The 144,179-nt window shown below is 47.6% G+C and overlaps 1 long non-coding RNA gene across 4 annotated transcripts; it reads right to left on the reverse strand.

Annotated features, from left to right (window-relative positions):
- Positions 1–17,971: 17,971 nt before the first annotated feature.
- Positions 17,972–102,998, reverse strand: LOC146871812 (uncharacterized). Of its 4 annotated transcripts, XR_014959608.1 has the most exons (4): positions 102,867–102,992; positions 60,817–60,867; positions 53,787–53,827; positions 17,972–18,572 (listed from the first exon to the last, which is right to left on the reverse strand). It is a non-coding gene; the product is annotated as an uncharacterized LOC146871812 (long non-coding RNA). The 4 variants fall into 4 exon arrangements; XR_014959609.1 differs by lacking the exon at positions 53,787–53,827 and having other exon boundaries at positions 102,867–102,998; XR_014959610.1 differs by lacking the exon at positions 60,817–60,867 and having other exon boundaries at positions 102,867–102,940.
- Between the last annotated feature and the right edge of the window lie 41,181 nt (positions 102,999–144,179).

Below are 144,179 nucleotides of genomic sequence, written 5' to 3' on the forward strand. Positions count from 1 at the left end.
ACTATCCATGAATAGAATACCTCTGTCTGAAAAGATTCATGTGCCTCTATCACAAAAACTGCTCTACCACCTCTTGGTGTTAGGCCATGTTTTATAAGTTTTAGAGTAATGGCTCTCCTTAAATTTGGATGGATGTTTATAACACCCTCATCGGTTTCATTTAAACCTGGAAGATTAACAGCTGTTACGACTTGGTCAGCCGCAGCTTCACCGGTCACGGTATTATTATGCCCGTTTTGGGACATTGTTTTTGAAAAACGTAGAACAAGTTTCAAGGAAACAAAGATAAGGTGCACAATATTTTGGAACACTGTATCCTTCAACGTTGAACACACCAAACAGCTAATACATAGGATTCTCGTCCTACTCAGCTATGGCGGCTATTAACCCTACCCACTCCAGACGTCTTATGGAGAATTATGAGTAGGGGTGTCTGAGAAAAGCACAACAGAGTTACTTCAGTATCTAGCGTTAAATTAGTGCCTTACCAAACGTTGGGCGCTATGAAGTGTAGTTCCTATTTCCCTTATAGGCTCTGCGCATTGGAATAATATACACTATAGTTTTTTCATAGGACTAAGGTCAGTATGCCTCTATCGAGTACATTAAACTTAATTACTTTATGTGCCAGCTAACTCAGAGGTCTCTAGAAACTTCTCGAATAAACAAGAAGGGAGTAGTTTCAGACTACCGCATAAACATGAAAACTTTGTTTCCCCTAGAATCGGACCGTGTTTCAGAATCATGGAAACAATAGATAACAGTTTCACTCAGTCAATCATGCATGCTTAGTTTCTTCAGAGTTAAACAGAAATAGGCGGGCGTTTCCATAAAAGGATTTATTGAACAGTCTTGTTTCTCGTGTAAGAGATATGAGCTGTTATAATCATTAGATAGTAGGCAAGATATAATACGCACAGCGTAAGCAGTAAGAAGAAATAATACTGCAATAGCATTGTCTATTAGCTATGACTTATATTCATGTATACATACATAAATAACATAGGCTAAAAAGTGAATACTCGTCTGATGCTTCTATATAGTTCTACCCCAGTGTACCTAACCTAAGTGTAGTACAAAGTAAGAAGTAGGTGCTTTTTTCTATAGTAAAGTGTATACTAAGTTTATATGCCAAGAGTCCCTCTAGGTTCTACTCAGCTCCATACCTTAGAATGAGAGCGGTGGGAATCTCTTTCCGAGTCTCAAACTCCAACAACCCGCGAAGGGAGTCAGAACACTGGAAGCTGGATTCTCCGCGAGCAGGGATCACAGCGTCTGGTCAGTGCGTCAGGCGGGAACTCTAATTCTTACGAACTTGCCGTGGTGAGCCGTATCGAGCTGAGCCGTGCCGGGCTTGTCATGGTAAGGAAAGGTATATTTATACCTGGAAAGTGCTTAGGAATGCTAGCATTGACGTAAAGTTGGGCAGAGGAAGACGTCATGAATGAACCCCTAAAGAATAGTAGATCATGCATAATAGATGAATTCTTGGAGAAATCAATAATCCTAGCTAGGGAAAGTCCCAATGGCTTACGGGTGTGGATTCTAAGAACTCGTTGAGATGTGGTGATGGACGGATGTAGGTGACCATGCCTATATTTGGATAGCATGGCTAATGCCTAAATAAGGACTGGTATTCTATGCCTAAATAAGGGCAATGCGAATTGTGCCTATATAAGGACATGATTCAGGGAAACCTATGTACGGGCATCTAAATCGAAACACAACAAAACATTGAGTTGAAGAAACACCAAAACAATTATTTTCTAGGGCAAAGCCCAGGCCCGCCCATTCTCCCTTACATCCTACGCTTTTATGCCACATTAGTATCCTGTGAATGTCTCAACTCCCTCTGGCGTACCACACATAGTCATCCCCCAGGGGCACAGCGAGAACGCTGCTGCGTCCCATAATGATCCCTAAATGAAGCCCATGCCTAACCCATTTCTATTCCATTGCGTCTCCCACCCCCACCCTATCCAACAGCATTGGCAAAAAGCATTGGTAAAGCCAATAGGTCTTGAACGGCAAAGCCAAAAAGCGGAAACCAATTGGCTTTCCCAATGCTTGTTAAAACTAGCCATCGGTTCTAAATGACCTCATATTAAGGGCTCAATTTAAGGCCTCTCCAAGCAACGAAAGGAAAGCATCATATAGAAGAATACAGTTCCCAAGGCAGTCCCTCAGGCCACGCCCATGAGAGCGGGAGATTAGAGCATACTCATGTTAGGTGTGTGTATAACCCAGCCTGCGAGATATGGGGCTTCAGATCATTGTGCCTTCAGTTCCGAGAGTGATGGTGAGAGCTGTGAGTCTCACTCCACATACCACCGAGGGAGCGAGCAGGAGCTGTTATTAAACTAACTGTGCCTCAATCCCAAAAGATTGAGGTGGGTTTGTGAGGATGAGTGTGTTTGTGAGTAAGGATTAGTAGAACCTGAAAGACTCGCAGAAAGGAGTTTCAAATTTACTTTATTCTATATCCTTCCACAATAGGAGTAAAATTCTGACTACCATGGAATTAACAAATGAATCCCCGACTCAGTTTAGGAGACTGCAAGTAGAGTAGAGGCAAAATTATTTATGGCCTCTGGTCTGTTCACATATGTTCCAGTTACGTGTGTAGTGTAAATTTACAAAAGCATAACTATAACTCAACAGTGCAACTACACTTTAAAAACGTTTTCTTTTTTCTGTCTGGGTGAAATATTTATCGCCATGGAGAACCCACTTTCTGTGCAGTCTCCACAATTTATGGGGGTATTTCCTTCCAATTCTAACCGCATAGCGGCATTTTCTGCTCCTCTTGACAGTAGAAAATCTTTGGCCACGTCAATTGTGGGAATCTGCCTTGCCAGTCATCCCTGGAGGATCAGCTTCCTGCCCCAGTGGGCATGAGAGTGTTGAATCCAGGGTGCAAATTCTTATTTTGTGAACATAACATGTCTATTTACACTTACAAAACAAGACAGTTGGACAGTTAAGATCAATTTGGTGGCACAAATGGCTCTGTGAGCAATTCATTATTTTTAGGTGTGACAGGGGATGCATTTTTTCAATAACATAGGAGTGTGGGGCACTGATGTAGTGGTGCTTAACTTCACCTATGGTCACTGTCAGTACAGTGAATGCAATATGCTCCAATAAATACAACGAAACTTCACACTATGGAGGGGCGGGGCATAGAGTGCACCAAAAATATTCACATGTTTTGATTTTGATTTCATTTGATTGTGAAATTTATATAGCGCACGAATGCCTGAGGACGTCTACGCGCTGTGAGGATAGATCTGCCGGAGATAGGTGGACAAGATGGATATTAATTGGAAAATAGCCACGTTTTTAATAATTTTCTGAAGGAGAGCAACGTTGAGCTGTTTTGAATGTCTATTGGGAGAGCGTTCCATAGTTTCACTGTGCCCAGAAAAGCTTCTTCTTCCCCAGCGAGCTTTTTTGCATTTGGGTGTCTGGAGGAGTTTACTCTGTGATGATCGTAGGTTTCTGGGTGGATGATAACATTTGAAATGTTGTTTCAGGAACGCGGTCTGGTTCCATGCACGGCTCTGTATGCTAGACATAGGGATTTGAATTCTATCCTCTTTTTCATAGGAAGCCAGTTGAGCTTTTTTAGGTCTTGGGAAATGGACTGGAATTTAGGAATATCCAGCAGCAGTCTAGCAGCTGCATTCTGCGCCCGCTGGAGTTTGAGCAAGTACTGTTTTTAAAGGTCCACATACAAGGCATTTCCCTAGTCGAGTCTAGCCAAGGCTAGAACCGTCACCAGTGTTTTTACTGCTTCTCGGGGGATAAACATACACACTTTACTGATTGACTTTAGTGTCAGGAAGACCAGAGATGACCTTGTTGATCTGATGCTGAAAAGTCAGTCTGTCATTAAAGATGATGCCCAAATTCCTCACCTTACAGACTAGGGCTGGAAGAGTTCCCATACAGGGAGGGCACCAGTTATGTGACCAAAAGGAAGTATCAGATCCCAGCAGGAGAACCTCTGTTTTGCCTCCGTTGAGCTTTAGGGAGTTTGCACTCATCCATTGGTCTACGTGGGACATACATTGGCTGAAACGTTCGGCAGTTTCCTCTACGTTACCTGAGATGGACACGACTATTTGGGCATCGTCTGCATAGGAAACCAACGAGAAGCCAAACTTCCTAATAATGTCAGCCAGGGGGGTCACATACAAGTTAAACAGTGTGGGGCTCAATGAGGAGCCCTGCGGCAACCTACACAGGACCGTGAAATGCTCTGAGCATGAGTCACCAATCTGAACATATTGGGACCTATTGTTCAGATACGATTTAATCAGATTAAGGGCAGAGTTATTGACTCCTGCCTCTAGGAGCCTTCTGATTAGGATATCATGGTTAACGGTGTCAAAAGCCCCCGATAGATCCAGAAGGATCAGGGCGGCCTTGACACCAGTGTACAGTATTGCCCGGAGCTCCTCTGCTGCCTTAACCAGGGCAGTTTCTATGCTGTGTCCCTGTCGGAAACCATATTATTAGGAATCTAACAGGTCTGCCGAGAAGACGAAGGCTGTGAGTTGGGTATTTAGGATTTTTTCTAGGACCTTGGCAGGGAAAGGAATCCTAGCAATAGGTCTGTAGTTGCTGGTGTCACTAGAGTTCAGATTGGGTTTTTTTAAAAGAGGAAGAATTTAGACCGTTTTCCATGAGTCAGGGAAGATGCCCGAGCTAATGGTTTCTTTGAAATGTATGCTGAGTTTCTCACTAATGCTATCAGGTGCCATCTGAAATATTTTTGGCGGGCATGGGTCTGTAGGTGCTCTGGATTTTATTGATCTGACTACCTGAGATATCCGTTCTGTGTTCGGTGGATCAAAGGTGTCCAGAACATTATCGGAACCAGGGGGTGTTTTGGTAGGAATGTCTCCTGTGGAATCGATGCCCTTGTCTGTAAGGGATTTAAAAATAGTTTGCACTTTGTCCTTTAAAAACCCTGCAAGTTGGTTGCAGAATTCCACATTCCAAAAGTATCCACTATTTTACACATTCCATGTGTAAAATAGTGGATACTTTTTTAAACGTCATCATTAAAAGTGTTCCCCTCGAGTAATGATGAAGGCAGGGCAAACATTATAAACTGGACTGCTGCACCTTTACGTCTGTGCATCTCATAACGGACTGCATTGCTCTTCATGTTAAGAACGCCACATTATATATAGCGCCTTGATGTGTGGCACTGGCATCTGTGAGCTTATTTGTAAATGGAAATGACCTGCCTGCAGCTACTATTACGTCTTAAATGGCTGTGACGTGCGGATTCATGCATGGGTGTAGGAAGTGTGGGGTACGCAGGGGACATATCCCCCCCAGATTTTGGAGAGGGGGGACACAGGGGACAAGGGTGGGGGGGAACGAGAAGACAAAATAATTTCTTGTCTCCCTTCTTTAATTCACAGGGCCTTTAGCACGCAAAAGTGCTACCTTTAATGGCCCTGCAGGCAGAGCGAGCCATTGCTAAGATATCGCCGTAGACGAGAGACATTTGGCGCCCTTGCTGATGGTAGTGAATTGAAAGAGGTAGCAGAGGGTTCCTTTTGTGTTTACTGGTCAGTACCTGGATGAGAAGGGACTCGCCCCTGAGCACAAACATCCTGGAGCTCACCTAAATCACATTTACCTTAGCTGCCAATGCAAATAATGGGCTTGATGATGTTTGCCAGCAGGGGTCAGAGGGTGCAAGGAGGGTAAGGAAGGGGGCTAAAGGAGTGTAAAAGACATTGGTGCAGATCAGAGCTTCCGAATCCCCTCTACTTCCACGGACGGAGTGATCTCACAGTCACACGCGCACACACACATCACACGCTGGTGGGGCCCATAACACCAACATTTATCCTACCACTCTATCCGTGCCATCTATAAGGGGAAACACCTTTTCTTTACCTAATCCAATCTGCATATACCTTGAGGTCAATGGCATCAACTTGTTGCTATAGATTTGGTGAAAAACATCATATTACACTCAATATTCAAATAACATGACACTAAAATAACCACCCGACACAGTTATTCAAACAGAATTTTGTTTATCTAAAATTGTAAGAAAAGCCAATTAAATGCAAGTTCATTTCTCTCATATTTACCTATTCTGGCTAAAAGTCAGATCCTAAGTCAGAACTGGTCCTCAGCAAAATAGTTAGAGTTTCTAGCCGTCATGTAGAGTCACCGTCCTCTCCGTCAGCATCGGGACCTCTGATCATCAGTTCGGGAAGAAGTGGCGCTAGACCTCTCTAGTCTACTAATATTTATACTAAAATTACATTCCAAATGTTGCAATCATATCTTACAAAACAGTCGAATGGCGGAAATTATGTCGTCTTGGTACATTGGGATACAACTGTAGTTTTTCACACACATTGATAGTCTCAAATAATGAATAGAAATTAGGAGTCCATAACTAATTCGTTACTTCTACGGATGTCTCTTTAGGGTAAATTGTATCTCCTTCGTGAGACCACTATAAGTTCATCATGTCGGCATTTGGATTAGTAACAAATCTTCACATTCAGGGGCATTTGGCATTTCTCCCGTATTTGTCGTCATGATGATTGGCTTTTTGGTTCAGCAGGAGGGCAAGGTCGCAGTCAGCGCGAAGCTTCCTTTCAATTATTCATCTACTCAAATGCAGGCTGCGGGTGGTAGCCATATTTTAGCAGGCCACAATGGTCAACTTAAGTAAAAAGAAACACAAAACATAATTACTGCATAGAAATGATTATACAGTGTTATTCCCCTGCTAATACCCTTATGTGTATGCATTTACCTAGCCATTTGCAACATCAAAAGCCATTAATGCGTATTAATTATAAGCGCAAACAACATAACATCACATAAGCAACATCTATTTCTGTCAGTTTGCTCACCAACTTAGTTCACTTATTATTTTAGCCTTGCAATAGCATTCCCACGTGTAATTCTTCTGTTAATAAGGTTGATTAGACAAGACTCGACAAATCTTTAGTGATTAATAATTAATCAGTAGTACTTTTAATTATAACATGCGAAAATGAAATAGGTATTCGGGTTTAAAGTAAAAACCCTGCTCCATCAATCCCCCCTTTGGTGATATCTTATCACCACAAAATCAAAACCCAAAAATCAATTTAATTTTCCCCTTTTGAAGAAATTCAAAATGTCTTCTTCTTTAATTTTAAACTCTTGTTTCCATATCATCTTCCCTCTTAGTTTCTATATACATGCTTTCTCTCAATTCTTCTAATTCTATTTCTTGTGGATCTCTTTCTGGTTTCTTTTGTCTCTTTTTAACATTTTCTCTTGTTATTTTCTTTTTATTTCTTCTATATCTACAACACATACACCCTAATCTAAGAACCAATAAAGCAACAATTACACACGTTAATGGAAATAATATCTTACCAAAAATGGTACTACCTATTTTAGCTACAAAATTCTTAATAGCAATCATCTTATTAGACATTTTAGTCCAGATACTTTCAGCTTCCAGTGGTACTAATTCTTCATGCAAATCAGTAATATTTTTGATATAGACTTTTAGATCTTTGCTTTCGTCAGGAATGTAAGTGCAACAATGTTGAACTTTCAGCATTCCACAGACTCCACCCTCTTTTGCCAAAAGAATGTCGAGGGCAAGTCGATTTTGCATCGCCATAGCGCGTAAAGCAACCATTTCAGTATTTACCAAAAGAAAGCCTCCAGCGGTGCTTGTTGACAAGCGATCTACCAGTGTTGACAGCTTCCGAATGCCAAATGCATTCAATGAAATTCCCACTGCTGGAATTAAAGCTCCAAAAATATCCCCTACAATTTCTGTCCATGTTTCTCTTCTATAGCGTGTTAAGGGATTAGTATGTTCAGCATTGTCTACTCTATCCATGTGAAAAATCTTTGGAAAGACCAGGCCGACATAACATGTGCCAAACCAATGGTCAGGCAAACGGTAATAAGCCTTGTTCCCACAAATATAATACACTCCCGGAAAAACTGGATCTTCTCCTCCTCTAAATCCCCATCCGGTTGCAATAAAGTATGTATCATGGCACTCACTAGTCCCTATGAAATAATAATCATACTGGGATCTCTTCCTGGTAATGCATAATTTGCCTTTCTGTGGTGCATCTATAGCCATAGTTGGACTGGCTCCATTTTTCAACTCTTTTTCTTTCTCAATATCCCACATTGTTTCACTCATTTTGTGCCCTTCTGCTTTCTTGTGCATGTTCAACCTTCTTCTCTCAACCATATCTAGGAAAGTTTTCTCTTCTTCTTTCAAACTACAAGTTAAATTATTTCTAAAAACATATTCTAATGTTAATTCTCTTGTTTCTATAAAAATCTCACCTAAAGTGTTAGCTTCTTTTGCAGGATTCAGTTCTTTATTCATAGGCAGTTGCCCAAGAATATTATCTATGTTAGACATATTATAATCTAATTTACCTAATTGATAAAATATACTAATCAACACACTACATGAAATTCCATACGTAGCCGGAAGATGATGATAAGTCACTCCTTCCGAAACAGAAGCAGGTAATTGCATACAGACGTAGCAATCCCTTACATCCATTGTCTTTACGTATTCATACAGCAATTTTGAAAATACATTGCTAGAAAAATCATTAATTGACCTATCCTTATGTGTATATACATTGCTAGTTCTAGTTGGAACTATCTTCTGTGAACTCTTCACTATGTTAGTCCTGTTCTCTGTATGTCCTTCTAAAGTGTCTATTGTTACTCTAAAAGAGATCAGTAGAGCAAGCACGCTCCAAAGCAGCATTAATAATCCTGTACAGCAGCAGCACATCTTGCACCATCTTTTCAAGAAGGTACATCTACTTTGATTATTCTCAGTGTTAGCCATCTTGTTAATTTGACCGTGTCTTTTGACTTAGCCTCTTCTACTCCACTACCGAACTTGAGGGCAGCAAGTACCCAACAGATTATTACAATCTACTAGTTTTAATTTTACTTCTTTTCCTTTCTTCTCCAAAGGTTTTCTTTTGGATTTATTCAATTTGGATTTTCATCACTTTTCACTGTTTCTTCATCATCATCAAACTGTATTAGGTCCTGAACATCCGTCTCTTCTCCAATGTCGGACAAGATAACTTTCAGGATTCCCACTGCTTCTTCTTCATCAACCACTTTCAGTAAAGCCTCCTCTGGACTTCCTTGACTGTCTGCCTCTTCTCCTTGTTCAGGCAGTGCCACATACGTCCATTCTGGTGACTTATACTTCTGGTTTGGTTTTCTGATTCTTTTAGTTCCTTCAGATATCTTTGTTTCTTCTTCTTTCGTTGGGTTTTGACTTGACACTTCGTTCACTTGTTCAGCTTTCGAAGAGTTAACTCGTGTCAGTCGATAACTCAGTCTCTTTATCTTGTTGGGCCAAAGATCTCCTTTAGCATTTCTCTTTTGTCTTCCTTCTTTATTGTTTCTTTCTCCAATCCAAGTACTCTTTCTCAGAACTCGTCCTCCATGTATCTCATGGTCACTTTCATCAGATTCTGTCTCAGTTGCCTCTTGTTCATCAACAGTTTTCTTTTCTCCAACAGCTTCCTTTTCTCCAACAGTCTCTTTTCCCACCACTTGAGATTTCCCTACTTCTGTCCCTCCTCGGGTCTCCGACACGCAATCTTCTTGCTGTCTACTTGTCCCTTCACCTAGCTTGTTGTTGATGTTCCCTACACTTTATCGGGGTTTTTCCGCAATCTGTCCCTCTCTTTCTTTTTCTGTCCCTTCTTCTTCAAGAATTATCTCAGGTGGGACCTGTCCAATTATCTCATTTGATTCAGGTGTCACTTCTGTTGGAATGTTCTTTTCTTTTCTTTCTTTCTTTTTGTGTTTGTCACTGTCAGTTGGAACTTCAGGCACTTCTTCAGAATCTGGACTAGTCTCAGAAGTTTGTAATGTTCTTTTTAGAACTTCCTCTGGTGGGATGAAAATTTCTCTTGACTCACTCTCCCCACTTTCAGGATTCTTTTTCCTTTTTACTGCCTCACTGTCTGCATCATCACTGGAATCTGATTCTCCAAAGTATTCTTTTCCAGTGCCGTCTCTTGGATTTGGAACTCTCAGTGTGTGACTTGCATGTATCCAATTTTTCACTCCAGCACACTTCACAGCAGTCGTTGTGGTCAAAATGACTTGTCTTGGCCTTCCCCACCTTGGAACCAGGCAATTCCTTCTTCTGTGGACCTTTATTCTTACCCAGTCCCCTGGGCTCAGATCATGGGCTGGTTTCTTTTCGAGTGTGGTGGCGTCTTCTCCAACCTGGTGAAACACAGAATGAACTGCGTCAGCCAGGCCCTTACAGTAATCCAAAATCATGTCATCAGTTATAGTCATCAGCTTGTTGACTGGTACAAAGGCATGTCTCATAGCACGTCCCATGATAATTTCATGTGGACTCAAACCTGTGGTTCTGTCTGGAGTAGACCTAATTGTCATCAGGACTAGAGGCAAGACATCAGGCCATTTCATTCCTGTGGCTAGGCACATTTTGCCAATTCTGTTTTTGATGGTACCATTCATTTGTTCAACCACGCCAGAAGCCTCTGGTCGGTAAGCACAATGTAGCTTCTGCTGTACACTCAATGCTTCACAGATCAAACCCATGATTTCATTATAAAAATGTCCCCCTCTGTCTGATTCAATGGTCACTGGGAACCCATACCTTGGGATGAATTCTCTTAACAGTAGCTTGGCCACTGTTATCCCATCATTTCTTCTTGTTGGATATGCCTCCACCCACCTGGAGAACAAACAGACCACCACCAGGACATACCTCAATCTGTTGACTTGGGGCATTTCGATGAAATCTATCTGCATTCTTGTGAAGGGTCCTCCCTCCCTGCCTATGGTTCCTAGGCTCACCACTGTTCTCTTTCCAGGATTGAATTGCTGACATATCAGACATCTCTGACAGAGACTCTCTGCTATCAGCCTGAATTTTGGACTGTACCAGGTCTGCTTAAAGGCCCTTATCATAGCATCCCTCCCCAGGTGTCCTTGGCCATGATACATCCTTGCCATTGTTGACAACATGCTATTGGCCATAACTGGTCTTCCATCCCTATAGACCCACACATGGTCTTTTTCCCTTGGTGCACAACCTGCTTTCACCCAATCTTTAATTTCCTCATCTCCTGCCTCATCCTGCAACTGCTTCACTTCCTCCCATGTTCCCACCGCATTAGTAAACATTAAGGAACAAGAAGACATTTCTCTTTCTTTACTCCGATTAATGGAATGATTATTCCTTGCACAGTATTGTGCTATGTCATTGGCAAATGTGTTCCCAACGGTGACGAAATCATCACCTTGACCATGAGCAGCACATTTTACAACTGCTAGTTCTTTAGGCAGCTGTATCGCCTCTTGCAATTTTCCAACCACTTCAGCATTCTTTATGGGAGTTCCACTTGAGGTCAGGAAACCTCTTTGTAGCCATAGCTGGCCAAAATCATGGACAACTCCGAAGCCATACTGGCTGTCAGTCATCACAGTCACTCTCACATTTCTTCCAATCTTGCAAGCTTTCGTTAGGGCTACCAATTCTGCCACCTGAGCGGATTTAACTCCTTTCAAAGGTGATGCTTCCACAACTACTGAAACTGTACACACAGCATATGCAGCACTCAGTGTTCCTTCATCCGTTCTCAAGCAAGATCCATCCACAAACAACACATGATCACTCAAAGGCAGTGGCAGATCTCTTATGTCTGGTCTTGGTTTTGTACAGTAATCAAGCACATCCAGGCAGTCATGATCAACTTCATTCCTCACTCCCACACATTCAGCATCAGGCAACAGTGTCGCTGGGTTCACATTCACACATCTCTCAAGGCTCACATTTGTTGCACCAAGAATGACTTTCTCATATTTAGTCAGCCGACTATGAGACATGAACTGTGTCCGGCTCCTTGTTAAAAGGATTGCCACATCATGAGGTACGAATACCCGTACAAGATATCCCATTATGATTCCTTCACTTTGTTCCAGACTTCTGCATGTAGCAGCTACTGCTTTCAGGCAACCTGGTAAACCCACAGCTACTGGGTCAAGTGTTGATGAGAAGTATGCAATTGGCCTTCTCAGACGTCCATGTTTCTAGATTAACACTGAAAGTGCACATCCATTTCTCTCACTACAGTACAGCTCAAATTCTTTTTCGTAATCTGGCATTCCTAGGACAGGAGCTTCACATAGTCTGTTCTTCAACTCTTTAAATGCTGCCATTTCCTCTGGGTGTAATTCCAATGGGTCTTTCACCTCACTTTTTGTCAATTTAATCAATGGCTTGGCAATCAGGGAAAAGTTACTTATCCACTGACGACAGTAACCAACCATTCCCAGGAACATTCTCACTTCTCTTTGTGTCATTGGGGCTCTCATCCCTCTAATGATTTTAATCCTGTCAATGGTCACTTTTCTCAGGCCTTTCTCAATGTTATGTCCCAGATACTGGACTTCTTTTTTGCAGAATTGCAATTTGGCTGGAGATACCTTTAATCCTCCATCTGCCAAGTGATTCAGTAGAGCAATGGTGTCTACTTCACAGGCTTCACGTGTTTTTGATGCCACAAGCAGGTCATCAATGTATTGGACCAAAACTGAATTTTCAGGCATTGTTAGACTCTACAGAGATTTCTTCAGCAATTGATTTAATATCGAAGGGCTCTCTGTATACCCTTGTGGAATTCGGCACCATGCCAAAATTCGCTCTCCAAATCTAAATTAAAAAATTGGCTGGCTGTCATGATGCAACGGGATTGAAAAGAAAGCATGGCACAAATCAATTACTGTATACCATTCTGCATCATGGGGAATCTGATACAAGATCACTGATGGATTTGGCACAATGGGACAGCATGACACAACAATCTTGTTAATTTTTCTCAAATCCTGTACTATTTTGAACTTTCCATTGGGTTTCTTCAGTCCCATTATTGGTGAATTACATGGACTGCTCAATATTTCTCTTAACACCCCCTGCTGGATCATTTTCTCAATTATGGGTGTTATTCCTTCAATTATTTCAGGTGTCAGTCTGTATTGTGGAATGTTTGGGTAAACCACTCCCTCTTTTACGGTAATTTTTACTGGATCTACATTTCTCATCAAGCCCACATCTTCTCCAGTAAAATCCCAAACTGCTACTTTTACTGTCTGTTTTAGTTCTGGGGGTAATGCATCTGGATTAAACACAGCATATGTTCCCAAAGCCTCACATTCCCTGTTATCCATGGCCATTCTGTATAAGACATCCTCATGTGGTGTTTCAAAGGTTATTCCATCTGGAGTACAGAAAATAGTGCAATTCATCTTGCACAGCAGGTCCCTGCCTAGCAAGTTCACAGGACTAGTGTCACACACCACAAATCGGTGCATTTCCGAAAATTTCCCTATTCTAACTCTTACTGGTTCAGTAAGATGAGTTTTGATCTGTGTGTTGGACACACCAACTACTTGGATTGCTTCATCCGAGAGAGGAAGATTCTTTATATCAGCTGACCTGACAGTTGATCTCGTAGCTCCTGTGTCAACTAGAAAAGTAACACTTTCACCATTGATTTTTCCATCTACAAATGGTCCTGCCTGGTCTATTTCTAGAGTTGCGCCAAGTACGCACTCCTCCTCCTTTCTTCGGCACCGTCAAAATTCTCCCTCAGAATCACTTCCCTCATTCCTTAGCCAATATTGTGACACAGCGCTTGCGCGTTTTAGCTTGTTTACCTGCTCTTCATCGTAGAACCCCGAATCTTGGCTGTACTTCTGGGATCCTCTTCTTTGTGGCAAGGGTGGTTTTGGCACCTGATTCTGCTGCTTAACAGCCTTCTGCTGTTGCTGATGCTGACCACACCCCTCACTCTGCACCTGTGAATTCAATGATGGATTGTCATCATTAGTAGACGGTGGATTCTTACACTCGGATTTCCAGTGCCCTAATTTTTCACAGTTGTGGCAAGGAAAACTTTTCTTTGCTTCCTCAATATTACCTTTCCCTTTTCCTGGGCCAAATCTGGGTTTATTTCCTGGGTTATTTGCTTGTTCGACCAACTGAGCTTCCTGTCTTTCTGCAACCTTCACCTGTGCCCACATTGCCTTTTCCTTCAGTTTCCTTTGCTTTGCCTCAATTTCATCATTGAAGTATTTTGCATGTCTCAGGATCTCATCAATCTTTTTGCTCTGCCAGTCTACGGTATGCTGCCTTATCATTTCACTGATTTCAGGTCGCAAGCCATACACAAATCTATATACAAAATGGCTCAGATCCTTGTCACCCAGATGTTCCTCTCCACTGAACTGTTTGAAAGCCAGTATTAGCCTTTCATAGTAAGCATGGACTGATTCTTTCACTTCCTGATGTGTTCGATCTATTTTAACCCAGTCTGTTTCCTTGGGGGGTATCTTATTTTTCAGGAAAGCCATAACCTGCTCATACTTTTTCATAACCTCCGGGTCTGGAGCTCCTGTCTTTGGATCTCTTGGGTGTTCTTTAGTGGGCCAGTCTATGACTATTTTACATTCAGCCCACAGGTCTGCTGGTACAATTATATCAAACAGACTATTCAGGTCGATCCACAGCACTTTTGACAACTTTACAAATCTGTCTACCTGTCTATACCAATCGACGGGCTTCTCTCTTAGTCGAGGGAAATCATTTGTAAATGACAAAATATCTTGTCTGGTCCATGGGACATGTACGTACCCTCCTCCTGGAATCTCCCTCATGGGATAAGCTGTCACTGCTTTCTCCTTTTCTTTTAGGGGGAATGTTGAGTAAGTTCTGTCTGCTGCATCCTCTCGTTTTCTATACCATCTATCTTTCCATCTTTCCACATCTCCCCATTTTCTCAGAAAAGCAATCATCTCCTTAATCTGTCCTGTTCGGCCTGCATTGTTCAGATTCTCAATGTCCTTATCTGTAAAATCCACTCGGTAAGGCTTTTGTAAAGCTTTTACCTTCTCCATGTCGATCCCCATTTCACTGGCTATTCCTTTCAACCTGTCATGTATGTTCTTTGCTCTCCAAGTGATACTCTTGCACAGGAATAAAATCTCCCCTTCCTGATAATTTTTCAGCGTTTCTGTAGGGATTGTTCCTACAATCAGCTCCTCCATTTCCATACGTATTCTAGCTACATCAATTCCCTGGGATTTCTTTTCTTTCCTCTGCAAAGCTTTCAGCCAATCATTCAAATCTTCTGCAGTTATCCCTGCGGATTTTTCTGCACCCCCTGGTTCTGTCACTCTTTGTGGTTCTAAGATCGATCCTCCAATCATTCTGTTCCCTTTCACACAACCGGAATTCAAACCTGGGTTAGTCTGCACATTCAACTCTCCTCCACATATGGTATGTCTCCACTGATTTTCTCCTGTTCTCCACTGATTTTCTCCCGTTCTCATTTCTGCCTGCTCTGGAGGAACAATCAATCTGTTGGCTACATATGGAACTGTCAAACCACTTTCGCCAACCCTCTGCTTGTCGAAAATCGGCATAACCGGACCTATTGTCACAGGCACCGTAACTGCTTCAAGATTTTTTGTCAGTTCTCTGATTTTCTCTGTCAATTCAAATGTGGTCCTTGCTAGTTCTCTGGTCTTCTCATCCTCAATTTCATTCTCCCTTTCTCTTTCTCTCTCTTTCTCTCTCTCTCTCTCTCTCTCTCTCTCTCTCTCTCTCTCTCTCTCTCTCTGCAAGGGAATTACTGCTTTTCAACTCAGGGGTCATAACCTCTGTTTTTATAATCCGCAGGGTGTCTCTCATTGGGGTAACTGCTGTTCCTACCTCTGGTTCTCGTCTATACGGGGGTGGCCTTTTGTAGAACATGTCATCCAAGACATCATCATCAGACTCATTCGCCCCATACCTCCTTGTCTCTACATGATGTTCTTTTTCTGTACACTTTCTCCCTTCTGTCTCCTCTGCAGTTCTCACAGGATATAATCCCTCAGTCATGCTGGCATCTCGCCATCTTCTCATCCGATCATGATGAGTTTCACCATCATACTTTCGCCCAAACATATACCTGTAATTCCCTCCACTCCTCTGCTTTTCTCGCTCATGCACTTCATCTTCCCATTCAGTCAATGCCTCGAACTGCGTTGGCCTAGGCCGAGGCTCTAGGCCCATCATCCTCTCCCGTAAATTCCTCATTATGGCCAGATTAAATGAGCCATGCTCTGGGAACGCTAAAACTCCATCATCTTTAGTATACTTTACCCAGTTGTCTAACCAAATACAGGTATGATACCCATATTTCGCAACCATGAAGGATGCGGGGGTTCTTATCGGAGGAAGTAACTGTCCTTCCCTAGTCACAATATCCTTATCCTTGTCAAACCAGTTCTTAACCTTACTAAACTTCCTCAGCGTGGTAATACATTTTGTTATTTTCCACAACCCTTTTGTCTTTCTACAACTGTACGATCTCCTGTCCAATTGCAGCGCGACTTACACTAACGCACCAATCCTGGAGCGTCTACGTCACTGACTCAGTCCACTAATCCCAGCGTGACTCACACCAATGCACCAATCCTGGAGCGTCTACGTCACCCTGTATGTCTCCCAATCCTTGCGCGGCATACACTAGCCCACCAATCACAGTGCTTTCCCCGTTCTAACCCTCCGTCCAATCACAGCGCGGTCTTCCTGACGTCAGTAGTCGCTGGAGCAGCTTCTGCTCCTGTCTCCTGTCTCTCTCGTCTACCCCTCCTTTACAAAACTACTCGGTAGACTTTGTTTCAACTTCTACGAGTCTGTTAGTTACAACATACAAACATCTCCATTGTCTGCTTTGCTAACCACAGAACAGCAAAAGACCTTTCCCACGAGAATTTTGCCTTTCCCGAGAGCAGCGCTTACCTCTGCCCTACTACAGAATCGTTACTTCCGTTGATAAAGTAGCATATCCCTCTACTCTACCGTTCTAACAAGCACCAATTAACTGTTTTCTCCGGAATGCTCCTAAGAGTTTCACAATTAACCAGAATGCCTTCTCATTCACGCACTTTCACACCAGAAAATGTAGTACATTCACACAGAATTCTGTCTTTCCCGAGAACAGCGAACAGTCTGTCCTACTACAGAATTATATCACACGTTAACAAAGCAGCGCTTACCTCTGCTCTGTCCTTCTAACAAGCTCAGAGAATACCTATTACCTTCCCAGTGATAAGCGTTAACGGAATGCCATAAGGATCCCTGATACCTAAGACCAGAACTTCACAGATAACCTTCGCTATCATCTACACTTCTCTCACACAGAAAATAAGTTTCTAATGGTAACACACGGCGATGCTACCTCATCGAACCCAGACAATGCGACGCGCAACTTCAATTGTCACACGTTTTCCCCTGTCTACATACAGGGCTAACAATCCCGCCTTTTTCCGAGAGCAGCACTCCCTCTGCCCTACTACGGAACTGTCACCGACTTCCTACGTCCCAGAAGCCGTACACACTACACAAAACTCAATACGACTTCAACAAACAGTGTCAGTGCAAACATCAATATCAATCACTAATCAACAAGCTTATATACACGCAAATTCACCAGATCAAGACAATAGTTAACCATCATTCTGCTACCAAGAAACTGGTGCAGATCAGAGCTTCCGAATCCCCTCTACTTCCACGGACGGAGTGATCTCACAGTCACACGCGCAGACACACATCACACGCTGGTGGGGCCCATTACACCAACATTTATCCTACCACTCTATCCGTGCCATCTATAAGGGGAAACACATTTTCTTTACCTAATCCAATCTGCATATACCTTGAGGTCAATGGCATCAACTTGTTGCTATAGATTTGGTGAAAAACATCATATTACACTCAATATTTAAATAACATGACAATAAAATAACCACCCGACACAGTTATTCAAACAGAATTTTGTTTATCTAAAATTGTAAGAAAAGCCAATTAAATGCAAGTTCATTTCTCTCATATTTACCTATTCTGGCTAAAAGTCAGATCCTAAGTCAGAACTGGTCCTCAGCAAAATAGTTAGAGTTTCTAGCCGTCATGTAGAGTCACCGTCCTCTCCGTCAGCATTGGGACCTCTGATCATCAGTTCGGGAAGAAGTGGCGCTAGACCTCTCTAGTCTACTAATATTTATACTAAAATTACATTCCAAATGTTGCAATCATATCTTACAAAACAGTCGAATGGCGGAAATTATGTCGTTTTGGTACATTGGGATACAACGGTAGTTTTTCACACGCATTGATAGTCTCAAATAATGAAATTAGGAGTCCATAACTAATTCGTTACTTCTACGGATGTCTCTTTAGGGTAAATTGTATCTCCTTCGTGAGACCATTATAAGTTCATCATGTCGGCATTTGGATTAGTAACAAATCTTCACATTCAGGGGCATTTGGCATTTCTCCCGGATTTGTCGTCATGATGATTGGCTTTTCGGTTCAGCAGGAGGGCAAGGTCGCAGTCAGCGCGAAACCTCCTTTCAATTATTCATCTACTCAAATGCAGGCTGCGGGTGGTAGCCATATTTTAGCAGGCCACAATGGTCAACTTAAGTAAAAAGAAACACAAAACATAATTACTGCATAGAAATGATTATACAGTGTTATTCCCCTGCTAATACCCTTATGTGTATGCATTTACCTAGCCATTTGCAACATCAAAAGCCATTAATGCGTATTAATTATAAGCGCAAACAACATAACATCACATAAGCAACATCTATTTCTGTCAGTTTCCTCACCAACTTAGTTCACTTATTATTTTAGCCATGCAATAGCATTCCCACGTGTAATTCTTCTGTTAATAAGGTTGATTAGACAAGACTCGACAAATCTTTAGTGATTAATAATTAATCAGTAGTACTTTTATTTATAACATGCGAAAATGAAACAGGTATTCGGGTTTAAAGTAAAAACCCTGCTCCATCAACATCACCTGCCATGAATTAGTAAAACCACTTTAAATTGGCAAATTCGGCAGAAACAAACAGGCAGGGACAAGGACAAGACTGAAGCAATGTGAGAAGGGCGCTGCTGCTGGCATAACCATAATGCACACAGCTCCATGCCCCCTCAAAAAATTGATGCCCAGGGCCTGGACCCTGCTCAAAAGGCTGGCCCTGACTCCACATGACCTGTGACCAATCTGACAGTCACAAAGGCCACCTGGCCACTACACTTTTGTTGCACTGCAACCCTCCAGGAATTGTTTATAATCTCAGCCACAGCTGCCTACAGTCTGCACTCCTGAGAACAAAGGGAGAGAGGTCCTTTGTTGATTGCTGTCTGATACTGCCCCTCCTCAGCCCTACCCTACCTGCCGCCTTAAAGACCCAGGCCTGAAGGCAGCAGTAAGATCTGAAGAAATAAAGTAAGGCGATTTGGGAAAATACAGTATTTGCCTAGGTGCTTCACCACTCTTGCAGCGAGCATCCTCAAAACACACACACAAGCATGCACACACACATGCGTGCACACACACGGACACACAAAGGAGCGCGCAAGGTTGTCCATTTCCCCACAGAAATGTTGTGTCTCCTATGCCCCTGGATTCATGGTCTCTTAAGGAACACTTGTCGAAGGGCAGTCTGTGAAAAGAAATCATTTGATTTGCCTCCACTGTCCTGGCTGCACATAGCCTGCTTCTCTCCTTGCGCCGCCTGCCTCCATCCTATGTGTTTCAGCCCTATCCCCAGGCATGTTTAATGTCACAGGCCTACCGCATTGAAAGTGGCCGAGCAAAAGAACCATGATGCAAAAAATACAAATCTTTATGCCTTTACAGTGACATATTTTCTGCTATGGCGTCGTTAGAGTGGCAAAAACACCTCGTGGTTTTCTCTTCTTGTCTATGGCACGATAGAAGCAGCAGCACCGGCTTTGGTTGGTGATCACTTTATGGCGAGTCAAAACTGCTTCTAGACAAAACTCCAATCTCTCTCTAGCAGAAACATTCATCAGCAGAGTTATCGTGACATGTTTTTACTGTCTGAAAGCTGGACACAAGGAACTCTGCAGCAGGGGCTTTTAAATGCGACTTTATTGCTAAACACAGCGCCCCCTCTGAGGTCAGTGCCCTCGTCCAACTCCGGTCGCACCATTCGCACCACCCTAAAGCCGGCCATGACAAACTGGGCAAGAGCTTATTTGAGCAGCTGGGGACTGGCAATTTTTATACAACAGACTTAGATTCAGAACAAGAAAAAGCAAAACACAAAGGTGCCGATCACGATCCGGTAAAAACCGGGTACGAACCGTCGGACGGAGCATAATCTCCGTCCGACGCGTACCCGGTCGTCAATTTTTACAAACAAGGAATCACGATTCGCACGGGTACACCATTACCGTACAAATCGTAAAAAAGCCCGACCGAACCAAAAAACACCAACCAATGCGATCCGGGAAAGCGCCGACCTGACGTCGGGACGCTCGCAGCCAGCCATTCACGACCCAGGAATCACGATTCGCACCGACGTCACCCCGCACGGCGAATATTTTGCGGCAGCCAAAAACTGCCGGGAAATCAGGACGACGCGAACAAGGACCACCAGTACGCGACGGACAGACGACGACGCGAACAAGGAGGACCAGTACGTGACGGACACACAGGACGACGCCACCAAGGAGGACCCCGTACGCGACAGGACGACGCGATCAAGGAGGACCCGTACGCGACAGGACGACGCGAGCAAGGAGTACCAGTACGCGACGGACAGACATGGACCCGAACCTACGAGTCATCCCTGCCCTCATAGCAGTCCACCTCCTCTACAGGTTACGACGCAGACGCCGCAGAAGGTCAGAATAACTAAGGGAGGGGGGAAAGTGGGGTGGGGTGGGGGTGGCAGGACCAGGGCAGGCCACAAAACAACCACATAAGTCACACACCACACATGGCCTGGACATACCTGACTCCCATGCCCTGGTCACCACGAGGGGGTGGGGGCGTGTCCTGATAAGCCAGCGACCGCCACAACGGAAGTCCGTCACCACGCGAACCGGCAACACAACCAGACAGGTACGTCCCGTACCCACGCCTGAAGAGCGTGGGTACGAGTCGGACCACGCCCACACACGTCACCCCAACAATGGCGGGACGGATCGCACCCACGTGGCAAAGGCCTGGGTACGGGCCGCACAAGCATCACATAGCGTGGGCACGGATATGTACGGACCCTACCCCCACCCCGTATGCAAGGAGCGTACCCCCCACCCCAACAGTGAAAGTACGACCCGTACCCCCACCCGCGTATGCATGGAGCGCACCCCCCATGCCAACAGTGTAAGTACGACTCGAACCCTCACCCGCGAATGCAAGGAGCGTACCCCCCAGCCCAACAGTGTAAGTACGACCCGTACCCCCACCCGCGTATGCATGGAGCGTACCCCCCAGCCCAACAGTGAAAGTACGACCCGTACCCCCACCCGCGTATGCATGGAGCGCACCCCCCATGCCAACAGTGTAAGTACGACTCGAACCCTCACCCGCGTATGCAAGGAGCGTACCCCCCAGCCCAACAGTGTAAGTACGACTCGAACCCTCACCCGCGTATGCAAGGAGCGTACCCCCCAGCCCAACAGTGTAAGTACGACCCGTACCCCCACCCGCGTATGCATGGAGCGTACCCCCCACCCCAACAGTGTAAGTACGACCCGTACCCCCACCCACGTATGCATGGAGCGTACCCCCCACCCCAACAGTGTAAGTACGACCCGTACCCCCACCCGCGTATGCATGGAGCGCACCCCCCATGCCAACAGTGTAAGTACGACTCGAACCCTCACCCGCGTATGCAAGGAGCGTACCCCCAAGCCCAACAGTGTAAGTACGACTCGAACCCTCACCCGCGTATGCAAGGAGCGTACCCCCCAGCCCAACAGTGTAAGCACGACCCGTACCCCCACCCACGTATGCATGGAGCGTACCCCCCACCCCAACAGTGTAAGTACGACCCGTACCCCCACCCGCGTATGCATGGAGCGTACCCCCCACCCCAACAGTGTAAGTACGACCCGTACCCTCACCCGCGTATGCATGGAGCGCACCCCCATGCCAACAGTGTAAGTACGACTCGAACCCTCACCCGCGTATGCAAGGAGCGTACCCCCCAGCCCAACAGTGTAAGTACGACCCGTACCCCCACCCGCGTATGCATGGAGCGTACCCCCCACCCCAACAGTGTAAGTACGACCCGTACCCCCACCCGCGTATGCATGGAGCGTACCCCCCACCCCAACAGTGTAAGTACGACCCGTACCCTCACCCGCGTATGCATGGAGCGCACCCCCCATGCCAACAGTGTAAGTACGACTCGAACCCTCACCTGCGTATGCAAGGAGCGTACCCCCCAGCCCAACAGTGTAAGTACGACCCGTACCCCCACCCGCGTATGCATGGAGCGTACCCCCCACCCCAACAGTGTAAGTACGACCCGTACCCCCACCCGCGTATGCATGGAGCGTACCCCCCACCCCAACAGTGTAAGTACGACCCGTACCCTCACCCGCGTATGCATGGAGCGTACCCCCACCACACCAGTGTAAGTAGACTCGTACCCTCACCTCGAATGCATTGAGCGTACCCCCACCGTGTATGTTCCAAGCGTACATATCCTGAAATCGGAGGTGTGTGTGCAGAGTCCACCCAGCAGTGCCCTGAGACAGGAGGGGTGGGTGCCTATCACTCCCAGCATTGCCCTGAGACAGGAGTGGTGTGTGCAGAGTCCTCCCAGCAGTGCCCTGAGACAGGAGGGGTGGGTGTGGAGTCCTCCCAGCAGTGCCCTGAGACAGGAGGGGTGGGTGCAGAGTCCTCCCAGCAGTGCCCTGAGACAGGAGGGGTGGGTGCCTATCACTCCCAGCAGTGCCCTGAGACAGGAGGGGTGGGTGTGGAGTCCTCCCAGCAGTGCCCTGAGACAGGAGGGGTGGGTGCCTATCACTAACAGCAGTGCCCTGAGACAGGAGGGGTGTAACACATGTGTGTGAGGCCAGAATTATCCACATGCATACTGGCTACAAGGGAACATGTCCCCATGAACTCATGTCAACAGACTCCACACACAAGTACAGTGATCACCAAGGATGCCACGATTGTTGCAGGTGGAGACATGGCCCTGCATGCTTGGCCAAAGTAGAAGGGCTCCGTCACACACACAGCTCATGTAGACACAGCTCTGCGCTAAACATTGGGAACACCCTGCAGGGAAGAAAGCTGGCTACACAGAGGAAGGAATACACCCTGGGACAAGTGCACCATGCAGTAACTGCTTACATGAACAAAGAAAGTTAGCCAACACCTTGTGATGGCACACAGATCACAGGGTCCCACCAATGAGCAGTACACTACTACATATCCCACACACCCAAACCCTTACACACCACCCAAAACCATGTAGCAGCCCCACCAACACCAACACCAGCATAGCAGTAGTGTGATAATGAAAACAAAATTAAGCTTCATTCAGCATGAGCACAATGTCCGTGGATCGCAGGCAGTTCAATCTTCACAAAGCCCATAGGGCAGTCAATGATTCTCAGCTGGATGGGGGACACAGTGGGATGCGTGTCCCCTACCTTGCCTGCACAGTCAAATGGCATCGTCTTCCACACTGGTGAGGGCATCAGGGGGGGGGGGAAGCAACAGGCACCGCAGGGACATCAGGGCAAAGGGGCGGCGTTGTGGGTGCAGGGATGGAGGACTCCACCACAGGGGGTGGGTCAGTGCCAAAGGCGGAGGCCAGGATGGCACTACACACCTTTGCAAGGTCCTCCAGGGAGTCCCCTGCACCCGAAGGGACTTCAGGCCCCAAGGAGGGGGGGGGGGTCAGAGGGATGGGTCGCAGCGCCACCGGGGGAGGGTGGAGACAGGGGGGGAGACTCAACCACCCTGACCGGGGACCTCCTTGACCGCTTGCGTGGTGGTGTAACTGTGGGGCTCAGGGACAGAGCGGCCATGAAGGAGTCCTTGGGGGAGATGTGGCCAGGAGAGCTGAGGGGAGGGGATTTGGAGGGAGTGGACTGGGTGGAATGCGGACTCCCACTATGGCTGCGTGTCACACGTTTGCCCCCCGACCCAGTGGGTGTGCCTACCTCACCCTGTGTGTGCGTGTCAGGAGGAGTGCGGTGGACCTTCCCTGCTGGTGTGGTGCCCGTGTCCGTTGATGTGGGTGCATGCCGACGTCTGGGTGTACGTGGGACAGGCATGGGAGTGGGAAGTGTGGATGGGGCAGGGGTAGGTGGGGGGAGGTCGCGCTGCAGGAGACCCACTGCTGCAGTCAGTGTGGAGTCTATGGAACTCAGCAAGTTGCGTTGGTCAGCCTGCGATGAATGAATGCCCTCCAAGAAAGCCTCGATGTTGGTGAGGGTTTTGCCGTGGGCATGGAGGACATTAAGGATCGCAGCCTGACCAACCTGCAGTTGCCGCTGGATGTCCACAGACTCTGCATTGGCGGCAGCAGTGGAGACAGGGGCAGGGGGTGCGGTGCCTGGCAGGAAGGAGACATGCTGTGACCGGGCACGCTGGGAAGGGACACGAGCAAGTGGGAGGCGGCTGGTGGAAACTGAGGGGGCGGTGCGAGGTGTTGTTCCGCTGTCAGCTGCTGGTGCAGCCTCCGCCCACTCGGAGACATCCTCCTCGGACCTGTCAGCTTCGTAGTCTGATGTGCCAGTCGACAGGTCCTCGGCCACACTCTCCTCCGCCTCTGTCCCACTCGATGTGCCAGACCCGATGTCATGGCTGGCACTGGTGCTCGGTCCCTCCGCCTGGTCTGTGTCCATGTCTCCCTCTGTGTCCCCCGACGATGCTGTGGGCAGGGTGGAGAGACAGAAATTAATCAGACACCTGTACACATCTGTCACATGAGTCCAATCTACATAGGTAACATTGCATGGCCTGAAAAGGAAGATCCCTAACATCTACTGAACAGGGTACCGATGTAGGGCATGAAACACACAGTTGGTTGAGCCACCATGCCACTGAAATACCATGGAGAGCATGAGACAATAGCTAAACACAGGAAACGGAGTCTGACATAGCACCCAGGCCCTGGGGACAATCCAGCACTGCATCTGCACCACACAGCGTTGGCGAAAATACCGATGACCAGGGAGCATATCCATGAACTTGAGACACATGCTGCATAGGTAATGCTGAAAACATGCACAACATGACTCGGTCACTGCACATTGCGTGTGTGTCCAGACACATCACACACTGCCCAGACCCAGCAAGTGGAAATCAGGAGTTAACACATAGGCATTGCCCGCCCCAACAAGACCCTACACGAGGCAAATTGTTGTGACACAGGTGGCACCAACATCTCATAGTCTGGGTGATACACACAGGGGCAGGCAAAAAGCAAGATTGGACGCCAAACAGCCAAGGTGCGCCTGTACAAATAATGAGGTACCAGTGCCCATCCTCAGATGAGTATAAAAAGACACACAGGCACTGGCAACTGTGAGTATGAAGAAGGACAATCAGGTCAGGCTGCACAGTGGACACCTGTACAAAATAGCACGTCTATATACATGGTGACAGGGGACAATGGCACAGAGCACAACCTACGCTGTGGACACTGAGATTGGCCACGTTTATGATGACACATACACCACTGAGGAAAAGGTGCCCCAGGGGACAGTAGTGGGCACGCAACTACATGCTACTGAATGGTAATGACTGCAACACATGTCACCATCCCTGCACTATGTGTATCGCACACTCATGCACATCATGTCACAGGCCACTACATAGGACATGCGCGCTGTAAGGCATGACACATGAGAGACCAACTCCCATGTCTGGAGTCAGCATCAGTGCCAACTGACATGGAACCCACATGCAGTGAACTTGACAGTGCACAGGCAAGGTCCCACAACCTGTTACACACCACCCCCACACATGATGCTACAGTCATTGTTCTCGTGGACAAAGCGCCAGCCTACATTACCTTGTGAAGGAGTGACTACACACAGACCAGGGAACACATTGCAAGGAGGGGAAGGGTGGCAGGGGCACAGCGCTATACTGGGGCAAACAGGATCTGCACAGCACCTTTAAACCCTGCCAGTGAATTCATGCTACTGTGCCCTTACAAATGCCGGTGACACACAACAAACACACATGTACCTACCCCCTTCCGGCTGCTGCATCGCCTGTAAGCGCCTCTCCAGGTCTGGAAAGACCACCGGCAGCACACGCCTGTGGAGGTGGCTCAGACGGCGGCGGCCGCGGTTCTTGTGGCTCTCAGGTGAGTCCCCCAGCAGGAGCCGTGCAATCCTCCGCGTCCAGCACCGGATATCCTGCCAGCGTTTCCTCACCTGGGGCAGGCTCCGCCTCCGACCATCCACACCCCTCACGGCACTGACGGCGGTCAGCCAGATCTGCTCCTTGGCAGTGGCGCCTACCTGTGAGGAGAAACAAGTGACACCACATCAATACACCAGCCACATGTCACAGAGAGACATATGGGTACAAATTAGCTGGTTACAACAAGGCATGTCATGCAGCCAACGCATTGCACCTTTGTCATAGGGACATCATCCCCTGGTGAGGGCAAAAGCAGTACGTGCCACAGTGGGTACACAGGTGGAATGATGGCAATGTCACAATCAATGATCAAGGCTCACACTGTGCATCACACCCACCCCTCCTGTCTCAGGGCACTGCTGTGAGTGATAGGCCCCCACCCCTCCTGTCTCAGGGCACTGCTGTGAGTGATAGGCCCCCACCCCTCCTGTCTCAGGGCACTGCTGGGAGGACTCTGCACACACCCCTCCTGTCTCAGGGCACTGCTGTGAGTGATAGGCCCCCACCCCTCCTGTCTCAGGGCACTGCTGGGAGGACTCTGCACACACCCCTCCTGGCTCAGGGCACTGCTGTGAGTGATAGGCCCCCACCCCTCCTGTCTCAGGGCACTGCTGTGAGTGATAGGCCCTCACCCCTCCTGTCTCAGGGCACTGCTGGGAGACATCAGGCACCCCCCCCTCGGACCCCCCCGACAGTACATGGCATGTGTGTTACACCTGGACACAATGGCAGAAGTCACAGTCACAACATAGGGACAGTCTGTGGCAGTGGCCTATGCACTCACCTGATACCCTGGTCGCCCATACAGCATGGAGTACTGTGGGAGGATCACATCCAGCAGAGCCATGTTCTCCTCCAGGGTGAATGGCTGTGTCCTCTCCACAGCCCTTGACATGGTTCCAGGGAATCAGTAGCAGCAGCTGGGTCGACGAATGCAAAGATGTGCAGGCAAGTGCTCCCTCATGGGACCTGGCTGCCTTATATGTGCCCTTCTGCCCAGTCTCATGCACAGGAGTACAGAGTGATTGGTCACTCACATTTGCATCCTATGTTTCCACCAATCCCTTCAAACCACGCAGTCTGTGGGTTCTCTATCGGTTTCATTCTCCTGCATGATGTCAGCCCCACAAACACATTGCAACAAAGTAGAAGAATTCCAACTGACTTCTGCTGTGCACCTTCCAGAACAATTTCGAAATTTGAACTTGGTCTCCATGACAACCAGCATGCATGTAGGCCTTAATACTTGTCCCCTATGTAATTTGGAGCATCACACACAGGTACGGTGCGTTTCGGGGCCCTAGGGCACCCCAAATGCATGGCAACGGCCCGTACATGCATGCCTACGTTCACTATCACTATGGGTCTGCACGCGTATGCATACTCGTAGTGGTACGGACCGTACACACGCATCTACGCTCACTATCACTATGGGGTTACAACAAACAATTGATGGACGGAATGCTGACAATGCAGACATTCTCCCCCAGTCAAGAGATCTGGGTTAAATCCATCGTTCTTTTGCCCACTACACCACCCCAGTTTAGACATGGCCATATGCAAATCAGTCTTGACCCTGTGCCTCATGGGAACAGTCCAGCCCGAACTGCCAAGCCATGTCTTCCCTGGACCGGAATCAAGCATCCTAGGACCGGTTTCTGGCTATCAGCCGTCATCAGCCAGGATAGCTTGACTCCAGTGGCGTAGTGAGCACGGGTCCCACGTCTGGGAATACCCATCCCACTTAGGGCGAAAAGCGTTACAACAAACAATTGATGGACGGAATGCTGACAATGCAGACATTCTCCCCCAGTCAAGAGATCTGGGTTAAATCCATCGTTCTTTTGCCCACTACACCACCCCAGTTTAGACATGGCCATATGCAAATCAGTCTTGACCCTGTGCCTCATGGGAACAGTCCAGCCCGAACTGCCAAGCCATGTCTTCCCTGGACCGGAATCAAGCATCCTAGGACCGGTTTCTGGCTATCAGCCGTCATCAGCCAGGATAGCTTGACTCCAGTGGCGTAGTGAGCACGGGTCCCACGTCTGGGAATACCCATCCCACTTAGGGCGAAAAGCGTTACAACAAACAATTGATGGACGGAATGCTGACAATGCAGACATTCTCCCCCAGTCAAGAGATCTGGGTTAAATCCATCGTTCTTTTGCCCACTACACCACCCCAGTTTAGACATGGCCATATGCAAATCAGTCTTGACCCTGTGCCTCATGGGAACAGTCCAGCCCGAACTGCCAAGCCATGTCTTCCCTGGACCGGAATCAAGCATCCTAGGACCGGTTTCTGGCTATCAGCCGTCATCAGCCAGGATAGCTTGACTCCAGTGGCGTAGTGAGCACGGGTCCCACGTCTGGGAATACCCATCCCACTTAGGGCGAAAAGCGTTACAACAAACAATTGATGGACGGAATGCTGACAATGCAGACATTCTCCCCCAGTCAAGAGATCTGGGTTAAATCCATCGTTCTTTTGCCCACTACACCACCCCAGTTTAGACATGGCCATATGCAAATCAGTCTTGACCCTGTGCCTCATGGGAACAGTCCAGCCCGAACTGCCAAGCCATGTCTTCCCTGGACCGGAATCAAGCATCCTAGGACCGGTTTCTGGCTATCAGCCGTCATCAGCCAGGATAGCTTGACTCCAGTGGCGTAGTGAGCACGGGTCCCACGTCTGGGAATACCCATCCCACTTAGGGCGAAAAGCGTTACAACAAACAATTGATGGACGGAATGCTGACAATGCAGACATTCTCCCCCAGTCAAGAGATCTGGGTTAAATCCATCGTTCTTTTGCCCACTACACCACCCCAGTTTAGACATGGCCATATGCAAATCAGTCTTGACCCTGTGCCTCATGGGAACAGTCCAGCCCGAACTGCCAAGCCATGTCTTCCCTGGACCGGAATCAAGCATCCTAGGACCGGTTTCTGGCTATCAGCCGTCATCAGCCAGGATAGCTTGACTCCAGTGGCGTAGTGAGCACGGGTCCCACGTCTGGGAATACCCATCCCACTTAGGGCGAAAAGCGTTACAACAAACAATTGATGGACGGAATGCTGACAATGCAGACATTCTCCCCCAGTCAAGAGATCTGGGTTAAATCCATCGTTCTTTTGCCCACTACACCACCCCAGTTTAGACATGGCCATATGCAAATCAGTCTTGACCCTGTGCCTCATGGGAACAGTCCAGCCCGAACTGCCAAGCCATGTCTTCCCTGGACCGGAATCAAGCATCCTAGGACCGGTTTCTGGCTATCAGCCGTCATCAGCCAGGATAGCTTGACTCCAGTGGCGTAGTGAGCACGGGTCCCACGTCTGGGAATACCCATCCCACTTAGGGCGAAAAGCGTTACAACAAACAATTGATGGACGGAATGCTGACAATGCAGACATTCTCCCCCAGTCAAGAGATCTGGGTTAAATCCATCGAGCTTTTGCCCACTACACCACCCCAGTTTAGACATGGCCATATGCAAATCAGTCTTGACCCTGTGCCTCATGGGAACAGTCCAGCCCGAACTGCCAAGCCATGTCTTCCCTGGACCGGAATCAAGCATCCTAGGACCGGTTTCTGGCTATCAGCCGTCATCAGCCAGGATAGCTTGACTCCAGTGGCGTAGTGAGCACGGGTCCCACGTCTGGGAATACCCATCCCACTTAGGGCGAAAAGCGTTACAACAAACAATTGATGGACGGAATGCTGACAATGCAGACATTCTCCCCCAGTCAAGAGATCTGGGTTAAATCCATCGTTCTTTTGCCCACTACACCACCCCAGTTTAGACATGGCCATATGCAAATCAGTCTTGACCCTGTGCCTCATGGGAACAGTCCAGCCCGAACTGCCAAGCCATGTCTTCCCTGGACCGGAATCAAGCATCCTAGGACCGGTTTCTGGCTATCAGCCGTCATCAGCCAGGATAGCTTGACTCCAGTGGCGTAGTGAGCACGGGTCCCACGTCTGGGAATACCCATCCCACTTAGGGCGAAAAGCGTTACAACAAACAATTGATGGACGGAATGCTGACAATGCAGACATTCTCCCCCAGTCAAGAGATCTGGGTTAAATCCATCGTTCTTTTGCCCACTACACCACCCCAGTTTAGACATGGCCATATGCAAATCAGTCTTGACCCTGTGCCTCATGGGAACAGTCCAGCCCGAACTGCCAAGCCATGTCTTCCCTGGACCGGAATCAAGCATCCTAGGACCGGTTTCTGGCTATCAGCCGTCATCAGCCAGGATAGCTTGACTCCAGTGGCGTAGTGAGCACGGGTCCCACGTCTGGGAATACCCATCCCACTTAGGGCGAAAAGCGTTACAACAAACAATTGATGGACGGAATGCTGACAATGCAGACATTCTCCCCCAGTCAAGAGATCTGGGTTAAATCCATCGTTCTTTTGCCCACTACACCACCCCAGTTTAGACATGGCCATATGCAAATCAGTCTTGACCCTGTGCCTCATGGGAACAGTCCAGCCCGAACTGCCAAGCCATGTCTTCCCTGGACCGGAATCAAGCATCCTAGGACCGGTTTCTGGCTATCAGCCGTCATCAGCCAGGATAGCTTGACTCCAGTGGCGTAGTGAGCACGGGTCCCACGTCTGGGAATACCCATCCCACTTAGGGCGAAAAGCGTTACAACAAACAATTGATGGACGGAATGCTGACAATGCAGACATTCTCCCCCAGTCAAGAGATCTGGGTTAAATCCATCGTTCTTTTGCCCACTACACCACCCCAGTTTAGACATGGCCATATGCAAATCAGTCTTGACCCTGTGCCTCATGGGAACAGTCCAGCCCGAACTGCCAAGCCATGTCTTCCCTGGACCGGAATCAAGCATCCTAGGACCGGTTTCTGGCTATCAGCCGTCATCAGCCAGGATAGCTTGACTCCAGTGGCGTAGTGAGCACGGGTCCCACGACTGGGGGAGAATGTCTGCATTGTCAGCATTCCGTCCATCATTTGTTTGTTGTAACGCTTTTCGCCCTAAGTGGGATGGGTATTCCCAGACGTGGGACCCGTGCTCACTACGCCACTGGAGTCAAGCTATCCTGGCTGATGACGGCTGATAGCCAGAAACCGGTCCTAGGATGCTTGATTCCAGTCCAGGGAAGACATGGCTTGGCAGTTCGGGCTGGACTGTTCCCATGAGGCACAGGGTCAAGACTGATTTGCATATGGCCATGTCTAAACTGGGGTGGTGTAGTGGGCAAAAGAACGATGGATTTAACCCAGATCTCTTGACTGGGGGAGAATGTCTGCATTGTCAGCATTCCGTCCATCATTTGTTTGTTGTAACGCTTTTCGCCCTAAGTGGGATGGGTATTCCCAGACGTGGGACCCGTGCTCACTACGCCACTGGAGTCAAGCTATCCTGGCTGATGACGGCTGATAGCCAGAAACCGGTCCTAGGATGCTTGATTCCGGTCCAGGGAAGACATGGCTTGGCAGTTCGGGCTGGACTGTTCCCATGAGGCACAGGGTCAAGACTGATTTGCATATGGCCATGTCTAAACTGGGGTGGTGTAGTGGGCAAAAGAACGATGGATTTAACCCAGATCTCTTGACTGGGGGAGAATGTCTGCATTGTCAGCATTCCGTCCATCATTTGTTTGTTGTAACGCTTTTCGCCCTAAGTGGGATGGGTATTCCCAGACGTGGGACCCGTGCTCACTACGCCACTGGAGTCAAGCTATCCTGGCTGATGACGGCTGATAGCCAGAAACCGGTCCTAGGATGCTTGATTCCGGTCCAGGGAAGACATGGCTTGGCAGTTCGGGCTGGACTGTTCCCATGAGGCACAGGGTCAAGACTGATTTGCATATGGCCATGTCTAAACTGGGGTGGTGTAGTGGGCAAAAGAACGATGGATTTAACCCAGATCTCTTGACTGGGGGAGAATGTCTGCATTGTCAGCATTCCGTCCATCATTTGTTTGTTGTAACGCTTTTCGCCCTAAGTGGGATGGGTATTCCCAGACGTGGGACCCGTGCTCACTACGCCACTGGAGTCAAGCTATCCTGGCTGATGACGGCTGATAGCCAGAAACCGGTCCTAGGATGCTTGATTCCGGTCCAGGGAAGACATGGCTTGGCAGTTCGGGCTGGACTGTTCCCATGAGGCACAGGGTCAAGACTGATTTGCATATGGCCATGTCTAAACTGGGGTGGTGTAGTGGGCAAAAGAACGATGGATTTAACCCAGATCTCTTGACTGGGGGAGAATGTCTGCATTGTCAGCATTCCGTCCATCATTTGTTTGTTGTAACGCTTTTCGCCCTAAGTGGGATGGGTATTCCCAGACGTGGGACCCGTGCTCACTACGCCACTGGAGTCAAGCTATCCTGGCTGATGACGGCTGATAGCCAGAAACCGGTCCTAGGATGCTTGATTCCGGTCCAGGGAAGACATGGCTTGGCAGTTCGGGCTGGACTGTTCCCATGAGGCACAGGGTCAAGACTGATTTGCATATGGCCATGTCTAAACTGGGGTGGTGTAGTGGGCAAAAGAACGATGGATTTAACCCAGATCTCTTGACTGGGGGAGAATGTCTGCATTGTCAGCATTCCGTCCATCATTTGTTTGTTGTAACGCTTTTCGCCCTAAGTGGGATGGGTATTCCCAGACGTGGGACCCGTGCTCACTACGCCACTGGAGTCAAGCTATCCTGGCTGATGACGGCTGATAGCCAGAAACCGGTCCTAGGATGCTTGATTCCGGTCCAGGGAAGACATGGCTTGGCAGTTCGGGCTGGACTGTTCCCATGAGGCACAGGGTCAAGACTGATTTGCATATGGCCATGTCTAAACTGGGGTGGTGTAGTGGGCAAAAGAACGATGGATTTAACCCAGATCTCTTGACTGGGGGAGAATGTCTGCATTGTCAGCATTCCGTCCATCATTTGTTTGTTGTAACGCTTTTCGCCCTAAGTGGGATGGGTATTCCCAGACGTGGGACCCGTGCTCACTACGCCACTGGAGTCAAGCTATCCTGGCTGATGACGGCTGATAGCCAGAAACCGGTCCTAGGATGCTTGATTCCGGTCCAGGGAAGACATGGCTTGGCAGTTCGGGCTGGACTGTTCCCATGAGGCACAGGGTCAAGACTGATTTGCATATGGCCATGTCTAAACTGGGGTGGTGTAGTGGGCAAAAGAACGATGGATTTAACCCAGATCTCTTGACTGGGGGAGAATGTCTGCATTGTCAGCATTCCGTCCATCATTTGTTTGTTGTAACGCTTTTCGCCCTAAGTGGGATGGGTATTCCCAGACGTGGGACCCGTGCTCACTACGCCACTGGAGTCAAGCTATCCTGGCTGATGACGGCTGATAGCCAGAAACCGGTCCTAGGATGCTTGATTCCGGTCCAGGGAAGACATGGCTTGGCAGTTCGGGCTGGACTGTTCCCATGAGGCACAGGGTCAAGACTGATTTGCATATGGCCATGTCTAAACTGGGGTGGTGTAGTGGGCAAAAGAACGATGGATTTAACCCAGATCTCTTGACTGGGGGAGAATGTCTGCATTGTCAGCATTCCGTCCATCATTTGTTTGTTGTAACGCTTTTCGCCCTAAGTGGGATGGGTATTCCCAGACGTGGGACCCGTGCTCACTACGCCACTGGAGTCAAGCTATCCTGGCTGATGACGGCTGATAGCCAGAAACCGGTCCTAGGATGCTTGATTCCGGTCCAGGGAAGACATGGCTTGGCAGTTCGGGCTGGACTGTTCCCATGAGGCACAGGGTCAAGACTGATTTGCATATGGCCATGTCTAAACTGGGGTGGTGTAGTGGGCAAAAGAACGATGGATTTAACCCAGATCTCTTGACTGGGGGAGAATGTCTGGATTGTCAGCATTCCGTCCATCAATTGTTTGTTGTAACGCTTTTCGCCCTAAGTGGGAGGGGTCATGACACATGACTTGTCACTACCCACAGTGCACAATGTGACTATGTCATATATGTGTCCGGGATTTACATCAGGTTGATGTTGTAGCACCCTCAAAAGCTGCAGCCGTTGCAGCAACCAACATGTGGCTGTGTGTAGATTGTCATTGCACACTGTTCCGCACACCATGCCACATGTGTTATCGGATGTGAGGTGCACATGTATGCATGGGACACGGAGTAGCGTGACAAGGCCATGTCAGCATCCTCACAAGGAATGTGTGGTGAGTCATGACATGTGCACCTTCATGGCAAGGTGTGTGGGCTGGACTAGTGTAATGTCATGTGACCTGTGGCTCCAGTGTTCCGCTACCAGTCTCTGCAATCGGCATCCCACTTCTGCTGATGTGTGGGTGTATGTCACTCCTGTGTTGCGTCGGGCTGTGCACTTGCACTGGGACACAGCTGTGTCCATGGCGTGGCATGGGGAGGTTCTCAATCACCGTGTGTAGCTGGGTCTTGGAAGGAGTGTCACCTTGCATCCATACGTGTCCTGGGCATGTAGCACATACCTGACTCCCTATGTAGCATGTGTGTAATGCCAGATTTACATGTGCTCAGTAGACATGAGTTGTTCTCGTAGTGCACTCACTCTTCCTTGTCACTTCCAAATTACTGCAGAGCGCCGCCTCTTGCCCGAAGAATTCCAGACTTGGTTACCATGCAGGAGAATGACAGGATCCGGCTCTACCGCTTCACCCAACCGTTGATTCTGGAGCTGACGGCGAGACTGGCACCACACCTGCAACCGCAGCACAGGTATCCTACGGCACTGACACCCCAGCTGAAGGTAATGGCTGCCCTACATTTTCTTGCCACGGGTACCTTCCAAAATACCATAGCTCATGTTGGTGGCATGTCCCAGAGCATGTTCAGCGGTGTGCTGCATGATTTCTTGGAGGCCATGTTGATTCACCTGGATGACTTCATCAAGTTCCCAACCCCTGAACAGATGACTGAGGTCAAGCGTGGATTCTATGCCCTGGGAGGGATGCCCCATGTCATTGGGTCCATAGATGGGACACATGTAGGTTTGGTACCACCACACGCACGGGAGGTGGCGTACCGCAATCGGAAGCACTACCACTCCATCAATGCCCTTGTGGTGTGTCTGTCCAATATGGTGATTTCACATGTCTGTGCTCGTTTCCCAGGGTCAGCACACGATGCCTACATCATGAGGCGTAGCGGGATGCCTGATATGATGATGCAGCTGCGCAACGAACGGGCATGTGTTGTTGGTGGGTACAGTCTGTCTGTCCTGTATTCTGTATAGCCGACCAGCACGACCGCTTCACCAGTTCTAACGGTGTCCATGTGCTTCCCATGTAGGGGACGCTGGCTATCCCAACATGCCTTGGCTGCTGACACCTCTCCGCAACCCCATCACGCCGGCCCAGCTCCGCTATAACACCGCCCATGGCCGGACAAGGCGAGTGATAGAGAGGACGTTTGGCATGCTGAAGAGCCGATTCCGGTGCCTCCACAAGACCGGCGGTGCACTCCCTTATGCCCCGGCGAAGGTCTGCAAGATCTTCATGGTCTGCTGCATGCTGCACAACATGGCAGTTGAAAGAGCTGTGCCACTCATCCTGAATCAACATGACGAGGACCATCCACCCGTGGAGGACGAAGGGCTTGGCAATGGGGCTAGTGATGTGGAGGATGTGGAGCCGCAAGAGGACATCCGGACTCGGCTCATACGCGACTTCTTTGCTTAGTGGTGAGTACCAGGGTCTGAGTGTGCACGCATTGGTCCCCGTGTGGCATGCGTTGTGATGTGTGTCTCCACCTGCATGTATGGCACGTGGGTCAGAGGTGTGTGTGGGTGTGTCACTGGAGTGATGGTGGCAGTGATGGTAGTATTTCCCCAGTCATAATTGTGACCTAGCATGTTGTCATCCATACATGTGTCGAGTAAATGCACATGCAAGTGGCTGTGCTTTTTGTGGCTGACTTCTTGTGTGTCTCTCTTCCCCAGGTACCTGCGCATGCCGTTTGCTGGTTGCATTGTTGTGGCACTGCTATTCCTCATGGACATGACATCGTGGGCTGACTCAGCGTTACAGGCACGGACACGTTTGGAAGTCTCCATGGGGTAAGGGATGCATCTGGGGTGTATTGGGTGTGGCAGTTGTTCACGATGTGTGCACACTGCCCGGTCGGGGTTTGGTTCCTCTGCAGTCATGTGGCATCCCCATGGGACACGACATGCAGCTGGGTACACCTGAATAGATGGGCTGCCTGGTTGTCAGTCATCAGTGATGGGATAGTGGATTGTGATGATGGCATCAATGTGTGTGACACTGCCCTCGGACACATACGGTTAACATTGTCTTGACATGGCGTGGGACTTCCACATCAGCGGATCTATGGTGTATGTCAGGCTCTCCGTGTGCAGCTGTGGGTTTTAGCTGTTAGCCGACACTTGTGTGCCAGTTCCATGGCTATCACGCATTTGTGCTGCAGAAGGGGGGTGCCAGTGTTGGACCCACATGTTACTCCACATGATGTGTTCATGTGTACTTCAAGTTGCCTCTGCAATCCCACAAACATGACTAATAAAGGTGTCCCTATGCCTCCAAGGTGCCTCTTCTCAGTCAATGCTGGTGTGTTGGCACGGTGCATCCTGCATGTCTGGCATGGTATTCCCTGATTGTGGCTATGTGTCAATGTGTCGAGTGGCAAGATGCAAGCTGTGTGTGTGTGCTGAGACTGTGTATTGGGCATGATGTCCATGACTGTGTGGGTATTGTGACATGTGCCATCCCCATGCATCCAACGTTGTCCATGACCCCATTCTCTGCATCCACCGGACTCAAGCTTGCAGGACATGGTTCTGCCACCTGTCTACACATACCTGGCTGCCCCCCAGGACACTGGCCAGGATCCCTGACCTCTGCGCATGACTGTAGCTGTACTCAATGTGTCTGTCAGCACGGTTGTTCGGCCACCCCCTCAGCTGGTTCTGCCCATCACGGGTGTGTATGGTGCTCCATGTCTGTCTTGCCTAATAAACTGTGACCCATGTGTCCTGTGCCAGACTCAGGCCCCAGGGTGTAGATGGTTGAAGTGAACAGATGACTCAGGCATGTTTAGACTGTACAAGACACATGTTAGGTAATAATGCTACCAGCAGGCATCTACTCTTAATAGTGTGATTTATTATTGGGGGGGGGGGGGACAAAGTGAGGGGCTTTCCGGGATTAGGGAATCCAAAGTTCAGTAGGGGAGTTGGTGTCCTTGCCATTGGAAATCCTCAGAGTCCATGCCACAGTCTTTGTCAACATTGGTCAGCCAGTGACCAGCAGGGCCATGTGGCAGAGAATGTGTCTTGATGCTGTGATGCTGTTGCTCCAGTGGGCCAGGTGCCAGGCCAGGTGTCCTGGGAGATGGTGATGTAGCAGCCACCCTCACGGTCCTTTCCGTGGACGACCCGGCTTCCTGCGGGGAACCTCAGCAGCAGGCCGTGACGACGTCTGGGATGCTCCGTCGGATGTTTCCTCCTCCTCCTCCTGATAACTCCCTGTGGGTGGTGATGTTCTCCGCCTTCTGGCACAGGGAGGGTCGGCCATGGTGTCGGCCATCCGACGGAGTGTAGCGTGAATCCCCTGGAACGCCGTCACTTGCTCAGCCTGTCTGTCCTCCATCCTCCGTTGGTGTACCTGTAGACAGGCTATTAGCTCCGCATGTTGCTGGGCCTGCTGGACCTTGATCCCCTCGAGGACGGACACGACCTGGGCCATGCCCGTGGTGTCCTGCCGGTATGAGTCCAGGATGTTACGGACATCGGAAAATACCGGATCCCCAGACAACTGGTCAGGCTCGCGCCTCCGCCGTCCTCCACTCCCACCACCCCTGCCCACTTGCGTCTGGCCTGCACTTGTGGGCACATCGGGTCTCCGGGACCCCTGAGGGGTGGCATTGGCGTTGTCGCCTGCCTCCTCCTGGGTGCCCGGGACACCGTGTCCCTCCTGGCGAGCCTGGCTGCATTGTGGTGTTGGGGCAGGGATCCTGGGTGTCTCCTGGGATGTGGCAGGAGTGGGGGTGGTGGTTGGCACGGTTGTACCTGACGCAGGTGCTGCAGGTGGTTGGACACCAGAGGGGCCAGGTCGGTCGGGGTCGTCCGCAGAGTGGTGAGAGTGGTCGCTGCCGGTGGGATCGGTCTCCTGCAGATCCGGGTCCTGTGAGTGTTCCCCCCCAGTGTTGGGGGGTGCAGCACGACGTTGACCTGTGTGTGAGAGAGAAAATGTTAATTTTGGTCCATGCAACATCCATGTTTCATCCGTTTCAAAGTTGGCACATTTCCTCTTGGAATTAGGATCTGTCTTGCATTCCACTCACAGTGCACTTGTGCATGGGTGTGTCCCTTGGGCACCAATTTGGCCCCTTTAACTATGTGTGGCACAGTCTTACTGTGGAGTGTGCAGGTGTGGCGAGCCATGCATTTGCGCCTTCCTTGTAGCACTGTACATGTGCACATGGAGTGGATCCACACACTTATATGATGCAGGTGGCTGTCCTTGTGCTCGTGTACAGGTTGTGACATGGCCCTGCGTTTTGCCATGATGAATAGGGGGGGTTCTGGCACTGGCCACCCTTGTCTACATGCACGCAGTCCACCTGCTGACGAGCAGACATTCCCGCACACCAAAGGACTGATTTGCTATCCCTGTGTCTCCCTCCTTCTCTGTCCCCCTCTCCCTCCCTCTCTGTCCCCCTCTCCCTCCCTCTCTGTCCCCCTCTCCCTCCCTCTCTGTCCCCCTTTCCCTCCCTCTGTGTGTCAGCCTCCTCCCTCTGTCCGTCTTCCTGTGTCTCCCTCCCTCTCTGTCCCCCTCTCCCTCCCTCTCTGTCCCCCTCTCCCTCCCTCTGTGTGTCAGCCTCCTCCCTCTGTCCGTCTTCCTGTGTCTCCCTCCCTCTCAGTCCCCCTCTCCCTCCCTCTGTGTCCCCCTCTCCCTCCCTCCGTGTGTCACCCTCTGTCACCTTGGCCCAGCTTCCTGGGCACACACTGTTAGCAGATCTTTGAGTGGCCCTTGGCCTGTTGATGTGAGTTTGTTTCTGATCTCCAGGCACCCATTTTGTCTGCTGTGTGTCTGTGCGCTGCTGCTGTGGTGGTGTGTGCTGCCACTCTTTCACAATGTTGGCTGTTCATTAGCTGCTGTCATGTGCAAAACAGTGCCTTCACCCCCATGTGTTGATGCAAGGCGTCCGCCATTTGCTGGCAAGTCATTCCTGTGTTGGGACACAGTGTTTGTCTGGCTGTGACCTAGGCCATATGGGCACAGGGCATTGTTGTCTGCTTTGGAGTCGCACTATGTGATTTTTGGTGCCCAGCCTCCCGCCATCCGGGTTACCGTGTCATGTGTTGTTGTCTTCTGTGGCCTGTGACTTGCCATTGTCCAGCTGGGTGCATGGGGCATGGTGGCAGCAGTGGCATGTGCCTGCTCATGGAGTGTGGTTGAGTCATGCGATGGCTTGTGGTGGTTGCGTGCCTGTTAGTAATTTTGGTTGTGGTTGCAGTTCCCCCCATGTGAGGTGCGTTGTTTGTGTACTCACCCGGGTCTCGGAGTCCTTCTACTCCTTCAACTGCCTCCACCGGCAGTATGGCCATCACCCTCTCCTCCCAGGGATGGTACTGTATGGCTCTGCGGGAGGGCCCTCCTCCGGTGGCGTTGGCCTGGTCGTGTTCCTCCTGCCTTTTGGCTCTGACCCTCCTCCGCAGATCGTACCACCTGTTCTGGCAATCCTGCTTGGTCCTCCTGGTGTCCGCAACAGCATTCACAGCATCGACGATGGTCTGCCACATGGCTGTTTTGGCTGCCTGGCTGGTGCTTCTGACCAATGTTCCAAAGATCTGTGGCTCGACTCTGAGGATTTGATCAACAAGGACCTCCAACTCTCGGTGACTGAACTTTGGATTCTTGGTAGTGGGCATGGTGAGGGGTGTGGGTGGGGATGGTGTGGGTGTGTGGGGTGTGTGGATGTTGGGGGGGGGTGTGGATGGTTGTGTGTGTGTGTGAATGTGATGAGAGGGTGTTTGTGAGGGTGGTCGTGTGAAGGTGTGCAAGTGTAAGGTGTGGTGTAGCTTGTAGTCTGGTTCTGTGGTGTCTGGCAGCAGTGAGTCTGTTGCAAAGGCTCATGGTTTGTGTGTGTGGGCCCTTTTTATTGGTCCATGGGTGGGTGTGGCAGTTTTTGAATTTTGGGTGGGTGTGTTATAAGGAGTGGTGGTGTATTGGGCCTCTGTTTGTTTTTGGCAGTTGCAGGTCAGTGATTGTGTTATTTTAGTGGTTGTTGGCCATGTTTAGTGGCTGTGTGCCTTTCGAATGGTGTATTCTTGTGTTGTTTTATTTTGTCCTGGTTGTGTACGTGCGTTTTGAGCGTGTGTACGGTGTGTACATGGGCCATTTGGTTGTACGATTATGTCCTTGTGTGTGGCTTTGTACGACTCGTACATGCGGTTGTGATGTTGGGGCATGGGGTGCGCTCCGTACTTAGGAGGTTGTGTTGGGGGTGCGCCAGGAACTACTGGGGTGTAGGTTCACGGTGGTACGACACGTACTGGGGTGGGGGTGGGACTGGAACGTACTGGGGTGTAGGTACACGGGGGGTATGACACGTACTGGGGTGGGGGTGGGGCTCGAACGTACTGGGGTGTACATAGACGGTGGTACGACACGTACAGGGGTGGGGGGGTGTACATTGACGTTGGTACAACACGTACTGGGGTGGGGGTAGGACTGGAACGTACTGGGGTGTAGGTACACGGGGGGTATGACACGTACTGGGGTGGGGGTGGGGCTCGAACGTACTGGGGTGTACATTGACGGTGGTACGACACGTACAGGGGTGGGGGGGTGTACATTGACGGTGGTACGACACGTACAGGGGGGGGGGTGTACATTGACGGTGGTACGACACGTACTGGGGTGGGGGTAGGACTGGAACGTACTGGGGTGTAGGTACACGGGGGGTATGACACGTACTGGGGTGGGGGTGGGGCTCGAACGTACTGGGGTGTACATAGACAGTGGTACGACACGTACAGGGGTGGGGGGGTGTACATTGACGGTGGTACGACACGTACAGGGGTGGGGGGGTGTACATTGACGGTGGTACGACACGTACAGGGGGGGTGTACATTGACGGTGGTACGACACGTACTGGGGTGGGGGTAGGACTGGAACGTACTGGGGTGTAGGTACACGGGGGGTATGACACGTACTGGGGTGGGGGTGGGGCTCGAACGTACTGGGGTGTACATAGACGGTGGTACGACACGTACAGGGGTGGGGGGGTGTACATTGACGGTGGTACGACACGTACAGGGGTGGGGGGGTGTACATTGACGGTGGTACGACACGTACAGGGGGGGGTGTACATTGACGGTGGTACGACACGTACTGGGGTGGGGGTAGGACTGGAACGTACTGGGGTGTAGGTACACGGGGGTATGACACGTACTGGGGTGGGGGTGGGGGTGGGGCTCGAACGTACTGGGGTGTACATAGACGGTGGTACGACACGTACAGGGGTGGGGGGGTGTACATTGACGGTGGTACGACACGTACAGGGGTGTGGGGGTGTACATTGACGGTGGTACGACACGTACAGGGGGGGGTGTACATTGACGGTGGTACGACACGTACTGGGGTGGGGGTAGGACTGGAACGTACTGGGGTGTAGGTACACGGGGGTATGACACGTACTGGGGTGGGGGTGGGGCTCGAACGTACTGGGGTGTACATAGACGGTGGTACGACACGTACAGGGGTGGGGGGGTGTACATTGACGGTGGTACGACACGTACAGGGGTGGGGGGGTGTACATTGACGGTGGTACGACACGTACAGGGGGGGTGTACATTGACGGTGGTACGACACGTACTGGGGTGGGGGTACGACTGGAACGTACTGGGGTGTAGGTACACGGGGGTATGACATGTACTGGGGTGGGGGTACGACTGGAACGTACTGGGGTGTACATGGACGGTGGTACGACACGTACTGGGGTGGGGGTACGACTGGAACGTACTGGGGTGTACCTAGACGGGTGGGGGTATACATATACGGGGGGTACGTGTCGGACGTACGGGGGCTGGGGGGAGTGTTGGGCACGTATGCGGGCACATGTCTCCATGGTTGCTATAGGTGTTCGGTGCGGACGGTGTTTTTTCCATGCGGTTGTAGGCTCGGACGCACGGGATGGATCGTGATTCCTCGGTCGGACTTGGATTTTTACGTTTGTAAGGTAAATCGTCCGAGGACGTGTCGGACACATTTTCCGACCCGAGGACGTGTGGGGAATGATTCCCAGTGCGGTTCGTATGGACTTTTTACCATGCGAATCGTGATTGCCAGTTCGTACGGCACTTGTACGATTCGTACGGTAAAAAGACCCGATACGAGTCGTACGGGGACATTTTTTACCGGATCGTGATCGGCACCAAAGTGGAAAAAGGTTGAGGAACAGTAAAACGGGAAAACAGTGACAAAGCAAGAAATCGGAAATTAAAAAGAACCTGCAAGAGCGAGATAGCAGGGGTTTGGTATCTGGTAGTGGTTTAAAGAGGCATCAGGTGGAATCAAGACTGCACAGCCTTGAGTTTCGGCACCCCAACCTTCGATACCACTGGCCAAGGTAACTTTTCACACTCCCTATACCCCAGTAAGATTGTCACATAGTTACAAAATGTTCTCACCTTGTAGAGAAAGAAAAGTAAACACCAATCTCCATGTTAATAGTATAAGTAGCAATTTGTTAGAAGCATAGCTTGACATTTGACCTCTGTCTTTATGCGCACAGAAAGTGTGACTAGATAGAAACAAAATCTGAAGGCATTTTTATTGTTCACTCACCTGATGAACTCCAGCATGGCTATTTTGGGGGTGCTACAGCACCCACACATCCCTACTTCAAGTTCCTATTCATCCATCCATTCTCTATCTCCCCTCTCTCTTCTCCCTTTTGAATGGCTTTCTCTTTTCTTTTCCTCTCCCTCACACCCTCACACCCTCTCTTTCTCTCTCTCTCTCTCTAGATGCCTCCCTGTGCCTGCTGCAATAAACCCTGGGGAGTTGGGAAAAATGAAGGAGGCACCAGGAGCGGCCCTGGGCTTTCAAAACTGGCCTCTATTAACACAACCGTTTAATTAGAGAGGTAACATCCTGATGCGGTAATAGCATTGCTACAGCCTGGAGATGCATTATTGCCCTGGATTTGGGGTTTTCTTCCCATACATTTGAAAAACTTGCCTAAACAGCACTGCTACGCGTCTACCACATATATGCAGGCGGAGTTACCACCGTGGTGTGCTGGCCTTTCATAGCCATTACTCTATTTAAACAGCTGTGTTAATAAAGTTTCACGCCAATATCTTTTCAGAGGGCGAGAGCAGGTGAGATCTGGGGCTGAGGACATGTCAGAGATAAAGTGTGAAACTGCTGAAGAATGTTCCTTGGGGCACGCACTCCATGTTTAAAGTAATAGCAAAAATGTACTTTTTGGTATTAAATGTCACTCATGCTTCGATTTTTCTTCAATCACTGCTGCCAAACTGTCAGTCTGTGATCCTGATTGTGCTGAACATAGCGCTTTGAGAGCAGAGCATAAGGCTGTTTTCCCACCAGTACAAGCACCGCCTCAGGGCCCTCACACCATAGAGGGGCTGGCACCACGGGCACTAGGCTCTGCTTCTATATGGAGTCTGGGAGCTTGTCCTCCCAGCAGATCACTTGTAGGTGTCAACAAACCTGCAGAAAGTCAGGGCACTGAGAGGCCAGGCTCAAAAGCAAGCTTCTGTCTTTCAAGGGCTGAAGCAAGGAAGAGGGCTCTTCCCTCAGTGTGGCACAGTTTAACATTGAAAATGAAAATCCTGGAAACACATCTAATAACTTGATTTTGAGAACATTTAAATGAAGCCCAACATTTTGCTAAGTTGATAAGCGTTGAACAATGTAAAGCTTGTCAATTTCTTTAAAATGGAAACAATATTCCAATAAATTGTATTTGAAGACACATTTTCAGGCAAAACTGTTTTTTAGATTGCTCCCAGTCAAAGGGGTTTATGCAGAGACTCTCTGTGGCAACATATATTTATGCAAAATTATTTTTTAAATCTGCATCCTTAACAAAGTGTGCAAAGAAAAATCTTCCCAATGTCGTACATTACATTGAATTACATTCAACTGAAATTTGGGAATATTTAAAATATTTCATGGAAAACCATGTCATACAATTACAGCTCGAGCAGCACTTACCATGTATGCTGTCATTTGATTGAAAATAAAGCATTGAAAATGACCTCAATGGGGTAGACATCACCGTCTACAATGCCAATACAATAACCCTAATCTCAGCCCTAACTCCAACTTTCACCCTGTGCAAAGAATCGTGGAAGAATCGCGTAAGTGCAGCGCACATGCTTTGACCCTGATGACATAACAGGGTTGAGGTGCTAGTAGGGGGGCAAACTGTTAGGAGGGCAGAAGGTAATAAAAGGAATTTAAGAGCCTTTATGAGCACTGAGGCCAGTGTAAACAAGGGCGGTGCAGGAGTACAAGTCAGGAGTAGCAGCTGCTAGCCACACTACTCATAACTGACGTCTGTGCCTGACACTGAAGCTCCCAAACCTTACACAACTACATCCCAGAACCTAATCCTAAATCTGGACATTACCCAATCCCTGATTCTAACAATAACCCTGACCTACACTCTAAGCTTACCCCAACCAAGATCATTACCCCACTGCTGTTCCATACCCTAGCCCTAACCGTGTCTTAAATACCAAGTCTAACTCTGGGCATCCTCCTCAGCCTGACGCTAACCATAACATGTACCTTAATCCTAACCTTACCCCTGACCTTGCCTGCAGCCTTACCCTTGACACTGACCCAAACTCTGAGATCTAACCATAAGCTGAACATAAATCTAACCCCTACTTTATGCATGCATGCATTTATTCAATTTATTTGTTTTGTAAATACCTGGTTTGTGACCGGATTTACTTTGCAGCATTTAGATGAAGTTGCAACAAAGTTGTTTTTTAGTGATGAACCGTAGCTCTGCCGGCACCTAGGCAAACCTAGCAAACCTATACATTTTTGAAAACTAGACACCCAGGGGAATCCAGGATGGGTAGACTTGACTGCCTCCCACCAGGTTCTGTTACCCAGAATCCCTTGCAAACCTAAACAATTGACCAAAAAAACAAATTTTCCCCACATTTCTGTGGTGGAAAGTTCTGGAATCTGCGTGGATCCACAATTTTCCACCCAACACGCGTTCCCCAAAGTCTTCCGAGAAAAATGGTACCTCACTTGTGTGGGTCGGCATAGTGCCCGCGACAGGAAATGGTGCAAAATGCAACGTAGTCGCACCTCACTTTCGCAGTGAAAAATGACCCTTTTTTGGCAAAGTGCCTAGCTGTAGTTTTTTAACCCTAGCTCTGCCGGTACCTAGGGAAACCTAGCAATCCTAAACATTTTTGAAAACTAGACACCCAGGGGAATCCAGGATGGGGTGACTTAACTGCCTCCCACCAGGTTCTGTTACCCAGAATCCCTTGCAAACCTAAAACATTGTCAAAAAAAACAAATTTTCCCCACATTTCTGTGGTGGAAAGTTCTGGAATCTGCATGGACCCACAAATTTCCACCCACCCCGCGTCCCCCAAAGTCTTACGAGAAAAATGATACTTCACTTGTGTGGGTCAGCCTAGTGGCCTTGACAGGAAACGGCGCAACACGCAACGTGGTCACGCCTCAATTTCGCAGTGAAAAATGACCCTTTGTTGGCAAAGTGCCTAGCTGTAGTTTTTGAACCCTAGCTCTGCCGGCACCTAGGCAAACCTAGCAAACCTATACATTTTTGAAAACTAGACATCCAGGGGAATCCAGGATGGGGAGACTTGACTGCTTCCCACCAGGTTCTGTTACCCAGAATCCCTTGCAAACCTAAAAATGTTTCCAAAATAACACATTTTCCCCACATTTATGTGGTGGAAAGTTCTGGAATCTGCATGGATCCACAATTTTCCACCCAACACACGTTCCCCAAAGTCTTCTGAGAAAAATGGTACCTCACTTGTGTGGGTCGGCATAGTGCCCGCGACAGAAAATGGCACAAAATGCAACGTGGTCACACCTCAATTTCGCAGTGAAAAATAACACTTTTTGGCAAAGTGCCTAGCTGTAGTTTTTTAACCCTAGCTCTGCCGGTACCTAGGGAAACCTAGCAATCCTAAACATTTTTGAAAACTAGACACCCAGGGAAATTTAGGATGGGGTGACTTGACTGCCTCCCACCAGGTTCTGTTACCCAGAATCCCTTGCAAACCTAAAACATTGTAAAAAAAACACATTTTCCCCACATTTCTGTGGTGGAAAGTTCTGGAATCTGCATGGATCAACAAATTTCCACCCACCCCGCGTCCCCCAAAGTCTTACGAGAAAAATGGTACCTCACTTGTGTGGGTCGGCCTAGTGACCGTGACAGGAAACGGCGCAAAACGCAACGTGGTCACGCCTCAATTTCGCAGTGAAAAATGACCCTTTGTTGGCAAAGTGCCTAGCTGTAGTTTTTGAACCCTAGCTCTGCCGGCACCTAGGCAAACCTAGCAAACCTATACATTTTTGAAAACTAGACATCTAGGGGAATCCAGGATGGGGAGACTTGACTGCCTCCCACCAGGTTCTGTTACCCAGAATCCCTTGCAAACCTAAAAATGTTTCCAAAATAACACATTTTCCCCACATTTCTGTGGTGGAAAGTTCTGGAATCTGCGTGGATTCATAATTTTCCACACAACACACGTTCACCAAAGTCTTCCGAGAAAAATGGTACCTCACTTGTGTGGGTCGGCCTAGTGCCCGTGACAGGAAACGGCGCAAAATGCAACGTAGTCACACCTCAATTTCTGTGGTGATGTGATGTTGATGAGAATATCATGAAGTCACATGGAATGTTTAAAGGGTTCTGCTCGAGGGTTCTCGGGGAGAGCAGTTGGGACTCTGGACTGTAGCTGTGCCGGTTGGGACAGCTCTCTGTATCTTATAATAAATACTACACGTGAAAAGCATCCTAGTGCCATCGCCTTATCTTTACAGTGGCGACAGAGGATGGGATAATGAGTTGCTACTTCTGTCGCATCCGTACGTCTTGACTGCCGGAGTTCCAGGCATTAAACTGTGAGCATTTTTTTTTTATCTCACGTTAAATCGTTCGTCTACAGGGAGTGTTGTCGTTCGTTTACAGAGAGCCGTGCCCATTTCATATTTTATTCATATGCCTGGAGCTCATAATTAAAAAGATAACAGAAGATTCTGCAATTAAGCCTTCATGCGAGCAAAAGATAACGGAAGATTTTGTAATTAAGTCTTCATGCGAGCAAGAATTCACTGCGCTGTGATTTGGTTTGGAAAGAGGGAAAATACCTTGTTGAAAGATTGTACTTTCTCCTGTTCTCCGTTTTCCCCGGTCGTCTATCTTCATCGTCATTGCAGGGGGCCGGAGGTGTTCGTCCGTCCGTTGTCTCTCCTGTTTGATGACGTGGTAGAATCCTCATTGGAGATCAGCGAAGGAGGTCAACGCGGATTCTACAATCTACGTTGTGCGGGAAGCATCCTCAACTGAGACGCTTCGAGGTTGTCGTCAGCGCGCAACGTTGTATTCACAGCGGCCATTTTGGATTGGTCATTTCCTTACTATTTGTTACCATCAACACAACGTAATGTTCAGCTGGGAGTACCAGAGCGTTACCCAGAATCCCTTGCAAACCTAATAAATTGTCCAAAAAAACACAGTGAAAAATGACCTTTTTTTGGCAAAGTGCCTAGCTGTAGTTTTTGAACCCTAGCTCTGCCGGCACCTAGGCAAACCTAGCAAACCTATACATTTTTGAAAACTAGACATCCAGGGAAATCCAGGAAGGGGAGGCTTGACTGCCTCCCACCAGGTTCGGTTACCCAGAATCCCTTGCAAACCTAAAATATTGAAAAAGAAAACAAATTTCCCCCACATTTCTGTGGTGGAAAGTGCTGGAATCTGCGTGGATCCACAAATTTCCACTCACCCCGCCTTCCCCAAAGTAAAATGGTACCTCACTTGTGTGGGTCGGCCTAGTGCCCGCGACAGGAAACGGCGCAAATTGCAACGTGGTCACTCCTCAATTTCGCAGTGAAAAATGACCCTTTTTTGGCAAAGTGCCTAGCTGTAGTTTGTGAACCCTAGCTCTGCCGGCACCTAGGGAAACCTAGCAAACCTAAACATTTTTTAAAACTAGACACCCAGTGGAATCCAGGATGGGGTGATTTGACTGCCTCCCACCAGGGTCTGTTACCCAGAATACCTTGCAAACCTAATAAATTGTCAAAAAAACCACATTTTCCCCACATTTCTGTGGTGGAAAGTTCTGGAATCTGTGTAGATCCACAAATTTCCACCCACCCCACTTTCCCCAAAGTCTTACGAGAAATATGGTACCTCACTTGTGTGGGTTGGCCTAGTGCCCGCGACAGGAAACGGCGCAAAACGCAACATGGTCACACCTCAATTTCGCAGTAAAAAATGACCCTTTTTTGGCAAAGTGCCTAGCTGTAGTTTGAGAACCCTAGCTCTGCTGGCACCTAGGGAAACCTACCAAACCCACACATTTCTGAAAACTAGACACCCGGGGGCTTCCAGGGAGGTATGGCTTGCGTGGATCCCCCAACGTTTCTCCCTCCCTGGAAGCCCCTGGGTGTCTAGTTTTCAGACTCACACAAATTTCCCACCACCCAGCATTCCCCCAGGCCTCACTTGTGTGGGAGGCCCAAGTACCCGTGACAGGCAAGGGCCCAAAACATTTTTTGATAGGCAATGTTGATGTCGCATCACTACGTTTTGGGCCCTTGCCTGTCGTGGGTACTTGGGCCTCCCACACGTCATTGCACCCGGAGCCTACTTGGGAGGCCTCACTGCAGCTGACACACGCTGCTGCCTAAGAAATTGATTTATCCAGACAAGAAGAACAATACCCTACAGTGCACCGTCACTGTAATCAGCACCACACTGTCAAACAGAACGCTACGGCTGTAGCGAACTTAAAGAAGAGCTTACCGGCCATCTAACATCCTGAAGTGCCGTCCTGACCTCACTTTGAGAACACGGCCGGGTCCTCACATGAGTTTTTACCTTCACCTTTCACTTCACTGTCACAGAGGCAGCACTCTCTTCATCCAGATGTCCCTACATCGTTAGTCCTGAGGAGACCCCCATTGATAGAAGGGTCGAAACGCCGTCGACAAGTAAAAAAGAACAGACCATTACCCAGCCCGTATCATTGTGTACTAAAGCTGTAAAAAATACTGTATAAGAATGGTTGTTTTTCACAACTGATGGAAACCGTGTACATAATAATTCACTTTGTATATTCACTTATTGGTTCCATTTCTTCACTTGGGGACACAATGCACAAACAGTACTACTTTTGACTGAAAGAAGTGTACCTATTGTTTATTTATTTTTTCATAAAATATGTTATACCGAGCAAACTGTGTAGAAAGTTTTTCTTGCCCTCTGACATTAGATAGTCCTTTTATTGCGAATGTGCACAAGTATTTCAAATATTAGTTCTATTTATCCACAGGAACCATTGTTTTCTTATATATCCCACACAAGTGAGGCACCATTTTTATCGGGAGACCCGGGGGAACGCTGGGTGGTGGGAAATTTGTGTGAGCCTGGTGATGCCACAACTTTCCAACACAAAATTGTGTGAAAAAGTGATTTGTTCCAGCTAAAATTGAGGTTTGCAGGGGATTCTGGGTAAGGAAACGTTGGGGGATCTATGCAGGCCATGCCTCCCTGGAAGCCCCCGGGTTTCTAGTTTTCAGAAATGTGTGGGTTTGGTAGGTTACCCTAGATGGCCACCGGGCACGGAGCCAAAAACCCAGGTGACCCCCCTTGCAAAACCAGGTGGTTTTGAGTTAGCCAATTTTGATGTCGCCTCACTAAATTTTGGGACCTTGCCTGTTGCGGGTACTTGGGCCACCCACACAAGTGAGGCACCATTTCTATCTGGAGACCTGGGGGAATTCTGGGTGGTGGGAAATTTGTGTGAGCCCGGTGATGCCACAACTTTCCCACACAAAAATGTGTGAAAAAAGTGATTTTTTCAGCTAAAATTGAAGTTTTCAGGGGATTCTGGGTAAGGAAACGTTGGGGGATCCACGCAAGCCATACCTCCCTGGAAGCCCCCGGGTGTCTACTTTTCAGAAATGTGTGGGTTATGTATGTTTCCCTAGATGGCCGCCGAGCCCCTGACCAAAAACTCATGGGACCCCCCTTGCAAAACCAGGTTGGTTTGTGATAGATAATTTTGATGTCACATCAATAGGTTTTGGGCCCTTCCCTGCCGCGGGTACTTGGCCCACCCATACAAATGAGGTACCATTTCTATTGGGATACTTGGAGAAATGCAGGGGGGTTGGAAATTTGTTGTTACTTTCCGCCGTGTGAAAATTTGGGCACAATAATGCAAGAAAAATGTCACAGTCACATTTTGAGGTTTGCTGGACATTGTGGGTAAGATAACTTGTTGGGATCCACAAGAGAGACATCACCATGCACTCCCATGGGTGTTTAGTTTACGACAAAAACTACTGTTGCTAGGTTATTCTTAAATTAAATGTACAGCTTGGCAGAGAGACAAAACAGACAAAGATTACTGCACAGCCATCTATTCCTCAAGCACACACACATACTGGTTGGATTTGGCACGAGGGCAAGTGATGGTTCAGTATATAACATTGTATTAACAAGAGATTTCTCAAAAATGAAATGCACTGTCAATAATTGAATGGACAAAAAACTGAACCAGTGACTCGCAGCTCATGAGCTGTAAAGCCACTTCAAGGCACCAACCGCTTTATAGGCCATTCACACACCTTTCATACATGATACACACAAGACCATTTACACCACCAGGCACAAAACCAACACATTACAACATTCACAAAAAAGGACAAGGTACACCCTGCTTGACAAAAACAGAAAAGACACATTTTTATGCACAACCACCAATTCCTCAAGCACACATACATACTGGTTGGATTTGGCATGAGGGTGAGTGATGGTTCAGTATATACAGTTGTATTAACCAGAGATTTCGCAAAAATGAAATGCACTGTTAATTGAAAGAACGAGAAACTGAACCATTGACTCACAGCTCGTGAGCTGTAAAGCCACGACAAGGCACCAACCTCTTTACAGTTCATTCATACACCTTTTATACGTGGGACACATACAAAACCATTCACAATGCCAGCCGTGGGTCCAGCACATTACAACACTCACACCAGCAGACAGCGCCATTCAAGGCCCCATCACTTTCACACGCCCACATTCCTGACACTGCAACCACACCAGCCCACGGATTGCGTTGAGTGGCGTTTGGCTAGCAGTGTGTGTAGTGACCAATAGCTAGTCACTAATCACACACCGCCAGCTAAGCACCAGTCCACGCACACTGCCAGCCAAGCACCAGTCCAAACACACCCCCAGCCAAGTGCCAGTACAAAAACACACCTCCAGCCAAGTGCCAGTCCACGCACACCGCCAGCCAAGCATCAGTCCACGCATACCGCCAGCCAAGCGCCAGTCCACGCACACCACACCGCCAGCCAAGCGCCAGGCCATGCACACCACACCGCCAGCCAAGCGCCAGTCCACGCATACCGCCAGACAAGCGCCAGTCCACGCACACCACACTGTCAGCCATGCGCCAGTCCACGCACACCACCAGCCAAGCGCCAGCCCATGCACACCGCACCGCCAGTCAAGCACCAGTCCATGCACACTGCCAGCCAAGCGCCAGTCCACGAACACTGCCAGCCAAGCGCCAGTACAAACACACAGCCAGCCAAGCGCCAGTCCATGCACACCGCCAGCCAAGCGCCAGTCCACGCACACCACACCGTCAGCCATGCGCCAGTCTACGCACACCACACCGCCAGCCAAGTGCCAGTCCACGCACACCGCCATCACATTTAGGATTTTTTTTATATAAATAAGAAAACACAAACAAATTGCAAATAGATACAAATCTACTAACACAAAAACTGAAACTGAATACACTACACAAATGCCAACCTTGAAACTGAACAAAAATATTAAACAAAGAGGCCAGGCAGGTCACTTTACCAATCATGGATGTTCCCAAAAATTCTTTTGCTTGTGGTACATTCTAAAACAAGCAGGCACACACAGCCCAGGGTTAGAAGGACACTCGGGGCAGTACATACGAGTCTCCTTCCGCATACCTCTTCGCCAACAGACTCTACATCTCCTACTGGGAAAGTCTTTTGAGGGTGTGGGAGGAATGTGATCAGGAAAGTGTTGATCTTTCAATCTAGCAACAACCTCCACCACTCCAACTCTAGGAACACTTGCCTATTCCTCTAAAACAAGGCTGCCTATTACAGACTCCTGAAACTTAGCAAAAGTCATCTTTGATTCAGGACAAGAATCCTGGAACACAACAAAAGCATTAAAGGTTGCCAAGTGGAAAAGATGGATAGCTAACTTCTTGTACCAAATGTAAACCTTACGAAGAGCAGCGTAAGGTTCCAACCTATGATCTACTCTGTCAACTCCACCCATGTGCCTATTATAGTCTAAAATGCACACAGGTTTGTGCAATTCAGCAACCTGCCCCAAACAGTCACAGGTGAAGTGCTTTCATCATGGATGGTAGTCAGCATGTAGACATCTCTCCTGTCCTCGCAACGCACTGCACTGTCCCCGCACAAGCTTTTGACAAACAAGTTCTTTTGGGAAACCTTTACGGTTAGAGCGGATAGTGCCACAAGCAACAGTGTCCGCTTTTGCCAATTCCCTGAACAACCGCACACCAGTGTAGAAGTTATCTACATATAAATGGTGGCCTTGGTTAAAAAATCCTCTACCAAGTTCCCACACAATTTTCTCAGTCACTCCAAAAGTGGACGGACAACCAGGGGGGTTAATCCTGGATTGCTTAACGGTGTACACCCTGAAATTAGAGACTTATCCAGTTCTACTATCACACTGCATATACAGCTTAATTCCATAGCGTGCCCTCTTACTAGGAATGTATTGCCTAAAAACCAAGCGGCCATTGAACAACACCAAAGAATCATCCACTGCTATTTCTTTCCCTGGAGCATAGATCTCAGAGTGGAGAGAAAACTCACTGCCTGAATCTTACCCTCCCACCTCTGCCTCAGAATCAGAGTCAGTCTCTGGACCATGGTCAGAGGAAGACTCAAAAAGCATACCAACAACCTGCTGAGCAGTAATCCTGTGGCTAGCCATTATCTTTACTAAGAAAGGAAACTGCACAAACAAGTCAACAACAACCAACACTGTGCAAAATACGTAAGTAGAAAAAATGTGTGCCTTAATCACAAAGATCAATATACCCAAAAACTATACGATTCACTTGCAAGAGACCGCTACACTCACCAGCACCTACTCTGCAGAGAGACAGCAAAAACGATATCCCACTAGAAAGAAAAAAACCAAAACCAATTACTCACAAAACAACAAAATACACATCGAGCACAAATGCAAAAAGTTTTTGACACTCAGAAAACAGAAGCCAAACATACTGCAATTTTTACATCATTTGCAAAAAACACATTCATGCAGAGAAATGAAAAAGATTTACATTGTACAAAAAAAGAGTCTCTTACCAAACACAAGCAACTACACAAACAGCAGAACCAAAAGTAACAAAACCGTAACCTGGAACAGTCTAAAGAGCAAAAGCTTTCAACTACAGAAAAAAGGGAGAAAAAAAGCATTACAATTGAAATTCACAAAAAATAAAAGAATTAACATTATAACACACTGTCACTACCCAATTGGTCAATCTGCCAGATGGGCCTTCTAATAGGGCTGTGCAAAAATGGGGGTGAACTTGACCAAGGGATCGGGTGAGCTTGTCTGAGGGCGGGGCAGAAAACAGCAGACAGAAATATGCCCCCCTTGCAAAAGAAATAAATCCCTGGTGCCTAGTAGGGTTTTCTGCCCCCCTCCCGCCTAGGGCAAAAAGGCCACAAAAAAGGGGATGATCTGTCCACAGGAGGGGCAGAAATAACAATAACCAACTTTATAAAAGAAATCTGCCCCCTGGAGGCGGCCCTTGCCCAAGGGGTCGCTTCCATTATAATTTCAAATACGTCCCTGGTGTCTAGTGGGGTATTCTGCCCCCCGGGGGCAGAAGCCAAATACACGGGCCGATCTGCCCGCAAGGGGGGGGGGGGGGGCAGAATACACATAAAAAAAAAATGAGGCCCCTGGAAGCGACCCTTCCACAAGGGGTCGCTTCCATTTTTTAAAAAAAAGATCCCTGGCTCTAGTGGGCTTTTCTGCCCCACCCCGGGGACAGAAACACCAAAAAACCAAGGCAAACAGTCCCCAGGTGGGGCAGAAAAGACTTTTAAAAAATGTGCCCCTTAAGGAAGCGACCCTTTCCCAAGGGGTCGCCTCCTTTAGCTTAAAAAAGGACTCTCTGGTGTCTAGTGGGGCAGAAAGGTCAAATACATGAGCCGATCTGCCCCCAGGGGGGTGCAGAGTACACATTTTTTTTTAAATGAAAGGCCTGGAAGCGACCCTTCCCCAAGGGGTCGCTTCCGTTTTTTAAAAATAAAGATCCCTGGCTCTAGTGGGATTTTCTGCCCCCCCTGGGGCCAGAAACACCAAAAAAACAGACCCCAAGGGGGGCAGAAAAGACTTTTAAAAAATGTGCCCCTTAAGGAAGAGACCCTTGCCCAAGGGGTCGCTTCTGTTTTTTAAAAATAAAGATCCCTGGCTCTAGTGGGCTTTTCTGCCCCCCCTGGGGCCAGAAACGCCAAAAAACAGTCCCCAAGGGGGGCAGAAAAGACCTTAAAAAAATGTGCTCCTTAAGGAAGAGACCCTTGCCCAAGTGGTCGCTTCCTTTAGCTTACAAAAGGAGTCCCTGGTGCCTAGTGGGGTATTCTGCCCCCCCCTGGGGGCAGAAAGGGCAAATACACGAGTCGATCTGCCCCCTGCCCCGCGGCCCCACCGGAGACCAAAACCTACCTCCTCCTGCTGGGACGCCTGGAAGCAAATGGCTTCCAGGCGTCCCAGCGCTTCCTGATGACGTCGGCGTGCGCTGTGTGTGCTGACGTCATGGGGAAACGTGGGGGGGGGTCGGGGTGGCAGTGGTAACTCTTCTGCTGCCATCCCCCTCTGTGGGGGCAAGATCGATGCCCCAGGGGGTAAGCGCCAGCGCTTCCCCCAGGGGTTGTGCTCATGACGAAGTGGTTCCGTCATGAGCACAACGGAGCGGTTCCGTCATGAGCACAGCCCAACCGATGCTCACGACGGAACCGCTCCATCATGAGCATCGAAGGGGTTAAAATACGAACGGCCAGATTTACAAAGATTTTTCATCAGGTTTGTGTTACTTTTATAACACAGACCCAACGAAAAATCTTTTTCAGGATTTTCAAACCAACGCAAATTAGTATTTGCGTTGGTTTGTAAGGGAAAGTAACGCAAACCTTCTTTTACGTTTCTCTGCATCAAGGGGACGTCCCATGGGTAGTACATGGGCGTTCCTATGTAACCTCCCATGGTTTTTGATGCAAAACCCTGGGGCATATTTACAATATTTTGGTTTGAGAAAGCACCGCAAGCGTTCTACCTGTGCTGCCCTAGGCGAAAAGAAAAGGATAAGATGCACCATATCTACAAGGTGCTTTCCTGTCCTTTCTGCCAGCACCGGCGCACAAACTGCAGCCGAGCGCCAACGTAGGCACCCATGCACCATGCGCAAGAGTGTCTGTGTTGTTGGCATGATTGTTGTTGTGTAGTGAAGGACACCTTCCTGCACAAAAACAACGGAGGTGTTCTCCTCATTCTTCGTGTGCTGCAGATTGCAGCACACGTTGAAAGAGGAAAAAATGAGGAGAAATGTAGACATTTTTCCTAGTTATGCCTGCTTTGGGAATGCATTCGTTTTGGCGCTGCCCCAGATGTACGCTATTTTGTAAATCTGGGGCAGTGTCAAAAACCAGGAATGTTGCATGGGAACACCCAAAGCAACACCCATGGAACGTCCCTTTCACACTGAGTAAGGCATTGCCTTACTCCATATTTACAAGCCCATGAAAAACCACGCAGGGTGGCTTTGCATGGCCTTATAAATATGGGCCAGCACACTGAGCCTCCAGAGCCTCACAAAAGCGACGCTCTGGCAGCGTGAAAGTGCCGCAGGGGCATTGTATATATGCTCCCCTATTGACTAATAACAGTAAACAATAAGTGCCACAAATTACCGCCACTTGAAAGCAGGTGTTAAAAAGGAAAAGTACTTTTATTTCTTCTAAATTTCCCCACTATGAATGTGTGTTGCACTGTAGAGCACACTTCTAAAGTGGGAAACGTTTTAAAGTTAGTTTAAGAATTGTATTTTGCACTGGAACGGTATCATTCCAGTGCAAAATCTATGCTAGACTCACTCAGACACCTTTTTACTATGGTACAAAGATGTGTGAGTGGTCGCACTACCTGATTCTGCGCCACCGCTAGGGAGAGGGTAGGAGAGTGCATATCTCTGTAGAATTGGTGCTTTCCTGCTCTCCCCAAGTCATACAAAGCAGTGCAGCAACTTTGGGTGGTGTGCTGCATTCCGTGACACTTTTGTAAACCTGGGCATGAATTTAGTCTGAAACTTATATTTTAAGAGTCTCAAATTAATCCAGAGAAGCTTATTTGTAATTTCTTATGCTACTCAACTGGCATGAGCGACATATGGGTAATATTACAATGCCTGGGAGGCCACGTGCTCTCTTTTTAAACATGTCTGGTAACTTTAACACTTATAAGGAGGGCCAGTGAAATGATGCAATTTTGCAGCCGCAGCATTTTCTGCATAAGTTCGCATTTGCACATTTGCCACATGAACTATCATTTGCTGCATAATCTGCAGATTAAAAAAAACAAATAACATTTCTGGCTCAAATAGATCAAAAGTATAAAAAACAAAGTGACGCTCAGAGCCGTGGAGTGGAAGTCCCTTCTCAAAGGTTGAATGGTCATCTTTTTGTTGATTATTGCTGTATTTGGGTGTTAAATTGGTAAAATATGAGGGGAACGTTTTACCCAGACAGTTAGTAAGTGTAAAAATGTCAAAACAATAAAGTAATACTATTGCAAAATGTGCTGCATTACGCCTCAGAATTTGCCTTTTCTTGCTGCATAATTTGGTCCACATAATTTGGTCATCACCTGCCACGTACATCTGATGATCCTGCTTATAAAAGAGGTGTTATAGTTACAGCTGCTGATCTACATGGTGCACGACTCCAGCAAGCCAGGGTGCTGCCTGGCAGCGGGCCAAGGGAGAGCCAGTTTACGTTGCATTTCCATCTTTCGACACATTAAGCATTGCCATATAAACATACAGTCTCAGGGCAGCAGGTTTCATAGTCCCCTGTATGGAGCCCTTCTTGAGCACTGTATGGGTGGCCCGGGTGGCTCATTCTACGCTCCATGCTGTGGTGCATTTTGTCAGGGGTGGGCACTAGGCTGCCAGTAGCATTCGCCAAGCCACTGGCATCAATTTATCAGTAGTGGCATTATTCGGTTTGGCGCACATGGTTAGTACATTAAATTAATTACAGTGGCCAAACCCTGATAATGCTTCTGAAAGAAACTTTCCCAGCAGAGGTGCCTGAATGTCATGCCTACCTGCCAGGAGGAGCTGCAGCAGGCGCATCCTGCTGCAGATGTTGCTTTGAAACGCTCCGTGAGGAGCGGAACAATGTGTTCACTACAATGCTGCTAGAGGCAGTTAGGATTGGCCCCTCACAGCTACTGTGCTTCTGTGTTTTTCCGCTCACAGAGCAGTGCACCATCCTCAATTCCACTAAACGTAATGGGCACCATTCCTGCATTTCGCTTTCCTCGCGAGAATTTCGCACACTTCACCATGTGGAATAAATCAGTTCTGCGTGCATGCGTTTGAGGCAGTACTTACATGATGGATGTCTGGAAGCGTTTTACATCGCCTCGCTGCGGTCCGACAGCCTCTTGAATAAATGCGGTAATTCAAACCCACTGCTTTCCTTCTGTCCCTATATTGGGTGAGGGATCTCTGTAACCATTTATCCTAACGTTTTGCCACGCCAAACTTTTTCGCATTGGTCTTTGCACAATACAGATAAAAGTATTTTCACCCTCGCCCATTCCTTGATCGCTCGTAGTACCCAGCCTTACCCAATTCTGCAAGGGTTCTAGTTACCTTCACTGACCCGCGGTGCACCATGCTTTTTTTATTTCTAGAAAAGTCTTTAGTTTCAAGTTCCTGCACAGCCCCCATGCACTAGATTTCTTGCTACACCATCTATTTTCCTAGATACATTCGTAAAGTGGTTTCAGGTTCGCCTCCCAGAGGCGCACCTCTCAATGTTCATCCCTTGGTTCTGACCCTGGTTTGTCTACTTACAATCCTGGGAAAGGAGTGAGGGTGGATCCTCAGACAGGTCCCCATCCTATGAGGAGCTGCCCTTGTACTTACAGCACCTTCCACAGTGTACCCAGCGCCGCTCACGGTGGTATCACATACTGAGGTTCACTGCCAGGCAGTGAACTTCTAAATCTGGAAAACCCAAACCTATTTTTCCACCATTCTTTAGACAACCCCCTCAGAACTTGACCTGCTTCTTAAGAGAGATCTTCGGATTTGTTAGGATCCTCATGAAAAGAGAGAGATTTTCAGAAGAGTGTAATTTTACCCAGCGTGTCCTGTCCGTCCTGACAGTGGCAGTTCATTCAGAATTCCAGGCTAATTTTCAGTGGTCCCAGTAGCCCCAGTGTGTGGGTCTCAAGCAAATTCAAGTCTGTGCGGACATTTTCTATTGCAGTGGCGACTGGTGGAATTTGAAACTGGTGAGGCGAATGGAAAAAGAATCAACGTATGTGAGCGCAGCGAGCGAGCCCAACGGCAATAAGGGGTGTTTGGGGGGGTTCTCCCCCCGTGAAGACATTTTTTTAAAATTGGCATCTTTTTGGTGCGATTTTCAGCACTATTTCTGTGATAAATTAACTAAAAATTCAGTTCTTCTAGGCATTTATAAAAGAACACTCAAACATTATTTCACAGAATTTCTGGGTTGCCAAGCAAATCTGACTTCTGAAGAGGGCTAGGGTACTAAGCAAGACTGCTTTGGCTCTACCCTTTCCAATAGAAAACACTAGTTAGCGATGTGAACAAGTTCAATGGACAAACCTGGGGTCTAGAGAGAGTCCCTCTCCTGAGAATTTTTTTTAAAAATGATTGGCAAATGGTGCATTTTAAAGCAAAAGAATGCAGCGATAAAGCAAGGCTTATTAAGCAGTGGGAACGTATAGTCTTGAAATATTAAACACATTAAAAACTGCCCCGTATCTTCTTGCATTATTTTGTTCAACAGTTACTGTAATATGTAAATTGTTCTGCATGACAACTTTAGCCCTTTAAAACGTATGCTTGCCCAGTGTCTTGTACTGCATGCAGCATTAACTTTGGAAAAATATGCTCTAACCAGACTTCGGGAAGCACCACCGCTGCTGGCTGTAACCAGTCATATAGAAATATGTGCAGACAGGTCTTTAAGTGAGATGAAAAAAGTGGGTGCTCCCTATAAAGGAACATGCCAAATACATTTCTGTGATTCTCGTAGTGTGCCATCAGACCGGTATTTTGGTTTCTCTCTGAGATGTAATTTTATTCAGATAAATGGCACAGCAACTGACATACGCCTAAAGCCTAAGCTGTTTAAGATAAATGAGTAACAACAACAATGACTGATTGCTCTGTGACAACTGAACAAGTCAAGATAGCATCTCTGACGTTGTCCCATGTCAGGTGTAAAACCTGCTTTCTTATTTGTGACCTAGTTACTTATTTGTTTTGAACAAAATAAAAGGTTTCATGAACACCATTTATTTTACCTCAGTTCGTGCTTACATCCTCGCCAGACGTAGTCAGCAACCTCTAATACCTGTACTCCCAAGTGATTTTTTAAAATAATTTCCTACCTTCTGTTTACTATTCTTAACTAAATCTTTAACCATATTGGCCTAGGTTGCAGTGTGCAATTTAAAGTGTGTGAGAAGTTGGCCTGGTATATGCTGGTCACTAGTTAAAGTGGCCACCTTGCACCAGTACAATTCGACTGTTATGGTAGATAGGTTTAAGAGAACCTTTTAAAAAAAGCTATCCTAGTGGTAGCTGTTGAGAGCAGCCTTCAGGCAATGTTTCAGAGGAATGTAAAGCAGCTTGTTTTACCTCATAATCTCTTGAATCAGTAAATGAAAGGACACCACACAGGTATATATCTCAAATATACTTTAACAATTTTTCGGAGCACACAACCCTTAAGATCCAATTAAGTGTTAGAATAAAACAAAATTTAACACAATTCAATTAGGCTCTCAATGTTCATCCTCTTTAATATTGTCAAATTCAACTTCCACTCACTTGCGCCAACGCGTTTCGCCATGGTCGGGACAACCTACGGCTTCCTCAGGGCTGGAAACAATACAAAATACACACTTGTAATCACATTGTGTGGCACTTAACAACAGTGCCATAGAGCCCAACTTTTAACAACCTTGTGCAAGAGACTATTCAAACCTATATGTTGTGCGACACAATCTATACATAAATCCATGTTACATCACTACTCAAACATATAATATTCAATTGCATTGAAGTAAATTTTCAAATTCATCTCATTTGAATGATTATTGTGACTTATTTCTTACATCCAGTTTATTGTGACGTTGTGATCATAATCTTTAGGTGTTTTGCCTGAACCCAAGTGTTTTTACGTTTATGTAACCCAACTTCATGCAATGCAATACTGCATGCAAAGAGTGCTCACCCACGGCACCAATTGAGAGCAATCCCCTTTGGGAAGATGACAAGGGCAAGGAGGAATTGTAGCAAAAATTTGCAGTTTGAGGAGTGTATTAAGGACATAGAAAAAAGATTCCTACAAAGAGGATATTGTAAAAAAGATGTACTAGCAGCTAAAGAGAGGATACTGAAAACTGCTCGCATATCCACCTTAAAACATTTGAAAAATAATACTCACACTGCACAACATATCAGGATGATCACTGATTACACACCGATTGGAAGTACTTTGCTGAAAAGCATGAATAAGCACTGGCACATACTTAAATTGGATAAATCTTTAGAAAGTCATATTGGTGCGCAACCTCAGATCACATTTTGCAGAGGCAAAACTCTAGGTTCAATGTTAAGCCCTAGCTACCCACAAAACAAACAAATGGAGACATGGCTAGATCAGTATTCTAAGTTTTTTTTTAAATGTGGTCATGGTGGGATGTGTAAGTGTGCTAAAGACAAGACCAAGCAATTTCAGATCAATAATGGCAAAATGTATGATGTATTAACTCATATAACCTGCAGTACCAAATATGTTATTTACATAATTGAGTGCAAATGCACCAAAATATATGTAGGGAGTACTATAAGAATGTTAAAAGAACGCATGAGTGAACACCTGAGAGCGATCAAACTGAATGACATACGGTACCCTATAGCAGAACATGTACATAATTGTATTGCTCAGGGAGAAAATAAAGGTTTCAGATTCTTTGGGATTTAGCACATTAAAATAGACCCACGGGGTGGGAACAGAGAACTGATGTTGCGGAGACACGAGGCAAGGTGGATTATGCGCTTAAGAGCAGTAGAAGACGGCTTAAATTTCGATCAGGAATTACAGTACTTTTTGGGTGACTAATTGGTAAGTTTATGGTCAATGATGAATGAATTGATTGTACATTGATTCGAGTTAAGTATCACCCTTCAATTAGCAAAAGTCATAGGAGCACTTACTAGTGAGCTACTCTAGGGCAGTTTAAATGGATTTGTTGCAAGATGAATATCACAAAATGAGAATTTTTAGTCATACTAAGGTACTTATGGAGGAAAATATTAAATTATACGTATATTTGATAGTAGCAATCTATGTACTCAAGATGCTATTGGAAGTTCCGTAATGGGAAGTTTATAATTGATGCAACGCTAATGGTTACTAATTTTATGTAAGTTGGGGTTTATTTACGTATTCATTGAATAAGGCAAAGGTTACTGACAGTTACAACACGATGATATATTGCTTGCGTATAGTGGTGGATGAGGTGTAGCGATTTAAATTTTTGCACTACTGAAGATACTATATTGCTGAATATAACTTAGTCAATATGAATATTAACTGCCGTATTGTACCAGCACTAGGCTAAGATGGCGCTTACAAATGAGAGTGGAGTAGTCCTTTTTCAATTTTTGATGACGATATTATTGTCATGAACCCGGAAGACGCTGTTCCTCGCCTGTACTCGGGTGCGGTGACACGGAGATACGGAGAGGTAAGAGGGGGGTGGTTCCTCATATCTAGATACTTTAGCTTTATTTTAATTAGGAAATTGGAGTCTGAAATAGTAACGGTATGTGTTGGTATTTATTTATTTCTCCGTTAGGAGTTGACGGCGCCCTGCCATTATATTGAGTTACATGGAGTCTTGAAATGTGACGGTAGGGACGCTTCAATTATGATTCACAATTTATTAAGTTTTGTATAATTAGTAAGGGCAACAAGTGACTTTCGTTGTTTTGGATTTATCTATTTATTTTTTCAGAATGTGAACAACATAAATATGCAGCCTAAAAATAGGATTCTGAAAGATAAGATAAATATATAGTGGATTTGGGATCAACAAGCCATATTTGGTACTATTTGAAGGTAAGAGATTATGTATTTGCAAATAATATTGAGCTAAAAAATTTGGCGAGTGAAGGCTTGGTGGTTTAATGGCACTAAACGGATTATTATTGGTTTGTTTAGACTTGAAGCTTGATTTATTCTGGAAATTCTCGACCCTGAAAAGAATACTATTGTTGGAACTAAGATGGAAGTATATTTCTAGAGGTAGGAACCATTTTTGACAATTATAGAGGTCAAAGCTGGCGTATTTAAGCTGACAGACCCTTGCCTCGCGTACTCTACAATGACAGGAGATTTCTTCTTTTTTACTTTGGATTAACAGAAACGCCTTTGAGATACTTAAGGTATTGGCGTCAATATGACGTGTTTTTACTTCTCTTTTCACTTGGGTTACATAAACGTAAAAACACTTGGGTTCAGGCAAAAGACCTAAAGATTATGATCACAACGTCACAATAAACTGGATGTAAGAAATAAGTCACAATAATCGTTCAAATGAGATGAATTTGAAAATGTACTTCAATGCAATTGAATATTATATGTTTGAGTAGTGATGTAACATGGATTTATGTATAGATTGTGTCGCACAAAATATAGGTTTGAATAGTCTCTTGCACAAGGTTGTTAAAAGTTGGGCTCTATGGCACTGTTGTTAAGTGCCACACAATGTGATTACAAGTGTGTATTTTGTATTGTTTCCAGCCCTGAGGAAGCCGGAGGTTGTCCCGACCATGGCGAAACGCGTTGGCGCAAGGGAGTGGAAGTTGAATTTGACAATATTAAAGAGGATGAACATTGAGAGCCTAATTGAATTGTGTTCAATTTTGTTTTATTCTAACACTTAATTGGATCTTAAGGGTTGTGTGCTCCGAAAAATTGTTAAAGCATTTGTTCAATCTTTTGATTGGGTTTAAGGGAAGTAGGGTGTTCCCTTTCCTCAGTTTTGGATGCACCTAAGTGTATTATTTGTTGCAGTGTAACTAGGGTGATTACCATATGAGCGCCATTTATCCTGTACACCCAGTATTATTGATATATATAAAATATATATGTATTTATTACTAGACACACTCTACTAATCTCTTTATGAGATTAGAAGTCAAGGACATATGCACAAATCAACATTTCACAACAAATTAAGCACTTATATGGCTGGGGCCCTAGGGGCGTACCAGAAAATATACTAAAAAAGAGGTATAAGAAGAACGACTTGAAAAGGGAGAAGGCCTATGGTCTTCAGAAGCGCTGGGGCCTCACTAATCCACCCAAGGCAGGTAAGTAAAGGATTCAAAAAAAGGGGAGGAACCAAGAGCTTTTTAATGAGGTCCTGCACCGTGCTCCAAGGAATAGAGAACAAAACCAAGGGTGCAGTTCCTCTGGGAGAAGGGGGGGTTAAGAAAAAGGGGGGAGAGCGATTAGTCTCTATAGAATGCCCTCACACACCTAGCAAGGTGTCATGCTTCATCATAGGGCTGTGCTCCTCGTCGGGCCGGCGCTGCAATGCCCGACGGGCTCCCGCGAAGGGGCTCTTTTTCGGAGATCTTTTATAGAGACAGCCGTATTGGTGCGTGGGGGTAGGTGCAACAAGTGTAGTGAGTGATGGTGTAGTGAGTTAAAATAGGTATGGTATTGCCAGACAATGAACCATTTTATTCTGATGGTATACCAGCCTAGGTAAAAACAGGTGACCCCAAGGGATTATAATGATCCCTAGGGAAATCAGAAGGTCGACATGTTTCTTGCTCTATGCCCTTACGAGTCGGTGGCAATTCATCAGGACCAAGTGAGAAAGTGCTCCAAAAAATATATAATAAACTCTACTACATAATTGGTGATTCAAAAATTATAAGTACATCACCAGGCAAATCCATTGGGTCCCTAAGAGGAGTGGACCCGCTGTTGCGGTACCTAGAAGAAAAAGAGAGGACAACACAGACACATAAAACATTACAGCATTTAAGAATTAGGTGCTGGTGGGCTCCTGTAGGGAACCGTGCGTCTATTGTGATAGCCAAATCAATGTGCTCACACAGGAGATCTCAGAAGAGGATCGTGCCTAATACTATAAGGGTTACCACAATACGTGATAATGTGCAGACACCATGAATGCCAATTGCTATAATGTGCTTCACAAAGTGCTCAACTGGCAAGAATGGATTTCCAAAGCGGAACGTGCCTTATCGTATCAGGGTTATCACAATGCGTGAGGCTATGTACACACCATATATGCCAATTGCTATAATGTGCTTCACGACATGCTCAATGGTGGGGGGTCGCGATGAGTGTTAGAGCGGGAATTGTATTGTCATCCTCAGCCCTCCGAAACCGTAAATAAACAATAGGGGAGGTGTTGAGAGGCCAAAGTGGCGGTATTGGTGAAGACGCTGATCCCACGAGTGCTAGTGCTGATGGCTACGTAACGATACTCGTATTGATAGTTGTGGGGCCCGTGAGGGTGAGACTCACCCCCTGGGGGACAGAAAATGCTGTACGGGTTCGCCTGGAGGCCATAAAGCACTCGCCCTAAAAAAGTTTAAAAAAAGTTAAGGGCGGAGTTAAATACCTGGCAAGTTGTCGTACACACATAAGAACCCTGGGAAAGTAGAGTACTTACAGATTTGGGGCGCAGGCACGGCCGAGATCCTACTGAGGCTCAGGCTTCCGTAACATGCCGCCGTAGGTGTGTCCTAGATAAAGGAAGTGATCGGACGCAACGGGGCAAACGACTAGACCGCAACCTTTGGCGGCCATATTGGAGATGTCAAAAAAACTTTATTGTGCGGGAAGTACAAGGAAGGACGAATGTCCCATTGCAAGTACAGCTTAAGGCATGCACAACATAGATCTTGTAAAGAACGCGCTGGAAAGTGGCTCAGCGGAACGCGCACGGTAAAGCGTGGGTATTAAACAATATGGGTATGTTAATGTTTATTTTTAGCTATAAATCCACTGGTAAGACCACTTAATTGGCACCATCAGGACATATATGTATGTAAAATCGATGTCAGCACTACAAGCCGATGAGTCTTTGCCTAGTGTATCAAAAAAACTGTTGTCTGTAACCATTGAAGTTGTTGACGGTGACCAAGGATAATCACCTTAATGTAGGCTGTAGGGATCAGGTTATTAGTTGATACCGGCCGTCTCATATATGGGGTGGATCATGTATTGTTGAGAGTGGCCCATGGTATATCATTGTTGAGGCCGTCAGTATGGCTAGAAATTCTGAAAATCCACTGCTGTTCCTTTCGGAAAAGGGCCTCCTTACTGATCATTGGAAAGGCCTGTAGGATTGTCCATGTAAGATCGTTGGCAGTGTGCTTTTTCTCCAAGAAATGGGTGCACATTTTGGTGCTAATCTTTTTGCATCTAATGTTGCTACGGTGCTCGGAAATCCTGATCTTCACTGGACGTGTCGTCATGCCAATGTACATAAGGTCACATGGGCACTGAATTAAGTAAATACAATTGCGAGTGTTGCAATTGGTGTGGGATCTTTGTTGCCAGTTTAGGGTTTCTGAAAAGGTGATAGATTTACTTGTTTTTGTGAGGGTGCATGCTGTACATTGTCCGCATGGGTGATGGCCTGTCACAGGTGGGAGGCCCCACAGTCGTTGGTTGGACGGCGGGGCTAGTTTGGGTCTGGTGCTGATGAGCATACTTTTCAAATTGTCGGTTCTTTTGAACGCAAAACGGGGCTTGGGGACTTCCCAGCCTCCTACCGATAACAGATTCCAATGTTTTTTGATTATTTTCTGGAAGGTGTTTGATTCAGAAGTAAAAGTGCTTACACACGTAATTAGGTCAGTTTTTATTTTTTCCGTGGAGGCAAGCAAGACATCTCTGTTGGTATTGCGTGCTCTTTTGTAGGCCGTTTGCGTAATTGTCCCCGGATATTCTCTTCGAGCCAGATGGCCAGTGAGCTCATGTGCTTGTGATTTGAAGTCCTCCAGTGTGCTGCAATTGCGTCGGAGTCTGAGATATTGCCCATATGGCAGGTTGTTGCGTAAAGCCTTAGGGTGGAAGCTACTAAAGAGTAGTGGGCTATGGCTGTCAGTAGGTTTTTTGTAGGTTTTGGTGTTCAACCCAAGAGGGTTTTTTTGGATGAGCAGATCCAGAAACGGCAGCTCATGAACTGAGGAGTTGGCTGTGAACCGAAGATAGGGGTTCAGGCTGTTAACCCAAGCTACAAAAAGAGGGATGGAATTCAGATCCCCTTTCCAGAAAATGAGAAGATCATCTATATACCGCCGCCAGAGGGTGATGTTCTCCTTATAGATATTGGTCTCAGATAGGATGTGGTTGGCTTCAAAGTGTGCCATGTAGAGGCATGCCAGGCTGGGAGCAAATGTGCTCCCCATCGAAGTGCCCTGGACTTGATGGTACATGCGGTCTTCGAATTGGAAGTAGTTTTTTGTTAGGGCAATCTCTGCACACTCCATGATGAAAGAGATTGGTGTGGGCGAGTCCCATATTTGTGTTTGCAGTACTTCTTCCACAACATCCAAGGTGGCCCTCTGAGGAATGTTGGTGTAGAGGGCCTCTACATCCAAGGTAACAAGTGCATCCACACTACTGCCAGTCTCATTGACTTGTTTGATGATATTGAGGACATCCCTTGTGTCGAGTAGGAAAGTTGGAGTCTTTTGTACCAGGAGGCGTAGAAAGTGGTCACAGAACCGCGAGAGGGGTTCCAGAGCCGAATTGATACCTGACACAATGGGTCTCCCAGGTGGGGGTAGGACACCTTTGTGAATTTTTGGTAATGTGTAGAAGTACGGTATACGGGGATCATTATTCATTAAAAATTCTGACTCGTTTTTTGATATCCAGCCTTGTGTTAAAGCACTGGTCACTAGTGTTCTTATTGTAATGATCAGTTTTTTGGTTGGATCTTCTTTGATTTGCACGTAATACCGTGTATCACTCAGTTGTCTTAGGCATTCCGTTCTGTAATCCGGGGTGGACATGATCACTATTGCTCCCCCCTTATCTGCCTCTTTGATGGTAATCGTCGTGTCTTTGCTGAGATCAGTTATCGCCAAGTTTTCCAGGCGAGAGATGTTATGGAAGGTTTTTTTCTCTGTCATGGTACTAATGTCCTTGATGACTGCTTTTTCGAAAGCCAGGATTTCCGGTGGCACCATTGCGGACGAGGGTGTGAAGGTGGATGGTTTTCGCAGGCCTGAGTCTGATTGGGAAGAGGGATTTGGGCCTGTGAAGAAATTTCTCAGACGAATTTTCCGAAAAAGGTCGTGTACCTCGCAGTGAGTCCTGAATTCATCGTGTCGTGGTGTGGGCACGAATCCCAGCCCCTTGGTAAGGATCTTAACTTCTGGCTGGTTTAACTGTCGATCTGATAAGTTCACTATCAATTTTTCTTCCCTCTGTGACTCCTGAGTTCCATCGGGCCTTGGTCTGTTTCGTCTTTCCAGTGGACCTGTTTTTGCTGATTGTACCCGCCTCTTCTTCTTCCTCTGCCCCTGCCTCTGCCTAAAAAAGGTTGTGGTATATAGGGGTTGAAAGGTAAAGGTCCCTGTTGGAAACCAGGTGGTTGCCACATGTGTGGACCTGGAAAAGGGGGCATCGTGTAGGTGTACTGTGGGTTAGGCGGGCCGTGTTGTTGGTAAGGTTGTTGGCCTCTCCAACTGTCGGTGCTAGAATTGCTACTATTGGAGGTAGTTCTCCGGCGGGAATTGGAACTGTCATCTGACGAGTAATCACTTTGTGCTTGTTGGAAATCGTCTTTTAAATAAGGGTAGATTTTTTCTTTATTGAAGCGCCCAATATCTTTCTGAAGTTTGCTGATTTTTTGTCGCATTAGATAATCCTTATTTTCTGCGATTTCACTGTTGATTTCTGATAGCTTGGCTTTAAAGGCCGCGATAGTTATAGTCGCTTTCAGTGCTCCTTCGGCAATGGTGATCTGAATGATTAGGTCGTCAGCCAGGCGTTTGGCTGTCTTAATAATCAGTATCAACCAGTCCCTAGTGCACTTCCAGGCAACTAGGGACCATTCCTCCTTAAATTGCTTGTCCTCAAGAAAAATTCTTGGCATAATAGACACGATAAGCCCATTGGGGGCTATATTGGCGCGGAGATATTCAGTCATAATTGCCCCGTGCATAATGATCTTCATCAATTGGCGTTTCATGTTGGTGATGCTGTTCCAGTCGCTGCCCATGCTAGTGGTCGCCATAGCTCCGTCTGCATCTAGTAAGGATGGTGTTCTGAGGATTTCTGACACCAGGTCGTCATCAAAGGATAATCCCTGGTGTTGTTCCATGGTCATGGGTGTCCAAGGGGAAAAAAAGGGAAAGGGAAAAGGAGCGGTAAGTATCCGCTAGCCAACACGGGCTAAGGTTCCACGGCTGAGCCGCCGTACGTAAATGCTTCAAAAAAAGGGGAGGAACCAAGAGCTTTTTAATGAGGTCCTGCACCGTGCTCCAAGGAATAGAGAACAAAACCAAGGGTGCAGTTCCTCTGGGAGAAGGGGGGGTTAAGAAAAAGGGGGGAGAGCGATTAGTCTCTATAGAATGCCCTCACACACCTAGCAAGGTGTCATGCTTCATCATAGGGCTGTGCTCCTCGTCGGGCCGGCGCTGCAATGCCCGACGGGCTCCCGCGAAGGGGCTCTTTTTCGGAGATCTTTTATAGAGACAGCCGTATTGGTGCGTGGGGGTAGGTGCAACAAGTGTAGTGAGTGATGGTGTAGTGAGTTAAAATAGGTATGGTATTGCCAGACAATGAACCATTTTATTCTGATGGTATACCAGCCTAGGTAAAAACAGGTGACCCCAAGGGATTATAATGATCCCTAGGGAAATCAGAAGGTCGACATGTTTCTTGCTCTATGCCCTTACGAGTCGGTGGCAATTCATCAGGACCAAGTGAGAAAGTGCTCCAAAAAATATATAATAAACTCTACTACATAATTGGTGATTCAAAAATTATAAGTACATCACCAGGCAAATCCATTGGGTCCCTAAGAGGAGTGGACCCGCTGTTGTGGTACCTAGAAGAAAAAGAGAGGACAACACAGACACATAAAACATTACAGCATTTAAGAATTAGGTGCTGGTGGGCTCCTGTAGGGAACCGTGCGTCTATTGTGATAGCCAAATCAATGTGCTCACACAGGAGATCTCAGAAGAGGATCGTGCCTAATACTATAAGGGTTACCACAATACGTGATAATGTGCAGACACCATGAATGCCAATTGCTATAATGTGCTTCACAAAGTGCTCAACTGGCAAGAATGGATTTCCAAAGCGGAACGTGCCTTATCGTATCAGGGTTATCACAATGCGTGAGGCTATGTACACACCATATATGCCAATTGCTATAATGTGCTTCACGACATGCTCAATGGTGGGGGGTCGCGATGAGTGTTAGAGCGGGAATTGTATTGTCATCCTCAGCCCTCCGAAACCGTAAATAAACAATAGGGGAGGTGTTGAGAGGCCAAAGTGGCGGTATTGGTGAAGACGCTGATCCCACGAGTGCTAGTGCTGATGGCTACGTAACGATACTCGTATTGATAGTTGTGGGGCCCGTGAGGGTGAGACTCACCCCCTGGGGGACAGAAAATGCTGTACGGGTTCGCCTGGAGGCCATAAAGCACTCGCCCTAAAAAAGTTTTAAAAAAGTTAAGGGAGAGGTTAAATACCTAGCAAGTTGTCGTACACACATAAGAACCCTGGGAAAGTAGAGTACTTACAGATTTGGGGCGCAGGCACGGCCGAGATCCTACTGAGGCTCAGGCTTCCGTAACATGCCGCCGTAGGTGTGTCCTAGATAAAGGAAGTGATCGGACGCAACGGGGCAAACGACTAGACCGCAACCTTTGGCGGCCATATTGGAGATGTCAAAAAAACTTTATTTTGCGGGAAGTACAAGGAAGGACGAATGTCCCATTGCAAGTACAGCTTAAGGCATGCACAACATAGATCTTGTAAAGAACGCGCTGGAAAGTGGCTCAGCGGAACGCGCACGGTAAAGCGTGGGTATTAAACAATATGGGTATGTTAATGTTTATTTTTAGCTATAAATCCACTGGTAAGACCACTTAATTGGCACCATCAGGACATATATGTATGTAAAATCGATGTCAGCACTACAAGCCGATGAGTCTTTGCCTAGTGTATCAAAAAAACTGTTGTCTGTAACCATTGAAGTTGTTGACGGTGACCAAGGATAATCACCTTAATGTAGGCTGTAGGGATCAGGTTATTAGTTGATACCGGCCGTCTCATATATGGGGTGGATCATGTATTGTTGAGAGTGGCCCATGGTATATCATCGTTGAGGCCGTCAGTATGGCTAGAAATTCTGAAAATCCACTGCTGTTCCTTTCGGAAGAGGGCCTCCTTACTGATCATTGGAAAGGCCTGTAGGATTGTCCATGTAAGATCGTTGGCAGTGTGCTTTTTCTCCAAGAAATGGGTGCACATTTTGGTGCTAATCTTTTTGCATTTAATGTTGCTACGGTGCTCGGAAATCCTGATCTTCACTGGACGTGTCGTCATGCCAATGTACATAAGGTCACATGGGCACTGAATTAAGTAAATACAATTGCGAGTGTTGCAATTGGTGTGGAATCTTTGTTGCCAGTTTAGGGTTTCTGAAAAGGTGATAGATTTACTTGTTTTTGTGAGGATGCATGCTGTACATTGTCCGCATGGGTGATGGCCTGTCACAGGTGGGAGGCCCCACAGTCGTTGGTTGGACGGCGGGGCTAGTTTGGGTCTGGTGCTGATAAGCATACTTTTCAAATTGTCGGTTCTTTTGAACGCAAAACTGGGCTTGGGGACTTCCCAGCCTCCTACCGATAACAGATTCCAATGTTTTTTGATTATTTTCTGGAAGTTGTTTGATTCAGAAGTAAAAGTGCTTACACACGTAATTAGGTCAGTTTTTATTTTTTCCGTGGAGGCAAGCAAGACATCTCTGTTGGTATTGCGTGCTCTTTTGTAGGCCGTTTGCGTAATTGTCCCCGGATATTCTCTTCGAGCCAGATGGCCAGTGAGCTCATGTGCTTGTGATTTGAAGTCCTCCAGTGTGCTGCAATTGCGTCGGAGTCTGAGATATTGCCCATATGGCAGGTTGTTGCGTAAAGCCTTAGGGTGGAAGCTACTAAAGAGTAGTGGGCTATGGCTGTCAGTAGGTTTTTTGTAGGTTTTGGTGTTCAACCCAAGAGGGTTTTTTTGGATGAGCAGATCCAGAAACGGCAGCTCATGAACTGAGGAGTTGGCTGTGAACCGAAGATAGGGGTTCAGGCTGTTAACCCAAGCTACAAAAAGAGGGATGGAATTCAGATCCCCTTTCCAGAAAATGAGAATATCATCTATATACCGCCGCCAGAGGGTGATGTTCTCCATATAGATATTGGTCTCAGATAGGATGTGGTTGGCTTCAAAGTGTGCCATGTAGAGGCATGCCAGGCTGGGAGCAAATGTGCTCCCCATCGAAGTGCCCTGGACTTGATGGTACATGCGGTCTTCGAATTGGAAGTAGTTTTTTGTTAGGGCAATCTCTGCACACTCCATGATGAAAGAGATTGGTGTGGGCGAGTCCCATATTTGTGCTCGCAGTACTTCTTCCACAACATCCAAGGTGGCCCTCTGAGGAATGTTGGTGTAGAGGGCCTCTACATCCAAGGTAACAAGTGCATCCACACTACTGCCAGTCTCATTGACTTGTTTGATGATATTGAGGACATCCCTTGTGTCGAGTAGGAAAGTTGGAGTCTTTTGTACCAGGGGGCGTAGAAAGTGGTCACAGAACCGCGAGAGGGGTTCCAGAGCCGAATTGATACCTGACACAATGGGTCTCCCAGGTGGGGGTAGGACACCTTTGTGAATTTTTGGTAATGTGTAGAAGTACGGTATACGGGGATCATTATTCATTAAGAATTCTGACTCGTTTTTTGATATCCAGCCTTGTGTTAAAGCACTGGTCACTAGTGTTCTTATTGTAATGATCAGTTTTTTGGTTGAGCACTTTGTGAAGCACATTATAGCAATTGGCATTCATGGTGTCTGCACATTATCACGTATTGTGGTAACCCTTATAGTATTAGGCACGATCCTCTTCTGAGATCTCCTGTGTGAGCACATTGATTTGGCTATCACAATAGACGTACGGTTCCCTACAGGAGCCCACCAGCACCTAATTCTTAAATGCTGTAATGTTTTATGTGTCTGTGTTGTCCTCTCTTTTTCTTCTAGGTACCGCAACAGCGGGTCCACTCCTCTTAGGGACCCAATGGATTTGCCTGGTGATGTACTTATAATTTTTGAATCACCAATTATGTAGTAGAGTTTATTATATATTTTTTGGAGCACTTTCTCACTTGGTCCTGATGAATTGCCACCAACTCGTAAGGGCATAGAGCAAGAAACATGTCGACCTTCTGATTTCCCTAGGGATCATTATAATCCCTTGGGGTCACCTGTTTTTACCTAGGCTGGTATACCATCAGAATAAAATGGTTCATTGTCTGGCAATACCATACCTATTTTAACTCACTACACCATCACTCACTACACTTGTTGCACCTACCCCCACGCACCAATACGGCTGTCTCTATAAAAGATCTCCGAAAAAGAGCCCCTTCGCGGGAGCCCGTCGGGCATTGCAGCGCCGGCCCGACGAGGAGCACAGCCCTATGATGAAGCATGACACCTTGCTAGGTGTGTGAGGGCATTCTATAGAGACTAATCGCTCTCCCCCCTTTTTCTTAACCCCCCCTTCTCCCAGAGGAACTGCACCCTTGGTTTTGTTCTCTATTCCTTGGAGCACGGTGCAGGACCTCATTAAAAAGCTCTTGGTTCCTCCCCTTTTTTTGAAGCATTTACGTACGGCGGCTCAGCCGTGGAACCTTAGCCCGTGTTGGCTAGCGGATACTTACCGCTCCTTTTCCCTTTCCCTTTTTTTCCCCTTGGACACCCATGACCATGGAACAACACCAGGGATTATCCTTTGATGACGACCTGGTGTCAGAAATCCTCAGAACACCATCCTTACTAGATGCAGACGGAGCTATGGCGACCACTAGCATGGGCAGCGACTGGAACAGCATCACCAACATGAAACGCCAATTGATGAAGATCATTATGCACGGGGCAATTATGACTGAATATCTCCGCGCCAATATAGCCCCCAATGGGCTTATCGTGTCTAATATGCCAAGAATTTTTCTTGAGGACAAGCAATTTAAGGAGGAATGGTCCCTAGTTGCCTGGAAGTGCACTAGGGACTGGTTGATACTGATTATTAAGACAGCCAAACGCCTGGCTGACGACCTAATCATTCAGATCACCATTGCCGAAGGAGCACTGAAAGCGACTATAACTATCGCGGCCTTTAAAGCCAAGCTATCAGAAATCAACAGTGAAATCGCAGAAAATAAGGATTATCTAATGCGACAAAAAATCAGCAAACTTCAGAAAGATATTGGGCGCTTCAATAAAGAAAAAATCTACCCTTATTTAAAAGACGATTTCCAACAAGCACAAAGTGATTACTCGTCAGATGACAGTTCCAATTCCCGCCGGAGAACTACCTCCAATAGTAGCAATTCTAGCACCGACAGTTGGAGAGGCCAACAACCTTACCAACAACACGGCCCGCCTAACCCACAGTACACCTACACGATGCCCCCTTTTCCAGGTCCACACATGTGGCAACCACCTGGTTTCCAACAGGGACCTTTACCTTTCAACCCCTATATACCACAACCTTTTTTAGGCAGAGGCTGGGGCAGGGGCAGAGGAAGAAGAAGAGGCGGGTACAATCAGCAAAAACAGGTCCACTGGAAAGACCAAACAGACCAAGGCCCGATGGAACTCAGGAGTCACAGAGGGAAGAAAAATTGATAGTGAACTTATCAGATCGACAGTTAAACCAGCCAGAAGTTAAGATCCTTACCAAGGGGCTGGGATTCGTGCCCACACCACGACACGATGAATTCAGGACTCACTGCGAGGTACACGACCTTTTTCGGAAAATTCGTCTGAGAAATTTCTTCATAGGCCAAAATCCCTCTTCCCAATCAGACTCAGGCCTGCGAAAACCATCCACCTTCACACCCTCGTCCGCAATGGTGCCACCGGAAATCCTGGCTTTCGAAAAAGCAGTCATCAAGGACATTAGTACCATGACAGAGAAAAAAACCTTCCATAACATCTCTCGCCTGGAAAACTTGGCGATAACTGATCTCAGCAAAGACACGACGATTACCATCAAAGAGGCAAATAAGGGGGGAGCAATAGTGATCATGTCCACCCCGGATTACAGAACGGAATGCCTAAGACAACTGAGTGATACACGGTATTACGTGCAAATCAAAGAAGATCCAACCAAAAAACTGATCATTACAATAAGAACACTAGTGACCAGTGCTTTAACACAAGGCTGGATATCAAAAAACGAGTCAGAATTCTTAATGAATAATGATCCCCGTATACCGTACTTCTACACATTACCAAAAATTCACAAAGGTGTCCTACCCCCACCTGGGAGACCCATTGTGTCAGGTATCAATTCGGCTCTGGAACCCCTCTCGCGGTTCTGTGACCACTTTCTACGCCCCCTGGTACAAAAGACTCCAACTTTCCTACTCGACACAAGGGATGTCCTCAATATCATCAAACAAGTCAATGAGACTGGCAGTAGTGTGGATGCACTTGTAACCTTGGATGTAGAGGCCCTCTACACCAACATTCCTCAGAGGGCCACCTTGGATGTTGTGGAAGAAGTACTGCGAGCACAAATATGGGACTCGCCCACACCAATCTCTTTCATCATGGAGTGTGCAGAGATTGCCCTAACAAAAAACTACTTCCAATTCGAAGACCGCATGTACCATCAAGTCCAGGGCACTTCGATGGGGAGCACATTTGCTCCCAGCCTGGCATGCCTCTACATGGCACACTTTGAAGCCAACCACATCCTATCTGAGACCAATATCTATAAGGAGAACATCACCCTCTGGCGGCGGTATATAGATGATCTTCTCATTTTCTGGAAAGGGGATCTGAATTCCATCCCTCTTTTTGTAGCTTGGGTTAACAGCCTGAACCCCTATCTTCGGTTCACAGCCAACTCCTCAGTTCATGAGCTGCCGTTTCTGGATCTGCTCATCCAAAAAAACCCTCTTGGGTTGAACACCAAAACCTACAAAAAACCTACTGACAGCCATAGCCCACTACTCTTTAGTAGCTTCCACCCTAAGGCTTTACGCAACAACCTGCCATATGGGCAATATCTCAGACTCCGACGCAATTGCAGCACACTGGAGGACTTCAAATCACAAGCACATGAGCTCACTGGCCATCTGGCTCGAAGAGAATATCCGGGGACAATTACGCAAACGGCCTACAAAAGAGCACGCAATACCAACAGAGATGTCTTGCTTGCCTCCACGGAAAAAATAAAAACTGACCTAATTACGTGTGTAAGCACTTTTACTTCTGAATCAAACACCTTCCAGAAAATAATCAAAAAACATTGGAATCTGTTATCGGTAGGAGGCTGGGAAGTCCCCAAGCCCCGTTTTGCGTTCAAAAGAACCGACAATTTGAAAAGTATGCTTATCAGCACCAGACCCAAACTAGCCCCGCCGTCCAACCAACGACTGTGGGGCCTCCCACCTGTGACAGGCCATCACCCATGCGGACAATGTACAGCATGCACCCTCACAAAAACAAGTAAATCTATCACCTTTTCAGAAACCCTAAACTGGCAACAAAGATCCCACACCAATTGCAACACTCGCAATTGTATTTACTTAATTCAGTGCCCATGTGACCTTATGTACATTGGCATGACGACACGTCCAGTGAAGATCAGGATTTCCGAGCACCGTAGCAACATTAGATGCAAAAAGACTAGCACCAAAATGTGCACCCATTTCTTGGAGAAAAAGCACACTGCCAACGATCTTACATGGACAATCCTACAGGCCTTTCCAATGATCAGTAAGGAGGCCCTCTTCCGAAAGGAACAGCAGTGGATTTTCAGAATTTCTAGCCATACTGACGGCCTCAACGATGATATACCATGGGCCACTCTCAACAATACATGATCCACCCCATATATGAGACGGCCGGTATCAACTAATAACCTGATCCCTACAGCCTACATTAAGGTGATTATCCTTGGTCACCGTCAACAACTTCAATGGTTACAGACAACAGTTTTTTTGATACACTAGGCAAAGACTCATCGGCTTGTAGTGCTGACATCGATTTTACATACATATATGTCCTGATGGTGCCAATTAAGTGGTCTTACCAGTGGATTTATAGCTAAAAATAAACATTAACATACCCATATTGTTTAATACCCACGCTTTACCATGCGCGTTCCGCTGAGCCACTTTCCAGCGCGTTCTTTACAAGATCTATGTTGTGCATGCCTTAAGCTGTACTTGCAATGGGACATTCGTCCTTCCTTGTACTTCCCGCACAATAAAGTTTTTTTGACATCTCCAATATGGCCGCCAAAGGTTGCGGTCTAGTCGTTTGCCCCGTTGCGTCCGATCACTTCCTTTATCTAGGACACACCTACGGCGGCATGTTACGGAAGCCTGAGCCTCAGTAGGATCTCGGCCGTGCCTGCGCCCCAAATCTGTAAGTACTCTACTTTCCCAGGGTTCTTATGTGTGTACGACAACTTGCCAGGTATTTAACCTCTCCCTTAACTTTTTTAAAACTTTTTTAGGGCAAGTGCTTTATGGCCTCCAGGCGAACCCGTACAGCATTTTCTGTCCCCCAGGGGGTGAGTCTCACCCTCACGGGCCCCACAACTATCAATACGAGTATCGTTACGTAGCCATCAGCACTAGCACTCGTGGGATCAGCGTCTTCACCAATACCGCCACTTTGGCCTCTCAACACCTCCCCTATTGTTTATTTACGGTTTCGGAGGGCTGAGGATGACAATACAATTCCCGCTCTAACACTCATCGCGACCCCCCACCATTGAGCATGTCGTGAAGCACATTATAGCAATTGGCATATATGGTGTGTACATAGCCTCACGCATTGTGATAACCCTGATACGATAAGGCACGTTCCGCTTTGGAAATCCATTCTTGCCAGTTGAGCACTTTGTGAAGCACATTATAGCAATTGGCATTCATGGTGTCTGCACATTATCACGTATTGTGGTAACCCTTATAGTATTAGGCACGATCCTCTTCTGAGATCTCCTGTGTGAGCACATTGATTTGGCTATCACAATAGACGCACGGTTCCCTACAGGAGCCCACCAGCACCTAATTCTTAAATGCTGTAATGTTTTATGTGTCTGTGTTGTCCTCTCTTTTTCTTCTAGGTACCGCAACAGCGGGTCCACTCCTCTTAGGGACCCAATGGATTTGCCTGGTGATGTACTTATAATTTTTGAATCACCAATTATGTAGTAGAGTTTATTATATATTTTTTGGAGCACTTTCTCACTTGGTCCTGATGAATTGCCACCGACTCGTAAGGGCATAGAGCAAGAAACATGTCGACCTTCTGATTTCCCTAGGGATCATTATAATCCCTTGGGGTCACCTGTTTTTACCTAGGCTGGTATACCATCAGAATAAAATGGTTCATTGTCTGGCAATACCATACCTATTTTAACTCACTACACCATCACTCACTACACTTGTTGCACCTACCCCCACGCACCAATACGGCTGTCTCTATAAAAGATCTCCGAAAAAGAGCCCCTTCGCGGGAGCCCGTCGGGCATTGCAGCGCCGGCCCGACGAGGAGCACAGCCCTATGATGAAGCATGACACCTTGCTAGGTGTGTGAGGGCATTCTATAGAGACTAATCGCTCTCCCCCCTTTTTCTTAACCCCCCCTTCTCCCAGAGGAACTGCACCCTTGGTTTTGTTAGGTAAGTAAAGGACCCACGGGAGACGCATGCAGTGTGGGAACACAGCCGCGAATCCCAAAAGACTTCAATGGAGCAAGTCGCTGTTGGAATTTTAAAGTTTTAGGATACTTCGGGAAAGTCTACATGCAAGTCACTTACAGGGTAAGTAGTTCTAGAGCCAACACACACAGGAGCACCGGAATACTTGAGTTACCTCACCCAGGGAAACCGGGTGCATAGGTGTCTTTTGGTGTTGGGTTGCGGCGTCGTTTTCAATGGGAGCCAAAGAAGACTTGCTGCTTGTGAAGACAGGAGAAGTGTCTGGTGGAATCCAAGGCTGGATTCAGAAGAACGAAGACCTGAAAGCAGAGGAGACAGTGTTCAAAGTCACTAGCCAGTGACCCGGGGCCAGGAAGCTGGATGCCCACAGATGTCGCGTGATTTCAGGTGATCATGGGTGCCTTGACTCTTCAGCCACGAGGTCCAGGAGGTGTCGACGACAACCAGGAGCTAGATTCGGAGTGTCCCACATAGTCTGCAGCTTACTGAGGTGTTGGCAACTGGATTGGAGCCAACAAGCCTTGGCAACAGCAAGTCTCATGGAAAGTGAAGAAAGTCAGCAGTGCAGACCAGCAAGGTCTGAGGGACTCACCCAGCATGGGTAAGTCAGAGCAGTCCTGGGGCAACCAGGGGAGCCCTTTGGTTCTGTAGAAAAGTCTTCAGGGGACCCACAAGCCAACCGGCAAGGGATCACAAAGATGCCTTGTGAGGATTCACTTCACAGGAGCCCACGGTCACTCGGGACAAGGCATGGCCTCTGAATTTTCAAGGGAAATCCTGCTGAAGGCTTGGACCACACGTGGTCCAAAGCACAAGTTCATAGAACGTCGTGAAGGGGTTGCACTCAACAATAGTGCATAGTACCCAGGTATTGCTGTTCCTCGTTAATCATAGGGTCCACTCGCCTCAGCTTCTCTGGGGACTCACAATGGCTGTCGAGAAGTCAGGAAATCTACTTCTGGGGCTGCAGGGACTTCGGACTCTGGCGGGAGTGGGAAAGTTTGTGACCGATGATGCAAAGTTTTGGTGCCTGCCAAGCAGGGGAGTCACTCCTTGACTCCAAGGGAGATTCTTCAGTCTTCCAGAGGTAGTTGAACGTCGAAGGTCCAGGATTCTTCTTCAGAGCATCGTCCAGGGATATCTAGTTTGCAATGGCGAGGGTTCCCTAACTTATACTACAAAGAAGGGAGGGACTAGCTCTATGACCACTCCTATGGGAGGGTCAGGGGAGTGGGTGGCTACACCCACTTCCCTTTGTCCAGTTTCGTGCCAGAGCAGGGGCTGGTAGCCCCTGAACCGGTTTGAGCTGGCATATGCACAGAGGAGCCTACTGCTCCCCCAGTGCAGGACTTCAAAGCACTCTAGGAGTGCACCCACCCTGCCCCAATACACTAAATCCTGTCTGGAAGGTGGTTACAACTCCCTGTGACAGGATGCCTATTGTTGGGCCCCCTCCACTGCGAGTTTCGGTCAGCAGCAGGAGGGCAGCCCAGTGTCTGTGCTGGTGGCATCCATTTTGTGATGCCAGGGCTCTTCAGGATTCTACCGTGTTTCCACAGTGGGTACATGTCTATCTCTCTAGAAGGGTGGGATCATACTCCCACACCAGTTACTGGTGTGGGGGTATGATTCCAAAGCGTTTGACACCAAACACGACATGTTTTGATGCAGCCATCCCAAAATTAGCATTTACCGCTAGGTTATAATGCACTTAAGAGTATATGGTTTAACCGCATCCACAAACAGGTACAGAGAATGGACTCTGAGAGCTGCAGAGGGGCCCTGCTCAGGCAGAGGCACCCCCTCACATGGAAACCAAGCACCCTGCCCTCAGGATTGTTAGGGCCTGCCTTAGGGGTGACTGATAGGTTTATATGTGTGTGTAAGGTGAGATATAGGGAACCTATGCCTCAGTGAGGAGTGCTAACACTACCTCACCCAGGCTGCAGAAGCAGGCCTGTGGTGTCAGATTTAATCTGCTTCCCAGGGGTGGCATAATACATGCTTCAGCCCCTGGTAGGCCTGTGAGGTACCTATGCCCTTGGTACCTAAGGTACCATATACTAGGGGCTCATAAGGTACCACCATATCCAATCACTAGTGCATCTAATATGCACTCCAAGTTGTTTAGAGAGAACAGAGAGGCTGGGGCCCTGATTAGCAGGGACCCAGCCAGACTATAGCCAGAAACCAGTGTAAACATCAGAAAAAAAGTGGGGGCAACATAAGTGCACATCCTACTCTCCAACACAACCCCCCCCCAACGCAGGGACACTAAACTAACCTTGACCGGTTGAGTCTTCGTGTTCTAAGTGGAAATACCTTGAGAGTCCATCTACATTGGCATGTTGGGTCCCAGGTCTTTGTTCCACTGTATAGTCCATCCCCTGTAGGGAAATGGACCACCTTAAAAGTTTTGGGTTTTCACCTTTCATCTGTTTAAGCCATAGGAGGGGCTTGTGGTCAGTCTGAACTATGAAGTGAGTGCCAAACAAGTATGGCCTCAGCTTCTTCAGGGCCCAAAAGGCCTCCCTCTCTATAGCTTACCAACGTTTCTCTCTAGGGGTCAGCCTTCTGCTTATGAAAGCTACTGGCTGGTCTTGACCTTCATCATTTAGTTGAGACAGTACAGCTCCCACACCCAGCTCAGAAGCATCTGTTTGGACAATGAACTTCTTTTGGTAGTCTGGACTCTGTAAGATGGGGGCAGTGCACCTCCTGGTGGCTCCAGGGGTAGGATCTCTAGCCTCAGAATATAGGAGTCCTTCATCCCAATAAACTTTATGGAACCCACTAGCACTCCCAGAAGCCTCAGCAGCAGCCTGCTGTCTGAGGGGTTCAAGAGAGGGGCAGCACTGTTGCTCCTTGCTCAGATCTCCCCTAGAAGGGCCCCCTGCCCCCAAGAACTCAACCTGATCCGGCTCAAGTCCCTCTGGGGCAGTTCCTTCTTCAGGATCTGCTTCTCCACCCTCAGGAGGGGAATCTGTGATCTGAGACAGAGGGGAAGGCACTGCCTTAACCCTACTGCTCCTCCTCTTGGGTAGCATCTGGTCCATAGTTTCAGGATCCAGAGCTGGTTCAGCTTTATGCATTTTGGCCTGTGACCTGGTCACAGCAAATACCTCTGTAGGTATGCCCAACATCTCAGCATGAGTCCATAACTCTACTTCAGACCAGGCTTAAGTCTCTAGATCATTGCCCAAGAGACATTCGACAGGGAGGTCTGCACTGACTACTACCTTCTTGAGGCCAGTTACCCCTCCCCAGGAGAAATTCACAACTGCCAGACTATGGTTGGTCCTGACATTGCTTGCATTGGTAACCTGGTACATTTCACCCAGGATGATCTGCCCAGGGTCCACAAGATCCTCTGCCACCATGGTAACACTAGCACCTATGTCCCTGAATGTCAAAGCCTGTTTGCCATTTATTATAGGCTGCTGTTTGTATTTGCCCATATTACTGGGGCTCACTAGGAAGGACATATCAATGTCTCCATCACAAATCAGCAATGCCTGAGTGGGTACTCTGACTAGGCCAGAGTCCACTTCAGAACCTAGGGTCAACCCTACTACACCCTGATTCTGATTACCACCTCCACCAGTAGCTGCACTAGGGGGGACAGTTGCCTTTGGGGCAGGAGTGGTGGTGGTTTGGTCTTTGGACTTGATACAGTCAGAAGTCCAGTGCCCTTTCTGTTTACAGAATTTCCACCAGGGCTTCTTTTGGCCTTTCCCTTTGTTAGACTGTGAATCCCCACCAGATGCAGATTTTTGGGGCCCTTGTGAAGACTTCTGGTCTTTTGACTTATCCCCACCTTTCTCAGAGCCTTTAGGATCTTGCTTCTTAGTGTCATCCCCTTGGTTCTGGGTTTTCTGCCTCAGCCTGGTTCTGACCCATTTGTCTGCCTTCTTCCCCAATTCTTGGGGAGAGGTCAGATCAGAGTTCACCAGGTACTGATGCAACAACTGGTTTTGGCAATTATTAAGGATCTGTTCTCTCATCATAAGATTATACAATCCCTTAAAATCAGTAACTCTACTACCAACCAGACAACCCTCCAGAGCCTTGGTTGCACAATCAACAAAGTCAGTCCAGTCCTGAGTCTGTGCTTTCTGGGTGTCTCTGAACTTCAACCTGTACTGTGCAGTGGTTAAGCCAAACCCATTGATTAATACACTCTTCAGGACTTCATAATCATCAGTATCCTGAGGAGCTTGTCTCTACCTTTATCAGAAAAGGAGAGACACAAGATTGCTGCCCACTGTTTCTGGGGGATCTGTTGTATTCTATAGGCCCTCTCCATAGCAGTTATCCATTTGTGGATATCATCCCCACTCTGGTAGGGAGGAACAACCTTGGACAGGTTCCTATGGTCTGGAATGTAATCTCTGACTCTAGGGACACTGTTGCTGCCACCAGGGGGGGTTCTAACCCTTCTTTTCTAGAAGCTCTCTGGAGCTCAAAGGCTTCTCTATCTAATGCCAACTGCTTGGCCTTGAGGGTAACTCTTGCTTCCTCATACTGTAGCAGTTTGTACATTCTTTCAGAGGAGGTTTCTCTTCTAGGAAGATATAAGTTCCTCTGTTGTGTGGTAAATAATTTAATTACCGGGACTTAATTTGATGCGGAAAATCTATAACAATAGCTCAGTAAAATAAGAGGCAGAATCCGTGGTATTAGAGGTTCGGAACGGGCTTTATTCCAGAATCAATTTAAATTGAGGAGCTCCATATTCCATCACCACGAAGGTTCAGGAAGTGAAGAACGTTACTTTATTGATAAGTAATCATTTTTATACAATAGGCATTACAGTGAAACAGATGGAGGAGGCGTAACAATTGATAGTAAAGATAAAGCATACATGCGTAGCTAGAGTGGGTATAACTGGGCGTAACTAAAGAACGTCATCAGGTATGATGTCATAATAGGGTGGTTCCATGAAAGAATTTCGCAATGTCAGCAGAAATACTTGGCAGAAATGCGCGCGCAGCAGCATGACGTGTGATTGACGTGCAACTAGGGGGTGAAGGGGACTTGACATTTAGCTCTACATGTGGCGACAGAAGTCTGGAGGGTCAAGTCAACCTAATCCCAAATCATATCTAACATCCTATGTTTAGAGAACTATGTTATCCAAAAGAGAGGTCTCTTAGAGTAGAATCTTATTCTATACTGACTATACTGACTATACTGACTGTTAGTGCGTGTACAAGCGTCTAAGTGTCTACACTAGATGCGAGGGCAGAAATCTTCCATAGTAACAGGGCTATGAATTACTTGCATAAAGACAGAGAAGCCGGGCCTTTTGCTCGGTAGCTGGAAGAATGTTTACTTAAACTACTAGACAGGAATGCATTGGGTAGGGAGCGGAGCAGATAATTTCGAAGGTGAAATACAGTTTTTGGCAGGCAACAGGCTGATGTCAGGCACCGTTAGCCGCGCAGAGAATGAGGACAAAGTTCATGGATACAGATGCGAGCTCAGACTGAATCTTTCAGAGGCAGAAGGCAGGAAAAGCTTGATGGCAGAATCAGGGCCTACTTGCCTGGACTGTAAAATGGCATAAGTGAACCATATAAAGCCGGTGGCCTTTCATACTTAGGAATGGAATATCCAGCCCATTCATGGCGGATCTGAAAGAGGACATGTTGGCGGTGGACGCACATGTGTTTGCGTCTTCATAACTGGAACTGGAGGGAACATACATGTACTTGTGATTTATACATGAAACCGTTGGGGTCCAAGATAGGGGACATAACTGATCAGGAAAATCCATATTTCCACATTCCCTCCTTGTCCCCTACTTGCCCGTCAAGAGATATCAATCTTCATTAATCCATCGATCTGTTCATATAGCATCATTTGTTCTTCTTTCTTCTTCCGTGATGAATGAAATCTTGGTGGTGGAATACACGATGTGGCACACAGACCACAGATCGCTGGTCCACATTGTAGACATAGACAGCAACTGAATAATATGAGGAAGCCAATACCTAGGAAGGATAGGACCTTCCATCCAAAGGTAGATAATACACTCCAAAACCAACCGGACCAAGTCCAGGTGCCTGGATTCTGGTGTATCTGGCTTACAATCTTATGAAGGCTAGTTATGGCTTTATATACAGATGGCGAATTTTCTGGTATGAAAATGCAACAACTTGATCCGATGACCCTACAAGCTCCGCCCCTATCGGCCAGGATGACGTCAAGGACAAGACGATTTTGAAGCACAACAATCCGCATAGCAGACTGCTCTTCTGTTAAATTGCCTAAGGCGGAAATAGTTTCATTCACTACTGCTTCAAGGGTTCTGGTTAATCTACGTATCAGCTTACTATTGGTAACTGTACCTATATAGGGAAAGAGACCTTTATTGAAATCTGTATATTTTTCCCATGCTGTCTCAGTGTAATCGACTATTGGGAGATCTCTCCTTTCTCTATTGTGTACTAAATGAGTATTTCTGTGATAATCAGGAGGAGCTAGGAAAACAGGTGGCAAAAGGAATCCGATGTAGCAGGTACCATCCCAATCTAGTGGCAAACGTATGTATGCCGTCTGACCACATATGAAGTAGGAATGGCGGGAAGCTCTAAATGTAGACTTGCCTTGATCACTAAATTCTATTACAATGGTGCATCTACTATGGCCCATATGTATGGAACCATTCTTTCTTACACATAATTCACCTTTAACTGGAAATACTGACATGGCGGGCAAAATTGGAGTAGCTTCGGATTCGACATTCAGGATCATGAGATTAAGCGTAAAATTACCTAATCCATATACTTCATTTTCTAGATCAGTTCCTGTTCTTTTGGGAAGTCCCTCCTTGTTAGGGTGACAGACTTTGAGTAAAACTAAGTTCAAATTTCCCCATACCCAGTTATTCTGGTAAACTGCAGAATTCGAATCTAGGGAATTAATTAAACTAAACCATGCTCCACAGGAGCCGTTGTGTGTGAACGGGTATGGAAAGAGAGGTAGAATTCCTTTATAGTTCTGATAGGGAGGGAGTCGGCCACATATCCAACAATTTGTAGCATTGCTAACCTGATGGGAATGATGTAACATACTAATAAAAGTGTTATTGCGCAGCGCAAATCTATAGGACAATTCATGCGGAGGTAATTCACTAAAAGAATGTTCAGCAGTAATATTGTAAACATGTCTAAAAATAGGATAATATATGTGCAACAATATACTTGCAGTAATTATTAAAAGACTTAAGAAAAACAAAATTAATAACGTCACTGTGCAATGACTACGCAGTGATTTACAGTACGCATGTCGTTTCAACTTTATCCTTCTGTTTCTTTCTCTATACAGGTCTAAGGGATACATGTCAGAGACAAATTCGACCGATTCACCTTGGAGAGGACTTAAACAATCAAATTGCCTGACTTGTTAGACCGAAGTTTTAGTTTGTATTGTTCATGGTTACTCAGTTCAACCAAAGGAAGTTTAGAGTCACTCGGGGAAGACACGCAAGGTGTGTCGTTTACGTCTGACGGTAGTCCATGAAATTTCTTGATATGACTTGAATGTATCCAGCCTTTTCGTCCTTCGATCTTTACGGCTGTCCTCGTCGTTAGCAATACGAGTTGAGGCGACTTCCACCTAGGATCCAGCTGAGACTTCCGATCAAAGTTCCTTACTAGAACTAAATCCCCTGGAATTACGTCATGGGGTTTCACCTCGGTGTTGTCGGGAAAGGCTGCAGCTACCTGTGAACGACAAGATTGTAGTGCAGACATCAAGGAAGCCAAGTAATCTGTCAGCATATTACAGTCAATATCAGTTATTTTGCGTGGTATAGGCGTCCCCCACATATTTGGTGGTCTACCGAAGATCACTTCATAAGGGGATAGCCCTGTTCGAGAGTGTGCTACCATTCTCATGTAAAAAAGTGCAACGGGTAAGGCTACTACCCAGTCGACACCTTTCTCTCTGCATATTTTGGACAATCTAATTTTCAGGGTCTGGTTATGTCTTTCCACGAGACCTGCTGCCTCGGGGTGTCGGACACAGTGAAATTTCCACTGATAGCCTAACAAAAGTGAAACGTGTTTCATTAATTCGGATGCGAACGGCTGGCCGTTATCTGAGTAGACAACACGTGGTAAACCGTACCGTGGGAAGAATTCTCGAACTAACTGTTTGGCAGTAGTCGGGGCAGTGTAATCTGAAACCGGGTATGCCTCTGTCCAACGGGAAAGAGCACAGACAACTACGAGAACATATTTGAATCCTCGACATCGTTCCATCTGGATATAATCCATCTGGAGGACTTCAAAAGGGTGATCAGGAGGCTGAAATCCACCCTGTTCTACGGGAATGCTTTTACCTGGGTTAAACTGACAACAGATCATACAGGTACGGACTTTTTGTTTAGCTGCTGCTCGTAAATGTTTGTTGAACCAAATGTGTTGAATGCTGTCTAGCATAGCTTTTTCTCCTAGATGTGCTGGACTGTGTACAGTGTTAATAACGACTTGGACCATTGAATCAGGAAGGAACCACACAGATTTTTCCTTCGTCATCCATCCTTGATCCGTTTGGATCCCTCCTAATTCAGTCCATTTCTTTATTTCGTCTGGTGTAGCATGTGTCTGTATGTCTATTACGTCAAGAGCGGGATCCTTAACCATCATGCAATGTGTTGGTGTCGGGACTATTGTCTTTGTCATGTCGGATGTTTGAGTTTGAGCAGTCTGTTTAGCTGTTCTGTCAGCTAGATCATTGCCTTGAGAAATGATATCAGTAACTTTCGTATGAGCTTTACATTTCATAATTGATATTGCAGTGGGTAGATGTATTGCATCTAATAAGGCATGAATAAGGGGTCCGTGCTGAATGTGGGCACCGTGAGAAGTTAAATAACCTCTCTCTCGCCACAGCACGCCGAAATCATGTACAACTCCGAATGCATAACGTGAATCAGTGTATATGTTGACTTTTTTATTTGTGGCTTGAATACAGGCTTGTGTCAGAGCGATGAGCTCTGCTGCTTGAGCGGACAAGGTATTTATGCAATTTGTTTCAATGATTTCAGTGTCTGTTGTGACTGCATAAGCGGCCACTAGCTCTCCTGTACCTGTCCTCATACATGAACCATCTACATACAACGTCAGGTCTGGGTCTGACAATGGGACGTCTGTCAAATCTTGTCTGGGTTTCGTCATGATAGTGATAACTTCAATACAATCATGTGCAAGTGGGTCTGTTCCATTTATAGGTAACAGTGTGGCAGGATTCAATGTACTACAACGTCTGATTTCTATATGTGGCTGAAACAATGTTAATTCGTAACCAGTAAGTCGTGCTATAGTCAAGTGTTGTGTTTGTGTGCGGTTCAAGAGAACCTCTACTGCATGTGGTACTTGTACTGTCAATGGATGTCCTAATACTATGGCATCGCTTTGTCTGATTGCTAAAGCTGTTGCTGCCACTGATTTCAGGCACGCAGGCAAAGCCTGAGCTACGGGATCTAATGTACTAGAAAAATAAGCACATGGTTTGTGTGATCCTGCTTGTTCCTGTGTGAGTACTGACAAGGCAGTACCTTCGCGTTCTGTAACGAAGAGTGTAAACTGTTTATTGTAACATGGTGTTGCTAAAACAGGTGCTTGGCATAAGGCTTTCTTTAGGCTTTCAAAAGCTTGTGTATGTTCCTGAGTCCAAGGGAGAACAGTCGATGTGGCTGCCTCCTGTGTTGTCAATTGAATGAGGGGTTTTGCTAGAAATTCATACTGAGGGATCCACTGCCTACAATATGAAGTGAGGCCTATGAAAGCCCGCACCTCCTTTTGTGTCTTGGGTATTGGCATATTAGCAATTAGCTGGATGCGATCTGGTGTAAGCTGCCTTCCCTCCTTGGACAGCGAGTGACCAAGGTAAACAACTCGCTGGACACAGAATTGCAGCTTAGAAGGGGACACCTTGTGCCCCTTTTCGGCCAAAAATTGTAATACCGTCAGTGAGGCTTTCTCACATTCAGGTTCGCTTCTAGCGGTGATCAGCAGATCATCGACATATTGAAGCAGGGCAGTGTTGACTGGCATGTGGATACTGTCGAGTTCTCGTTTCAGTGCTTGGCTATAAATGCTGGGGCTTTCTGTAAATCCTTGAGGTGCGCGTGTGAATTTAAAGCTTCGTCCATTTAAACTAAATCCGAACAAGTATTGGCTTTCCGGATCTATTGGGACGCTGAAGAAGGCATTCTTGAGATCAATTACAGTAAAGAATGTTGCTTCGGAATCAATGGCTGTCAGTAATGAAGAAATGTCTGGGACTACGGGGTATTGTGGTACTATGCATTTATTTAATTCGCGCAGATCAATAACCAATCGATATACTGGCGGGGCTGTTGGATCGGTTCGTTTAAGAATCGGAATTATCGGGGAATTACATACATTGGAGTCAGTTTCCACAACCACTCCTTGGGTAATAAGCTCGTCAATGATTTGTAGTAAAGCCACTACAGCATCTGGGGGTAACTTGTATTGTCGCATTCGTGGAAGTACCACTCCTGCCTTTAGTGTGACTCGATATGGTGTAATGTTCATGCAACCAACATCTGTAGGGCCTTGTGCCCATAAATGTGTCGGTAAAGTCTGTAGTCGGTGATCCATGTCTCGGGACACGTAGTGCCCTTTGAAATCACGTAAAAATAATCTTACTCCTTCTGGAGAACAACATATAATAGCTCCTAGAGCTTTCAAAGTTTTTATGCCTAACAAGTTTTCTGGACATGATTTAGTAAGTAATAAATCTGTAGTTCGTGTCAAGGGACCAATCGTAAGTGGAAGAGGCTGTGTTACTTCGTTAATGATAGGTTTTCCTGAAAAGCCAAGGGAAATATTCTGTGTGCCTGAGAGGGGTGCCCCTGGAACTTCACTACGTTTTATTGTTGTTCGGCTTGCCCCTGTATCGAGTAAGAATTTTCTATCTTGACCTAATAGTTCACTGTGTACATAAGGTCCTTCTTGATCTACAGGGACCTCAATAAGGGGTAAGCCAACTTCCCTCTCTTGGCTTTTTCATGAGTATCGTTGATAATCAGGATAGTCATACTGTGCGGTCTGATACATCTGTCGGGTCGTTGTTTGTGTGGCAGCAATAGGCTGCGGTGGTGGAGCTGGCATAGACTGTTGCGGAGCTGGCATGGACTGTGCATGCTGCGGAGTTCCTTGTTCATTCTGATCCTGTCTAAGTGGCCGTGGTCTTTCTTTGGTGTTACCTATGGCGATATTATGTTTTAAAACGGGACAATCGTGTACATAATGACCTGGCTGTTTACAATAGTTGCACGTCCCTTTAACAGGACCTGTTGAAACACTGGACTGTGTTATACCCTTCTTATGACCGTCAACTGGCACTGTCTGGGAAACTAGCATTTTCATTTTCGTGTCTTTCATGCGTCTATGTTCATGTTCTTGTTCTTCTCTAATTCTATTGTGATGGTACTGTAGCATTTGTAACATTTGTGACGGAGTGTTACCTTGCCAGGTACTCTCGAACTTCAATACTCTATTCTTAACTTGGGGCAAGGCATTTTCAACTAACTTTGTCACAAACAGATGTGGATACGACTCGCTACTTGCTTTTATTCCACTATTTATACCAAAACATTTCTCAAATCGGGAATAGAAATCACTAGTGTCTTCATCTGATTTTTGTTTACAGGCTGAGATTGCACCCCAGTCTTCCTTTTTCGTAGTTAATAAACGTGGCAGTACCTGTACTAGTAGACCTGGTAGTGCTTTGATCTTGTCCCCGAGCCCTGAACCTGGACCTCAAGCTTTTTCTTCGTTTTCTAATGCTGTCCAATCTATCTTCTGGTCTCCCACCTCCCAATCCTTTTCCTTGAGTTTTTCGTAAATGCCCGCAGGCATTAATACCTTCAATATTGTCATAATGTCGGGGTAGGTATATTCTCCCATGAGTAACATATCTTTAATTTCACGATGGAAACCTGCTGGGTCTTTATCATGACTGGGTACCACTTTCTTCATTTCTAATAGTTCTATTTTAGATATGGGTGTGTATACAAACACACGTTTAAACTCATTGTCATCACCCTTTATCGGGTGCACTTCGCGTAAGGGATTCTGTCTATCCATGTAATGCGTCGTTCTTTCCTTGATGGGCAGTGAGACATGTTCAGGACATACAAAAAGGATGTACTGTTTTCTGGATTCTAGTATTTCTCTAATTAACTTAGTACCGGAACCTCTCCATTTATTCGTGAGTAATTCAGTCAATATATCAGGTAAGGGGCCAGGATCCGAGTGTTGGCTTTTATATAATATAAGGAGTTGTTGAATCATATAGATACCAGCTAAACGCTGTTCATCTGGGGCGAGGTTCAAAAACGTATGCACTAGTGTATCATCACCATATTTTCCAGGACTGTCAACCCAGTGAACGGCTGACCTGGCTAATTCTTGTTCGTCCATAGAATCGAGTATATGATAACCCCTTCGTTCTCGGAGTAATTTGTCAGCGGCTTGGAATGAATGTTCGGGGGACCTTATATTTATTATAGGAGTTTGGAATTTTCTGTTATTATCTGGACGTATCGGACATATCGGATCAGTAAAGCATCTAGTATTATTGCAAGACCTTCCTCTACCTACATAGGCCATTGTTTCTAACTGTCCTGTGGGCAGTTCTAATTCTTCCTCATCCTCGGTTTGTTCTGGTTCGTCTACTGCTAATCTTTCCTCGTGTATTCGTTCTATTTCTTTGCGGATCTTTCGGCTCATAGCTACTATACATGATCGTTTATCGTGTCTCCCCTCTGATATATTCTTACCCCATGTGGTGAGAATCTGCATTTCTTCCGGATTTACCCCTGGTTGATCTTGATTTCTGATCACACAGTTTATGAGGAAACGTAACAGTTCCCCCTGGATTTCCACTTTTTGGTACTCCATGGCTCTGTTAATACTCTCAGGGTCTCGCCCTGACTGAACAAAGTGATATATATTTTCTAAATGTGCAGTCATTCCTGGTAGCTTCCCTAAATATATTGCAGCTCGTCGGATACGTAATGATGCCAGCATCATTTCGTCCCCTTTTCCGGGCACAGGGTCATATCTACAGTCTATTAGAAGTTCCTTGAGCGTGTTGGGAGTTACTAGTTTGGGCGTACGTTGGTGGGCTAATTCTTGAAAGGAAAGTTTATTTACTCTGGGTGGCGTGGAAAAAATGTTTGATGTACCTCCGGTAGCACCACCTGGGGTGCTGGATGTGAAAGGATTCGTTGAACGGGATATAGCAACCATAGGTGTGGATGCGGATGTAGAAACAGATGTGCTTGCCGGAACTTGTGTCGGAGTTTGCTGTTGCAGAGGTACAGACGAGGGAGGGTCTTGGCGTTGAACCCCCTCGGCAGACGGTCTATGTGGCGCAGCATTAGCATACTCGGGAGCTGCGTCGTCTAAATAAGAGGAAAGAAAAACATCTTCTGCGGTTCTGGGATGCCCTTTGGGATGTGCTTTTATCGGAAACAATGGGGGTGGCAAGTCTCTTGGTATCTCCGGGGTAGCCTTAGGTAGTCCTTCGGCCAGAAGAGGATACATACCATTCACAAGGGCATTTCTTTGTCTGTCTGTTTGTTCTGACTTTACTCGAGTACCTTCTTCACTTAATACACTTTCTCGAACTTTATTTGAATTTTCCTTACTTTTCTCTTCCTGTCTGAGCGCTTTTTCTGTACGTCTATATGATTCTTTACGCCATAATTCAATGGCATCTTTCTGTGACTGTCTAGCTTTCTTTTTCCACAATTCTTCTTCTACTTTCATAATGCAATCTGCATCCCAGGTCCCAGTTGCGGGCCACCTCTGACTTTCTGGTAATTCCTTGGTGTAGTCTACCCATAGATCAAGAAATAATATGGCGTCTAGGCCATGTTTATGATACATGAAGTACCCTGGAGTGTCCCTAGGAGGAATGGGAACAGCTTCTTCGAGTACCCCTTTTCTGGTTTTGATCTGTCTTAATTTCGAAAAGAGCAGCATATTGAGAACTGATCTGATACCTAATTTTGAACACGTTTAATACCATAAAACACAATAATGAACAGTCATTCACACCACAATATACAGGACGTATTTAAAACATTTTAACATTTTAACATTTAATGAATAAACAATGATGGTCATTTAGGGAACTAGTCACTAAGCATAATACTCGATACTAACTAGGTAAATCTGAATTATATACTAGACATACTTGATATACTGCTAAACAGTACAGATACACTGCTGAAACAGTGCAGACCGGATTTGTGTACCCAAACCCGTCTTGACCGGCACAACCTATGTGCACGTCAGAACGCCTCCCCGATAATGGTACTCACCGGGTAGCTCGGAACGGAAGGCCTCGGAACTGAACTGAACTTGAACCGGACTGGACTCGACTCGGAACTTCGGAAACTTCGGAAACTGGTGGGCCTCTGTATACCTCGGATCTTGCTCTCTCAGCTAGGCTCTGGTCGGGATACTTCGCACTTCTCACCGCCTCGTCTGGGTGTTGATCGCAGCCTCAGTTACCCCCGCTCGGCAGGAGGGAGATACAGGAAATCCTGTGGGTACGCGTTGTTGTCCGTCCAGCTGTGACAGGAGACCGGGCCTGCAACGCACCGCCGGCGCGTGAGATGAGAAAGTGTCCCTGTTCGGGCGCCATTTATGTGGTAAATAATTTAATTACCGGGACTTAATTTGATGCGGAAAATCTATAACAATAGCTCAGTAAAATAAGAGGCAGAATCCGTGGTATTAGAGGTTCGGAACGGGCTTTATTCCAGAATCAATTTAAATTGAGGAGCTCCATATTCCATCACCACGAAGGTTCAGGAAGTGAAGAACGTTACTTTATTGATAAGTAATCATTTTTATACAATAGGCATTACAGTGAAACAGATGGAGGAGGCGTAACAATTGATAGTAAAGATAAAACATACATGCGTAGCTAGAGTGGGTATAACTGGGCGTAACTAAAGAACGTCATCAGGTATGATGTCATAATAGGGTGGTTCCATGAAAGAATTTCGCAATGTCAGCAGAAATACTTGGCAGAAATGCGCGCGCAGCAGCATGACGTGTGATTGACGTGCAACTAGGGGGTGAAGGGGACTTGACATTTAGCTCTACATGTGGCGACAGAAGTCTGGAGGGTCAAGTCAACCTAATCCCAAATCATATCTAACATCCTATGTTTAGAGAACTATGTTATCCAAAAGAGAGGTCTCTTAGAGTAGAATCTTATTCTATACTGACTATACTGACTATACTGACTGTTAGTGCGTGTACAAGCGTCTAAGTGTCTACACTAGATGCGAGGGCAGAAATCTTCCATAGTAACAGGGCTATGAATTACTTGCATAAAGACAGAGAAGCCGGGCCTTTTGCTCGGTAGCTGGAAGAATGTTTACTTAAACTACTAGACAGGAATGCATTGGGTAGGGAGCGGAGCAGATAATTTCGAAGGTGAAATACAGTTTTTGGCAGGCAACAGGCTGATGTCAGGCACCGTTAGCCGCGCAGAGAATGAGGACAAAGTTCATGGATACAGATGCGAGCTCAGACTGAAGCTTTCAGAGGCAGAAGGCAGGAAAAGCTTGATGGCAGAATCAGGGCCTACTTGCCTGGACTGTAAAATGGCATAAGTGAACCATATAAAGCCGGTGGCCTTTCATACTTAGGAATGGAATATCCAGCCCATTCATGGCGGATCTGAAAGAGGACATGTTGGCGGTGGACGCACATGTGTTTGCGTCTTCATAACTGGAACTGGAGGGAACATACATGTACTTGTGATTTATACATGAAACCGTTGGGGTCCAAGATAGGGGACATAACTGATCAGGAAAATCCATATTTCCACAGTTGGACAGATTCCCTGCCAGAGTGATATGAGTGGTCAGATTCCCTTGAAGGGGACCTAGGCCTCTCTTCCACTCTGTCAGTTCTCTTGGGGAGAATTCCTCTGTCCTTTTCAGATCCCTGTGGATCTGGCCCTTCAACCACAGAGTCCAGGTCATACTGATTTTTATCATCTGACCCAGAGACTATGGCTGACCCACCACCTGATTCAGACCCCTTAGCTCCTAGAGCTAATTTCAGATCATCTGCTGTCAGCAGATCTATCAGGTGTAGTGTGGAGGGACTCTGTCCTATCCTCAGGTGCCTTGCAGCACACATGGCTTTCAAGTCAAAGAATGTCATGTCCTTATACTGAGGCTGGGTGGCCCCCTGGTTCCAACCCTTAAGGACATTCTAGTGTTGTACTACCTACACTAGTTTGTGGCCTACTGATCCTAGCTTGAGCTGTAGCAAGGGTGTGCTATCCCTTCAAACACAGCTCTAAGTTCAGTAGAACTTGTTGATACTAAGCTTGACTTTATATGTACCTTGAGTACCTTTAGTGGTTTTCATTTAGTAATTCAAATAGAGATTTTCTGATAAAACAATGGCAAGCTGTAATACCCCACGCTGCCCACCAATGTGAGAAGTTGGCCTGGTATATGCTGGTCACTAGTTAAAGTGGCCAACTTGCACCAGTACAATTCGACTCTTATGGTAGATAGGTTTAAGACAACCTTTTAAAGAAAGCTATCCTAGTGGTAGCTGTGGAGAGCAGCCTTCAGGCTAAGTTTCAGATGAATGTAAAGCAGCTTGTTTTACCTTATAATCTCTTGAATCACTAAATGAAAGAACACCACACAGGTATATATATAAAATATATATGTATTTATTACTAGACACACTCTACTAATCTCTTTATGAGATTAGAAGTCAAGGACATATGCACAAATCAACATTTCACAACAAATTAAGCACTTATATGGCTGGGGCCCTAGGGACATACCAGACCATATACTAAAAAACAGGTCTAAGAAGAACAACTTGTGAAGGGAGAAGGCCTATGGTCTTCAGAAGCGCTGGGGCCTCACTAATCCACCCAAGGCAGGTAAGTAAAGGACCCACAGGAGACGCATGCAGTGTGAGAACACAGCCGCGGATCCCAATAGACTTCAACGGAGCAAGTCGCGGTTGGAATTTTAAAGTTTTAGGATACTTCGGGAGAGTCTACAAGCAAGTCACTTACAGGGTAAGTAGTTCTAGAGCCAACAGACACAGGACCACTGGAGTACTCGAGTTACCTCACCCAGGGAAGCCGGCTGCATAGGTGTCTTTTGGTGTCGGGTCGCGCCGTCGTTTTCAATGGGAGCCAAAGAAGACTTGCTGCTTGTGAAGACAGGAGAAGTGTCCGGTGGAATCCAAGGCTGGATTCAGAAGAAATAAGATCTGAAAGCAGAGGAGACAGTGTTCAAAGTCACTAGCCAGTGACCCAGGGCCAGGAAGCTGGATGCCCACAGATGTCGGGTGATTTCAGGTGATCACGGGTGTCTTGACTCTTCAGCCACGAGGTTCAGGAGGAGTCAACAATGACCAGGAGCTGGATTCGGAGTGTCCCACAAAATCTGCAGCTTACTGAGGTGTCGGCAACTGGATTGGAGCCAACAAGCCTTGGCAACAGCAAGTCTTGTGGAAAGTGAAGAAAGTCAGCAGTGCAGACCAGCAAGGTCTGAGGGACTCACCCAGCATGGGTAAGTCAGAGCAGTCCTGGGGCAACCAGGGGAGCCCTTTGAATCTGTAGAAAAGTCTTCAGGGGACCCACAAGCCAACCGGCAAGGGATCGCAAAGATGCCTTGTGAGGATTCACTTCACAGGAGCCCACAGTCACTCGGGACAAGGTAGGCCTCTGATTTTTCAAGGGAAATACTGCTGGAGGCTTGGACCACACGTGGTCCAAAGCACAAGTTCATAGAATGTCGTGAAGGGGTTGCACTCGACAACAGTGCACAGTACCCAGGTATTGCTGTTCCTCGTTACTCGTGGGGTCCACTCACCTCAGCTTCACTGGAGACTCACAATAGCCATCGAGAAGTCAGGTAATCCACTACCAGGGCTGCAGGAACTTCTGACTCCAGCGGGAGCGGGAAAGTTTGCGACCGTTGATGCAAAATTTTGGTGCCTGCCAAGCAGGGAAGTCACTCCTTGACTCCAAGGGAGATTCTTCAGTCTTCCAGAGGTAGTTGAACGTCGAAGGTCCAGGATTCTTCTTCAGAGTGTCGTCCAGGGATATCTAGTTTGCAATGGCAAGGGTTCCCTAACTTTTACTACAAGGAAGGGAGGGACTAGCTCTATGACCACCCACTTCCCTTTGTCCAGTTTTGTGCCAGAGCAGGGGCTGGTAGCCCCTGAACCGGTTTGAGCTGGCATATGTTGAGGTTAATTTGGCACCGCCTATTTCAAAATCTTGCAAAACAAAACTCAAGATAAAATGCTTAATTTCTGCCCTCCCATTACTCTCCAAGGTGGCATTTTAAGGCACCTTGTGGACAAATTTCATATGTTCCTCTTGAAGATGACACATGAGAACCTGTCCAAAGTTTGACTGAAAAACATTTTTTATAACTGCCCCTTACAAAACAGAGAGGTGCCCTTTGTGAATAGGGCTCGAGCGTCTATGTTTTAACTGTGCCACATCAGGAGCTGTGCCTAGCTGATTTGTTGAGCGTTGCTTATTAAGACAATGGCAATCAAAAGTCCTCGATACACAGAAACACACAGTGTTGGTTAGGTTATCTGAGCTGATCGGGTGCTTGGACAGATGCAGCTTCCTTATTACCACTGGATAACTAAACTTACACCACAATACCCCGGTATGGAATTGTTCCATGGCCCTTTCCGCATGGACCCTCTATGCACAGTATGCATTGTTATAAATTTCCACAGTCCCCCGACATGCACATTACTAAGAGTTTCCATATGTTTCTGTATTAAAAAGATTTATTGCCATGAGTTTCCTCCATGCTCCTGCACGTAAAGCAGCCATTGGCATTGTAGTTTCAATGATGCCAATGTGTACAATGTACATGCCAGACATTGAGATGAGTTTCCCTATTTCATATGTGTAACGCATAGTTGCCATAGTACTTTCCACACTGCTCGGTATACAACACACACACACTGTTGTGCTCATGTTCAAGTCTCCCACAATGAACAGCATGCACCCTGAAAGTGTGCTCATAACACCGTGTGCAAAGCATGGGTTCATCATCACTCCACACTTCCTTCAACTTGCTCAGTGTGCTCAGCACACATCACCACGTCACTATACTGTGCACTGTCACAGGAGCATACGCTTTATATACCGCTAGAGCAGAAATGGTGAATGCATGAATGTGTACTTCATATAAATGGCACAAGGTAAACTGTTTATGTGCTGCCCTGCACGTAATGCACACATTCATTTCATGCTGGTTTCCTCTTGCCCCGATTTTAAACTGCCCAGTAGTCAGATCACACTACCCAGGCCCCAAATTCACTATACCCGATCCAGTAACGATGGAAGTGGGCTGCAGGTAGCCAGTCCCATGACCTATTCTAGGGGCCAGCCTGGGTCTGGGAAGGGAAGAGCTGGGCTATGTCTCCCTGATGGTCCCTTGTTGAATGTCCACTATCACAGTCGTGATTTCTTAATTAGATCAAAAGAAGCACAAATCCCAGTATTTAAATTGTACTCATTCAAGGCCAGCAGACCTGAGAGCTCTGTACATAAATCTTGTATAACATAACATGCAACCACTCACCGAAAATGAGCAATAACGTACATGTAACTGCCTGCTAACCCCAAGACATCCGTGACAGCTGCAACCGGTCAAGGTTTTTAGCCAAAAGCACTTTAAATATAGAGTTGGGTTTATAGCCTTGTTTATCAATTTAAAAGTGGAACTACAAGTCCCAAGATGCTACGGGCTAAAAAGCCATACCCGTCTCCAGGCGTCACACATAATATGGGGATGTTAGCACCTATCAAAAGCTCGCCCACACGATGCGCAGCGAGCCCCCACAGTAAACGGGAGACATGACGCCAGAGAACCCAGAGACACAGCATTGCCCTGAAATGGGAGGGGAGAAAGGGACACACATGACATTTATCGTTTTTACGACACCACACACATATAATGGTAATGCTCGCCGCTGGCAGGTGTGATCTACAGTCACGAATTTGGATCCTGGCAGGGCCAGCTTAGCCTTCCATCCTTGTCAGGTCACCGCTGTTACTTTTGGAAAAGTAACACTTGTTGTTTTCTGCGACTAGAAACTAGAGACGTAAGTTATAAAGCGCTACACAAAACACGTTCATATTTTACAACCTCTGTGGGGTCATAGGAGCTGGTACCTGCAGTCACACTCACAAGCGTTTAGTTGAAACCTTTCTGCTTGCTCTCAATGACTTAAATACTGTGACATGCCCCCAGGATAAGGACAGGTGTTTATTTTAGCGTCTGTTCAATCTTAACTCTTTCCTGCTCCCTGCGGGGGTGGGGGGAGTGGGGGCTCTTGTAAGGGCTCTCTCACTCGTGTTAAATTCTGAGGTCTCCAAAGCCTGTGAGTCTTTCACTTCCAACTCAGCTCATATCCCCCAGCAGTGTAAAGGGATAACAAGCAGCCAGCATATGAATCCACTTAACGTCCTGTAGGTACATAAAATAGGCCCTCGGTTCGGCTTTGCGTTGGTCCGAAAAACACCATCATGATATGGTCCCTGGAGCGCAAAGAAAACTTTTTTTCCATATCACCCTTTCTCAATCCTTATACCTTTGAAGCCTGTCATCGCTGTCTACCGGAAAACACAAAACAAGCATTGGCATAGCCAATAGGTCTCGCCTTTGGGACCTTATAAGTGTTTAGCATAACTAAATACTTATAAGGTCCCAAAAGCGAGACCTATTGGCTATGCCAAGCGGCCGTGCGGCCGCGAAAGTGATCGCGATCAAACATCAAAGCGGCCGTGCGGCCGCTAAAGTGAAAGCAATCACAGTGAAGCGCGGCGCGCGCGCCCGCACTCATGCACTGTAGCTCTAGGCTGGCCTGGTAGGACTTTTTGGAGCCCTCTCAAAAAGTCTCGCCAGACCAGCGCATGCGCTGGGTCAGGCGAGACCTAAAAACAAGCATTTGCAATGCAATAGGTCTCGCATTAATAAAGTTTGAGCTATTGGCATTGCTAATAGGAATGCAACACCAATAGCTCTAACATTCAGTAATGCGAGACCTACTGCATTGCAAATGCTTGTCATAAACTAGTCCTTAGCAAGTTGTGCATAGTGAGTAGACCGAACCCTCCTTTTAAACGAGTATAAGCTATTGGCATTGTAAATAACAATCCCTTTTATTTATTTGTTTTAAAAACCAAAACATAAATAAAAGGCATTGTCATTTACAATGCCAATAGCTCAAACTCCAGTAAATGTGAGACCTATTGCATTGCAAATTCTTGTTTTTATTGCTGATGGAGTGCGGGGCAGGAGGCAGCTACACCTTTGGCACTGCATGCCCTCCCTCATCCAAGATGCCTAATATTCTGTCAGCAATGAGGCCAGTGCTGGCTACGTCATCGCTCTTTTTTTAGGCACTTTTGTTTTCTTTTTAATAACTTTCTGCCTTGCTGCACAGTAGCCGGGCTAAAAACATTGACAAAGGCAATAGCTCACATAGGTGAGACCGATTTGCTTTGCTAGTGCTTGTTTAGTTAATCCTAGTAAAGTCTGCACTGTTGGATGGTCAATGAATTTCTACACCACCATTTAAAAAAGAAAATAAATGTTCATTACCTTTTTTCATTTATATAACGCCTATTAACCCTTGCGTGGGTAGCAAACACTACATGAAAGCAATTACAAATCGAGACAATTTGTGATTTCTGCCACCTTGTGTACTTTAAAGCATCCAGAACTTTCAAGGTCAGAGGCCTCTCTTTCATATCAGTGCGAGTTGGCAAACATGGTTTCTCCTTTAAAACAATAATAACGGTAAAGCACATGGAATGTCATAATTTGAACCGAACCCCCACCGTGGGGTTTTTGTCTTGGGATGTTGTGAATAGCCTGTGACCTCTACCCCTCCTGTAAGGACAGTGTAGGAGAAGCTTAACGTGTCCCTCGAGAAAAGACGGTGTTTATTCTTGTGCTCCAGAGTCGTACTTGGGGCAGGCTTTCCCTGGAACAGCCACCCACAGAGCTGCAGCCCGGGCTAGGGCACACGACGGAGAGAGAGAAGAGAGAGAGCGAGAGGGAGGGAGCAAGGGAGGGAGGGAAAGAGAGAGAGAGAGAGAGGGAGGGAGAGGGAGGGAGGGAGGGAGAAAGAGAGCGAGAGAGGGAGGGAGGGAGAAAGAGGGAGAGAGAGAGAGAGAGAGAGAGTGTGTGGGGGGGCATCCTCCAGCCTGGTGGGAGCTCTGATCTCTCACGTTCCTCTGAATGCATGTGAAGATTGACACATATGGAGGGTCTGGGGCGTGTTATGTAATAAGGAACAGACTGTCGTCGCACAGAATGGAGAATTTTATGTTTCTGCACTTGCTGTATCTGCAGAGTTATTATAACTCAAACTAGCGAACATGCTTTATGTTATATAACCATAAAATGCAGTTTTATAACAATGTGAAGCACCATACCAATCCGGCCGCCTGAATGCTATTAGCTGGAGACTTCAATGCCGCACATAAAGAAGCCAACACTAGTGTGGTGTCCTGGGTGAGATTTCTATGTGAAATGCAACAGAAGCGGAATCCGTTTTTTTAGGCTTAGCCTATAATCCTGCCAAATTCCTCTTCGCAAGTGGAGAGGAAAAAAGTGAAGTCTGCCTTTATTTTGCTGAAACTTTTTTCGGGTTAGATTAGCAAGCCAATATAATCAGGACGCATGCCATGTTTCGCTGCACGATACCGCCTGCCCTTTGCCTTTATTTTTATCTATGGTAGGCAGCATATCATCAGAATACACGCCAAGAACCGCTTCGTTTTACCGAGGACTGAAACAAACGAGGGTAATGAGAATATCTCCGTGAGCCTTGTGCTCGGCTGGCGCCTCGGGCATGTTTACTACGGGAACACATGGGAATGCAAAGCCATTAATCAAGCAGGATGGCTCTGTCTCCCTTCACGCCCAGGGAGGAGGGAGATGGGAGCAGAGCATCAAAGGGCTGGGTGAGAAGGGAGGGGGGAATGCAATGAGCAGAGGAGCAGCTGTGCACGTGCATGTGATCTCGTGCACTCAAGGTTTAGGCCAGCCAAAAGACTGGGTAGCACTTTGAAAATCCCACATATAAAATGTCTCTCCGAGCCTTTGGCTCACGAGACCTAAAGAGACAGCTGCCAATTGGCTATATGGCGTGTGTCGCTCATTCAGCTGGCCCTGCAACAGCGCATTGCTTTCTGGAAATCGTAGTCTTACTTTCAAATTAAGAGCTAACAAAGTCAAACCTAAACTTACAGTACTATTTAAAAATGTCATACATGACATGGGAGTATTTAATTTTGTAATGGCCCACAGCTCAAAGAAACTTTTTCCGAGCCCCTCCCCCTCCAAACTTGATCTCAAGTCCGGTGTGAACTTAAGTGCGAAGTGACCCCTGTCACAGGTGACATATAAGCAGTCCTGTTTTCTTTTTTTTTAAATACCTAAAACACTGTATCGTGGGGGGTTTGAGTCCAGACTTAGCAGCGTTTATTTCGAACCTCTAAGACTCAGAAGGCAACGTATTGTTGACCAACAGGTCACCTTAAAAAGCAGACATTCGAGGAAGGGCCTATGTTCATTTCCGGACAGGTGCTCGGGATCTCTCTCAAAAGAAAGCAACCGAAACGCAGTGACCTTTTATTGTTCAAAACACTAACAAATCTAACTCCAGCCCTGGACGTTTTACCGTGTCACACCGCTCCCAGAAGCCCCTTGATGACACTTACCTGAGGCGAGCAGAGCCAGTCCCAGAACCTTGAGGTGGGACATCACTCCCGGGCACGTGAACGGCAGGTGCCTCAACCCCGGATGCAGCCACTTCTGAGTCCGGACACAGCACTGGCATCCGTACCCCAACCAGGCTGTCAGTCAAGGAACCTGCTCTTCAGGTTCTGGCACGAGGCCTATCTGAACTTTGCCTCTTCTTTAGAGGAGTACCACCTGACACAGAGTATTTTTAGTGTCTCGAAGCTCAGCCGATGCCCAACCCTTTCACTTAATATGTTAACAATTGCCCGTACCCACTTTTGTCTACACGAGTCCGCACCTTTGCTTCTCCTGTTTTATCAAGAACAGTTACAACACGCATCACTCCAGGCACGTCCAGGCAATCTGGGAAATAGCTTCACAAACTAAACACCTAAGCAAGGGTGAAGAATGGCAGGCTGCGTAAATGTTATGGTACCAGGTGTGCATAGCGATGTATTGTCATTTGCATGGCCTCGCGGTCAGGCGCGCAACACCCATTGGACTCACAGGGCTTCAGCCCCCCCCCCCCCCCCGTCGTGTGTCAGCCGGGATGAGACACCTTCCCGGCGCACACACAGCCGCACCCGAGCACTTCACAGGTCTTTAAAAGACCATTTGCATGTTAATGAGGCCTCGCTTTTGTTTCACCCTTTCTAAGAGCCCCCGCAGCTCCACTCTGCCTATGGCTTAAAAGATTCAGCCCCCCCCCCCCGAAATTTTTCTTAGCCCCCCCCCGAAATTTGGCTCTAGTTGCGCCTCTGCTCGCGGTGCCATGTTCGCTTTCTATTAAAAGTATTCTACTTATTTAAGGAATACTTTTGACCTTGATGTAATTAGACTAACCTTGTCACTATACGAGGTGCCTTTGCCGGAACAGGGGATTTCTGTGCCTTACCTGCCTTCTAGCTGCCACTGGGGCCCAGACGCTGCGTGTCTCCCCTGCTGCCGCTATTTGACATCGCGCGGATATCGCAGGGGGAGACTACAGCTCCCAGGTAGCTTTGCGGCCCAGCTGATGAGAATTATCGCGCCCGGAGGCGTTTAAAAGACTGAGGCTCCCTCCGCGTCGTGGACGCGCGCGGGCGGCGCCGAGCGAAGCCCGGGCAAAGGGCGGGCCCTCTGTGGCCCTCAGAGGCCAGAGGAGACTGGGCTGGGCCCCCCTATTTATATTTACGCTCGTAAACCTTTGTTGAGTATGAACTAGTCGATAACGGAAATAGTAAGCTGATCCGCTTAAGACTCTTCATTGGTTGTTTTGCAATCTGTTACCTTTCGATTTATTTTCTGTTTGTTGGTTATTACTGTGACTCTTCAAATACATTGGCCGTAGTACCCATCATGACCTTGCTTGTATCCAAAGAGAAATCGATGGTGGGAGGAGCTGTCAACCGAGGGACACTAGATAACTACGTTATTAGGGCTACTACTGGAATTGATAGGGATATCGCTCTTGACGAGCGACGGGCCGAGAGACGTCGTTCTGTTGAGTCAGTCAAGAACAAATGCTTATCCCTGGGTCCGTCACAGCTAGTTATGTTACCACAATCCAATACGCCCCGCGGAACCGAGAGCTATGATGTGTCTTTTAGTGACAACATACCTTTACTCTTCCGAGATAGAACTCCTCCACTCGAGTTAAACAACGACCCAATTACAACTTTATCTTCTTCCCTCAGTGACGCAATATTTGAGTCAGATGCCTTGTTAGATGTACCGTTGCCATCTGTACAGATTGTACAAAAAACTATTAGTACTCTGAAGACCTCTCGATTACAAGGCCTACCACCAAAAAAAAGAAAAAAGAGGGGGAGCGGACCAAAGAGAGATAAGGTCAAATTAACTAAACCTGATAACTCCAAGACCTCCTTATCAAAAACATCCATACTATCTCCATTGGCTGTTTCTTCACACTCCCCATCAGTTGAAACATCAGGTACTCATTTATTGGGAAATATTGAAAAAAGGATTAGATCTTTCATCTTACCAATACTAGAAAGACTAAAAACAATAGTCCTGCACTTGGGGAATTTAGAACAGGCAATTGGGGAGATCAAGGAGGGAACTAAGGACCGATCAAAGTCAACATTAGTGTCTCCAACCATTGTATTGGCCCTAAATACTATTGACCAAAAGGGAGTAAAAGCTACGAGTCAAGTAAAATCAAAAATCAAGAATCCAATGCCTCCCCAAAAATCTCGCTTAAATGTGACATTGAAAGAAAAAGAGGTGGAGGTGGGTGGGAAATTAAATTTCCAACATATTCCCCAAAATCGAAGTGATAATGAAGATCCTGTAATGACATTTGTCCCTAAAACCCATAATGTAGATTTGCCTCCGGAAGCAGTTCCTCTTGTGGTGGTCCTTACGGGAGTTCCTCCCCTAAAGGACGGAAAAAGAGAAGACCACAGCCAGTTAAAAAACAAGGTTATATTTTGGCTTAGGCAGAATCGTCCACTTCCGCCAGATATAAACGGAGAAATTTTACATGTTAGGCGTCTTCCTTGGCTGGGACACAGAAAAAAAGATATTATGGGGGACATTATAATAATTAATTTTCGAGACAAAAGGGCAGTTAGATACATCTTAAATTGGTTTCCTTCGAATTTTTCTAATACAATTAAAGCATTTGAATTGCCTTATTTTTATCCTAGAGTAGTTCCGACTAATGAGAGTAATTTGAATCCATCATCTCAAAACCAGGATGATTGTATTAGACCTTTATTTCAATATCAGGATGTCTACTCTAGGCCCCCATTTAACCATCAAGTTGACCGTGTTAGTCACTTACCTCAACATCCGGAGGATTGTCTCAGGCCTTTTTCCCTAGGCCAGAGAAATTATTATAATTCCTCATATCGATACCAGTGTGATGTCCGTGGGTCTCTACCTCAAAATGAGAATCACTGTTCAGTTTTTCAACTTCGCCCTCAGGCTGATTGTTTCAGTCCCCCAATTCAATATCAGAATAATCATCTAAGGCTTCCATTCCAACGTCAGTAAGGTCGTTTCAGGTCCCTATTACAACACCAGGATTGTTTTGGGCCTGTACTTTGCCATCAGGATAACCATTCCTTACCCCTCTATAACCGCTATGCGGCATTATCAGGGCTGGAAGGAGTGGACTGACTTAATTTTCGGGGAACAACAAAAGATGCAGCTGATAGTCCACAAAAGGTGCCTTCTATAAGTACAGAAGTAAATTCTAATAATATTCTGCATCCCTCTCATGTTTTTAATTCAAGATATAAGCAGTATCAGCCTATACCTACTGACTTATTAGACAAGTCCATAGGTCTAAATCAGGCCGATTCTATTGCGGTTTTAGAACGGGATCTAAATTCTAACCCTATTACTGGACCCGTACTAGATATACAGGAATGTATAGGGGAGAAGAGTAAACTTCGAATTGTAGCATTATTTTGGAACATAGCGGCCAACGATCGAAGGTCGGAAATGACATATGGAGGGAGTTTAGCTCTAAATTTGACATCTTAGCACCTCAAGAGACTTGGGCCATTGACGCGATACATATGGAAGGTTTTAAAACCTATTTTACACCAGCTCAACCCTCCATCTCAGGTAGAGCGAAAGGAGGCTTAACAACTTATGTCTCAAACCTCCTTAACCCAAAGGAAGTAGTCGCTATAAATCTGGATACAAACTTTCAGATTCTTAGATTGACTTTAAATAATAGGGACAGCTTCCTTATATTGAACTTCTATAACAATCTCTCTGACGCTGAGGTAATGAACGTGGTATCCCTGATCTGGTCCATACTAAAAACTAGAATAAGGAAGTCATTAAACAAAGAGGTAATTATTTGGGGGGGGGACTTCAACCTGGGACCATGTTCGACTACAAACAATAACAACATTTGTGGTATCCTGGATGAATTTGGAAGTCCCATCCCACACTTTAGACATTCCATCTTAGGTAATCATTTAAATGAAACCTTGTTCGAGTTAGACTTGTCCCAGGTAAATACCCAGAACGATAAGAATCTAATATTGGCTCCTACTTTCCATGGCAGAGGATGTTTAACAACAATAGATTATATTTTGGTTTCAAATAGTGTGAGGACTTTAGATGCAGGATTTACTAGACATATAATCCCGCTAAGTGATCATTATCCCCTCAGTATTTCCCTCTCATTGACTCATAAATTGAAGCGTGGTTTGGGCTCCATTTTACTACAAAACAATCTGGCGTTAAGCAGATTAAATGGATATGCCCTTAAATGGGGGGAAAGTAGACCCCACGGAGATAACAAAACAAGTGATTGTGAGGGCTTATTCCTCCAGTATGAAATGTCTTAATTTAGATACAACCCATACAGAAGTCATTGCAAGTTTTGAACTGACCGTTAAAGCAATCAACGAGGCCCTGTGGGTAGATATAAAGCACAAATTAAAAAAGAAGAAGGGCTGGTTCAACCATGACTGTACGGTCGCTTACTCAAACCTAAAAACTGCATTCAGAAAATCGGTTAGGGTACCATATGAGATAACAGCATTAAGAAAAGCTTATAACTCTGCATTAAAAATCAGGAAAAAAGATCTAAAAAAACAACTTTGGGACCAATTGCATGAAACCTGCTCCCAATAAAACTCGGCTGCTTTTTGGCAAGTGGTCAAGTCTCCTTTCCTAAATGATAATACTCATCAAGCTAAATTAGATCTAGCAATAGAAAAAGGAATGGGTTCTTTATTTCTCTAAGATATTTCAGTTGGTACGGAGTCAGCTAATCCGCTGGATTTAAAGCCCCAGAACTCTAACTTCCGGAACGATCTAGATAGTATTTATCCTATTGACCTACAGTTCTCATTGAAACAAATTGCCCTGGCCCTGAGTGCAAGTAAAAATGGAAAGGCACCGGGCCCAGATGGTGTACCTATCGATTTGTTTAAAAATCAAATGGACCTCTGGACTCCCCTTTTAACCAGAGTCCTGAATGCTTCCTGTAATATAGGTTTACTAGTCTCATGGTCAAAATCCGTACTAGTTCCCATCTTTAAAAAAGGTGATCGGGAGTCAGTAACCTGCTATCGTCCAATCTCTCTTTTAGACTCCCTGGGAAAGGTGGCGGGTCGAGTCATTTTAGAGCAATTACAAGTTTGGGCGGATGATGGCAGGATTATTTCAGACTTGCAGTATGGGTTTCGCCAAGGCCTGGGGACCATCGAACAGGCCCTAAACCTCTCACTTTTGATAGACAAGTATGTCTATATTAAAGGAGGAGACCTGTATATGGTCTATGTGGATTTATCAGCCGCATGTGACTGTGTTTCCCATTCTAAGCTTTGGGCTTTATTGGCTGATATGGGGGCTGCACCGAACTTGCTCAAGTTCATTAGGGAACTCTATGCAAATGCCACTGCAAGAGTGCGTTATGGGGTGGGGGGGGAGTTGACGGAAGACTTTCCAGTAGAAAAAGGGGTTAGGCAAGGGTCTGTCCTGGCCCCTTTTCTCTTTACATTATATACAAATCGGCTGGAAAGAGAGATGATGAAGGGATCTCAGGATCTCCCTATGGTGAACAATCGCCCAATACCTGCACTTCTTTATGCAGATGATACCGTCATTTTAGCTCGTACCCCCCGTGAACTCCAAAAAAGTCTGAATAGATATTCCACATTTATGGCAGGCCTTGACCTTAAGATAAATATTAGTAAAACCTTTGTCATGAGGGCAAGTCCTGGCCAAAAAAGTATTAGTAGAATGAGGGGTATCTACTTGAACCAAGAAAAAATAGCTACCATGGAAAACTACTCTTATTTAGGCATAACAATAGATCATAAATTATCCTGGAAATCGGATGTAGAAATGAGAAATCTTCTTTTTCTAAGAACAACTACAGCCCTTGTTAATTTTACCAGGAAGTTTGGAAATAGAGCTCCCTCCGAAATTATTCTGATCTATAAAGCGAAATGTCTATCTGTGGCTTTGTACGGGGCGGGTCTCTGAGGTTTTGTGGGCATAGATAGCATTCAGAAAGTGGAAAATTCGTTTGTGAGGTTCCTTCTCGCTGTTCCTGGGAGTGTGGGCACCTTTGCTTGCCATTCAGAGCTGGGTCTTGTTCATGTGACGGACCAAGCTAAAGTTGAACCACTCTTATTATGGCGCAAGATTTGGTCCTCAGACAAAGCAACCCTCTCCCAGTCTATTTTGACTGATTGCCTATCCATGGATAACGGTCATAGGTCTAGGTGGCTGCGGTACATTGCAAGCTTTCTTCATGATTTGGGCTAGGATAAATATTATCATAACCCCTCCTCTATATGTGAGGTTACGAGGAAGGCTTTAAAAACTAAAGTTCTCGCCCATCTGGAGGAGCTAAGATTGATGAGCGAAATTGCCAAACCCTCTGTCATTCACACCTTAATGATTCAGCTGGTACCCACATTACAGCCGTACCTCACCCTTAATATTACAAGCTATGAGCGTTACCTATTGGTAAGATTTAGGATGAATTTTTTTCATCGAATGGTCACATTTCCAGTACGAAATAATTGGGCTAAAATTCTCTCTTTTTGTCCTTGTGATGATATCTCCCAACAATCGACTTTGCATACTATTCTTTTTTGTAAATTTTATACGGGACCAAGGAAAAAATGGCTTATTCCGTTTTTGAGGCGTACTGGTTATAGACAATGTCGTCCAGCTTTACGTTTTTTACAGATGTTGGAGGGAGAGCACTTGGTATTCACAGTAGTCAATTTTCTGAAATGTATTGTTAAATATCGTAAGAATTTAGATTAATATGCCACTGTGACTACCCAACTTTATGTCTTTTTTATTTTTAATGGATTCGCTATGTCATTTGTGAATCTTTTCAAATCAAGGATTAATTAGTTGCTCTTTTTTATTCCCTCGTAGATTCCATATAAAAGGTGAGGGGGACCTTTTTCACTCTTTTAACTTGTAAATAATCATGTTTTTAGGATTGGTATTTTCATTGTATGATTATATTATTGTATGCTTTTATGATTTGCAACTATAATCGAAATAAAGCAAGAATTGATTGATTGATTGACTAACCTTGAAATACCTCTGAAATAAAAAATGAATACGACCAGCTGCTTTAATTGTTCCTATAGTGGATACACTGAGAGAGGTGTTTGTCAAATTAACCAAATAAACACTAGTGCGCATGACTGGGCACAGCGGAAGAATTCTCCGACCTAACCAAGGCATGGGCACTTGTGCTGCTGCCTGCTGTGCGCTCGGCGCCACCCCCTTGCCTAACAGTGACAATGCGTTAGTCAGCATGACTCCGCCGTCATGTTGACTGACATGCATTGTCAGTTTACTTCAGCCGCCGAGGGAGCTGTGGGGACACGGGCGGCTGGTGGGGCAACTCCCCAGCGGCCCTAATGGACGCACCCTAGCAGCATGCATGGCTGGTCACTTTCAAGGGCAGGACCATGGGTGTGTCCTCATCTGCTCCTGCAGGCCTCCAACAGGAAGGAAACAAGATGTCTTCAATTTATAATGGAGCTTATGACCACCCAAATCTGTCCGTGCCCTCTAGAACTGGTCGGGTCGCTTCTGTTGAAGGATTTCTATGCATGATTTTATGTGATGGGCATACAACTTTGGTATAAAGTGGTGGAGTGCTGTACATGATGGGGGTATGCAGTAGACAGTGCAGAAGAAAGTGGCGAGGGACAGCAGGGATACATCACCAAGCATGGAAAGGTGCTGGGTGAGGCATGAGGGTTGGGTTAGGCTGCAAGGGGATTGGCAGATCAGTGATTGCGAGGGGTGGAAATCGGAACTCTGGTATCCGGATTATCCCCACACGGTGGGACCACATGTTTTCTCCTCACTAGCTCACTCCATTTGTCCCACCAGGCATGCCAGTTCCATAGCTATTGAAATTGGAATTTGTGACAAAGGACAACTTTGCTTCATAATTCCCTGCACCACACAGTTCTCTGGTCTTGTCCCTGTTTCAGTTCTGGCCATCATTTTTAGAGTAAGGAGCTACATCGAGTCAGATATGGGCCACAATTCAGCCATTTATACACCTGGAAAATGTACTTCTAAGTCCTTAGTGAAGAAATAGCATGTTCTGTGCTATCGACTCTGCAATGTCGCTGGCAGGAGGACTCACCGCACCAGGAGTTTGCAGTCCAGCTGCCAGATGACCAGACCTCCTGAGCGGGAACCAGGGGACAGGAAGTGACGAGTAGAAGGCAAAGGATGACGAGAAAAGACAGATGTGAGCCTAGCTCCATACGAGTAGGCACATTTCTGTAAGTGAGTGACGGCTGCTCAAATAAAAGGATCTACCCTTCATTGCTTTTGCGATCTTGCAACCACAGTGCCACATTTGCTGCTCGGAGCAGAATAGAACAGTCACCAACTTCTTTGAGCGCCTCGGGTTATTGCTAGGGTATTTGGACAAAATATCTAGTTTAAATATCAGAATACAGAAATGTTGGAAAAAATATTGTGACACAAAAATATTGGTATGCAGAAATATTGTTTTCATGAATATTGATTTTTCATGTATGTGATATTGTTGTCAAGAATAGCGTTGTTGTTAATACCGTTTTCAATAATATAGCTGTAAAAACATATTTTTTTAATTATCTTAATGTGTTTTAGTTCATATATTAAGTTTATGTGTAATTATTGTTTGTATAATTGTTAATAATGTTTGTAAATATAATTGGCAATTGTAAATGGTTTATTATGTTTCATTTAATTGCTATTAATAATTTACAGTGTTGTAGTGGGTTGATAGGTTTGTAGAGGTATAAGGTGGGAAGTTAATTAAAGAATAATTAATTACCAATTGCTCATTAATTTATTATCAATTATTTAATTGATTATTAATTATGTAAATTGTTAAATAACTATTTATTTAGTTATATACTAGGTGCAGGCTGCTGGGTTTTTAGGGGTATAGGGTGGGAAGCTAATTAAGTGATCATTAATTATTAATATAATATTAATTATTTAATTGGTTACTAGGTATGTAAATGTTATAATTACTTAATATATTAGTTATATTTTAGATGTGGGCTGTTTGGTTTGTAGGGATATAGGGTGGGGAGAAAATTAAGTAATAATTCATTAACAAATAATTAATTGTTAATTAATTAGTTAATTGATAATCAATTAAGTAAACTGTGTTATACTTTTTTATTTTAGTGTATTTTAAGTGTGGGCTGCTAGGTTTATGGGGCATAGTGTGGGAAGGTAAGGGGGGTGCTAGGTGGCGCGCTTGCAAGATGGACGCGCGCGAGTGAAGCTCCCGCTGCCCGGTGCCGTTATCCTGGTCATTATCCTGTTAGCTGGGCTTATTTATAACGCCAGACGCCGCCAATCATGAGGCCCAGGCTCTCAGCCACCCAACAACGAAAATCGGCGGGCGCGGCCGCCTGCTGCTCCGGCTCTGCGGCACGGAAGCTGGTGCCGACGAAGGAGGTGAAGCGGGCGGTGAGCCGCGGCTGGCTACAGTGAGTAATCCAGCCCGTGGCTCGCCATGAGGTGTCCAGGGCGCGCTGGTCGGGATCTCGGCGGTGGAAGCAGCGCGATGCCGCCGGGCCTCTCCAACGTGTTAGCCTGTGTCAGCGGTAGCGGCGTGAGGCGGACCTGCCCATCTGTGCCCTGCTGGGGATTCCTTGACCTGCGAGACACACTGGATGGAGCAGTGAATACGAAGAAGGCGCGGATGCAGCCGCGACCTGCCGGTGGCGCCGCGGAGCACGAACTTTGATGGCGCTTCGGTGCAGTGGCCCTCCTGTGGATTCCCCGGGGTGCTGCTGAGATATTTGTAAGGACGCTTGGGGTGCCGCGGCGCGGGACCTGCCTGAATACCTGACGGGGCTGCCTGGAAGGGCCCCGTGGGTCCGATGGGTTCAGTGAGGTGGCCTGGGCAGTGAGACGAGCCTCCCTATATGCTGTGGTGGAGTGGCGGGCCCGGTGGTGGTCAGCGAGGCAGCCTTTGATGTAGCAGACTGCCCTAAGGTCCGCGGCGGCGACGAGGGAGCCTGGGTTTTAGGGAGCCCGCCGCCTGAGGTCTGGTAGGCGGACAGTGGATGGCCTGGATTTGGACAGTGAGGTGAGCGGCGGAGGGGGAGGCCATCCCAGTGCTGGGATGAGGAGAGCACCTGGGCTCCCTGCATATGCAGGAGGTGCTGACGCGTAGCAGTGGTGCCTGGGGCCATTCGTATCCAACGCAGAGTTGCGCGGGCAGGAGAGGCATGGACTGGGCTGCAGGTGCTGGCGGTGGCGGGCCGGAGGAGGTTCTTTGCGCAGGGAGCTTCCCTAATGGCGCAAACTGCATGGAGTGCCCTGCCATAGCTGGAGTTGGAGTGCCATCTGGGGCGTGTTGCTGCCTGCGCAGCGCCTATAGTGCCGAGGTGGTGCCCAGCAGTCGGCGATGGCGCAGAGGCAGCAGCCGTAGGTTGTGGCGGCGCATACTCACCAGACCTACTCAACGAGGGACGTCAGCGTCCAGGCGGAGGAAAGGTGCCCAACGGGGGACCCTGGTACATCGGGGAGGCGGCGCGAGACGGTCCTGGAGACCTACGGAGCCTGAGAGTAACAGAAAGTCGGTGTCTCCTGGACGGTGACCGTCGCCATTATTGAGAGGGTTCTTGCTCTCCCTCTCCCTCCTCCCTCCTCACCACATTCGCGAAGGGAACGTGGTGTCAACTCCCTCATATTACGGTGGACTAGGGGTCTGAGCCCGGGTCGCCCATCTGGTGCCGGGGTTGCCAGTAGGGGTGGGCGGAATTTGCGAAATTAACTTTCGCAAATTATCGCGAAAATGTTTAAAATTATCGCAAACAAGTGGAAATATCGCGAAGATGCGGAAGTTTTTTTCCCGCATGTTCGCGAGATTTTCTGCATGGTTGCGGGTCGCCAACTTACCCATGTGGTTGCTTGCGGGCTCGGCCATCTTGTTTTGAGTTGTCTCACGGTGCATGATCGCGAGAAGAAAGACGTGATCGCGCGACGCATGATGTCACTGCGGGCGCGAACTGTCGCGAGACAGCGCAAATGGCTAAAAACAATACAACATCTCATGGAGAACGCGACCGGATCAAGAAAACTTGTCGGCGAACGCAGGGATTCAGGTAAGGCGATCGCGCGCGCGCCAGAATGTATTATTTTACAGCGCGAGCAAGAAACAAATTATCGCCAAGCTGCGGAAACCGGAAATTTTGAAATTTTCGCGCTCTCCGCGGAACGCGAAAATGTCAAATTATCGCAATTTCCGCAAACGGAATGAAATTTTCGCCCAGGCCTAGTTGCCAGCGGATGCCTTCAGCACAGCAACTGGTCATGGGCCGGCTTCGAAACACGTCGAAGGAGGGCCGGTCGCAGGCGGCAGGCCCAGGTCCCATGCCGGGACGCCATGACGACAGCGTGGAGCCTCAGGCGGCAGCGCTTGCGGCAAAACTGGACACAGTGCTAGCGGCAGTGGAGCGAATTGGCTCTACCTTGGAACAGGCGAAGGCCTCCCTAGAGTCCCGGATTGATAAAGTTACGGTGGACTTCACTCTTCTTCATGCGGACCACCGCAAGCTGGCGGAAACAGTGGCCCAACAACGCCAAACGCTCCAGGATGTCCAACCGGTGGTGAGCAATCACACTATAGCCCTGCAAGACCTGATAGTCCGTGTCCACACCCTGGAAGATCGCGTCGAGGATGCAGAAGGTTGCTCCCAACACAGCAATGTCCGAGTGGTGGGATTACTGGAGGGTGAGGAGGGACGGCACCCAGAACAGTATGTTGAGGGGTGGCTCCAGGACATGCTCCCCCGGGGGTGCTCTCTCCGCAGTTTGTGGTGGAGCGGGCACACAGGGTCCCGGCGCAGAAGCCCAGGCCGGGGGCTCAGCCCCATCCCTTCCTTTTCAGACTGCTCAATTACCGAGACAGTGACATGGTGCTTCGCGAAACCAGGAAGTTGGGCACCATCACAGTGGGAAGTGGGCAGGTGATGTTCTTCCTGGACTACACGGCGGCTGTGCAGAAGCGGAGGAGCAGCTACCTGGCAGTGAAATGGCAGCTGCGCGACCTGGAGATTCCATACTCCCTGCTTTCCCGTCGCGCCTCAGGGTAGTCACGAAGGAGGGGACTCGCTTCTTCGATGCCCCGTTTGATGTTTGGGACTGGCTGGAGGAGATGGGGCAGTGTGGGGGACAGAGGCCCCCTGATCCGGGGAGGAGACCACGGCGGCGGCGGAGGGGGTCCCGCAGAGACGCAGGGTTGGGTCCGGGTGTGGCACCCAGTCCGGAGAGGATGCGGCTGGAGCGTCAAGGAGCCCTGGAAGCGGTGGCAACCTTTGGGTCTACGAGCAGTCAGGGCAAAGCGGAAGTTCACGGACATAGTGAACCCGTGACCAGCAGATCATCTTCTCCGTCCACCATGCTTTCCGAGGATCAACTAATGCCACTGGTGACACCCCAGACTGCCGACCAGATCGTGTGAGCCGAGGGAGGCCGGGCAGCAGCGCCCGCTGGCATGCATGTCAATATGTGATGGACAATGTGTCATGGTAGCTGATCGCTTACAGGCTCCTATGTATGCTATGGTATAGTGCTGTGTGCTGGCGCAGTTAGGTTTATTTGGTCGCTCCGTGCGCGTGGAGTGGTGGGAAGTCCTGCTCAGGGGGGAGGTCACGCGGCAAGCGGGATTTGCGGCAGGTGGCGTAGATGGATGCAGTTAGGTTATTTGCCCATGCTTAGTCAAGCCTGTGCCACAGAAGGCACCTACAGCGAATACAGGGGCACTGCGGTAGGGGAGCAGCTTACGGTAGCTACAGCCACGCTGCACACCCGTTAGCCACTACCTGGCTTAGTTTCACTCCATAAGCGTTTAGCTTGCAGTTTGGACGAATGCCCGTGCGGGGGTTTGCCCTGGTAGTAGCACAGTGTTAGACCTGGCACCTTGGCGTGAGCCTCCCTTCCACTTTTTTGTCGCAGTGCCTCATGTGTTTTGCTGGTGTTAGCTGCTCAGAGCACTGTGCCACTGCCAACCAGTGCCACAGTGCAAGTGCTCCCTATTTAAAATGTATATGTTGGTTGGATTCCATGATTGGCTTATTTGGTTTACTGTCAGACCGCAGTAAAGTGCACCAGGAGTGCCAGGGCTTGTAAATACAAATGCTGCTGGTGGGCTTGCAGCACTGGTTGTGCCACCCACAGAAGCAGCTTGGTAAAATGTATCTAAGGTCTGCCATTGCAGAGCCTGCGTGCAGTCTGGTACTGTCATTCTGACTGGGTAAGTGCACCTACTTGCCAGTCCCTAAACCTTCCCTTAATTTCATATCAGTCACCCCTATGGTAGGCCCAAGGGCAGGGTGCATTGTAAGCATAAGGTAGGACAAAACCTGATGTGTGTGGCATGTCCTAATAGTGAATTACAGCCATTTTCGTTTTTCACTATTGTAAGGCTACCTGTTCTCCATAGGCCAGAATGGGCTGTTAGAATTGTTACATCCTATGATCCTAACAGACCCAGGGAACATGGTAGAATTTCGAGTTTAGAATGCCTGAACTCAGAATAATAAAATACATCTTTTAGTAAAGTTTATTTTAATATTCTGTGTTTGCAAATACCACTTTTAGAAAGTTGGTATTTGCTTGCTTGACCATTTCAGCCCGCCTCTGCTATGATGTGTATCTGCCTGTCTGGTTGTGTGAGTGACAGGGCTGGGGAAACCCAGAGGGGCAGGGCTAGGCAGCCTGGTAGTGAATAGGAAGATTGGCAGTCAGATGGGTGGGAGGAGTACACCTGGGCTCTGAATAGGGTTGGGCTCTGCTACCACAATGCTGGCTCCACCTCCTGCGGAGCGGCTGATGTCTCTGCCCTGCACCCTGAATAGAAAGGCAGAGTCATGTCAACAGAGTGCTCAAGAACTGGTTTGGACTGGGCAAAGGCCCCTCAACCCCAGAGGAACAAAGAAATTAGGGGTATAAGTATTGGGACCCTGCTCCCAAGAAATTAGATCCTGCTGAAACAAGAAGAACCTCTGCCAGAGGAGAAGGAACTGGGAAAGCTGTAGGAGGAGTAACTGTCCCTGACCTGAGGGATTGGCCTGCAGTGGTTGACTTGCTGCTGAAGGAGAGGAGAAAGACTGCTAAAGACTTTGCTTCAACTTGTGCTTTGAAAAGATCTCCAAGGGCTTGAACTGAGCTTGCCCCCTGAACGAAGTCCCAGGACCAGTGGAATTCACCCCCAGCTCCGCAGAGTCTCTTTTGGAAGTGCCTGCTGCTGTTGTTGGGCCTTCTGAGGGACTGCGTGTCGCAAGGAGCTGGAAGCGCGACGCAAGGAAGAGAAGCGTGCCGCTGTCGTCGCATCTCGCAGAGAGTGTCGCCGCTGCAGCCTCGCATCGAGCGGAAGCGTCTCGCATCATTCCGGAAGTGTCTCACAACGCCGAAGAAGCGTGTCGCCATCGCAGCCATCGCAGCTGTCGCATTGCACCGCATCAAGAGAAGAGTCTCGCATCGAGGAGGAAGCGTGTCGCCATCGCAGCCATCGTAGTTGTCGCATTGCACCGCAACCAGAAAAGCGCCTCACATCCACGGAGAAGCGGGCCACCGTCGGAGCCGCTGTCGTCGCATCTCGCAGAAGGGGTGTCGCCGCTGCAGCATCGCATCGAGCGGAAGCGTCTCGCAACGTCGGAGAAGAGTGCCGCTGCCAAGGCCGCTGTCGTCGCATCTCGTCAAGGGTGACGCCGCTGTAGCTGACGCATCGAGTCGAGCCTTCTCGCAACATCGGAGAAGTGTAACGCATCTGGAAGATCCCGTCTTTATTTCTTTTGCACCAAGAACTTCAACGCATCTGCATCGCTGCAACACTTTCGTTGCCCTGCGTGTCGCATCTAAGGTACATTGACTTAAAGTGTCGCATTTAAGAACTTAAGAGAAACTAAGCAATCTTCTACCAACTAAGCAACCGTATTGTATATTTTTAATTGTTTAATGGTCTTGTGATAATCCTATATAAAGAATCCTTATTTTTAATATAAATACCTGTGTGGTGTCCATTTGTAGTGTTGTCACTTGGTTACTGTATGTGTTCACAAATGCTTAACCTATAACGCTCTGAGATAAGCCTTGTCTGCTCGCGCCAAGCTACCTAGAGGGTGAGCAAGGGGTTGTTTTAGTAGTGTAACCCCTTACCCTGACTAGAGGAAAGGTTCCCTGCTTGTCACAAGTACCTACCTGTGCCAACCAGAGAACCCGGATTCTAACATTGGTGGTCAGCGGTGAGGATTCTGGACTTGCATTTGTGACTCATGTACAGTGATTGGTGAACACTACTTAGTGAGTGCAGACCTTAAACGCAACCAATACTTGTTGGTAGATTTCTTTTTGGGACTTTCTATTTTTGAGTACTGCCAAACTTAACCATGGTGGAGAAAGCAGCATCCGTAGTCTCTGTGAATACTGAATTGGAATGGGAAGAAGAGAAAATAGACAGTTACACTGCCAAGCAGCTAAAGTCCTTCTGCAGGAGATTCAAGGTTTCTACTACTGGATGTAAAAGCAAGCCAGAGTTCTACAAGGCGCTGAGGGCCTGGGTAGAAGCAAGGAATGCCATGGAGGATGATAATGCAGATGAGCAGCTGGATGGGCCAGTGGGCTCAAGAGGAAGGAGAAGCCCTTCCTCTGCTGGTAGCAGTGTGTCTAGTAAGAGTCTATCTCCAGAGGAGCTGGCAGATAGAAAAGAGTGTAGGATGCATGAATTGGAGCTGGCCAAGCTCAAGTTAAGTGGGCAGTTAGAATTGGAAATGCAGAGTAGAAAGTTAGCCCTGGAAGAAAAGAAGCTACAATATGAACATGAAAAGGTTTTGAGGGAGATGGAGCTGAAAGCCCAGAGTCTAGGAAAGGCTCCCTCTAGTGGCAGCACACCGTCATGCAGACAGAATCAAAGGTGTACATACCCAGGGATGTGGTTAAGGAATTCTTCAAGAATGATGACATAGGGCAGTGGTTTAAGGCCTATGAGGTAGCCATGTCTTCCCACCGGGTCCCTGAGAAAGATTGGGGAGCGGGGTTGTGGGGACGGTTTCTTAGTGAGGGGCGGGATACACTGCTGGATTTGCCTTCAGATGATTATAATTCCTATCCCCATATGAAGGCTGCTTTGATGTCTAGGTATGGGTTGACCCCTGAGTTGTATAGGCAAAGGTTCAGGGGTTGCACCAAGATTCCAAACAGTACGTAAGTTGAATATGTGACTTTTTTTTGCAGAGCACTGGATGGTTGGGTGAAGGGTAGCAAAGTTAATGATTTTCAAGGGCTTCTTGATTTAATGGCATGGGAGCACTTGTCCAGTAATTGTTTTCCTGAGCTACGCCAGCACCTGATTGATAGTAGGCTGACTAACCCTAGGAAGCTTGCTGAGGAGGCGGACCGCTGGGTCAGTACCAGGGTCCATAAGGGTCAAGTGGGAGATTCCGCCAAAGGTGGGCAGGGTCCCCAGCAGAAGAGTGGGGGGGGGGACAAGGCTAAACAGAGGGAGTTCCAGAAGAGGCCCCAAAGTAATCCCCAAGGGAACCTAGGGAAAGGTTCTCCGCCTCCCCCACCACAGAACCCGACCGGGGCCCCGACAGGTACACCTGTTCAGAAGGGGCCCATCAGATGTTACAAGTGTGGTAACATGGGGCATTTTGCCTCTGATGTGAAGTGTCCATTGTTTGGTAAACCAGCACCCACTGGTGCTCTATCCCGGCAGGTGACTAGTGTAGCCCTGGGGGAGGAGATGGGTGTCCAAGGTGGGTGGGGTACCACAGAGATGTCCCTGGTCTCATTAGGAGACCGTGAAGTGGTCCCCCAAACCAAGCTGCCTGAGAACACTAAAAAATACAGGCAGTGGGTGACCATAAATGGCCATAGGGTTGAAGCTCTCAGAGACACAGGAGCCAGTGTGACGGCTGTCAAGCGCCACCTGGTGTCTCAGGAACAGGTTGTCCCAGGAGCATTCTATCTGGTTGTTGCCGCCGACAACACCGAGAGTCACTGCCCAGTGGCTCAGGTTCCCTTTCAGTGGGGGGGGGGTCTCTGGTACTCTTCAGGTAGCTGTGAGGCCCGCCATGCCTGTAGACTGTCTGTTAGGGAATGACTTGGAGAGCTCACCTTGGGCTAGGGTGGAGCGGAGTGCTCACCTGGAGATCTTGCAAGCACAGTGCCACATTTGGTGCTCGGAGCAGAATAGAACAGTCACCAACTTCTTTGAGCGCCTTGGGTTGTTGCTAGGGTATTTGGACAAAATATCTAGTTTAAATATCAGAATACAGAAATGTTGGAAAAAATATTGTGACACAAAAATATTGGTATGCTGAAATATTGTTTTCATGAATATTGATTTTTCATGTATGTGATATCGTTGTCAAGAATAGCGTTGTTGTTAATACCGTTTTCAATAATATAGCTGTAAATACATATTTTTTTAATTATCTTAATGTGTTTTAGTTCATATATTAAGTTTATGTGTAATTATTGTTTGTATAATTGTTAATAATGTTTGTAAATATAATTGGCAATTGTAAATGGTTTATTATGTTTCATTTAATTGCTAGTAATAATTTACAGGGTCGTAGTCGGTTGATAGGTTTGTAGAGGTATAAGGTGGGAAGTTAATTAAAGAATAATTAATTACCAATTGCTCATTAATTTATTATCAATTATTTAATTGATTATTAATTATGTAAATTGTTAAATAACTATTTATTTAGTTATATACTAGGTGCAGGCTGCTGGGTTTTTAGGGGTATAGGGTGGGAAGCTAATTAAGTGATCATTAATTATTAATATAATATTAATTATTTAATTGGTTACTAGGTATGTAAATGTTATAATTACTTAATATATTAGTTATATTTTAGATGTGGGCTGTTTGGTTTGTAGGGATATAGGGTGGGGAGACAATTAAGTAATAATTCATTAACAAATAATTAATTGTTAATTAATTAGTTAATTGATAATCAATTAAGTAAACTGTGTTATACTTTTTATTTCAGTGTATTTTAAGTGTGGGCTGCTAGGTTTATGGGGCATAGTGTGGGAAGGTAAGGGGGGCGCTAGGTGGCGCGCTTGCAAGATGGACGCGCACGAGTGAAGCTCCCGCTGCCCGGTGCCGTTATCCTGGTCATTATCCTGTTAGCTGGGCTTATTTATAACGCCAGACACCGCCAATCACGAGGCCCAGGCTCTCCGCCACCCAACAACGAAAATTGGCTGGCGTGGCCGCCTGCTGCTCCGGCTCTGCGGCACGGAAGCTGGTGCCGACGAAGGAGGTGAAGCGGGCGGTGAGCCGCGGCTGGCTACAGTGAGTAATCCAGCCCGTTGCTCGCCATGAGGTGTCCAGGGTGCGCTGGTCGGGATCTCGGCGGTGGAAGCAGCGCGATGCCGCCGGGCCTCTCCAACGTGTTAGCCTGTGTCAGCAGTAGCGGCGTGAGGCGGACCTGCCCATCAGTGCCCTGCTGTGGATTCCTTGACCTGCGAGACACACTGGATGGAGCAGTGAATACGAAGAAGGCGCGGATGCGGCCGCTACCTGCCGGTGGCGCCGCGGAGCACGAACATTGATGGCGCTTCGGTGCAGTGGCCCTCCTGTGGATTCCCCGGGGTGCTGCTGAGATATTTGTAAGGACGCTTGGGGCGCCGCGGCGCGGGACCAGCCTGAATACCTGACGGGGCTGCCTGGAAGGGCCCCGCGGGTCCGATGGGTGCAGTGAGGTGGCCTGGGCAGTGAGACGAGCCTCCCTATATGCTGTGGTGGAGTGGCGGGCCCGGTGGTGGTCAGCGAGGCAGCGTTTGATGTAGCAGACTGCCCTAAGGTCCGCGGCGGCGACGAGGGAGCCTGGGACTTAGGGAGCCCGCCGCCTGAGGTCTGGTAGGCGGACAGTGGATGGCCTGGATTCGGACAGTGAGGTGAGCGGCAGAGGGGGAGGCCATCCCATTGCTGGGATGAGGAGAGCACCCGGGCTCCCTGCATATGCAGGAGGTGCTGACACTTAGCAGTGGTGCCTGGGGCCATTCGTATCCAACGCAGAGTTGCGCGGGCAGGAGAGGCACGGACTGGGCTGCAGGTGCTGGCGGTGGCGGGCCGGAGGAGGTTCTTTGCGCAGGGAGCTTCCCTAATGGCGCAAACTGCATGGAGTGCCCTGCCATAGCTGGAGTTGGAGTGCCATCTGGGGCGTGTTGCTGCCTGCGCAGCCCCAGTAGTGCCGAGGTGGTGCCCAGCAGTCGGCGATGGCGCAGAGGCAGCAGCCGTAGGTAGTGGCGGCGGATACTCACCAGACCTACTCAACGAGGGACGTCAGCGTCCAGGCGGAGGAAAGGTGCCCGACGGGGGACCCTGGTACATCGGGGAGGCGGCGCGAGACGGTCCTGGAGACCTACGGAGCCTGAGAGTAACAGAAAGTCGGTGTCTCCTGGACGGTGACCGTCGCCATTATTGAGAGGGTTGTTGCTCTCCCTCTCCCTCCTCCCTCCTCACCACATTAGCGGAGGGAACGTGGTGTCAACTCCCTCATATTACGGTGGACTAGGGGTCTGAGCCCGGGTCGCCCGTCTGGTGCCGGGGTTGCCAGCGGATGCCTTCAGCACAGCAACTAGTCATGGGCCGGCTTTGAAACACGTCGAAGGAGGGCCGGTCGCAGGCGGCAAGCCCAGGTCCCATGCCGGGACGCCATGACGACAGCGTGGAGCCTCAGGCGGCAGCGCTTGCGGCAAAACTGGACACAGTGCTAGCGGCAGTGGAGCGAATTGGCTCTACCTTGGAACAGATGAAGGCCTCCCTAGAGTCCCGAATTGATAAAGTTACGGTGAACTTCACTCTTCTTCATGCGGACCACCGCAAGCTGGCGGAAACAGTGGCCCAACAACGCCAAACGCTCCAGGATGTCCAACCGGTGGTGAGCAATCACACTATAGCCCTGCAAGACCTGATAGTCCGTGTCCACACCCTGGAAGATTGCGTCGAGGATGCAGAAGGTTGCTCCCAACACAGCAATGTCCGAGTGGTGGGATTACCGGAGGGTGAGGAGGGACAGCACCCAGAACAGTATGTTGAGGGGTGGCTCCGGGACATGCTCCCCCGGGGCTGCTCTCTCCGCAGTTTGTGGTGGAGCGGGCACACAGGGTCCCGGCGCAGAAGCCCAGGCCGGGGGCTCAGCCCCGTCCCTTCCTTTTCAGACTGCTCAATTACCGAGACAGTGACATGGTGCTTCGCGAAACCAGGAAGTTGGACACCATCACAGTGGGAAGTGGGCAGGTGGTGTTCTTCCCGGACTACACGGCGGTTGTGCAGAAGCGGAGGAGCAGCTACCTGGCAGTGAAACGCCAGCTGCGCGACCTGGAGATCCCATACTCCCTGCTTTCCCGTCGCGCCTCAGGGTGGTCACGAAGGAGGGGACTCGCTTCTTCGATGCCCCGTTTGATGTTTGGGACTGGCTGGAGGAGACGGGGCAGAGCGGGGGACAGAGGCACCCTGATCCGGGAATTGGCGGCCGACAGGAGAGGAGACCACGGCGGCGGCGGAGGGGGTCCCGCAGAGACGCAGGGTTGGGTCTGGGTGTGGCGCCCAGTCCGGAGAGGATGCGGCTGGAGCGTCAAGGAGCCCTGGAAGCGGTGGCAACCTTTGGGTCTACGAGCAGTCAGGGCGCAGCGGAAGTTCACGGACATAGTAAACCCGTGACCAGCAGATCATCTTCTCCGTCCACCATGCTTTCCGAGGATCAACTAATGCCACTGGTGACACCCCAGACTGCCGACCAGATCGTGTGAGCCGAGGGAGGCCGGGGCAGCAGCGCCCACTGGCATGCATGTCAATATGTGATGGACAATGTGTCATGGTAGCTGATCGCTTACAGGCTCCTATGTATGCTATGGTATAGTGCTGTGTGGTGGTGCAGTTAGGTTTATTTGGTCGCTCCGTGCGCGCGGAGTGGTGGGAAGTCCTGCTCAGGGGGGAGGTCACGCGCCAAGCGGGATTTGCGGCAGGTGGCGTAGATGGATGCAGTTAGGTTATTTGCCCATGCTTAGTCAAGCCTGTGCCACAGAAGGCACCTACAGCGAATACAGGGGCACTGCGGTAGGGGAGCAGCTTACGGTAGCTACAGCCACGCTGCACACCCGTTAGCCACTACCTGGCTTAGTTTCACTCCATAAGCGTTTAGCTTGCAGTTTGGACGAATGCCCGTGCGGGGGTTTGCCCTGGTAGTAGCACAGTGTTAGACCTGGCACCTTGGCGTGAGCCTCCCTTCCACTTTTTTGTCTCTGTGCCTCATGTGTTTTGCTGGTGTTAGCTGCTCAGAGCACTGTGCCACTGCCAACCAGTGCCACAGTGCAAGTGCTCCCTATTTAAAATGTATATGTTGGTTGGATTCCATGATTGGCTTATTTGGTTTACTGTCAGTCCGCAGTAAAGTGCACCAGGAGTGCCAGGGCTTGTAAATACAAATGCTGCTGGTGGGCTTGCAGCACTGGTTGTGCCACCCACAGAAGCAGCCTGGTAAAATGTATCTAAGGTCTGCCATTGCAGAGCCTGCGTGCAGTCTGGTACTGTCATGCTGACTGGGTAAGTGCACCTACTTGCCAGTCCCTAAACCTTCCCTTAATTTCATATCAGTCATCCCTATGGTAGGCCCAAGGGCAGGGTACATTGTAAGCATAAGGTAGGACAAGCCCTGATGTGTGTGGCATGTCCTAATAGTGAATTACAGCCATTTTCGTTTTTCACTATTGTAAGGCTACCTGTTCTCCATAGGCCAGAATGGGCTGTTAGAATTGTTACATCCTATGATCCTAACAGACCCAGGGAACATGGTAGAATTGCGAGTTTAGTATGCCTGAACTCAGAATAATAAAATACATCTTTTAGTAAAGTTTATTTTAATATTCTGTGTTTGCAAATACCACTTTTAGAAAGTTGGTATTTGCTTGCTTGACTATTTCAGCCCGCCTCTGCTATGATGTGTATCTGCCTGTCTGGTTGTGTGAGTGACAGGGCTGGGGAAACCCAGAGGGGCAGGGCTAGGCAGCCTGGTAGTGAATAGGAAGATTGGCAGTCAGATGGGTGGGAGGAGTACACCTGGGCTCTGAATAGGGTTGTGCTCTGCTACCACAATGCTGGCTCCACCTCCTGCGGAGCGGCTGATGTCTCTGCCCTGCACCCTGAATAGAAAGGCAGAGTCATGTCAACAGAGTGCTCAAGAACTGGTTTGGACTGGGCAAAGGCCCCTCAACCCCAGAGGAACAAAGAAATTAGGGGTATAAGTATTGGGACCCTGCTCCCAAGAAATTAGATCCTGCTGAAACAAGAAGAACCTCTGCCAGATGAGAAGGAACTAGGAAAGCTGTAGGAGGAGAAACTGTCCCTGACCTGAGGGATTGGCCTGCAGTGGTTGCCTTGCTGCTGAAGGAGAGGAGAAAGACTGCTAAAGACTTTGCTTCAACTTGTGCTTTGAAAAGATCTCCAAGGGCTTGAACTGAGCTTGCCCCCTGAACGAAGTCCCAGGACCAGTGGACTTCACCCCCAGCTCCGCAGAATCTCTTTTGGAAGTGCCTGCTGCTGTTGTTGGGCCTTCTGATGGACTGCATGTCGCAAGGAGCTGGAAGCGCGACGCAAGGAAGAGAAGCGTGCTGCTGTCGTCGCATCTCGCAGAGAGTGTCGCCGCCGCAGCCTCGCATCGAGCGGAAGCGTCTCGCATCATTCTGGAAGTGTCTCGCAACGCCGAAGAAGCGTGTCGCCATCGCAGCCATCACAGCTGTCGCATTGCACCGCATCGAGAGAAGAGTCTCGCATCGAGGAGGAAGCGTGTCGCCATCGCAGCCATCGTAGTTGTCGCATTGCACCGCAACCAGAAAAGCGCCTCACATCCACGGAGAAGCGGGCCACCGTCGGAGCCGCTGTCGTCGCATCTCGCAGAAGGGATGTCGCCGCTGCAGCATCGCATCGAGCGGAAGCATCTCGCAACGTCGGAGAAGAGTGCCGCTGCCAAGGCCGCTGTCGTCGCATCTCGTCAAGGGTGACGCCGCTGTAGCTGACGCATCGAGTCGAGCCTTCTCGCAACATCGGAGAAGTGTAACACATCTGGAAGATCCCGTCTTTATTTCTTTTGCACCAAGAACTTCAACGCATCTGCATCGCTGCAACACTTTCGTTGCCCTGCATGTCGCATCTAAGGTACATTGACTTAAAGTGTCGCATTTAAGAACTTAAGAGAAACTAAGCAATCTTCTACCAACTAAGCAACCGTATTGTGTATTTTTAATCGTTTAATGGTCTTGTGATAATCCTATATAAAGAATCCTTATTTTTAATATAAATACCTGTGTGGTGTCCATTTGTAGTGTTGTCACTTGGTTACTGTATGTGTTCACAAATGCTTAACCTATAACGCTCTGAGATAAGCCTTGTCTGCTCGCGCCAAGCTACCTAGAGGGTGAGCAAGGGGTTGTTTTAGTAGTGTAACCCCTTACCCTGACTAGAGGAAAGGTTCCCTGCTTGTCACAAGTACCTACCTGTGCCAACCAGAGAACCCGGATTCTAACATTGGTGGTCAGCGGTGACGATTCTGGACTTGCATTTGTGACTCATGTACAGTGATTGGTGAACACTACTTAGTGAGTGCAGACCTTAAACGCAACCAATACTTGTTGGTAGATTTCTTTTTGGGACTTTCTATTTTTGAGTACTGCCAAACTTAACCATGGTGGAGAAAGCAGCATCCGTAGTCTCTGTGAATACTGAATTGGAATGGGAAGAAGAGAAAATAGACAGTTACACTGCCAAGCAGCTAAAGTCCTTCTGCAGGAGATTCAAGGTTTCTACTACTGGATGTAAAAGCAAGCCAGAGTTCTACAAGGCGCTGAGGGCCTGGGTAGAAGCAAGGAATGCCATGGAGGATGATAATGCAGATGAGCAGCTGGATGGGCCAGTGGGCTCAAGAGGAAGGAGAAGCCCTTCCTCTGCTGGTAGCAGTGTGTCTAGTAAGAGTCTATCTCCAGAGGAGCTGGCAGATAGAAAAGAGTGTAGGATGCATGAATTGGAGCTGGCCAAGCTCAAGTTAAGTGGGCAGTTAGAATTGGAAATGCAGAGTAGAAAGTTAGCCCTGGAAGAAAAGAAGCTACAATATGAACATGAAAAGGTTTTGAGGGAGATGGAGCTGAAAGCCCAGAGTCTAGGAAAGGCTCCCTCTAGTGGCAGCACACCGTCAGTGCAGACAGAATCAAAGGTGTACATACCCAGGGATGTGGTTAAGGAATTCTTCAAGAATGATGACATAGGGCAGTGGTTTAAGGCCTATGAGGTAGCCATGTCTTCCCACCGGGTCCCTGAGAAAGATTGGGGAGCGGGGTTGTGGGGACGGTTTCTTAGTGAGGGGCGGGATACACTGCTGGATTTGCCTTCAGATGATTATAATTCCTATCCCCATATGAAGGCTGCTTTGATGTCTAGGTATGGGTTGACCCCTGAGTTGTATAGGCAAAGGTTCAGGGGTTGCACCAAGATTCCAAACAGTACGTATGTTGAATATGTGACTTTTTTTTGCAGAGCACTGGATGGTTGGGTGAAGGGTAGCAAAGTTAATGATTTTCAAGGGCTTCTTGATTTAATGGCATGGGAGCACTTGTCCAGTAATTGTTTTCCTGAGCTACGCCAGCACCTGATTGATAGTAGGCTGACTAACCCTAGGAAGCTTCCTGAGGAGGAGGACCGCTGGGTCAGTACCAGGGTCCATAAGGGTCAAGTGGGAGATTCCGCCAAAGGTGGGCAGGGTCCCCAGCAGAAGAGTGGGGGGGGACAAGGCTAAACAGAGGGAGTTCCAGAAGAGGCCCCAAAGTAATCCCCAAGGGAACCAAGGGAAAGGTTCTCCGCCTCCCCCACCACAGAAACCGACCGGGGCCCCGACAGGTACACCTGTTCAGAAGGGGCCCATCAGATGTTACAAGTGTGGTAACATGGGGCATTTTGCCTCTGATGTGAAGTGTCCATTGTTTGGTAAACCAGCACCCACTGGTGCTCCATCCCGGCAGGTGAGTAGTGTAGCCCTGGGGGAGGAGATGGGTGTCCAAGGTGGGTGGGGTCCCACAGAGATGTCCCTGGTCTCATTAGGAGACCGTGAAGTGGTCCCCCAAACCCAGCTACCTGAGAACACTAAAAAATACAGGCAGTGGGTGACCATAAATGGCCATAGGGTTGAAGCTCTCAGAGACACAGGAGTCAAAGTGACAGCTGTCAAGCGCCACCTGGTGTCTCAGGAACAGGTTGTCCCAGGAGCATTCTATCCGGTTGCTGCCGCCGACAACACCGAGAGTCACTGCCCAGTGGCTCAGGTTCCCTTTCAGTGGGGGGGGGGGTCTCTGGTACTCTTCAGGTAGCTGTGAGGCCCACCATGCCTATAGACTGTCTGTTAGGGAACGACTTGGAGAGCTCACCTTGGGCTAAGGTGGAGCGGAGTGCTCACCTGGAGATGTTGGGTATGCCGGATTGGGCGTGTGTCACCACACGGTCCATGGCAGCCAGTAGAGGTACTCAAGAGGTCCTGGAGCCTGAGAGGAAGGCCCAGGGACCGGCCTTAAAGAGAAGGAGCAGGGGGCGCGGGAAGCCGGCCCCTGAAGTTCCCACGGTCCAGGAGGGAGCAGACCTTGAGGGGGATGCCCTGGAAACTACAGGGGAACAGATAGCTGAACTGGGGGACCTTCCTGAGCTGACCCATTGGCAGCAAGAAGGAGGACCCTCCAGGGAAGAGTTCTGCAGGGAGCAGAAAGAATGCCCTTCTCTTGTGGGTATGTGGCAGCAGGCTGCAGACCAGGCCAACGGTGATCAGTCCGGGACACATTTCATTTACTGGGAGAACGACCTCCTGTATTCTGAGCCTAAGGTTGCTGAGCCTGGGTCAGCCCATGTGCTGGTGGTACCCCAGCGCTTCAGAGCCTTCCTACTGGGGCTGGCTCACGATGTACCCTTAGAAGGACATTTGGGGCAGGACAAGACCTTTGAAATGCTTGTCACCCACTTCTTTTGGCCCCAAATGCGCAGTAGTTCAGATACTCACTGCAGAACATGCCAAACTTGCCAGGCAAGTGGGAAGAGTGGAAGGAAGCAGAAGGCTCCACTCCAACCGTTCCCTGTGGTCGGTACCCCATTCCAGCGAGTGGGGATTGACATTGTAGGGCCACTGGACCCCAAGACAGCGATGGGCAATAGGTTCATCCTGGTCATGGTGGACCATGCCACCCGGTACCCGGAAGCCATCCCTCTGAGGACAGTGACAGCCCCTGTGGTGGGACGTGCGCTGATTGGAATTTTCTCCCGAGTGGGATTCCCTCTAGAGGTGGTGTCTGACCGAGATACCAATTTCATATCTAAATATATGAAATCCCTTTGGCAAGAGTGTGGTGTAACCTACAAGTTCACCACACCTTACCACCCCCAAGGAAACGGGTTGGTTGAGAGATTCAACCGAACCCTCAAAGGCATGATAATGGGCCTGGAAGGACCCATGAGGCGTAAGTGGGACGTCCTCTTACCATGCCTCCTCTTTGCTTACAGAGAGGTGCCACAGAAGTCTCTAGGGTTCAGTCCCTTTGAGCTTTTGTACGGACACCCAGTGAGAGGACCTCTAAGTCTGGTCAAGGAAGGCTGGGAGCAATCTCCCAGGAAACCTCCCCAGAATGTATATAGTTACATGCTGGCATTCAGGAACCAGACTAGGCGTTTCAGGGAACTTGCTGAGGCAAACCTGGAAGCCAGCCAGGAGGAGATGAAGCGGTGGTACGACCAGAATGGCACTCTGGTAGAGCTTCAGCCTGGACAGACGGTATGGGTCTTGGCCCCCGTGGAGCCCTGTGCGCTCCAGGATAAGTGGACCGGTCCCTTTGAGGTGGTGGAGCGCAAGAGTCCGGTTACCTATTTGGTGGACCTGAAGTCTCCTAGGAACCCCTTAAGGGTCCTACATGTTAACCGCCTCAAGCCCCACTTGGAGAGGTCCCAAGTGGGCATGCTCTTAGCGACAGATGCTGGGATGGAGGAGGAGACCGAGCCTCTTCCTGACCTCCTGTCAGTCAAGGAGCAAGATGGGTCAGTGGATGGTGTCATCCTCTCTTCCACCCTGACCCCTGTGCAACACAATGATTGTCGCCAGCTGCTGGGACAATTTACTGACCTGTTTACCCTGGTTCCCGGTGTCACTGATTGGTGCGTCCATGATGTGGACACTGGGGATAGTACACCTGTGAGGCACAAGGCCTACAGGGTGACTGACAGGGTAAGGGCCCGCATCAAGGAGGAGGTCTCCAAGATGTTTGCCCTTGGGGTAATTGAGTCCTCAAGCAGTCCTCGGGCCAGCCCAGTGGTCTTGGTCCCAAAGGCTGCAGCTCCGGGAGCCACACCCGAACTCCGGTTCTGTGTGGACTGCAGAGGACTCAATTCGGTCACCAGGACTGACGCACACCCCATCCCCAGAGCTGATGAGCTCATAGATCGGCTAGGGGCTGCCCACTACCTCAGCACATTTGATCTAATGTCTGGGTACTGGCAGATCGCCTTGACCGATGGGGCCAAAGAGAGGTCAGCATTTTCCACCCCTGATGGGCACTACCAGTTCCGGGTTATGCCCTTTGGTGTGAAAAATGCCCCTGACACCTTCTAGAGAATGGTCAACCAGGTGTTGGTTGGGCTGGATTCGTTAAGTGCAGCCTACCTGGATGACATCGCAGTGTTCAGCTCCAGGTGGGAGGAACACCTGCGCCACCTCTGGGAAGTGTTGATGGCGCTGCGGAGGGCAGGCCTCACGATCAAGGCGAGTAAGTGCCACATCGGGCAGGGTTCAGTGGTGTACTTGGGGCACCAAGTTGGGAGTGGCCAGGTGGCACCCCTTCAACCCAAGATAGAAACCGTCCTGAATTGGGAGTCGCCCAAAACCCAGACAGAGGTGAGAGCCTTCCTAGGTCTCACCGGGTACTACAGGAGGTTTCTCAAGGGGTATGGCAACATGGTTGCCCCTTTGACAGCGCTGACTTCAAGGAAGAAGCCCAGGAAGGTGATCTGGACTGACACCTGTCAGAAATCTTTTGAGGCCCTGAAAGCTGCTATGTGCACGGCGCCCGTGCTTTTGGCTCTCAACTTCTCCAAAGAGTTTATCGTTCAGACAGACGCTTCAGAGCATGCTGTGGGGGCTGTTCTTTCACAGATTAATGAAGAGGGCCTAGATTAACCTGTAGCCTTTATTAGCAGGAGGTTACTTCCACGGGAACAGAGATGGAGTGCTATTGAGCGTGAGGCATTTGCTGTGGTCTGGGCGCTGAAGAAGCTAAGACCATACCTGTTTGGGTCTCACTTCCGGGTTCAGACAGACCACAGGCCCCTCAGATGGTTGATGCATATGAGGGGTGAGAATCCAAAGCTGTTGAGGTGGTCCATTTCCCTACAGGGTATGGATTTCACAGTGGGACATCGCCCTGGTACAGATCACGCCAATGCTGACGGTCTGTCCAGATTTTTCCGCCTTAGTGATGAGGAACTCCCTGGGTTAGGGTAGTTCGCCCCAATTTTCAGCTGGAGGGGACACGTGTTAGACCTGGCACCTTGGCGGGAGTCTCCCTTCCACTTTTTTGTCGCTGTGCCTCATGTGTTTTGCTGGTGTTAGCTGCTCAGAGCACTGTGCCACTGCCAACCAGTGCCACAGTGCAAGTGCTCCCTATTTAAAATGTATATGTTGGTTGGATTCCATGATTGGCTTATTTGGTTTACTGTCAGACCCCAGTAAAGTGCACCAGGAGTGCCAGGGCTTGTAAATACAAATGCTGCTGGTGGGCTTGCAGCACTGGTTGTGCCACCCACAGAAGCAGCCTGGTAAAATGTATCTAAGGTCTGCCATTGCAGAGCCTGCGTGCAGTCTGGTACTGTCATGCTGACTGGGTAAGTGCACCCACTTGCCAGTCCCTAAACCTTCCCTTAACTTCATATCAGTCACCCCTATGGTAGGCCCAAGGGCAGGGTGCATTGTAAGCATATGGTAGGACAAACCCTGATGTGTGTGGCATGTCCTAATAGTGAATTACAGCCATTTTAGTTTTTCACTATTGTAAGGCTACCTGTTCTCCATAGACCAGAATGGGCTGTTAGAATTGTTACACCCTATGATCCTAACAGACCCAGGGAACATGGTAGAATTTCGAGTTTAGTATGCCTGAACTCAGAATAATAACATACATCTTTTAGTAAAGTTTATCTTAATATTCTGTGTTTGCAAATACCACTTTTAGAAAGTTGGTATTCGCTTGCTTGACCATTTCAGCCCGACTCTGCTATGATGTGTATCTGCCTGTCTGGTTGTGTGAGTGACAGGGCTGGGGAAACCAAGAGGGGCAGGGCTAGGCAGCCTGGTGGTGAATAGGAACATTGCCGGTCAGATGGGTGGGAGGAGTACACCTGGGCTCTGAATAGGGTTGTGCTCTGCTACCACAATGCTGGCTCCACCTCCTGCGGAGCGGCTGATGTCTCTGCCCTGCACCCTGAATAGAAAGGCAGAGTTATGTCAACAGAGTGCTCAAGAACTGGTTTGGACTGGGCAAAGGCCCCTCAACCCCAGAGGAACAAAGGAATTAGGGGTATAAGTATTGGGACCCTGCTCCCAAGAAATTAGATCCTGCTGAAACAAGAAGAACCTCTGCCAGAGGAGAAGGAACTGGGAAAGCTGTAGGAGGAGTAACTGTCCCTGACCTGAGGGATTGGCCTGCAGTGGTTGCCTTGCTGCTGAAGGAGAGGAGAAAGACTGCTAAAGACTTTGCTTCAACTTGTGCTTTGAAAAGATCTCCAAGGGCTTGAACTGAGCTTGCCCCCTGAACGAAGTCCCAGAACCAGTGGACTTCACCCCCAGCTCCCCAGAGTCTCTTTTGGAAGTGCCTGCTGCTGTTGTTGGGCCTTCTGAGGGACTGCGTGTCGCAAGTAGCTGGAAGCGCGACGCAAGGAAGAGAAGCTTGCCGCCGTCGGAGCCGCTGTCGTCGCATCTCGCAGAGAGTGTCGCCGCCGCAGCCTCGCATCGAGCGGAAGCGTCTCGCATCATTTCGGAAGTGTCTCGCAACGCCGAAGAAGCGTGTCGCCATCGCAGCCATCGCAGCTGTCGCATTGCATCGCATCGAGAGAAGAGTCTCGCATCGAGGAGGAAGCGTGTCGCCATCGCAACCATCGTAGTTGTCGCATTGCACCGCAACCAGAAAATGCGCCTCGCATCCACGGAGAAGCGTGTCGCCGTCGGAGCCGCTGTCGTCGCATCTCGCAGAAGGGGTGTCGCCGCTGCAGCATCGCAGCGAGCGGAAGCGTCTCGCAACGTCGGAGAAGAGTGCCGCTGCCAAGGCCGCTGTTGTCGCATCTCGTCAAGGGTGACGCCGCTGTAGCTGACGCATCGAGTCGAGCCTTCTCGCAACATCGGAGAAGCGTAACGCATCTGGAAGATCCCGTCTTTATTTCTTTTGCACCAAGAACTTCAACGCATCTGCATCGCTGCAACACTTTCGTTGCCCTGCGTGTCGCATCTAAGGTACATTGACTTAAAGTGTCGCATTTAAGAACTTAAGAGAAACTAAGCAATCTTCTACCAACTAAGCAACCATATTGTGTATTTTTAATCTTTTAATGGTCTTGTGATAATCCTATATAAAGAATCCTTATTTTTAATATAAATACCTGTGTGGTGTCCATTTGTAGTGTTGTCACTTGGTTACTGTATGTGTTCACAAATGCTTAACCTATAACGCTCTGAGATAAGCCTTGTCTGCTCGCGCCAAGCTACCTAGAGGGTGAGCAAGGGGTTGTTTTAGTAGTGTAACCCCTTACCCTGACTAGAGGAATGGTTCCCTGCTTGTCACAAGTACCTACCTGTGCCAACCAGAGAACCCGGATTCTAACACACAGTTTTCGATTCCCAGTTCATGTGCTCGGCAGCACACATATGTTCTTTTGTTCTGTCCTTTGTTGCAGCACACCGACATTAAATTTAGAGCCCATGTCCCCCCCACTTGGCGACTGGACCCCGGCCCGTCACCTATGCAATCTCTAATTGCTTTAGATGGCCACCACCAACGTAATCACATGGAACATACGGGGTATGCATACGCCAGCACGTCGATATTCCATTTTTGCTTATCTGCAAAGACATAAGGCGGCCATAGCCCTCCTCCAGGAGACTCACATGACACAGTCAGAAATAGCCCGGTTACGTGCCCGCTTGAGGGGTCAGCTATTTGGAACTACATATTCCGCACACGCCCGAGGCACACTGATCTGGGTGAGGGCAGGCACACCGCTTACATGCACGGAGGTAGTAGTCGACCCCGGCGGGGCGATACACATTAGTGCGCGGGAGGTTTAATGGACAACACATATTGCTAGGCTCCTTATATGTCCCGAACGTTGACCAATCGTCATTTCTTGCCCATCTGTCCACGGTGTTTGCACCATATGCGGGCCTCCCCTGGCTACTGGGCGGGGACTTTAATTCAGTCCTTGACATACACCTTGATCGGTCTTTTCCGCCCCTCCACAACACGCAGGTGGTTTCGAACGTGCGGACCCTCAACGACTGGATGTCGCATTGCGCATTGTTCGATACGTGGTGCAGTTTGCATCCCGATGACCGCATCTACTCATATTATTCGGCGGTGCATGACCTCCATGTGCGTCTTGACACGGTGGTGGGATCCCATTCTTTGATTCCTCTGATAGATCATCAGAATATCTAGGTCGGACACACTCCAACCATAATCCTCTCAGACTGCGCCTCCGATGGAACCCTGGCCGTCCCCCAGTCCCCACGTGGCGCCTCCAACCAGTGGCCCTGGAGGATGTAGAGTTTCATGCATCCTTAGGCACGGCGTTCGAGCAGTTCTTTGACCTGAATGAGGGCACAACGAGTAGTGAGCTGATAGAGTGGGATGCCCATAAGTCCACTATCAGGGGGCATTGTTTAGGCGCGACGTGGAATATTCGTAAGCGGCTTGCACTGTTGCTCGCCAGCCTGGAATCTCGCCTACTCTCATGCGAGCAACATGGGGAGGGCGGAGGTCGTGACTCGGCCCGACTGGCACGGCTTCGAACGCGCCACGCTGAACTGCTGGAGCGCTTGCGTTGCCACAACTATGCGGCTCACTCGGCTCAAGTTCACGCCACATCGGACAGGGCGGGGAGGTTGCTTGCCTGGCTGCTGAGACAGGAGACGGTTCACGCTCCGATAGGCGCTATATGCGGGCCCGACGGGTCACTTGTATACACACAGTGGGAGATTCATCAGATAATGACGGAACACTATGCGCCTCTGTTCCGTTCGACGGGACGCCGGCAGGTGCAGGACCTGGACCGGTTTCTGGAGGCTGCCTGTCTGCCCACTGTCCCAGATGAGTATCAGGAGTCGCTTGAGGGTCCCCTCACCGTGGATGAGATCGGGGAGGCGGTCGCCTCTTTGGCCTCTGGGGAAGGCGCCAGGCCCTGATGGGCTCCCAGCGGAATATTACAAGACCTATCGGGAGTCACTGGTACCCAGGCTGCACGCCCTCTATCTGGCCGCCCTTGAAGAACATACCTTGCCCGATTCCATGTGAGAGGCCTATCTGGTATCCCTGCTCAAGCCCGGGCGGGATCCCACCCAACTGGGGTCCTACCGCCCCCTTGCGCTGCGTAATGCGGACTACAAAATCTTGGCTAAGGTGCTGGCGGAGCGCCTGGCACCAAATGGTTTCATGCCTAAGCATAGCACCTCCCTTAATTTGCGGCAGTTCTTCCTGGTGGCTTCTGACAGTGTCCAACGATGGCCTAGGGCGGGATGCCTGGTCCTAGACCTTGAAAAGGCCTTCGACTGTCTGGAATGGGGATACCTGTAAGCGGCATTATCGCACTACGGGTTGGGCCTCGGGTTCCTCCAGCTGGCAGCCCTTCTTTACAAGGACCCCACGGTGAGAGTGAGAACCGGGCCGTACATCTCTGATGCCATCCCAGTCTGCCGTGGCACCAGACAGGGGTGCCCGCTCTCAACCCTCCTGTTTGCGCTCGCAATAGAGCCCCTCGCTGCCATGCTCCATAGGGAGCTGGCTGATGGCATCCCCCTAGGCGATACGACGCATCAGGTGTCGCTTTATGCGGATGACTTGTTGGTCTTTGTCAGGGATGTGGCTCACATCCCGGCTGAACTGGAGCGCATTCTTCTCGACTTCGCTGCTCTCTCAGGCCTCCGGGTAAACGCCGCTAAGTCCTGTCTGTATGCGTTTCGAGCCAACACTCAAGACCCGAGCTATCATCTTGGGGGTGTGCAGGTCCAATGGCGGACGGATACCTTCCGTTATCTGGGTATCCAGATATATCGTCAGCCAGTGGATCTTGTGGAGGGCAATCTGGGCAGGGCCGTGGCAGCAGTCAAGACTCAGATGTGGTTCTGGGGTACATTTCCTCTCACGGTCACGGGCAGAGTCGCCTTAGTCAAAATGGTGATTTTACCCCGACTCCTGTACTACTTCACCAACCTGCCCATTTATATCCGGGCATCCTTTTTCGCGGCCTTTGCGCGGTCACTTCGGGACTTTCTATGGGGTAATGCACGTCATAGAGTTGCATTACCCAAGCTGTACCTCCCCACTGACCAGGGGGGGGGCTTGCAATGCCGTGCTTTGAGCATTATTACCTGGCGGCGCAGCTACAGTGGATAGCCCGATGGTTGGCAGATAGAGGCCGTGATGATACTGTGACTGCTGCACCCCCCTCTCTTTAGTCGACATCATTAAGCTTTTCCACCCGGCCGCGAAAGTATCGAGGCCTGTATCTCTTCTTGTGGTGGTGGCCTACAAATGCTACCACCGTAGCCTCTACCTTACCCGGGCCCGGACTCCTTATGCCCCGGCCATACCGCTCGAAGGTTCTCCTAGTGGGCAGGGGGTGCTTAGTGCTTCGGAACTCGCGGTTTGGAGTGCGGCAGACATACAAACGCTGGGGGATCTTTACCGGGAGGGGGCCCTCCTCTCGTTCGCCGCTCTGGCGGAGGAGAGAGGGTTGGCTCCCGGCCACTTTCTTCGTCATCGGTCTTTGATGGCAACGCTCACGAGCTGTTGGGGAGATCTTAGGGAGGAACCGGAACAACATCTCACGATGCAATATCTTCATGTAATGGGGCGGGGGAGACATCTGGTTCAGTGGTTTGCTGCATCTTTGCGCACACATGCGGCAATCAGTCTGGCACTGCTGCGTCGTAAGTGGGAGGCAGATCTGGCACGGCCCATGGCCGACAGGGAATGGGACAGGGCTCTGCAGGGCCCGACGAAGATCCCTAGGAACATGCGCTTCCGCCAACTACAATTCTTCATCTTACATAGAGCGTACCTCACGCCCGCATCCATCAATAGATACTTCCACCGCACGGATGCGGACTGCCCCCGTTGTGCAGAGCTAGACGTTGGCCTAATTCATATGTTTTGGAGTTGTCCCGTACTGCATACATACTGGCAGGCAGTGCAAGAGGCGCTCTGCGAGTGCACAGGTCGCAATATCCCGTTTGAATGGCCAACCTACCTGTTACACCTATTTCACAGAACTCCTTCCACAAAAGTCACCTCTCGGTTCATCGACCTGGGGTTCGTGGTGGCAAAGCGGCTGCTCACTAAACGCTGGAAAACGGCTGATTCACCACATGCGCGGGCATGGCACGGTTCATTCCTGGTGTGGGCTAAGGTGGAGGGCACGGCCCTCCTGAGGGAGGACACGCTAGGACTCAGGAAGACGCCCATAGCAGCTCAGTGGGAGGTGCTTTTGCAGACCATGATGCGATCAGATGGGGATCCCGCAGAGGCCTGTCAGATGCGGGACGGGGGCGCCATCCTAGAGGGATCTAGAGCTAGCCCGTCCAGATGAATGGCATGGCGTACGGTAGCAAGAGCATAGCCGGCTAGGTGGGGCGCAAGAGCAAATGCGACATTGTCTGTGAAGCCACTTGTGTATGGAGCATCGGGATGGGGGGACGACCTAAGGGACATGGACGGGCAATACTTGAACAAAGGTCGGACTTTGCTGCTGTTGCTGTATTGGTTGGGCATTTGATGTCCGGTCCCTGTTATTCCCTGCTTTGCTAACTGTTTATGGAGAAATACTGGGGGAGAACGGGTGGAGTGCTAGTACTCTTCATTCGGGGTCGCCTCCTTCTGTGGTAGGATACCACAAGCGGCTTTATGGCTAGTTGAGAGGTCTCCCATGCCCACATGAGATCAGGAGGTGTATCCACTCTCCACCAGCCAATGTACACATGCCCGGGTACATAACAACGGTACAAGTGTTAATTTATGTTATTCTGCCTTCATAATGTACTGTATGCTTCTTTAAAACTTCAATAAACCGATTTATAAATAAATAAAAAAATTGTGTGGGAAGGTAAGTAATAAATAAATAACATTTCTCTTTAATTGATAATTCATTTTTAAATTGTTTATTAATCATGCAAATTGTTTCATTGTTTTATATTTTTTATATATAAGGGGTTAATTAATAATGTTCATATTAAGAGTTTTATAATTGTTCTGAATTAATAGGATTATTCAAATACGTAATGTGTTTGAAGTAAAGTATGTTCCCTAATTTTGCACAGACAGGAGTGGGAATAGTAAATCTTACCCCTTTGAAGTCCAACGCTTTTCCTACTGTTGCACAGACTTGAGTGGGAATTGTAAATGTAACCCCTCCGAAGTCCAATGCTTTCCCTAATGTTGCACAGACTGGAGTGGGAATAATGAATCTTATTACGAGGTGGGCGGAACTCACAGAGTTTCACTCTGCTGAACTCTGCAGTTACCTGAAAACTCTGCGAGATTCCGCGAACGGATGGAAATCGGTACATCGCACTACTTGCACTGAGCTTTAGCACCTGGTGCTCCTCTGCATGGCATGCCAGCGGGTGCTTCTGCTTTAGTTGATTTTCCTGCCGCTCAAGAAGATTTTCTACTCGGGATGCAGTTTTTTCACAGCGAGTGTTCGCAACCGCCCACTTTGGGAAAATCTAACCAGGTGCCCTCCTAAAGCAAGAAAGTCACACTAGGGAGATACCAATTCTTGCTCGCCAACTTACCGTTGTTGGCTGCACATGAGAAAAAACTCTGTCAAGCGGTAGTTGGCGGAGTTTGCCAGAAACTGTGCATTATAAGCATCACATGGAGTGGCCAAAACTCCGCCAACTTCCCCACTGGAGCAAAAAATGTTGTCCACCTCTAAATCTTACTCCTCCGAAGTACAACTCTTTTCCTAATGCTGCACAGAGTGGAGTCGCAATAGTAAATATTTCTCTTTCTTAGTATAATGCTTCTCCTACTGCTTTTCCTACTGCTCCACTGACAGGAGTGAGAATAGTAAATCTTAGCCCTGTGAAGTCCAACGTTTTACTACTGTTGCATAGACTGGAGTGGGAATAGTAAATCTTACCCCTCCAAAGGCCAACACTTTACCTACTGTTGCACAGACTGGAGTGAGAATAGTACATTTTACCCCTCCTCAGACCAATACTTTCCCTAATGTTGCACATACTGGAGTGGGAATAGTGAATGTAACCTCTTGCATAAGTTTGTTGTTTGCACAAACTGGAGTGGGAATTGTATATCTATTATTCCCAGAATTCAATACTTTTCTTAATATTGTTTGAATATATCTATTGTTATTATTTTTAAATGTTATATTATTTGTTATATCTCTACATATATATTTAAAAAAATGTTTATAATATTCTTAGTAAATGACTTTTTGGGGATTTTGCATTTTTTATATTTAAATAATTTGGTAATTTATTTATTGTTTTGCAGTTGATTTGTTAATATTTCTTTATGTGTCATTTCATTTATATATATATTCACTGAAAGAACCAAAGGTTACAGGGACATTATAGTTAGCAAAAAGATTTTTAAAATCTTAGAAATTCACAAAAAAACTAAAGGTCACATGCACATTATAGTTCTGTTTAGATTTTAAACACATAAAATGATAGAAATTCAACAAGCATAGTTACCTGAGCCAACTATAAAGTATGCCTCCCGCAATGCACTGCTTATGATGACCTAACTATAATGTCCCTGCAACCTTTGGTTTTTAATGACTTTCGCTAGTATTTTTCAATATAAATTGTACTACAATTTGACCCATAAGTTCAATTTATTAATATACATTTTCACAAGTTCATAAAAACATTTTATTCACACATTTATTTTTCTTTTTATATATTTTGAAAATAAAATTCTAAAAAAATTAAGGTATTTTATTTATTTATTTAGAAAGTTTTTTAGAGTGCCAACATGACCCTAGAGGGTATCAGAGCGTTTTACAGAGGGATGCGATACATATGAGGGGGGGCAATCGTGGCAGAATCATATCAAGAGACAAAAATAACAATAGTTACGTGACGACATGATAGACAAAAAATATCAATAGTTACATAACGACATAATAGTGGGCAAAAGAATTAATAGGATAAGGCAAGAAAGTCATCAGCGTGATAGTAGATGAGGTGACTCAGGACCCCCACTGGACTTCAGGACAGGCAAGTACTCATCAGTAGCGCGTTCATTTCCTTTTTGAAGGACACTGTTGATGGAATCAGTCTCATTTCCGTTGGAAGAGAGTTCCAGATTTTTGGGGCGATTCCTGAGAAGGAATGGTTGTAGGTTTTGTTTTTTTAAATGTCTTTGGTTTAAGTAGGAGGGTGCTTGAGCCCCTGGAGGTACAGGCACCGCCCGACAGCACAAGTTTTTTTGCGAGGTAGAGAGGTGTGTTGAAGTGAAGGGCTTTGTGGGTCATGCAGGCAAGTTTTAGGTGTATCCTTGCTTCAAAAGGTAGTCAGTTGAGAGTTTTCAGGTCCGGGGAGATGTGACTGTACTTCTTGGAGCCTGTGACAAGCTTGGCGGCCGCATTCGATGAGGCTCTGAGGGGGGCCAGTCTGTACTTTGGCAGACCACAGAGTGTTGCACTGCCATATTCCAATTGTGAGATGACTAGTGCTTGTACTGCAGACTTGAAGTCATCAGGGGGAAGGAAAGGTTTTAGTTTCCTTAGGATGCTCAGTTTGAAGTTTGCTCCTTTGGTAGAAGCACTAATGTGATTCTGCATGCTCAAGTTCCTATCCAACACTATACCCAGGGATTTCGTAGTGTGCAGTTGAGAGCTGACAGATGTTTCATGTATTCCTCAAGGGTGGGTGCTTGCTTGGGCGGGGAAATAAGGAGGAATTCCATTTTGAGGGTATTTAGTTTGAGATTGTTGAAGCTAAGCCAGTTAAGGGTTTTGTGTGAGGTTCCATTGAGTGACTTGGTATCGTCAGGCGAGGAGATGTTCATGTACAGTTGGGTGTTGTCTGCATACATATGGAATTGGATGTTAGATGCTATGAGGATTTTGGTGAGGGGTTCAATGAATAGGTTAAAAAAGTGTGGGTGAGAGAGAGGAGCCTTGGGGCACCCCCAGGGTGCAGGGACTGAGCTGAGATGGGAGAGGGATTGGTTGGATTTAATTCTCTGTGTTCTATTATGGAGAAAGGAGGTGAACCATTTTAGTACTGCACTAGAGAGCCCCATCCTATGTTCCAGAAGGCTCAGGTGGTTGTCATGTTTGACCGTATCGAAGGCTGATGAGAGGTCGAGTAGGATTAATAGGCAGGATTCCTTCCAGTCAAGTAGGGTAAGCGCGTCATCAACTATGTGAGTGATGGCTGTTTCGGTGCTTTGGTCTAGGAGCTGGAATTTCTCAATGTGGTTACATAGCTATACCTGTACACATTTCTCTATGAGCTTTGCCAGGGTAGTGGTGTTAGTGATTGGTCGGAAGTTATTCAGATCCTCAGGGACCGCCGTAGGCTGTTTGAGAATGGGGAGAACTAGCCCAGACTTTAAGCAGTCAGGGATCTCACCTTGAAGTAGGGAGGCATTAACGATCTTGGTCCAGAGCGGAACTAGAGGCCTTATCATTTCTTTAAAGAAATATGAGGGAAGGGGATCATTGAAGTGAATCGAGGGTTTCAGGGTAGAGAGAATGTTGAGAATGGAAGTGTCATTGAAGGTTCAGAATTGATACCAATGCGCATTGTTTTTAGGGAAGTGGTAAGTAGGAAGAGTGGACTGGGGAGTTAGGTGGGAGTCTGGTAAGGATGATAATTCGAGCAAGGCAGACCTTAGATCAGATTCAATTTTGTTGGATTTTTCGAGGAAGAAGGCAGCAAAGTCCTCGCAATTAGGTTGGGGACAGGTGGTGATTGTCAATTGAATGGGTGTGTGCCTTTTGATCAGTTCAAACAGCATTTTGGGGCGATTTCTGGCTTTGTCTAGTTGGCTTCTGAAGAAGGTCGTTTTTGCAGTTCTGATATGTTTGTTGTACAGACTCCTTCTTACTCTCAAACGTTTGAGGAGTTCGGTAGATGGAGAGGATCTCCAAGCTTGTTCCCCTAGTCTTAAGTTGTGCCTGTCTGAGTTTAGGCAGTCATTGAACCAAGGATTGGAATCTTTTTGGATTTTCTTTTTAGTTGAAGGGGGGCAATTGCATCCAGAATGTTTAGCATGGAGTTGTTGTAGTGATCGGTGAGTTCATGGACATCTGCTATTGGCATGGGTGGAGGCAGGGACTGATTGCTGCGTGGTATGAGGTCATCCATGTTTACGTTTTGTATCGATCTTTTCCAGTGTTTCAATGTCTTGGGTTGAAGTCTTTGGGTGTTCCATCGTTCAAGTATGAGGAAGGTAATAAAGTGGTGATCTGACCAGTCACATGGGTCTATTGATACAATCCGAATGGTGTTGGGGTTGAAGATGATTAGATCAAGGGTCCAGCCCAAGTTGTGTGTTGGGCTGTCACAGAATTGAGTCAGGTTGAGGTCAAGTAGGAAGACTCTTCACGGCCAGGTCATTCGGGTCATTCCAATGTAGGTTGAAGTCTCCCAGGAAGATCTGGGGGCAATGAAGACCTAGATTGGATGAGATGGTTTCCATGGTTTGTTCAATCAGAAGGAGGATATCTCCTGGTGGATGGTAGAAGATGTGTAAGTTGCATGGGGGTCTTTGTTTGCTGAAGATGTTGATGCTTAGGTATTCAGATGAGAGAGAAGCGGACAGAGATTGTTTCGCTGAGAGACTGTTATGGTAAATACAGGTGACGCCTCCCCCCGTACTCTTAGCTCTGTCAAGTCTGATAATTTTGTGAGTAGGAGGAACTAGGATGTCCAGGACAGGACCCGAGGAGACATCGAGCCAAGTAAGGTAACTTATACAGTGTTTCTCTAAATAAAATGCACCAAGCCCTTTCTTGTTTTTTTTTAATTCATTTTATGGATCTGAGGAGCTGTTCCCAACCAAAGGCACATATTCAGTAGTAAAGCAACAACACATTAAATACAAACGTATGCTACAGAAATTTCTATAAAAGAATCACTGCTTGTGTGTGTGTGGCTGTGTGAGTGACAGTGTGAGTGGCTTTATGGTTGTGTGAGTGGTTGTGTGGATGTCTAAGTGGGTGTGTGAGTGGTTTTGTGGGTCGGTGAGTGAGTGGCTCTAAAGGTGTGTGAGTGGGTGTGTAAGTGGTTGTGTGGGTGTGTAAATGGGTATGTGTGTGTGAGTGAGTGAGTAGGTGTGTGGGTCTGAGTGGATGTATGTTTTTTAAAGCAGGGCCTGGATCCGAGGATCTGCAGATCCTCACATGCTTAAAAAAACATTTTCAGACAATTTCTTGCCCAAGAGAGGTCCCTCACAGAGCCCTCTGTTAGTCCCAAGGGTCAGGGTACATCTACGCTGACTCCTTCTATCACCTTAAAATTGTATTTCCCCCTCTGGGAACCAGGTCCCAATGCACAAAATGGCAGGCACAACTTTCCTCTCAGGTTGGGGCTAGCCAATCATACCATTGCTGTTGACGCGTGGATCCACGGATCCACCGCGGATCCGCAAAGTTGGATTACAACTCTAGATATGCAAAAATCTTTTTACTTTAATTACTCAAAAACTACTTAATAGTTTTACACCAAATTACAAAAAGCACTCTCTCAGGACCAAGATCTAGCTTTCTGCCAAATGTGGTGTAATTCCGTTCAGCGGTTCGGACTGTAGTTGTGTCTAAAATCCTTATGTGAATTGCAAGGGGAAAATGCGTTTCGGGACACCCCCTTTTTCTCTGCTCCTTCTTGATGGATCACCCTGAAGCTTTCCAGACAGCAGTTGAAGTGAGTGGCAAATTCGTTTTGAAAATGTTGTGAAGATTTGTCAAACGGCACCAAAGTTATTAGTGAAACAAAAAATGATCTTCCTATGAAAACGAGGTCCTA

Source organism: Triturus cristatus, chromosome 1_1 (genome assembly GCF_964204655.1).
Source record: "Triturus cristatus chromosome 1_1, aTriCri1.1, whole genome shotgun sequence".
Lineage (NCBI taxonomy): Eukaryota > Metazoa > Chordata > Amphibia > Caudata > Salamandridae > Triturus > Triturus cristatus.